Raw genomic sequence first — 144179 nt, 5'->3', positions numbered from 1 at the left:
TTCCACAACTTAAATCTTGTTAGGATAGATACAGTCATACCAAGAGAGGTCATTCTATATATAATGGACCAAAGAAAGAGTTGCCTATTTTACTGCTAATGACAGTAATTCACATTAACGTAGAACTTTACTACCAAAGTATATATGTAGCATCACTATTGATCCTGTCAACCTAAAAATTGAAAGCAACAGTGAGAGATAAATAAGCATTTCTTTGGGATTAAAGAATTGTAATTCTTGGGGTGCCTGGGTGGCTCAGTCGGTTAAGCATCAGACTCTAGGTTTCAGCTCAGGTCGTGACCTCATGGTTTTGTGAGTTCCACCCATTTCGGGCTCTGCTCTGAAGGTACAGAGCCCACTTGGGATTCTCTGTCTCTTTCTGCCCCTCCCCTACTCATGCTGTCTCTGTCTCTCTCAAAATAAATAAATAAACTTAAAAAAAAAAAGAATTGTAATTCAGGGAACACAGACTCAGGTCGAAACCCAGATAGTGTCTTACTTGTAGGTAAAAGCAAGGAGTTTTATGAGGAAAGGGTGGGGACAATCACCTGAGTTGAAGAAAAGGAAAAAAGTTCTCTATGGGTGTTAACAAGTTAAGCTACTCAGTGATACATTGATTGGCTGCTGATTTTATCTTCAGAAAGTCCACAACTATCAGACTATGATCAGAATGTCTGTTCTCCTGCTGACTTCTCAAGCAGTGGCTTAAAAAGTTGCCACTTGGCCCAGTCCGAAGACTTTGGCCCAGTTCAAAGGAGGGCAGGGCAGGGCAGGGCAGGGCAGGTTTTCTGCAGTGGCCCCTCCGCCATTTTAAAATGGCTCCATTCATGTCAGTTTTTCAGAATCCCCATGGTAGCCGTGAGGAACTAGTAAATCGGACCTCCCCAATATACCAATGTGAAAGCTGAGCTTTAGAGAATTTCAGTGATTTTGCCCTAGGATATGCAGCTAGGTTACACAACCGGAAAGATGCAGGGCTCTGACTCCGATTTGGGGTTATTGGGTCCTGATGTTGCCCACAGAGTGTAAACTGTGGCCTCCTTATTTTAAATGACAGTGAGGGTGTGGCATTGCTAATCGGGATAAAGGAAGTGAGGGTGGAGGATAGACTCACTGAAGATTCAGTCCTTGGAGAAGGGAGAGAAGGTAAGTAAGGTAAGTAGGCTGAAATGTTCAGGAAGCACCAAACCTCAATCATGAGAGGGACAAGTGCTGTTCTCCTCCCTCCACATCTGCTAGGTTGATGGCCACCAGACAAAAGTCTGACATACTAGCTTAGAACAAAAGGTGGGGGAGAAGATATATAGAGCTGCCTGGGCTCCCCAGAACCATTCCCTGAGAGGAAAGATGACAGAAGACTAGCCCAAGAGGTAGCTGTCTGCATGACTACAGGAGAGCAGGCTAGGAGAGCTATTTCAGACATGCCCAGCTAATGTTTCTTTTTTTAAAAAATTTTTAAGTTTATTTATTAATTTAGAGAGAGAGAGAGAGAGAGCACGAGCAGGGGAGGGGCAGAGAAAGGAGGAGAGAGAATCCCAAGCCGGCTCTGCACCGTCAGCTCCAGGCTTGACTTGGTGCTCGAACCCCCGAACCATGAGATCATGAACCTGAGTCGAAGCCAAGAGGCCGTCGCTTAACCGACTGAGCCACCCAGGTGCTCCCCGGCTGATGTTTCTTAATGTGCAGCCTTCACAGGCACATGTTAGGCACAAGTCAGCCTGGGTCTGCCTGTAGCCTGTTTACAGAAGAAGTGGTCTGCGGGGGGACAAGACCTAAGGAGAAATCCTCACATCTGAATACCTTATGTCAAAAAGAAATTGTACAATCCTTCCCTCCCTATCTTTCAGAAAAGGCTTTTTTTTTTTTTCCTAAAGGGCACGATGCTTAAATCGTTCCAACCAAGACTGTGCAGAGCTCTTCAAAGGGGCTTCTACGGCTGCCCTTGGGAGATAGTGCCAAAACACATTAGATTGTGAAGCTCTAATTCGAAAAAATGTTTCTAATTCAGATCCTACAGTTTCCTTTAGTAAATTTCATGGTATTATTTCTTGTTATACTTCCTCTTGGCACTATATATAATCCTACCCTTCTTTTTACCCTTCAGATGGCAGTCAAGAGTTATTGTGTCTCTCCAATTCATCACTTAGCTAAGACATATAAAGCATATTGAGTTATTTTAGCCACCTTCTTCAGGCTTAAGCCCTTAATATGATCTCTTTATCGTCCCCAGCACTCTGCTGGCAAAAGATCTCAAAAATGTGGAGGAATTTTAAAGATCACCTCAGTCCAGCCACATAATTAATATCTAAACCCTGTTCCAGCAGACCAATAAAAAGAATCCCGAAAAGCTATTCAGCCTGCAGGTAACTCAGAATCTTATGAGTCAATCTTTTCTTTATTTGCACAACGGAAGGAAATCTATTTTCTTGGGGTTTGTCATTGCTGTTACTTTTGTTCTAGTGGCAAAAAAAAAAAAAAAAAAATCTGTGGCTTCCAACTGTTGTTCTGGGTTCTCAGAGCAAAACAGATATTTAGTTTTCACATATGAAGCTGACCAAATAGTGAAAATCACTTTCAAGTCCACTGAAATCTCTAAGCCTCTAGCTACAGTCAGGGAGTTAGGGTATACATTAGGTTGAATTATGAATCAAGCAATTTGTTTCCCTACCTGCTCATCAGCTTGACCAGAGAACACAAAGAAAGCATCGAAGTGCTATTTCCTGAATTTCCATCCCACCCATGCCTTTTTCTGTCTCTGCCTTGCTTCTTCCTCCAGAAGAGCCCTTACTTTACACATTTCCCCAATATTCACCTATATTTCCCCTAAGATCCCACTAGGGGATTGGTGAAAACTCTAACATGTGAATTCAGACCAAAAGTGAACTGGGCAGAGGACTTAGCCTTTTCTGGCCACATCATTACATGTTCCAGAGACCACCGAGATATAACGTGACTAAGTACATGATGTTGCAAACATCAGATGACCTAGCAGTCTGAAAGGAGTAAGACCTTAAGATCTGGAAAGTGCTTTTGATCCTTTTAAAGTAAACTTTCTTTGTCTAGCCTAGGGCCCAGTGCTGGAGATTAATAGTAATATGTCTCGGATTCTAGAGCAAACCTACATTTCAACGTTGAAAGAATCGCTTATGCAATTTGTTTTGGGAGATGACTCAACACTTCTGGCATAAGCTGCAAATCAGCTCAGCTGAACTGCATTTGCATCTGGGAAGTAAGAAGCTTACCATAAGCGTTCTCCTGTGATTACTCATATATTCAAGGGAAGAAAATTCTTTACCCTCATTTCTAGAAATCCCTTCATTCTATGGATGGAGAGGCCCGTTAGCTCAGCTGTCTATCAGGGCAGAACTCCTAAACCCTTCCTGACTGATGAGAAGTTAGAGGTCTCTCAGCAAGGAAATGCCACTGTATCCTGTGGTTATTTTCGCCAATGCGGCCGAAGACATTATTTAACATATCATTATTAAATAAATATTATTGAAAAATAAGGCACATCCCCCCGCCCTTCTCACCCTGATTCCAAACCCCCTGAGTCTCCCCGCCTTTTTCTGTTCTTCCAGGAATGACACTTTCACTCTACAGGAACTGTCAAGCCAGCACCCATCTGCTTAAAGAACTCCAGTGGCCACATGTGCTTCCAGAATGAAAGCCCAACTCTAAACTGGGAATCCAGGTTCTTCATGAGCCACCTGACTCCTCCTTTTCTGGGCTGACCGCCCACATTTCTTCCATAACCCCTCTGAGCAAGGCAAAGCTACGCATTGTACCCGCCTCTGCAAACACACAGAAACCTTTTCATACCAGCGTTGACGTCCGCTGGGTCCGCTACCGTTTCCAAATGAATAGGTCCTACCTTCCTTCAGAGCCTAACACCGGCGCCGCCGTGGAGATTTCTTTGAAACTGCTCATCACCCCTGCTTCTAAACTCTCTGGGAACTGGTGTGATTGCTCTCTTGTGGCAGTTGTAGTCTAACACGTACTGTGTTCTCATCTTCCTCCCCGCCCCTCGGAATGTCCTATGCCAGAGCCTCGTACCGTGTTCGACTCCCGCGCCCCTCAGTGTTTATCAGATGGCATCACACCTAGGCCAGGAACAAGTTTACTCGTCAACTCACATGCCACTGAAGAGGAAACCAAGAGAGAAGGGATATATACATCGCATCCATACACGTCCATTTTAGGCCCAAGGCCAGCGTTTTAGAATACTGACCTTGGGCACTTGATCCAAGGCATGTGGGTGATTATCACCCGGTCTTTTGTTATGTACGTCTGTTGCTGTTAGAAGAAAATGAAAAAAAAAAAAAAAAAAAGCTCCTAAGTTGCTCTCATCAAGCTCAGGTCCTGATGAACCATCCTGGAGGCTGCTTTGCATTTCATTCACTGCTGGCTACTTGACAGCTTTTATTCCACTGCAATGCCTCTTGCCTGCATTCCTCCTAACATATCTGGGTCTTTCCCTTAAAGCCTTTGGAGTTGTTGCAGAATCTCATTTTGTCTTGTCATCTTGAGAAAAATGGGAAGATTCAATTTCCTACCAACGTACCTGGGTAATCCCCCTTTGCCGCTAATTCTGAAAAGGACCGGAAAGCGCCAAGAAAACATCCAAGTGCTATTTCCTGAAATAATTTTGTTCTCCCCAGTGCCTTCTCAAAAGTGACAGCAGAAGCAGAAGAAACAAGGTGCGGCTTCCAGAAGCTAATGACAGTGCCGCCATCCAGGAGGCAATAATTGAGTTTTAATGTCCTGAGCCATTGCTGGTCATAAATCCTCTATATGTAAAACTCAAGCCTCTGCTAGGCAAGATTGATGGTTAGCAGTGTATATAATATTTATTAAACCTCTTTTTATGTTGCTTGGCAATCTGTGCACCATCAAACAAGTCGAAATAATTGACATTTAGCACATCAACCTGCTTTTGACTGAGAAGCATGACATTCATGTAGATAGTAAACATTTGGCAATTGCTGTAAATGTCTCCAAATTTAACGTCATGACCTTTTCTCAGGTAAATGTTTTTGGATAAAATGTAAATAATGATTCACTGTATGTCAAATACCACAGTATGTCAAATACTGTGCAATGTCAAGTTTACTGTCTTGCTACCCTCCAGAGGTTCATAGATTGGTTGACCTGTTGCATCTTTCAGTGAGTTTTATATTAAGACTCGCTATTATTTATTATAATCCCTCGGCTTTCCAAACTTTCCCCCACACACACACGCACGATATTTCTGACTAAGAAGAAGTGTGGTTTGGGTTTCATTGTTCAATTAAATGAAACTTGGCATTTTAAAAAAATCCATACTCCAGCATGGAAACGTGAATTCTATTTACAGGAAGGACGCATAGATGCCTCAGCATCCCTAGAAGAGGTGGCTTCGAACCATCCAGTGGAGGGTGAGACTAAAGAATTCAAGGGGCCCACCCTTTCGCCTTCCAACATCTCTGGGTTCTGCCACCACATAACAAATGCCAATGTTATCAAAGCACAATATAACTGTGTCTCGTTGAGCTGGTCTGTAAAAATTCCTCCTCATTGATCAATGTGAAAAAGGATCACTCTGATTAATAATCCAGAAGGTCCTTCCAACTGTACCACTGCACTTAAATGGTTTCCCCAAGAGGAGCCAGACATCTCCAACGATGTTCAGTCTCCACATGCCAAGTGCAGACGGAATTCTTCACGCACCCACCAGCTCCTTGACGTTGACCAGGTACTCTAGGCAGAGCATTTTGCAACTGTCGAAGTGGTTCCATTAGAGTATTTTAATATGACAGTAGAAAAAGATATGCATTGATGTGCTAAGAATAAAACTATGTCGATGTACATTTTTTCTGATGTTGACCGATTAGACATAAGGCTTATCTGCTGGGGGAAGCTTTATATTATATGTGTACCTTCTCTTTTTTTCCATCATATGCCAAGTCACAGTCAGAGCTATCGGGAACTTAGAGACCATTTCTTCCAACACCGTCATTTGGTGCATAGAGAACGCAAATGTTCCCAGGCTTTGTCTGTAGTCCCAGGATTTCTCTACGACTTGTCCAAAGCTGTATTCTTCAGTGACAGAGTGAAATTGAGCCCCAAGTTCTCCTGCCTCCTAGGGGGTTTGTGATCCTCCCTCACGCCACTGAATTCATTCTCCAGTTCATTTGAAATTAAATTACCAGTGTCGTTGCATACAAAAGTTTGAAAACAATCATCTGACTGTCATGAAGTTGCCACTACAGGCAAATCCAAACACTGTGTACATATGTGAATATCTCTTGGAAGAGTGGTGGATTGTGGTTAAAGATAATGACGATGATGATGATGATATCCAACCTGTTTGTGACACGTACTACCTTCCGGACACATTTCTAAGCCCTTTACCTATACGAACACCTTTAATCCTCATGGCAATATGATTATACAGGCGCTGTTATTATCCCCACTTAACAAATGAAAAAAAAAAAATGAAGCACAGAGAAATAAAGAAACTTGCTGTTAAATAAAATGTTCATCAAGTTAATGAGTCATTGCAGCTATTAAAAAGAATGAGCTTTCCATGTATATTCATGCTATAAGGCTTCCAGAGAATATTTTTAAGTGAAAAATATTCATTTATCTGTGTTCGTGTATGCACGTATGCATTGCTGTTGTTTGTTTTGTTTTAATCATTTGTCAAAATATACTTTCCACGGTCCTGATCCTAAACTACCAAATCAGGATATCTCTACATAGGGTCTACACTATGGATTACAAAGAGATGATTGATATGAGCACTCTTGGTTAAGATTGCCTGCTTCCTGCTATTGAACTCAGCAGAGAGGCAGAGTTCTAATTAGCGGGTTAGAACAAGTTACGTTAAGCTGTGAAATCCAAAAACCTTAAGTCCTCAAGACATTTACATTTTTATAAAGGAACAAATATACCCCACCTCCTGAGCTGGCAAAATACACACGAGCAGGAGAAGAGCCTGGAGCCTTTGCTAACAGTAAGCATCCATGAAATCTCTCCTATCACCAATATGCCCGAAAAACAGCATTCAGAATTTTAATTGTTAATCCTTGATTTAGACCATTGAACTGCAATGCCCTTTAAGGCTAAACCAAATTTTAAATTGAATTCACTTGAAGGAGTTCATTGGTGACCTTTGAGAAATCAATTGGATAGTATCCCAGGAAAATAGATGATCTAACTTCCCTATGAACTGATGACCTTAAGAGACATGAGCTGTCCCTACCAAATATGGGAGAGCACTTTTCACAGTTAGATTTTGATGACAGCCTGTTACGTCCTGGTGGGAAACTTTGAGTCCCCACAAAAAGAAAGAGCAAAGGGATGGACAGCTCTGAATTTGGTAGTTGGCAGAAATACTGAGCAATTTTCTTAAGTACTTATTTTCGCCTTACCCACTCATTGTTTTGACTACTTGAATAAAAAATAAAGTCACTTTTGGGGCACTTGGGTGGTTCAGTCGTTAAGTGTCCGACTTCAGCTCAGGTCATGATCTTGTGGTCCGTGAGTTCGGGCCCCACATGGGGCTCTCTGCTGACAGCTCAGAGCCTGGAGCCTGCTTCGGATGCTGTGTCTGCCTCTCTCCCTGCCCTTCCCCTGCTTGCATTCTCTCTCTGTTTCTCAAAAATAAGCATTAAAAAAATGTAAAAAAGTTAAAGTCACTTTTATATGTTTTTATTTTAATTCCAGTGAGTTAACATACACTGTAATATTAGTTTCAGATGTACAATATAGTGATTCAACACTCCCTATACATCACCCGGTGCTCATCTCATCACAAGTGCACTCCTTAATATCCATCATTCACCCATGCTCCCTCTCCCGTCCCCTCTGGGAACCATCAGTTTGCTTCCTATAAAGTACTTTCTGTACTGAAACCTTTATTGTATTTTTTAAAAATATTTATGTATTTATTACTTATTTATTTTGAGAGAGAGGAAGAGTGCCCATATGTGTTAGCAGGAGAGGGGCAGAGAGAGAGGGAGAGAGAGAATCTCAAGCAGGCTCCGTGCTGCCAGTGCAGAGCCCGACGCGGGGCTCCATCTCGATGTCACAGATTGTGAGAGCATGACCTGAGCCAAAATCAAGAGTCAGATGCTGAACCGACTGAGCCACCCAGACACCCAAAATCTTTATTTTAAAAGCAATACATTTTCTTTTCTAAAAAAGAGGAAAGTCTTTTGTACATAGGCCAACACGAGAGGTAGTCATGGAAATGAAATTTTCAGAGTGTAGATACAAAACATAGTAGCTATCACCATGAATTGTCATACCTATCCAGTGAATACACCTCCCATGAGTGGCCCTAGCCTGACCCTGTGTTCTTTCTGTCAGGGGCCCAGGATCCCTGAATATCCAGATTCAAGAGTCGCTTTCTAGTGACTGAACCTTATTTCCATTCTATTTCTCACCGATGGCGATGGACCTCTCTAAATGCTATACAACTTATTGCTGAAAATCCCCATCTTTAGAGACCCCTGACCTCCCAAGCAGCCCTAGACCCCTGGAAGCCCAAATCAGGCTCCAGTGTTTTAGTCCGAGACAGAGGCGGGACTTCCAAATACCTCTGTGACTGACTGCAACCGTTAGTTCCTAATTTTTGTGACATTTATTCATTTAATATATTTACCAGTAAGTTTAGACAGAACAATGAGTTGACTCTTGCTGATCTGTGAGATCAGCAGAATCTTGGAAGTAAACTGAGAACTTGTCCGGAAGATAATGACAGAGGTGTTAAGATGCCCCCCACTCCCTTGGCTTTCAAAAAAGTGTTTGTCAGTCACCCTCTGACTCTCAGTAAGCAACGACCCGGGTCCCAACTCTCATCTGCCTAGGCGGCAGAGTTAAACACTGCTTCTCAGGACAGCCTTATATAAATAAGTTATGGACAATATATTGCCAGCTTCCACCACCTAATAACATCATGTATTTTTTATGTATTGTTGGGATTGGTGAGTTGGAGGCATATCCATTGAGATGGATAATGGTTGTGCTCTTTTATTTTATGTACTTAAGCCTTCTTATTGAGAACTGCATTAATCTTGTGTTTTATAATGGTGGATGCCAAAGAGGTGTCTCTCCCTCTCTGTTAAAAAAATTTTTTGCTTTTGTCTCTAAAGTGCTTGCTACTTCTGTTTATCCCCTGCTTAGACATTTTTATTAGTATAATTGTTTTTGGAAGCATAAAGCAAAAGCTGGAACCTACAGAGACCAAACTCCTGTGGAGCAGATTTATGATCCAATACGAAAAACTCCTGTACTTTGAAATGCAGTCCCCAAAGTCAAGAAGGATTTGATGTCAGAGCGTTTTTAAATCATTTCCTAGAGGAGATCTAATGCAAGCGCCTGGAGATTGCAAGGTTCCAACAAATGGAGTTAAATTTCAGATTAATTTGCATTGATATCAAGGAGTATTAGGTGATTTCACCATCATTAGTTTCAAATTGTTATACAGATTAAATAGCTATTTTACTCTAAATGCAAACACAGTGGCAAAACACAGAGCTCTGATTTAATTGGTTTAAATAGATTGTAATTTTGAGTATTTCTAGTATGACAGATTTTCCCGACCTGTCTCAGATAGGCGATGCTGCAAATGTGAGAGAGCAAGCACCAGTCAGTATAAACACACCGTTACACTGTAGGAGAGAGAGCCGGAGCAGACATGGGGAGCTTGGCAACTGCAAATCTGCACTGACTTTCTAACCAACGTCCCAGCTTACAGGACATCGGCAGTACAAGGGACCCTTAAAAGATGCTGGAGACTGGCGCCTTTATTTCGTAGCAGACAAACCTGAGTAGGTAACTGCATTACCACACAGCTGTGTAGAGGAAGAGGTTGGGTAAGAATACAGGGCTCTGTCTCCTACAATGTTCTTTCCACCAGACCATACTAGATCTACATGACCTTAGAAAACCAAGGCAGTTGTGTGTGCATGACCTGCTCTGCCATCCCTGAATGACGATCTGAAAGATCCCATGGTCACCACCAGGGAATCTCATGTTAATATTGTTTCAAAATGAAACTAAGTGATAAGCGAATTGTTTTTGTCCATCACCATACAAAACCATACGAAACACTTTTTTCTATTTTTGTTCTTTTCATTTTTATTGATGGTGCATGGAACTTATTTTTACTGTTTCTCTAACCTTGAAACCCTCCTTTTTTTTGGAAGTTTTTGTTTTAATTCCAGTTAGCTAACATACAGTGTTATGTTAGTGTCACAATATACAGTGTTATGTTAGCGTACAATATAGTGATTCAACAATTCGACACGTCAATCAGCATTCATCATCTATTTAAGCCATTCCCCCCACCCCGGCAACCATCAGTTTGTTCTCTGTAATTAAAAGTCTGTTTCTTGGTCGCTCTCTCTCTCTCTCTCCCTTTGCTCATTTGTTTTGTTTCTTAAATGCCACATGTGAGTGAGATCATATGGTATTTCTTTCTTGAAACCATCTTTAAGAAGTTGATGCTTTCTGATCTTTGTCTATCACTTTGGCCTAGGGTGTAGTAATTGTGAATACTATTTTAAGATTTGAAAAGAGCTACCATAGGATCCATCAATTCTACTTCTGAGTATTTATCTAAAGGAAACAGAATCACTATTTCAAATAGATATCTGCACCTTCATGTCCCCTGTAGCATTACTTACAATAGCCGAGACACAGAAATAAACTAAGTGTCCACCAATGGATACATGGATAAATAAAATATGATACATATATAATTACATACTTTATATTATAGATTTGTGTAAATGTATTAATAAATAAAATTTACATGTAATCATATATCGTATACGTAATATATCATAAAATAAATAAATACATGAAATATTATTCAGCTGTAAGAAAAAGAAAATCCTGCCATTTGTGGCCACATGGATGCACTCTGAGGGCGTTATGCTAAGGGAAATAAGTCAGACAGAGAAAGACCAATCACGGTATGATCTCACTTACACATAGAATCTTATAAAAACTCAACTCAGAGACACAGAGACCAGATTGGTGGTTGCCAGAGACAGGGGTTGGGAGTGGGCAAAATGAGAGAAGGTGGTCAAAAGGTACAAACTTCCAGTCGTAGCATAATTAAGTCCTGGGGCCATAATGTACAGCATGATCGCTACAGTTAATTATACTGTATTGTATATTTGGAAGTTGCTAAGAGAGTAGAAGGTAAAAGTTCTTATCACAAGAAAAATTCGTAACTGTGACATCACGGATGTTAATTTAACTTATTGCAGTGATCATTTCACAATATGTACTCTATCACATCATCAGGTTATACACTTAAAACTAATACAATGTTGCATGTCAATTATCTCAGTTTTTAAACATTGAAATGTGTATGTTTTGCAATAGCCAAAATGTACTGAGCACTTACTGTGTGCCATCCCCTTGCCAGTGTCTTATATATCTTTTTCCATTTGATTTCTAGAATAAAAACTGTAAGGTGAATAGCATTAATGTTCCTGTGCTCCGTTGAAGAAAAAGAAGTTTGGAGAGAACTTGGTCAAGATCATACTGCTGGCCAAAGACAGAATGAGATTCTGATCTTTGCAATCTGATTCCAGAAGCTTTGCTATTGACCACTGTGATCTAACTGCTATGGCATCCTTCCTGTCCTAGATTCTGTTGCGGGTAATTGACAACCCAAACTTGGTCAAAATAGCGTCCTGGGCAAATCTGACTCCAAAAATAGCATAATCAGAAAACAACAACATGGTTTCACTGAAGGGGTCCAAAGGCAATTCACTAGAGCAGATTTAGGACCTTTCCATCCTCAACTGTGCAGATAACAACTTCACAAGATTTGAAAGCTCTTTTTTCCAGTAGCCTCAATCAATTGCTTTTGATTCCTTATGCAAATGAACTTACAGATATGTAAATGCCAACTCACAGCAGAAACACAAACCTGATAAATCTGTAATGAATGCAACCCTTATTAACAGTCTATGGTTCCAATGAGAAATCTTGTAATTTACAGCAGTGACATAGTATTCTATTTCCTGTAAACAGCTACTGTAGTGATTCCAAGTTTGTAGCCTGTCACATGGGTGACAGCACAAGTACATATATAGCTGTTTGTTTTAATAAGTCAGATACATTGATGAGTATACTCTAGCAATAACATTACGAAATATATTTATGAATGTGCAGGAGCATTTACCTAATGGAACAAATTAAAACATTAAATAAGAAGTAAATATGATAGACAATGAAATGCAGCATACAAATAAAATGTTTTTGTGTGTTTTATTATATTTGCCTGGTTACCTCTACATTTATCCATTTGTGCCATGTTTTTGGTTAATCTCAGGGTGACAGATGTCACCACAATCACATCCCATGTGAAGAAAACCAATCGTATCAATGTAGTTATAAATGGAATGGTAAGCCTACAATCAGTCAGCATACATAAGCACGTGTAGAAATACCTTGGAGTCCTATTTCTGAAATATCGCTACCAAATACCAAAGAATGACTAAATTATCTGATGTCACTGCTTTGAGTAAGCTTTCCATTATTTTACTTCCAAGTCTAAAATATTGATAATGAGATGATTCATAGAGAGTGATGACAGTAATCTTTTACCTTTGTTATATCGTGAAAGGTCACTCGGTTTTATGGACTTTTATAGTCACTTCTTCCAAGTAATTGTGTACTATATATCAGTGAAATCAGATGTATAATGTCAGAAGAGAAAAAGATGCTCCAGCCTAATTTTACTCTCCATTTTCCAGGTTGAAGGTCACAGTGATGTGTTTACACAGTAACTTAGTCTGTTCAAAGAAATACATCTTGGATGACTCCAGGACAACAGAAAACGATGTCATGAATCTTAAGTTAGTGATCCTCAAGCTTTCCCCATGACACCATGTGTTTTGTTCTGTCTTCTTGCTCTGTAGTTGTCTGTTTACTGGTCTCTCCCCTACCCTAACTTATAAGCTCCTTGAGATGGTCGATTATAACTTATTCCTCACTGAATCTTCACGTTCCTCTTTGGATCCCCAGCGCTGGGACACAATAGGCATGTGATATGCATTTGTTGAATTGATAAAGGAGGGATAAAAGGAGAGAAAAAAGGAAGGAAGGAAGGAAGGAAGGAAGGAAGGAAGGAAGGAAGGAAGAAAAAGCCGGAGAGAAGAAGGGAAAGGAGACAGGATGTAAAGGAATGGGAAGGGCAAAGGAAGGAAAGAAAGGAGGGAGGAAGGGAAGAGAGAGGAAGAAATTCTGTTCCATCCCCTTCATAAACTGAGAGACCCCACCCTTGAAGTCCTAGCAATGGCATAAATGTGAAGGAAATAGGAATTTCCAGATGAAGATATTCATGCAGATACTAATGATGCCAAGAAAAAGCATCAACCCAGTGTTCTGCTGCTTGTAATTTAGAGAAAATTCCTCTGGTTACAATGTACTTGGAGTTCCATTCAATTAGGTTAATCAAGCATGAGATCATACTGATCATTGTTTTTTAATAATAATTTTAAAACACTCCAGTAGTGTGTATTAAGTGTCTGGTAAGGGTCCGATATTATGCTAGCCACTGAAGGAAAAGCAAAAGAAATTGTGCAATCATCTATTCATTCAGCATTTATTGAGTATTTAGTAATTTGCCAGATGTGCTAACACTTTCTCTGCCCTTGAGATAATTACAATGTTCCTGGGAAGCCAGAGCATGTAAAATAGAACACTATGAGATCACTGAGATAAATATAAGCATCTAATAGCAAAGGTAGCATTAGCCAACATTTAGGAAGTACTTGCTATGTGTCAGCATGCTAAGCTCTGTACACGCACTATTTTATTTATTTCTCACTGTGTTATATACCCATTGTCATTGAAATCCACATTTTGCGGCTGAGAAAGCTCAGCTCCAAGCAGTTAAATAATTTGCCAAAGTCGTCAGCTACTCGATTGTCTTTCTGGCTCCAAAGTTCATGTACTTAAACATCATACACTACGACCTCTGATCAGCTGCCTAAAGTTTGAGTTGTAGATAATATATTCTAGTGAATAGGTACTCTGTTTGGGCTAAAGTTATTGTTCTTAAAAAAGTTTCATGGAAGACGGGCTCCTGGGTGGCTCAGTCAGTGAAGCGTCTGACTTTAGCTCAGGTCCTGATCTCACGGTTTGTGCGTTCAAGCTCCATATCGGTCGGGCTCTGTGCTGACAGCTCAGAGCCTGGAGCCTGCTTTGGATTCTGGGTCTCCCTCTCTCTCTATCCCTCCCGACTAGTGTGCTCTGTCTCTCTCTGTCTCTCAAATATAAATAAATGCTGGGGGTGGGGGTTGGGTGATGGGTATTGAGAAGGGCACCTGTTGGGATGAGCACTGGGTGTTGTATGGAAACCAAGTTGACAATAAATTTCATTAAATAAATAAACAAATAAATGTAAAAAAAAATTTTTTAATAAAAAAAAAGTTTCATGGAAGAGATAAAACTTAAGATACAAGTCTTGAAGTGTCGACAGGATGTATATTATTTGAATAAATAGAAGGAAAATGTGATGATATAAAGGGGAAGGCAGAGGATGGTAAGTTCAAACACGTGAGTGCAAGTTTATGCAGAATGATGAGATCTGTCAAGAAGCAGATAATTTAATTTTTTTTAATGTTTACTTCTTTTTGAGACAGAGACAGAGCGTGAACAGGGGAGGGGCAGGGAGAGAGGGAGACACAGAATCTGAAACAGGATCCAGGCTCTGAGCTGTCAGCAGAGAGCCCGACGCGGGGCTCGAACCCACGAACTGTGAGATCATGACCTGAGCCAAAGTCAGATGTTAAACCGACTGAACCACCCAGGCTCCCTCACCACTCACTTAATGATACCAAATTCTGCTCCCTTTTGAATCCGTTTTCTGATTCGATTCATTGGTAGATTAATTTTAAAAATAAAGAAGCCCCTCCTATGTGCCAGGAAGTATTCTAGATATGTAACAACAACAGAACAAAACAAAACAAAACAAAACGACAATGGGCTATATTTTTAGGTCCTTTTTGGTGAAGTGAAAGAGAGAGATCTCTCCACTCCCACCCCTGTATCCCCACTCAGCCAAAGGCTGAATTTTCTCCGGCCAGCAGTTTTCAACCCAGCCTGCTTAGTAGAACCGCTTCAGGACACTTTAAGAGATAATGACGCCCAGGCCAAATGCGAAAATTTGTACCCAACTGATTTTGAAATACCGCTGACATCTATGTGGTTTTAAAGCTTCAAAAGTGAGGGGCACCTGGGTGGTTCAGTCAGCTAAGTGTCTGACTCTTGATCGCAGGGTCTTAAGTTTAAGCCCTGCACTGGGCTCCACACTGGGCTTGGAGCCTACTTGAAAAAAATATATTAAAGCTTCAAAAGTAGTTTGAATTTGCAGCCCAGATTGAGGAGTATTGTCATAGGTGACAGGGAAGGGAGCAAGTACAAAGCCTCCCTGCTGGCTCGTGGAAGAAATTCGTAGATTCCTGTTGCACGGCAGGGACTATCAGTAAAAATAACTAACATGTTGTGTGCGTGGATGGTCCACTGTACCCAGGAACTGATGGACACATCCTGATGTACCTTTACTGTCACCCTATAAGTATTCATCATCCCGCTTACATGGCTGTGGAAACTGAGGGTCAGGAAGGTTGGTAGTTCAGCCAAAGTCAGCCAGCTGGTAGGAGCAGAGCCAGGAGTCGCAGGAGCCCGAGCTGTGTGCCTCAATCCGCTGCCGGTCGTGTTCAAATTACCAATCGCCCCACCAAAGTGCCAAGGCTGGCAATGCAGAACAACCAAATCATTAATGCCCGCAGGTACACAGACCAAGGGAAAAAGCCAGACGTGGACATGTAGGACTGACGCAAAATGAACTCTATTATAGGTGCTACTAGAATATTCAGGAATGTCATGTTGTCAGTTTCCAAAGTTATCCTTACATCAGTTACTTGGCTGACTATGTACAGAGCAAATTTAATTAGCATATCCAGCACAATCCAGATAAACCGCTAGACAGATAATTAATTTTGCTTAAACCTAACACTGAACCTGAATGGCATTTCTATTCTACCGTCCTAAGTGACCCAAAACCGAATGGATACAATGACATAAACTTAAATAATGATTTAGTAGAGCAATTACCAAACATTTAAATGTTTTCCCCAAATTATCTGCGTGATAAAGAGTACTAACTTTGCACAAAAGTGAAAGTTTGTAAATTACTCAAGACAGGTGAGCAGAAGAGTATCACCAGCTGCCTTAAATTGTAACTCATTGGAACTAAGATTCATTTCAGTGCACACACAAATAAATCATGCCTGTCCTCAAGGAGCAGACATAAATATGTTCGTGTGTGTGTGGATGAAGCATGTTCCCTAACATGGAACAGCTTAGATCAATCACAGCGTCTGCAGCTGCACCGGCAGCCACAGCCTTACCGGATCTGAATAAACAATGGATACTTTTTTAATTTGCAAGTGACAGAATGAAGAATATTGTAGAGTTTCCCCAGCAGACTGTAACAATATTAAGGTAAATCAAATTTTGCACCTCATTTATTTAACAACGTTGTTTTTCACTTGCTATAGGGTTTTTTAGCCTCTCAGAATACAAGGCTGCACAAATTTCCCAGAACTTATTTTTGAAAAGAAAAAAAAAAAAAAACCGTTAGCTCTCGAACACTTAATTATAATTGGCTACGCTTCTTTTCTTTTATTAAGTGATAATTTATGAAAGACTACTTCAAGATCGTCTAAAATGCCTGCCTTTGGAAAGACTGAAGCAAGGGAATATGTAATCACTATGTAATGTAATCAGAATATTTAATTAACATGTAATCATAAAAGAAGAAAATAGTCTCATAGCATTTGTGCCCCAAAGTCAACAACAGGACTGTATTTAAAAGGCTATATATGCTTTTAGAAATATTTTTAATGGAGATACCATGGTTTTTTAATAAAATGTTTGCTCAATAATTCTTTTATTTCAAACAGAAAATAAAGCGCTTGACCTGGAACAGTATTGAAAGGCGACTGCCTCTGGTTCTTAAATCAGTTCACACACCCTTCCACAGTCCCCAGCAGCCACAGAGTTCTGATCACTGTTCATTTCAAACGCTCGCTCCACCCCATAAGTTTCTTCTTTCTCTTGAGTCCTGGGTTACTCTTCGGGACTATCCTCCAAAACAAGTCTTTGTTATTTTTAGTTTCTGGTCATTTGTTTTCCTACTTAAAGATCTATCAGAACATAAAGAAATGTAATCACAGAAAATCACTGAGGAAAGAGGAGGCCACATAATTTTATATACCAAATCAGTGGCAAAATGCAGGTCAAGAGATGAATTTGATTAAGAATCATAAAGGCAGGGGTGTCCGGGTAGCTCAGTCGGTTCAACATCTGACTCTTGATTTCGGCTCGAGTCATGATCTCACGGTTCGTTGAGATCGAGTCCTCCAGTGGGCTCTGTGCTAATGGTGAGGAGCCTGCTTGGGATTCTCTCCCTCTCCCTCTCTCTCTACCCCTCCCCTGCTTGTGTGCTCTCTCTCTCTCTCTAAATAAATAAATAAATACATAAATAAATAAATAAACTTTTAAAAAAAGAATCATGAGGGTAATACTCAGAATCATAACAACAAAGGTAGCTCAAAATTAAGTGTGTTTTGTACATTCTCCTATCCCTGGACACCAAGGGGGCTTAAAGCGTATTACTTTTTTTGAAAAGCTGCAACAAACGTCTTGCATATATCTCCTCGGATACATGTGTGCAAGTTTCTCTAAAGCGGGTACCTAGCAGACTTGCTGGGTGGCAGGGTGTGCAGATATTGGGGACAGCCATAACCAAATGGCTTTCCAAGGTTGTTGTAACAATGAACACACCCACCCACAGTTTGGGACAGTTCCTTTCCCCTTATCCTTGCCAACTCCGTGGAGTCTGGCATTTTAATACTTGCCAATCAAGCAAGTATAAAAGGATACTTTGTTTCTTCAGTTTGTGTATCTCTAATTATTAATACAGTTCAATTTCCTTTTACATGTGTATTGGCCAATTTGATTTCCTTGTCACATCCTCACTGAAACTCATTGTCCAGTTTCATTTGCTTAGTTTTCTGGTGGGTTTTTTTTAATAAGAATTTTCTTATATCTTCCTTATATTAAAGATACTAATTCTATATCAGTTATATATGTTAAAATTTTTTTCTTAATGTTTACATTTCTTTGAGTACATATTTCATGCATTATCATATCAATTAGAACTTTAATTTCGATGTAGTCACACGTATAAATCTTCTTTAGAGTTGTATTTTTTGTACCTTGCTGAAGATGTCCTTTTCTTTCCCAGATGATAAATTTATCTCCTGTATTTTCTTCTAATGGTTTAAAAATTTTGTTTTTCACCTTTAAGCACTTAATCCACACAGAAGTGATGTGTGTGTGATGTGAGATAAGGGAACCGATTATATTTTTCCTGTCTTGAAAGCCATATTATCTTCTTATCATGTATTAAAGAGCCCATCTCCTGCCCATTCGCAGAAGCTACCTCTCATATAAGTTTTCATACAAGACGAATATGCTTCTAGACATTATATTCTGTACCGTTCAACAATTGTTCTTATTCTTAACCCCTTCTTTATATATTGCTTTATATTATATCATAGGTTTTAAATTGAGCTTTATATTGTCTTGTTACCTGATACAGTAATTGTCTTATCTTTGTTTGCACCTGTTTCTTCTGTTTATTTTGTTTTTAGGATTGTCTTAAATATTTGGGGGGGAACTATTTTCCATTTTAATTTTTGAACATCACTCAAATTCTAAAAACTTAGTGACAGGATTTTAATTGCAAGTGCATTGCACTTAAAAACTGATTTGGAAGGACAATGGCATCTTCATTATTGTGAATCTTCCCATTCACGAAAATGTATATATTTTTTTGTTATGCCAAGACTCCTTCAATGTTCTTCAACAAAGTTTTGTAATCTTCTCCATACCTTTTGTTAAATTTGCTCCTGGCTACCTTACAAATGATTTTGCCATTGTGGATGGGATTTTCTAATTGATTATATCTTAGAAATCGGAAATATATTAATTTGCATTTGTTAATCTTATATATATAAACTTTCCTGAAATCTTTTAGTAGCTATACTGTTTTGTCAGTTGATTCTCCCAGAGTATGTTTGTACATGATCATTTGTTGTCTGCCTTTTTCTTTGCAATTTCTCTATAAATTGTAATTCTATTTCTTATCTTGGTAGCTGGGTTCATGAGAACAAGGTTGCATGATTATAATGAACACCTGTGTCTTATAAAGTATATTAATGGAAATGCTTTAAAATTGTAACTTTAAGTATGAGATTAATATACTTTCTGTTAGATGCCCTGCTTTAGCTTGAAAACCCCTTCTACTCCTAGTTTACTAAGAGTTTTATCATAAGTGAATATTTAATTTTATAGAATGATTTTTCTCCAATCACTGAAATGATTATATGGATTTTGATCTGAATTTGTTAATGTAGTGAGTAATATTTAGAGATTTCCAGATCTTTAAAAAAAATACTTGAATTTCTTAAATAAACACTAGTCGGTCCTAACAAAATATTCTGTACAATCTTATATTCAATTTGCTAGTATTTTGCTTATGAATTTTACATCATGTTTCAAAACAAACGCCAATAATTTTCTTTTCTTTTACTTCCCTTATCTAATTTGATTGCCAGTCTTATACTAGAATGGGGTTGTTTTTAGAAGATAGAGATCTCTTTTAAAGTTTCCATAAAACTTTCTTCTAGGGGCATCTGGGTGACTCAGTCGGTTAAGCATCCGACGTTGGCTCAGGTCATGATCTCACGGCTCACGAGTTTGAGGCCCAAGTCGGGCTCTGTGCTGACAGCTCGGAGCCTGGAGCCTGCTTCAGATTCTGTGTCTCCCTCTCTCTCTTTGCCCTTCCCCTGCTCACACTCTCTCTCTCTCTCTCTCAAAAATAAAAATAAATACACATTAAAAAAAATTTTTTTTAAACTGTCTTCTAAAACTTCTTGGGCCTATTGTCTCATCGTTGTTTGGGGAAAGGAGAGGGTAGGATTTTGACTATTCATTTTATGAATCATTATTGTTCTACTCAGGTCTTTTATTCTCCTTGTGTATATTGCACTAATTTATATTTTCTTGGAAATCATATATTTTATCTATTTTTTCAAAATTCTACATTTGTTCATAATAACTCTGATGCTTTAAAAAAATCTCCATTTTGTTTGGTTAGTGGCTTCAGTTTTATCTTTGTCATTTTGCTATACTTACCTTTTATCATTTCATCCTATTAGTGCTCATCATCCCTTTATTACTTCTTTGTCTAGAACTCTTTACTGTGTTACAGATCAGAGAGGATAATATTATGAACCCCCCATGTCCCTGTCTCAGACTCAAAGATAATGCAACTCTCGGCCAATCTTTATTCATTTGTTGCCCCATTCCATTTTCTCTTACCCCTTGGTTAGTTTGAAACAAACCTCAGATATTCTATCATTGCATCCATATATATTTCAGTATGTATCTCTAACAGTAAGGACTCTTTAAAAATATAACCACAGTAGCATGGTCATACCTAAAGATTAAAATGTGTGTAATTAATGCCACCAGATCCACTCAGTGTTCAATTTTCCTTACTGGCTCATAAGTTTTATAATTTTATTTTTCTGTCAGATTTTTATTAAGGTCCATATACTGCAAATGGTTAGTGTCTCTTAACTCTCTTTTGATGTATAGATTTCCTCCAACTTTTGCATTGGTGTGTGAAGAAACCAAGTAGGTTATCCTACAGAGCATCTCTTAGTCTGGAATTTGCTAAATACAACCAGATACGAGTTTAAATAGTCCTCCTTTTATAGCCCATATTTCCTGAAAATTGGTGGTTATGTACAGAAATCTAACCAAATAAAAGCTTAATATTTGGTTTGGTAAGTACTTCATAATGTTATGTACCATAAAGAGATTTGTAATGTCTGGTTGAATTTCTTTTTTCTTTCTCTCTCTCTCTCTCTCACTTTTTTTTTTTTTTAATGTTACCAGCTAATGGCAAAATTTGCCTAAATCCATTCTTAGTTGGAATTAGTGTTAGAGTTACAGTCAGGATGCAAAACGATAATTTAAAAATGTTATTATTTCCTTTGGAACCATAAACTTTCAGAAAACTTTTCTGAAAAAGAGGAATTTTTCTTCATCAATTGTTTGGTTCCCCTCGGTACAATTTAAACAGAAATATAAACTTAAAATGTAAAACTGTTTGGGCGCCTGAGTGGCTCAGTCGGTTAAGCATCCAACTCTTGGTTTTGGCTCAGGTCATGATCTCAGTTTGTGGGATCGAGCCCCACGTCGGGCTCTGTACTGGCAATGTGGGGCCTGCTTGGGATTCTCTGTCTGCCTCTCTCTCTCTGCCCTCCCGCCCTCACTCATGCTATCTCTGTCTCTCTCAAAATAAATAAACTTAAAAATTTTTTTTAATGTAAAAATGTTTGATTTTTTCCCTCTATCACTTTTCAAATGAATGAACTGGTGTTCCAACAGCTTCCAGAGGTGACCAAAAGGTGCTTCTTTTTTAATATCTTTTATGAAGTCATGCATTTAAACATATATTTGCTATTTTTATTGATTCTCAAATTTGCTATTTTTATTGATTCTCATCTCCAGCCAGTGGGAACTTTTCAATTTGGCTCTTACGTCTTCCTGACATGTCACTGGGAGTCTTTGAATAGATAGCTCCTTTGATTTCTGATATGACAAGATATTCTAGGCTCTCATAAATTTCCTGCTCCAGGACCTGGATTCAGCACTTCTCCATGGATTTGTGGTTTCTCTTCTTGGTAAATGGTATTTAGAAACCACAACCTGAGCCAACAGATGCTCACTGTCCATTGTCATGTCATTGTTCTTTTTTCCTCCTCTTAAGCCTTTTTAATTAACAAATGAGAAGATAACCTTTTAGATAAATACATAGCTTGACTTTATACGAATGCCTCTGGTTCAACTCTATAATTATAGAGTTTCTTCTTAGCCCCATTGGTCTCACTCCAGTGTCAGTTTTTCCTCACCATTGAAAGCCTTGGTTTTCAATGACGTCAATATAAATATTCATTTTCTTTATCCTTCATTACACACAACAGTCTCAGAATGATATTACCACTAAATGTGTATTTTAGTTATTTTTGTCTTTATGGCGTACATCTCCAAATGTAGTCCAGTTATCTTCTAAAAATAACTTGGAACAATCCCTCTTTGCATAGCTATTGTTCTTTCATCTTAATAATTCAGACTGAGCCCCCAGGAGTGTTTAGAAATAGTGTCCTGGGGGACCTGGGTGGCTCAGTCGGTGAAGCATTCAGCTCTTGATTCCTGCTCAGGTCATGACTTCACAGTTCGTGAGTTGGAACTCCGAGTTGGGCTCCACAGTCAGCATGGGACCTGCTTGGGAGTTTCTCTCTCTCCCTCTCTCTCTGTTCCTCCCCCACTTGTGCTCTCTCTCTCAAGACAAATAAATAAACTTAAAAAACAAAAGAAGAAGAAGTGATGGAATCCCTTGCATCTAGCAAGGTCACCGCCTTGACCAGAAGTCCCAGAAATTAAAGTCATAAAGATACATATTCACACAATCCATAAAATCCAGATGAAATTTGGAAGCTTTCTTCATCCAGAAGTTTTGATATTTGCAAACAGCTGAATCACTGACTGAATTTTTTTACCTGGACACTCGAGTTCATGCAGATAAACATTCAGTTTAATTTCTGGTGTTTATTTCAAAAGGTTTTTAAACGTTTACTCTATGTCCTGTAATATTTTGACCTTGAGCGTGATACTTAAGCACTGAGGCACTCAATGAGGATGCTCTATTGCATTCTGGATCATGTGACTTGAACCGAGGTGTAAATGCACCGAAGAAAACCTAATAGATCCTACAGGTTTCAAAGCTTTTTCCTCTGGGTGTACATTAAGTGGTTTTTAGGGGCGCTATCTTTTCCAGTTCATTATTTAGTCAGTTGTCTGATGGAGACTTCACAGCTCCTCAGATGCATCATTTTCCTTTATGTTATCAGGTTCCTCAAACTTAACGCCCATCTCATCCTAAAAGTTCTATTTCTTAAAGGAGAAAGAGTCACATGTTTCAGCACTTCCTTTTTCTATGTCTTAAACACATCTTAACACAATTTTAAAAAGATATTTAAAAATTAAATTTATCAGGGTGCCTGGGTGGCTCAGTAGGTTAACATCCAACTTTTGGTTTTGGCTCAGGTCATGATCTCACGGTTCATGGGTTTGAACCCCACATCAGGTTTGGTGCGGACAGCATGAAGCCTGCTTGGAATTCTCTCTCTTCCTCTCTCCCCATCCCTCCCCTGTCCATTCTCTCTCTCTCTCTCTCTCTCTCTCTCTCTCTCAAAATAAATAAACTTAAAAAAATAATGATAGGAAAAAAAACTTCTTTAAAAAAATTAAATTTATCCCTTGGCAATTTGATTTGTAGGCTAAGGAGAGCAAAGTTTTACAAATGAAATACTTTTAAATAAATCATAATTAATTAACTATGCAAATATATCAAATAAATTTGGATACATAGTTAGATGGCTAATTACAGTTCAGGAAGGTTAGAAATTGTAATACTATTTTTTAGATTGGTTAATATAATATTATAATTGGGGTTGCTTTGATCATGGGGAATGTTGGAGACAATAATTTTCCAAGCTTGGCTGATTTTGAAATCATATGGTTATGAGTATTAGCAGCTTAATATAAAATGTGGTGCTCTCCACAGAGTTAAAAGAAATTATTTTTGTCATAATAAGCTATATTAATTTAATTAGTTGTATGTACAGTTATATTTTTCATTTGAAAATGAAAGCAGAATGTTAGTTGATAGATCTGGTTTCTAAAAGCAACAGAAATCTTAGATATTTTAAGTCCATAGGAAAACATTTCTGCTTCCTTAGGTTTTATTATTTCATATGTCCTAGAATTTGTAGATAATCATTAATTCCCGTATTCCTTCAGTAAATGTTCATATGGGTCTTGGCAATGTGTTAAGGGCTTCCCTCCTTGGTTTCACTTTCAAGCACACTCTCCTGGGCCATTGCAACAGCCTGCTACTTTACCTTCTGGTCTCCAGGCTCATCCATCCTCCACCCAGACACCAGGGTCAGCTTCCGCTATAGCAATCTGGGGCCCGTCTGGTTCATGCTTTGACATGGTTTGTCATCGCCTACAGTGGCAGTTCTAGGCTAACAGTCTGAGTCACTTCCAGCCAATGGATGTGTTTCTTGGCCTCATACTGTGATGTAAGTCCTGTTTTTTGTTTTTTGTTTTTAATTTTTTTTTATGTTTATTTATTTTTGAGAGAGAGGGAGAGACAGAGCGTGAGCAGGGGAGGGGCAGAGAGAGAGGGAGACACAGAATCCTAAGCAGGCTTCAGGCTCTGAGCTGTCAGCACAGAGCCCGACGTGGGACTCGAACTCACCAACCGCCAGATCATGACCTGAGCCGAAGTCGGACCCTCAGCCGACTGAGCCACCCAGGCTCCCCCTGTTTTTTGTTTTCATTTAAACTTGTTTCCAAATTTTAAAATAAGGAGATTTCAGGGGCACCTGGGTGGCTCAGTTGGTTGAGCGTCCGACTTCGGCTCGGGTCTTGATCTCGTGGATCATGAGTTCCAGCCCCGCGTCGGGCTCTGTGCTGACAGCTCGGAGTCTGGAGCCTGCTTCGGATTCTGTGTCTCCCTCTCTCTGCTCTTCCCCGCTCGTGCTCTGTCTCTGTCTCTCAAAAATAAATAAACATTAAATTTTTTTAATTTATAAAATAATGAGATTTCATATAAAATTCTAAAAACCTTGGGGCGCCTGGGTGGCGCAGTCGGTTAAGCGTCCGACTTCAGCCAGGTCACGATCTCGCGGTCCGTGAGTTCGAGCCCCGCGTCGGGCTCTGGGCTGATGGCTCGGAGCCTGGAGCCTGTTTCCGATTCTGTGTCTCCCTCTCTCTCTGCCCCTCCCCCGTTCATGCTCTGTCTCTCTCTGTCCCAAAAATAAAAAAAAAAGAAAAAAAAAAGTTGAAAAAATAAAAACCTAACTATTCTTCAAAAATTAAAAAAAAAAAAATCTGATAATGTTGGCCCACACTGCTTCTGGAGCTAAGCAGAGGCACCTGGGGCCCCGGACTCACTGACATCAGCTCCCTGCGATCTGAGTCAGTGATCTCTGAATGCGCACTTAGATCCAAATCTATTATTCTTCCTACAAGGCAGGAGTAGGTTGTATTGTGGCCCCCAAAGGATATGTCCACCTGGAATGTCGAAATGAGACTTTTATTTGGAATAAGTGTCTTTGCAGGTGCAATACGGTAAGTAATACAATAAAGGTAAATGATCTCAGGATGAGGTCATTCTGGATGAGGACGGGCCTTGAATATGATGACCAGTGTTCTTAGACAGAAAAGGAGAAGACACAGAGACACCCAGGGGAAAGAAGGTCACACGAAGGCGGAGACAGAGGTTGGGATTATGCAGCCCCCCGCTGAGGACCATGAAGGGTCCCCACAACCACCAGCAGCCACGGGAGAGGCACAGAAGGGATCCCCCCTCAGAGCTTCCAGAGGAAATCTATCCTGCAACAGGTTTGGACTTCGAACTTCTGATCTCCAGAGCTGTGAGACAACACATTTCTGTGATTTGAAGCTGCCAACGTTACAGTACTTTGTGAAGGCCGTCCTAAGAAACTGATAAGGGCCTTCAGGGATCTGGCCCCGGCCTACACCCCCCACTCCCCTCTCCGGCCCATTCTGTCTTCTTCACCTCTGTGCGCATGCACACTGCCCTCACATCCACGTGGCTTTGAGACTGTGTTTGACACCTGCCTCCCTCCATGCCTGCCTTGGAAGACTCTTACATCTCTTCCAATTTGTTGTTCGAGGCTCATAACACAGGACAGACTCCTTACAGAACTCCTCCCCCGCACCCCCCTAACGGAGCAGATCGCGGTCTCCTGCTGGCGATAGGGCACCTTGCCGTACAGCTCCTCCTTCTGCCGCTTACCACACAAGCTGAAATTATTCCCGGGTAAGAAACCTTCCAGAGGAGCTCACATTTGAACTCACCATTGACGGGGGTTAAGGTCATGAGGGATGTGCTGGTTCATTTCATGGGCCAACTTGACTAAGCTGTGGTGCCCAGTTGTGTGGTCACAAACCAGTTGGATGTTACTGTGAAGGCATTTTTTTTAATGTATTTAATATATTTTTTTTAACTTCCAGAGAGAGAACGTGAGAGTAGAGGAGAGGGGCAGAGGGAGAGGGAGAGAGAGAGAGAGGGAGAGAGAATCTCAAGCGGGCTTCCTGCTCAGCGTGGAGCCTGATGCGGGGTTCGATCCCACGACCCTGGGATCATGACTGAGCCAAAATCAAAAGTCAGATGCTCAACTGACTGGGCCACCCAGGTGCCCCAAAATGTATTTAATATTTAAACTAGTGGGGCACCTGGGTGTCTCGGTTGGTTAAGCATGTGACTTTGGCTCAGGTTATGAGCTCACGGTTCTCGAGTTCAAGCCCCACTTTGGGGTCTCTGCTGTCAGCACAGAGCCTGCTTCAGAGTCTCTGTTCCCCTTTTTCTCTCTGCCTCTCCCCCACTTGCGCTTTCTCTCTCTCTCTCTCTCTCTCTCTCTCTCTCTCCCCCTGTCTCAAAAATAAATAAACATCAAAAAAATAATTTAATATTTAAACCAGTAAACTTTGAGTAGAGCATATCACTCTCCATCATGTGGGTAGAGCTCATTCAGTCAGTTGAAGGCACTAAGAGCAAAGCCGGAGGGTCCTCACCACAGAAGGAATTCTCCCCAAGACGTCAGTGTAGAAACCCTACTTGAGTTTCGAGCCTGCTGCCCCGTGTAACTTGGACCCAAGACTAACATCAGCTCTCGCCTGATTTTCCAGCCCGCCCGCCTACTCGACACATTTCAAACTTGCCGGCCCCCACAGTCACATGAGAGAGCTGCTTAAAATAAATAAACGTGTGCGACTATGTGTCCCTGACTCATGGGTGTGCCCCTGACTGATTCAAGGCACAAACGAGAGGGAAGAGCATTCCAGAAAACCGGGACAAAATACAGATGTGCTTCTGAGTTTGCACGTGCCCGAAACATGCAAGGAGTCAAAGCCGATGTGGGGGCTCCAGGGCCACCGGAGTCATTTCAGACACAGACACAGTCAGAACACGAGACCTACCTACACAAGGGGGAGAGGCGGAAAATGAAGAAGATGCCAAGGCACCACAGGGCGTTTTGCAGTCATCCGACAAAACCATCCGAACCCGGTAGGAGTTTGGCCACGCGGTTTTGAGAAAGGCCAAATTGCACGCTGTACCACCTTCGTCACCTTGACAACACACCATCTTTCTTATGCCAATAATAGCATATCAAGAAACACCTAACGCTAATTATAAGCCGAACAGTATATGGCTAAGACAGCTCCGCCTAAGGAAATGGGGGGTGGGGGGTGGGGGGTGGTATCTGAAAGGGGTTTGTGCCACTAACCCAGAGTGAGACAAGGAGGGAAAATTGAAGTTATGGACACAAGGGGTAAAGTCCGAAGGACAGATGGGTTTTATTCACAACCGGTATCAATCAGTCAAATAATGTGCACCCGTGATTTGCGATCCATTGGATCCATTGGATCCAGTCACCTCGTGGAAGGGACTTTGAACTGAAAACTAGAAGAGTGGCAGAGACTGTAGCTGTTGTAGCTCACACTTGCAGCCTCAAAAAACACCTCCACTGGCTGGGAGGGTGGGTGGAGAGGCATGTGGGACTCAAACCAGCCTCAAAAGCAACAAGAGACTGATGTCCTGATCCTCAGCTGGCTTACAGGAGGTCACCGTGCTTGACGAGCACTCTAAGGTAGATTCTGCCGTTATTTTGCTTTCTCTCCATGGCCAAAAGAACTCCTAAAATATTGCAGTGGGAAAACTACATCTTAGTTTTAAATGATCCACAAGGCATCTTCGAGACAATTATCCTATCAAATGGCATTCTTCCACTGGGAAAACTACTTTGTTAAGTATCGACTTTTAAACTTCGACATCAAAGGTACGCTCTCCCAAACGTTATGCTGTCAGTGGGGTAGGGCAGACTAGCACTAGACGACTGATCCTGCCTTTACATGTGCCAGAAACAGCTTAATGGCGCCCATCTTCCTGAATAACATTTTTTTCTTTATTGGTTCAAGTTAATCAGCCAGGCAATCATGAAATGCCCCCAGCTCTGAAGACCAATCAAAACAGAAGCATTCACACGCATAGAGGAAGTTGTCATCGGTGCCGTGGGAAATTCCTCTGTGCATCTGTCTTAAAAGCAACATGGTCTTGGGCGCTTGGGTGGCTCAGGCGGTTAAGCATCCGACTCTTGGTTTCGGCTCAGGTCATGATCTCATGGTTCGTGGGTTTGAGCCCCGCATCGGGCTCCATGCTGATGGTGTGGAGTTTGCTTGGGATTCTCTCTCTCCCTCTTTCTGCCCCTCCCCTGCTCTGCTCGTACTCACTCGCTCGCCCTCTTTCTCTCTCTCTCTCTCTCTAGCTCTCTTTCAAAATAAATAAACTTAAAAGAAAAAAAGGCAACATGGGACAGATATAATGGGCTTGCAGCTCAGCTGTGAGATGTACTAAGTAGGAGATCTTAGCATAGTTGCTAAGTCTCTGCCTCACCACACCCTCCTCCCCGTGAAATGCATCTTATCAGACCTTCCACAGAGGTCTCTGTGTGGATTATGTATCACAAAGTATGAAATGTCTGGCACCCGGGAGGCCCTCTGGAAATATCCATTCCCTAGGCTTCTAGAGAGTGATTAAACCCTCCTTGATAGCACTTCCAGGCCCCAGCCTCTAGCATTGAACATCCTAAGGAGAGAGCTTAGGAGATGGGTTTTGGTAATTCCTTTACCTCATAAACTACAAAGATGGAAACAGAGGCATAGTAGAGATGTAACAAAACAGCCAGTGGCCTGGGATATCCCAGGCTCTAGACCTGTTTCTCCGTTAACCAGCGATATGCCTTTAGACTAGTCCTTAACCTCCCCATCTCTGTTTTTTCCTTTGTAAAATTAGAATATCGCTCGAAATTATCCCTAAGATTTCCCTCGGTCCCTAAGTATTATGATTCTAAGAAACTTTGATTCACCGTATGGGGCTCTGCAAACGATCTCTGAAAAAGATCACTCAGTCTCTCTGTGTGTGCGTGTCCGGTGTGTTGGACGATGGTTGCCATCATGACGGTGGATGCGTTTGTCCCAGTTTGTCAGTTTCTTGTTTGGTGCTTATCGAATACTCAAGAGAAACCTCGTTATGGTACGAAGCAAACCTACCTCCTCTCTTTCATTTCCTATTTTTTTTTAATTTTGTGTTTAGTTGAGCTTCCTAATGGTCCTTTATCAACACGATGAGTCTTCAAAGTTGCAATAATGCAACTATTGACAGTTAGGCAGAATGATAACAAATTGCCAATGAGAAATGAACAGCAAACCATTTCATCCCAGCAGAGAGACACCACCGAAACTGTTGAATGACATTGGCAAAAGTGCGAGGCCTTCCCCAGCCTCCACTTCATATCTGAAGGTTTTATTTTTTTAAAAATACCAAACCTTTATTTGATCTTCCTGTTCTTTTCTGAACTCTGATCAAATAGTCCCGCAGTTTGGCACACTACCTTCTAAGGTACTAGGAGCTGAAAAGTAAACTTTCCAGCTTGTCTAAATGGATCGTGGAAACAGAATATTTCAGTAGGTGTTCATTCGCTTCCTTATCTGCTCCCAGAAAATTCACGGCTGTTACAAGAAATATTTATTTATAGGAAGCGTGTTTTATGTTACTTTGCCCCCCCCCCGTCTATTAAATCAAATGGATGTAATTCATCGCGTGACTCCCCAGAACCCACCCCTACAGCACACCAGGGATCAGTGAGCACGCAGCTTGAGAGAGCAGCAGGGAGATGGTTTAGAACTGCTCTCCTCATCACAAATATGTGGCTTCAATATTTAGTTGTTGTGGCAGAAAAACGGCAACAAATACATGAACTGTAAACCATCTGCCTTGAAATATGTTCAAATATGAATGTTCATCTTGAAAAATGAAATCTATGGAATTCTGGCATCCACTTTGACTTTTGAGAGAGGAACAGCTTGAATATGCAAAGAACGGATTTCTAGACTAGCCTTCTTAAACTTTAAATTTTCGTGAACTCCGAAGTTAAATGATTCACTGCCTAGACAGGAAAACTGCCTTCTCGCTTTTCAACTTTAAGGGAAAATCCTGACTGCTTGAAAATCCGGGGACTGTATCTGCAGAGGGATTTGTACAGAATTCTCTTATGTGTTAAAAAAACGGAGGAATGAATGTGCTTCCGTGTTTATTTAACATCTACTAAGTTCCAATATATGGTAGACACAATATAAAACGTGTAAAACGCATGATAACTCTGGCTTTCACCAGATTCCTAAAACACAAAGTTTAAACCGGCAAAACTGGACATTTTGTTGCCACTTAGTCTGGGGTAAGAAACGAAATATTCATTCTGCTGTCTTTTGAACCATTATCCAAAGGTGACGCGGGAGACTTATTAAACTCATCTTTTAGGAGACACAGAAACTTAAACTTGTTTGCCTCCCTCTCGTCTTCACACCATGTAAGTTTGGACTTGATCCACCTTTAGAGAGAATTCTGTCTAGACTAAATCCTCATCTAGGTCTTTGTGCTTCAGTGGGTCCCAGGTGTGCAGTCCCAACCACTCGAGGATGCGCTCACATTTCATGGTTCTTGGCTTATTGCACGTGTACCTGCAGCCTCCCTACTACATTGGAAGCTTCTCAATAATGGAATCCAGACCTCTTCTGCCCACTGCGTCCAGCACCAAGTGATACCTGCGCTGGTTTCAGTAACTATTCACTTGAAATTATGAAAGTTGTGTATAAATTAGGGCTCAGTCGGTTGAGCTTCCGACTTCAGCTCAGGTCATGATCTCACGGTCTGTGAGTTCGAGCCCCAGGTCGGGCTCTGTGCTGACGGCTCAGAGCCTGGAGCCTGTTTCAGATTCTGTGTCTCCCTCTCTCTCTGACCCTCCCCCGTTCATGCTCTGTCTCTGTCTCAAAAATAAATAAAAAAAAATTTTTTTTAATTTTTTTAAAAATGGAAGAATTATGCCATCAGTAGGGGAAAAAAAGCTCGAACTGGATAAGGTTAACTACATTTGTGACCCGGCATCATTTTAAATGGATGTTAAGAGCGCACAATGTTTCCGGAAATAAAAATATGATATATTTAATGCAGCAAAAGGTAGGGTATTGATGATACATTTAATTAAAATTCATTTTATGATCAGATATATTTATTGTTTATTTTTTAATGTTAATTTTCTTTTGTGGGGGAGGGGCAGAGAGAGAGGGAGACAGAGGTTCAAAGTGAGCTCTCCACTTTCAGCGGGACTCAAACCCACAAACTGTGAGATCATGACTTGAGCCGAACTCAGACACTTAACCAACTGAGCCACCCAGGCTCCCCAATATCAGATATATTTTAATGTATGGGCTTGGTTTTTCTTTTATTCTGCTTTCCCTTTAAAAAATGGAATTTATATAACATGTAATTTGTCTAATATAATTACATAATTATCACAACAAATGCTCCTCAAAATAACCATGTAAGGATTTGAGATGATATGTGTTTATGTCGTATTTTTTTATTTTTTTCATCTTTTTAAATTAATACTTACATGTTTACATTGCTTTGGGGAAAAGGCAAAAATATGTTTAGCACTTAGAAGAGGAAAATTTGGCAATGCTATTTTTATACTGTTAAGTACTCTGCTATATCTACAGGGAGCTTAGATTTTAGTATGCAAAAAAGTAGCAAAAGTTACGATCATCAGTCTTGCCCTGGAAGATCAAAGTGTTTCTTTGTTGGGTCAACTGTTCAACTAAGAAACCAATAAGGACCAAAATATAGTAGAGCAAATCCTGTCCTGGAATGTCATCTAGACAGAGTGGAATTTGTGTTCAGACACACAAGCAATTAACCTACCTTTATAAATATATTTGTTCTGTTTCCCTCCTACTTTTACCATTAAAAATAGTTTGTTATCAGTGATCTTCACAAAGGAAAAAAACCCACATCATCTTTTGTGATGAACTGGAAAAGCCAGTGAGTGTGTTCATTTAATTAGAAAGACTGTAATCTGCTTTGGAAACAAACAATGCAAATTTCATTTTGTTTGTATTGAGGAAATTCTCAGATGAAATGGGCACTTCTGATCAGCAATGAAAACAACTAGGTGAAACTAATTCTGAGCATTTATATCATTTTAGTAGATTTTTTACAATTTTCTGTCTCTTTATATGCAATCCCATTAACCTGGCCCTGATTCTAGGGAAATGATTCAGATAGCCTTGATTTAAATTGTAATCTGTACTTCACTGAAGTAAAAACGGAGGCAGTTTGGGGATCATAGGCATCCCCAAACTTTCCCCAGGTAAATTTAAACTAATGAGAGGAAACACATCTTATGTGTCCAAACAGAAAGCTTCCAAGAAGGAGCCCAGAGGCTGAATGGAATTGGATGTAGGCGTGTGGTATAAGATAGCTTGAGTCTTATGAGATCTGATTCCAATATTGTAAACCAACCAGTGGTATCATCCGATTAGTCTTAAATGTGAAAATAGAAAGGTTGAAATGAAAAGATACGTACATCCACTGCACAAAAGTGTTGAGCTCTGAATGAATTTGAATATAATTTGAAGTTCACATATTTTTCATAGGAGTAAACTAAATATCAGTGCAAGTTCTACAAAAATAAAATGTCTGAGGAAAAACGCTGAAGTAAAGTCATGAGTTATACTCTTATAATGCAACCATGAACCATTTTTGTGGGCTCTAAATGAATAATAGCTATACACTTGAACACAACGTGCCTTTACATATTCAAATGAGGAATAAAACACATGGCATTTTAGAAATAAGGAAGGAGCATGACAAGATGTGTTTTTAAACCTAAGCCTTTACATTTTATTTTTACTGTAGCATTAGCAATAGTCTAAGCAATTAACAAAAAAAAATGAGACTACGCATTATTATTCAACAATACATGCCTCTCATTCGTAACGCTGTGTGAAGAGTACAGAAGGCTGGAAAGTTCCAGCCTTCGTCACACTTAGTGAATCTAAAATAGATGAGATAGTATAAAATTCTAGATGTATTCTCTCTGAATTAATTTTTATAACCCAACTGAATAAGGCCTCTAAGATATGTAAATCCTAAACACTTCAGAAATAACAAATCATTTCATCATGGATGATTATTGGCTTAAAGAAATGAACATGAAGACTTTACATCTTTATACTGCTCACTATTAAACAGGCTCCTGAAAATTTTTTCACTCAGTGCACTCTAACCTCAGGTTAATGCTGCCAAAATGCCTGTATTTTTATCCATTTCTAGAGGGGGAAATTCCTCAAGAATGAGGTCTTTTTCTAAAGAGCAGCAATGTTGCTAGATTTTTCCTGGTAAATCTAACACTTCTCCAAAACAAGGCAACATCTCCCATGAGTGTGAGTGTGTGTGTTTGTGAGCGTGGGTGTCTAAGTGTTGGTTAGGGGAAGTGGGGGTGACGATCAGCTCTATGAGGTAGATATGATAATGAGCCTGAGCAAACAAACAGAGAAACAGGCTCAAAAGACTAACGTAGTCAGGGCTGGATGACAAATAGAAAATGCAACCATTCGTCAAAACGCTTAACCTGCAATACCAAGTTCAAGATGTCTAGAAATACAGGTGTTTGAAAATGTACATGGGATTTGTTCCAATCTAGTATGGTAAGCTAGCAGACATGGAGACACCTGCCTTGAAATAAGACTTTCATCTCATACATTGCTTCTATATCTTGGCTATTGTAAATAATGTTGCAGTAATCATAGGGGTGCATATATCCTTTTGAATTAGTGTTCTCATTTCCTTAGGGCAAACACCCAGCAGTAGAATTACTGGATCGTATGGGTCATTTTGATTTTCTAGAACTCATTATCATTATGTTGAAATAGACAACATACATAATCACATATAATAACTTGTTATTTGTAATTAATAAATTAAACTAATTCCTAGAACTTAAATGTGCCCAATTCATAGGGATGAAATTAATATCTGTATTTAAGTATGCTTGATGAACATATATTAGTATTTAATATATATTAGTATTTAATTTTTAAAAAGCACCATATAAGGGAATGGCTAATAATAAAATTGCTCAAGTCAGAGAGAACCAAATTCAAGTCCCAATGGTTCCTACTGCAAGAAACTTCACTGGGCCAGTTTCCACATTTGTATAATGGAGCTTTTAATAAGTACCCCATAGAGTTCATGTATGATTTAATTGGGCAATACTGGGATAGTTCTTAACTTAGTGCCTGGATTATTTATTTAGGATTTAGGGGGAGGAGGAGAAGAAGGAGGAGGAGGAGGGGGAGGAGGAGGACTTAGGTCAATGAATACCAAACTATTGTTTCTACCAGGCCTAATTTTTTTTTCAATTCTTGTGGCACCCCTAAACAGATTCACCACAGAAAGACACAGAAGCTTAGGCAATTGTCTCCTCTTATTTCATCTTAATTGTCTGAAATTTTTTAATGAAATACTTGGGCCAGGACTAACCAGAAAATTGCTTCCATTGGAACAACTTTGTCTACCAAAGTAGTCATAGTTAATGTATTTAACTATGTATTTACCACAAAACCGCGGAATGGCCAGGTTCATGCACAGCCCCGCCTGGAATCACTAAGTATAAAAGGACGTTCTCATCTATCTCATGGGTGGGCCCAGGGGGATTGGGGGAAACATAGGATTTATTCCATCAACCCCACAAATGTCATCCAGTTCACTCTTCACAATCACACCCAAAGATCTTTTCTCTTTTCTTCTCCATCTTCTGAAAGACTCTTTAATTTGTATTTGTTTCCCACCATTCTCTATCTTCTATAAAGGAATTTTTTTTCAGGGGGCGGGGGGAAGAAGCAAAGTAGGGAAAACAAAATAGAGAAAGTTCAAGTGAAGTGTTTTGCTGTATCCAACCCTTGGCAATGAGGTTATTTCTCAAATTTACATAAAGACTCATTATCGTATTGGCTGCAATCATGTAGAAAATGAATGGGGTATAAAGTACATGAGGATAATTTCATAAAACGAGCTTTCTTTTCTTATGAAATCTTTGAGGAAGAGAATCATTAGACAGAGACTTGCCTTGTATTCACCCAGGTCAGGAGGCATGTCAGCCTGATGATGTGCCTTTGGCAAGAAGTCCTTAATTAGAAATTCCTCGAGAGCAGCTCCCACTAGGTGCTTCCTAAGACAAAAAGACAAAATAGTCTACCAGGGAAGCCCTTACTCGGGATACAACATCCAGGCTCAGGTGAACGAAAGAAATAATTTGCTGACAGCAAAAGAGCAAAGCTGTCGTGATGGCGTTCTGGATTTTGAATGAAAGTCTCTCCATCCTATTAGGAGTAAGTATCATTTTTGTTATTCAAGTTAAAATATATATATTAACTAGTCTTTGATTTTTAAGATAATTATATAGGAATGCTAGATAGCTTGAAGTGTTACTTTGGTAAAAGACTAAACCTTGTTAGAAAACATTCAGTAGATATATTTAATTTACCCTTACAGAATCATGTAAAGTTGTTTTTCGATTGAGTTCATTTTTAATTATTTTTGAAGTCAAGTAGTTAGTTTTTGCATAATGTATGAACTGTTTCTTAAATCAAATGAAGTCTTTGAATTAGACTATGAAATTGGAATTTTTCTGGAGTACTTTCTGAGTTGTTTTTAAAGATTTCCTCCTTTCGCCATCATTGACTTAAAACATTAGAGCGATGTTGATTAGGAAGGCTTTGTACTTTTCATTAAATGCCTTAAATATACCCATATGTGTTTAGAATTTTTTTTATAAAGTTAACAATTTATTACTATTGTAATCAACTGTTAAAACGAATATATGGGAAATAAGTATAGAGTAAGCCTGATTAATATTGAGAAGCTCTTCGTTTCACCCTTTAAAAGAAGAACCCCAAGTGATTTTGAACGGAAGAAAAGATTGAAGATAGTATTGATTGGTCTCTTTTCATTCAACACTAGCTCTCGTGGCTGGGAGTGAATTTATATCTGTTTATCGACACATTCTCTTGGTATGAAGAGGAAGAGTCTTTCCTTTACACACGAGTTATTCTGGGCGTAAGTAGAGCTGGGGACTACACATTATCATTTCGGAAAACATTCGATCTTCCCCGGCGTCCTTAATCTCACTGCATCTCTCTTGTGTCTTTCTATGTGGACAGTCAACACTGGCCTGGGCGCGAGCGTCTGCAGTGTGCCTCAATTTTAACTGCATGCTAATTCTCTTACCGATCAGTCGAAACCTTATTTCATTCATGAGAGGGACAAGTACTGTAAGTACTAAACTACTTAAAATAATTTCAGTTGTTGTGACTTACCGGTGTAAGTGCCATGAAAGACAACGATGGACTTTACTGTGAAAGTCCTGATAATTCACGTGGGGACTGAAGTTTGTTTCTTCGTAAGAGAGGACCCAATGGCAAAAACCAAAACTCAGAAATCTGTACATTTGATGTGACTTTCGTTCTTGCCATTCACTCCCTGCTTGACATTGGAGTCTTCGCTCTGCCTTTCTCCGATACATTTGCTCCGTCACAAAAAGACGGCTGATAAAATTGACTTGACTCACTAAGATGGATGTATTATAACAGTTTGAACTACCACCATGTCTAATTGAAAGCAACCAAATGAGCAGTGCAGTCAAATGCCACTAAGGACACATCTCTCTGAGCTCTCGGCCCAGGAATACACAATCATAGTACGCAGAATTTCGTAGGTAGATTTAATGGGACTTAAATCTAGTACTTAAATCATAGTACACAGAATTTCGTATGTAGATTTAATAATTTCCTAATTATATTAGCTTCACTGTTTTGGATACTGTGTTTCCTGCTAAACAGCGTAATGCGCTGTACAGAAAAATGAGAATTTCAATAACTCCGACTAGATGAAATGATTATACAATCATCATCATAATTTTATGAATATTTAGATATAGATGAACATAATGCTTTTCTTTGTGTAATAAGGAATACTTTATAGACTACTTAAACCACATCTATGAGGAGGTTGGTTTCCATCTTCATTTTGTAAACTAGTGGCCACATGCATATTAGCAGGTTTATTCTAGAATTTTGACTTATAGCCAGGGAACTATACTTACTTACTCACTTTACTGGGTTGAAATTTCAGCAAAGCCAGTAATAACCATCTGGTTTGTCCTTTGGGCTGATTAATGGCCGCTCCCTTCTGTACCCCATAGCCCCACCTTCAGGAATTTAGAGGCAGAGCCTGAGTCCTGCTCTCTTACCACTCAGGATGCTGTCATCGCTATGATTTTTCCTTAAAATGAGACTTTTACTTTATGTCACTCTAGTGCTGCAGAGGACCGTGGAGGAGGCAATTAGACAAAAACCTCAAATTCCACAAACTGGTCGCCTATGGGATAGCCATTAATGCAAGTAAGTGTTTCTTATTCTTCTTTGCCCAGTCGATGTTACCAAACCTAATGCTTAACTCGATAGCTTTGTTTTAATTTCCCCCTCCGCCAAAGGCTCCCCCTTAAATAAATCTTTGCATTCCATTTGACCAATAAAACTTACATAAGAGGATTTTTTTGATTTCTAATTTATACTCACGCAGTTTTCCCTACCAAGCCTTCAGTTTGGCAAGGAAAAGTTTATGAAACTTCATTTTCATTTGTAAATAATTAAGCTTGTTGATAATACAACAAGAACCTGCTTGCAAAATGAATACTGTGCTATTCAGTATAATCCACACTGGAAAGAAAACTGACCTGTACTCAAAAACTCATTCACAGTCATAGCAAAATGACTATCAAGTGGTATCATAGGCAGTAAAAGCAAAGAGAAAAGCAAGATCAAGTGAATAAGGTTCTGAACAGCATTGAGCTAGTGGATATAAAAGGACCTTGAAAAGATATGAAGCTTTACAGCATATAAAGTGTTATTGTTATTTCTTGAATAAGAAAACAAGAGATTTCAAGAGAAAGGCAATAAACATTAGCATCCAAGGCCAGGGTTAAACCCTGGTGAGGAAGAAAAGAAGCCGAGCGATAACCGACTCGTTTGTGGTTTTGTTGGACGACAAACACACTGAAATAAAAGGCTATCTGCACAATTAAGAGTTATGGTTCAGGACTGTTTCTCTCAAACTAATTTAACTATAAAACGTTTTCCTCATTTGTTTTCATCCTCTCATGCATAAAAAATAGCAGAGTAAAAAGAACACTCAACACAAACGTGGATTTAATTAAGCAGCAAGACATGACAGACAGTGCCCGAGTGCCAATTAACACAACTTCGGGTGTGCGGGGAAGTTGTGGGGAGATTTCCCCATCGATTGTCTTTGGTGCCAGATTAAACCAACCTGGGAAACATCTGCGAAAGGTCTTTGTGGTTTGTTAAGAAGTAAGGGTAAAAAGACATTGTGTCCTAGAGAGAAACCAGGCAAGGAAAGGAGAGCAAAAAAACAAGTTAATGCGTCTTTTATGTCCCAAGGCTACCATAGGGCTGAGTCCAGAGAGGGGTCAAAAACGCCCGACAAATGAGTTGACGCGTGAAGCAATGAAGACTCAGGGAAGCAGATTTCAGCTCAGGTATGGGAGTCTTTTCCGGACCTTCCAAATTATCTAAAATTAGAATGAGCATCCGTGAGAATACAGAGTTCCCTGTCATGGGTGGTGTCAGAGTGGAGTCCAGATTGCTCCTTGCAAGGCTCTTCAGAGAAAGAATTCAAGGATTCTCAAGGCTTCCTTTAAAATTGGGAAGGCTTCCCTTAAAATATTCCTAAGAATATTGGGGTGCCTGGGTGGCTCAGTCAGTTAAGCACTTGAGACTTGATTTCAGCTCAGGTCATGATCTTACGGTTTGTGAGTTCAAGCCCCGCATCAGGCTCTGTTGCTGACAGCGTCGAGCCTGCTTGGGATTCTCTCTCTCCCTCTCCCTTTGCTCCTCCCCTGCTTGCTCTCTCTCTTTCTCAAAATAAATGAATAAACTTAAATATATACAGATAATCTTAAGAATATTTAATCCCTGCATTAAAAGAGGAGATAAAACACAGTAAAATGGCGGGAAGAATATTATCACTACGCAATAGGTTTAAGGCAGAACTGGACTCTAAGAGAAAGAGAGAAGGAACCAAAAAACCTACAGCATCAAGACGCATCAGAAAAGGGGGGGCGCCTGGGTGGCGCAGTCGGTTAAGCGTCCGACTTCAGCCAGGTCACGATCTCACGGTCCGAGTTCGAGCCCCGCGTCAGGCTCTGGGCTGATGGCTCGGAGCCTGGAGCCTGTTTCCGATTCTGTGTCTCCCTCTCTCTCTGCCCCTCCCCCGTTCATGCTCTGTCTCTCTCTGTCCCAAAAATAAATAAAATAAAAAAAAAAAAAAAACGTTGAAAAAAAAAGACGCATCAGAAAAGGAAGCAAAAAATAAAAGAAAATATGTTATGCAATAGTTCTCGCCTTAAACCCTTGGGCATGTATATTTCTTTCCATGTAATCAGGTATCAGTAGAATAGATGCATCAGTGATGTATGTCGAACATCTCCCGTGTTCAAGATGCACTAAGAGAAGCTGTCACCTGAAACGAGGGTGGTCAGTACTGTTTTCAGAATGGAGTATAATTTATTTTTTTAAATTTGTTAATGTTTATTTATTTGTGGGAGAGACAGACAGAGTGTGAGCAGAGGAGGGGCAGAGAGAGAGGGAGACACAGAATGGGAAGCAGGCTCCAGGCTCCGAGCTGGCAACCCAGAGCCCGACGCGGGGCTCGAACTCACAAACCGTGAGATCATGACCTGAGCCGCGGTCAGACGCTTAACCGACGGAGCCACCCAGGGGCCCCAAGAATGGAGTGCAATTTAGCAAGGGGAGCAGTTGACTGGAATCAGATGACCACATTATTTCATACCCCTGCTGCTGACTGGTCCTGTGATCTAAGTTTTTGTGTGCCTTTTCCTCGCTGGAATTAAAAGAACAGTAACACAATCGATCCATCAAGAGATGTGCAGACTGGTTGCCAGGTGGCCCTCTTGGAAACCTACCCACTACAAGGTCATTCACTGGCCACTCTTGCACAGAGAGTCAAACCCAAGGGTAGGATGGCCGGCATGCTGCGTTCAGTGAGCGCTGCCTCCTCCTCCTCTCTCCTTTCTCTCCACACCCCCTGGCTTCTTCCCATTGGCAATACACAGCCACCGGGTCCCTGAGTGGTGGGTGCCTTTGTCCCTGTTAAATGCTCTTCCTTTCCTCCCTCAATGGCGAAGACGTTGCCATATCTGGGACTCCTCGCCTGGCCCGCCTCCCTCTGGGCCACCTTTCCTGCAGACCTCAGTGATGCCTCCCTGCCACCTAGGAAAATTTCTCAGACTCCAACGGCCTGGGGGGCTGAGATGTGTCTCCTGCGTCTCGGCTTTCCCGGCCCCTGGCACGTAATAGGTCCCCACCAAGTTGGGTCAGACCCGAGGATGAGCTGGAGTCGGCCAGCAGGCAAGAGGGATGAGAGGGATTTGTGAGAAAGGTACAAGCCGCGACAGTGCAGGGGCTCAAGGACCCAGCAGCAGCTGGGGTGGAGGAAGCACAGCGTGTGGGCAGGGAAGAGATTCAAAATGATGCCGGTGGGCTCATCCCAGATACATTCACATTCTGCCGCAACCAGAAGAATCGGGACTCTCTTTCTCCCTCCTTCCCTCACAAATCCCTGGAGAGAAGGAAGTATCCCCTCGGGCCCTCTTCTGCTTGAACCCCCACTGCCTTGCGGGGCTCCCCAGCCTCCCGGGACTCCCCGGCAGGGTCAGACTGCTTCTGAGAGCCAAGGGCTCGTCCCCCACCGCCATGGCAACCAGCAGCGCGGGGCTGTCTCCATCCCCGGCAAAGGCAGGAGGGTGGGGAGAAAGCTCTCTGCTTCTCCCAAGCCCTGACATAGCAATTATTACATTTCACACTAACTAAGAAATGCGGCTGGCAACTGTGCTTTTAGAAGGAAAAAAAAAAAAAAAAAAAAACCATGCTAAGCCCTGGTTTCGTAGATATCCCTGTGCTTTTCACATTTTGTCCTTCTGCTGTATTCACTTGGGAACAGCTGAAAATGTCCCCGTGCTTATTTTATTAGCATCGCCCATTATGCTGCTTTTCAAATAGCCGACTGGCTTAATAGAGGTGTGTAACCTTGGTAGAAGTGCATCCACATCGAAGTTTGCATGCCAGCCCCTAATTTCTCACTCGTTCTTCTGTAAGCTGAACTGCAGGCTTTAACTGGTCAAATCATTAAAGGATGTAATTAGAGGCTGGTGGAAGGAGGCTGGGGAGGAGGAGGGGAGAGGCAAACTATCTCTAATCAAGGGCATCACGGAAAACGCGGTGACAGGAACCCTTCTTTTGGCTTCCTGCCTTCCCGCTCGCCTGCCTATGATAAGAGCTGTTGGAGCAATTCTCCAACCGCTAATAAATCATTTTCAGGGACCTGTAACCCCAGTGGTATAAAAATCCCAGTATCACAGCCTCTTCGTTCTTATTAACGTGGATCTTTTTGGACTCTGTGGTCCACAGCAGACCTTGGAGATCCTTCCAGCTGAACAGCAGTACCGTGAGCCTGAGCTTCCTTCAAAGGGGGGGGTGTAAATACTGACCCAGGCGGCATACATCCAGTAGGCGCCAGGGGTGTGCAATTACCCACGGGCGGCTCCTGATGAGCTGCTAAAATTAGTTTACAAACCTCAATAAACATAAGAGGTGCCAGAGGGAGAGGGGGACAGAGGATCCGTAGTGGGCTCCACCCTGACAGCAGAAAGCCCGATGCGGGGCTCGAACTCACGAACTGTGAGATCGTGACCTGCGCTGAAGTCGGAAGCTTAACTGACTGAGCCACCCAGGTGCCCCCTGTCTAACATGATTTAAATGAGTAGCATGCACGGGGTGCCGGAACCTATGTAGTCCTGCAGAAATCAGTCCACAAGCTTGAAAGTTTGGGGGGCCAAGGCTCTGGCTGGTAAAGCACAGCCAGGATTTGTCCCTGGGTCCTTATTTCCGAAGGCTGCTTAATTAGGAGGTGACTAACTCCAAAATGACTGTTATCACTGACAGGCAGGCAGAAAGATAGCAAGAACTGACCGCCCTTCCAAGATTCTCCCTCAATTATGCTTCCTTTGATCTCCTAAGAAATGAAAAGAAGGAAAGAAAGAAGGAAAAGAAACTTTCTCAGGGCAACTGGCTCTAATTGTAGCCTTTATGATTTTTTTTTTTTGTTCATTCTTCAATGAAAGCTCCTTATTTGAACTCAGAAGTCCACACACCAATTAAATGTGCATTTTGTGGCTTGTCCAAGACCACTGCTCTCTTTTAACTGTAGAAGTACTTTGGTGAGAAAATAGGATTGTGGAAAGACCCGGTGACAGCATCTGTTAGCCTGGCATTTGGGTGGATTCTGGAAATGGGTGTCTTAGGCTCTCCCATGAGCTCAGCAGAAAGTCCTCAGAGGGGCCAGGGCAAACGCACCTGCATAACTGATGGTATCGAATGTGCCACAAAACTTAAAAAGTCCCTTTAAGCCAGTGTTGATTTTGAAAAATTATTAAAACATGCGTTTCGTGTTTGCATTGCTTTCACGTTGGACTACAGATCCCTTAGGGATGATAAATGGTCCCAGTCAACTTCGAAGGAGACGCGGGAGCCAGAGAGCTGGCGGGAAGCCGAGATATTGCCTGGTTTCAATCAATGCACCCATTTTACAGACAAGACAGCAGGCTGAAATAAATGAAGGAACTGAGAGGCAGCCTTCTCGTGTCCTTCTGGCTGTAGCAAATCTAGTTTGAGTAGCCAATCTAGTACATGACAGGATTCTGATGAGTAAGAGAGGGGAAAATCGAACCATATCACTATTTGATCACATACTGGAAGCACCCAGCAGATGACATGACTACCCACATTAAAATAACTGAGGTGTGTAAAGGGAAGACTAGAAAACAGAACATACAATGTCTGGAAAAAAACACAGCAAAATAAGTATCTCCTGGGTTACCTACCAAGCCCCAGCAGCCATGGAGTTGGTAAGTGGGATACCTTAAGTTCCCAGCCAAGATCACAATAAAATTAGGGTCAGACCTAAGAGGAAATAAAACGTTCGGACAAATCAAGTGGCACAGGTAGTTTTCCCTCTGAGAATTCCTGGGATAAATAAAATAAGATATCCTACTTTTTATCTTCTACGTGTAAAAAGAAAACGAGATGGAGGTAGTTAGAGCAAAGGAGCATTTAAGACATGAATTTTAAAGTACATGAAAACAAAACAAACAAAAAAAAGCTAGAAAGAGTAGTTTTCAACATATTCCCTCAGGAGCTACCTCTTAAAAAGCATCTTGAGTTTTCTCATACTATTTCATTAGTTTCTTCAGCTCTGTTATGGGAGACCTGGCAATAAGAGTAAATAACTAGTTCAATATCTTTGCTTATTCAATAAGTGTACTTAAATTTAGTTTAACAGTGTCAAATTCTCATGTGGAAGTCAATCTAATAGAAAATAGATTGTGATCAACAACTTCTTACCCAGGAGAAGGATGTTATAGAATGCAGAATATAAAAGACACAGAAGCTATCCTATGTTTCCCTTCTGACTGTCACATGTGGATTATGGAATTGTAAGTGTTGTCACTTAATTTGGCTTGAAGCTCAGTATCTACTTCTGTAAAGTGGGGACAGCTCCTCTCTGTCTGGTGTGCTTTAGTCCATGGAGGAGAACTGAGGACAGCCAGGGGCAGAGGATAAAGGGGAGAGAGGTAAAGATTTTCCACCCACCTGCAAGGAGAACTCCAAAGGTTGTGATTATTCTTATGAGCTAGTTGACTCTAGATTAAAGACACCAAGTGAACCATTCAAAGAGCTTTAGCTAAGCCCATAGGAGAAATTAGTTTTCAGTGAACAATAAAGTATAAAAATTATGAATCAGTGAAAAGAAATAATATAACTTAAAGGTCAAAGATTGAGCTCTGGGGCACCTGGGTGGCTCAGTTAGTTGAGCATCTGACTTTTGATTTTGGCTCAGGTCATGATCCCAGGGTTGTGGGATTGAGCCCTGAGTCGGGCTCTACACTGAGTGTGCAGCCTCCTTACGATACTCCCTCTCTCCCTGTGCCCCTCTCCCTGCTCGTGGGCTCTGTTAAAAAAAAAAAAAAAAAAAAAGAGGGGCCCTTGGGTGGCTCAGTCGGTTAAGCATCCGACTTTGGCTCAGGTCATGATCTCGAGGTCCGTGAGTTCGAGCCCCACGTGGGGCTCTGTGCTGACAGCTCAGAGCCTGGAGCCTGTTTCAGAATCTGTGTCTCCCTCTCTCTCTCTGACCCTCCCCCGTTCATGCTGTCTCTCCCTGTCTCAAAAATAAATCAACGTTAAAAATATATATATATATAAAAAAGAAAAAAATTTTAATGGGCCTCCGATTCAGGCAAACAGGGTTTTATCCCACCTTTGCCGTTAATGGTCTACAACTGCCTGAACTTCTTGAATACTGGTCTGTAAAATGGCAATAAAACTGATACCTGGGGATTAAATGAGGTAATACGCATAAGCATTTATAATGGTGTTTGAAGTATACTAAGTATTCAATATCTGCTAGCCATGAGAAGTATTACCTATTGCTTTCTTTAAACTTTAAGATAATTACCAGAAAACGGCAATTAGGAATACTGCTGAACATGTTTGTGTTCAATTTAGCAACTAGTTTCCATTTCATCTTGAGCATATTGGAAGAGATGGTTACTAGACAAACTTTCTAGCTTCGTGGATGCTGAGACTAAACAAGGCAGCTCCTTCACAGACACACCACATATAGTGACAAATGGAACACAAGGAAGAAACACAATGCCTTTTGGGTGCCACTCTCACAAAACCCATAAGGAGAGAGTCAACATCATTGACTCAGAAATACGATCATGTGCTTTGCCTTCTTAGATGAACTTCAGCCAAAAGCATATTCAAATTGAGTTCTGACGTGAAGGCTGCAGGAAAATGTTCACAAAACAGGTATTAGCACTACCCCATCCGCATCGGCAGACAACCTCCTGACCCTTTCTCTCTTTCTAGCTCATTGTCACTCAGCAAATCCTTATTAAGTACATACTGGTAGTAAGCAACGTGCCCAGTGTTGATGTTTCGAGATGAATAAGCCCTGAGGCGTCAGGTCCGTTGGGCAACATAGATGTAAATAAATATTCATAACAATAATTCCTGGGAAATGTTATAGTCAAGGTATCATTGGTGCCTGTGGACCTGACGAACAATTTCATAGAAAACAACTTTTGGGTTGGGTCTTAAAGCATGAATACAACTTTGCAGCCCAGAAAAGGGAATGGCTCTGATCGAAGGAATTCAGGGGGCAGGGAGAAGAGCTAAACAGCAGTTGGTATTTCTAAATAAATCTGCTGCTAGAACCACAGAGACCAACATGCTACCAATATTCTCCAAAGTTTCTGCTGTTCCTTTCTCCTTCACTCCCCCACACCTCAACCCGCCATGGGTAGTCATGAAGGATTCCAGAATTTGCATACAATGTGTGGAGACTATATATTAGCCAATTCTACTTTGCATGGTGGACGGGGGTTCGGGGGGGCAAGGTAGCAACTGGGAAGCTATCTACACCCTGGGTAATGAATTCTCATTTCACACTTGAATCTGATCCCAGTGGCTGGTGTCAGCAGGTCACCCAGTAGGGCTTCCATTTGTAGGGAAAGCATCAGGAGATCCTCGTCTGGATGTTGTGACTGCTAGCTTCCCCCCAGATTTCACAAGACAGGGACGAGTGGCATTGAGCACAGTCTCCTCGGGCTAAATGATGCTGTGTTCCCAAGCTTGTTCTCTTCATTTAAAATTTAAACATCACAAATTCTCAGAATTAGAAAACCGAGTTTTCTTCTGAAGAGTACACAGAGAGGATTAGTTCTATAAATACCAGTTTATTTTGATCCTCTAGGAATAACACATGCAAATATATTGTGTATATGCGTATGTGTAGGAGTACATATACATATATGCTAAAATGTATAAAGGAAGAATAGAAAATATAATGTCTGAAAGCGAACAAAAACTCTTCCCTGGAATCTATCATAGATGTCATATGCACACATGTCCATGTATATGATATACAGTATTCTAGGATAATGCTCTGTGATTTCTTGGAAACTATATTACATAAGATATAAAATATGGAATACATATGTGTGTGTATATATATATATCTCACAGGATATGTTCTATACAAAATATGGAATTATATATACAATGGAACATATATGTAATTATGTTGTGATATCCTAATACCTATTCCACTTGCAGAATGAGCACATGTTTATAATTAAATTATGGTGACTTAAGATTGACTTCATTTCTTCCTATCATTAAAATGGATGTGGTGAATCATACCATAGCTTTAGAAGTAGCCAATCCACTCCATTCAAGACACGGTGAAAGATGCACCAATAAATCACTCTTTGGAGATCACAAACACCAGAACAGAGAAACGTGACCATAGAGACATCGTGTCGTTGGGTAACCACAAAGGAAGAAATCCAGATGGCGCATGTCTGATGTCCTCTCCTCAACTGTAGCCATCCACATCGTGGCACATTTGTGCAACCTGGAGCACTATCACTGGAGCCAGTCCACGGAAGCCGAGGGACTTCTGGCTGCACTTGCCAAGCTTGGCAAAACCCCAAATGAGAGCTACCTCAACCCCATCCGGACCTTCCACACAGTGAGTCCTTGCAGGCTCCCGGGTTTCTCATCTGAAACACCCTTCCTTTTCCGATCCCTTGATCGGAAGCACTGGGTTTCAAAAGCTTTAATCAAAGAGCTGGAGAGAAGTTTCTGCCAAAGCTATTTTGAGGGGCACGTCGGTGGCTCAGTTGTTTGAGCGACTGACTCTTGATTTCAGTTCAGGTCATGATCCCAAGGCTGTGGGGTCGAGCCCTGCATGGGGCTCCATGCTGAACGTGGAGCCTGCTTAAGATTGTCTCTCTCTGTCCCTCTGCCCCTTCCCCCACTTGCATGTGCTCTCTCTCTCTCTCTCTTTCTCTCTCAAATTAAAAAAAAAAAAAAAGATATTCTTGAGGCGCCGGGGTGGCTCAGTCGGTTAAGCGTCCGACTGCAGCTCAGGTCATAATCTCCCAGTTCATGAGTTCCAGCCCCACATCAGGCTCTGTGCTGACAGCTCAGAGCCTGGAGTCTGCTTGGGATTCTGTGTCTCCCTCTCTCTCTGCACCTCCCCTGCTCACGCTCCGTCTCTGTCTCTTGAAAATAAATAATTTTTTAAAGGTATTTTTTTTTCATAAATGTTGCTAAGAGTTTATAAGCAGGAAGAAAAACTGATGCCCCTTAATTAATGTATATCAAAACATAAATAAACCCAAATAGGAAATGCAGCAACTTATTAGAACCCTGACATTTTACATTTTAAAGCAGCTCACGATTAGGTATTTTGCTGTTGTTGATGGTAGCATCATAAAGAATGTGAAGTGCCATCTAAATCCAGGGATTATAAATTGGATGTCTTCATCTTCAACTTGCAAATTGCTTTTGGATCTCTTCTCCTGTGTCCTATTTTGGCACACATGTGCCTGGCTGGTCTGCCAAATCAGATACTGGGCAAAGCAGCTAATTTCATAATCAGACCTGCATGGCTAGTAACATCATTAATGCTAATTACCTGTGTGCCCAGAGTGACAGCACATGTGAGAAACAAAAAGAAAGTGAAAACCCACCTATCGAGATTAAGACAATCCCCTCCCTTCCATCCACCACCTACCCTTCTTCCCGTTGACCAAAATATTTGAGCACATACTGCCCTGTTGGAATATGTATCCAACGTGGTGACCAGGCTAACGAATCAGTATTGCCCAAGAAGACCCCTAATACAATGTACTCCCGCAACAGAAAACCCTCTGTTACCATCTGAGGCATCTCTTTCACGACCGTTTTGCCCAGGGAACCTTATTTGAAGAAGCGAAATTCAAATTTTGGGGGGAATTCTTCCATGGCACGTCCCTAATTATCCTGAGATGATTTCCCATATCAGGCCATTGATTAAGTAGAGCTACATTTTCCTGGCTGACAACAATTAGAAGCACAAGCTTCAAAGTTCTAAGTTAAAACCAACGATGGCCATAAGCCCGTGGGAAGGCCTTCGGGGTCACTCATTTGAGCCCCAGTATTTATCTTGGCGCTTACCGGGGTTAACTCTTTTCCCCCGCCAAGGCTCTGAAAAGCTCATTGTTACAGACAACCAAGAATAAGCCTTAATATTTTGAAAAGGCCATACAGTGAATAGTACTTATTATGAATGCTTTTAAAGCAATTTAACAAGATAATCAAGTTACTCCAATATAGTCATCTCAAAATTTTAGAAGCAGTATACTATGTCAGTGCTCCTTAAGTTCAAGTAATACCTTAAGGTGAATAATACCTACCTTGGGGTATTTGGAGAAAGATCAATAATACAAATTGGTACGTTTGGAGAAAGTATCAATAACACAAAGTGTACGTTATAGAGTATTTCCGAACAGATGCAACGGGGCTATTTGAAAAGATACACGGCAAACCAAACCAGTCTATAAAAATATGTTGCAAGAAAAGGGAAGTGGGGATTTGCTTTAAAAAGCAAAGAAGAGTGATTTGAAATTAGCACGGCCTATGATATAAACGGATTTCTAAAATGCCTGAGTACTGGGTGGCTCAGTCGGTTAGGCGTCTGACTTCGGCTCAGGTCAGGATCTCACGGTTTGTGGGTTCGAGCCCCCCGTCAGGCTCTATGCTGACAGCTCTGAGCCTGGAGCCTGCTTCGGATTCTGTGTGTGTGTGTGTGTGTGTGTGTGTGTGTGTGTGAGTCTGCCCCCTCCCCCACTCACACGCTGTCTATCTCTCCTTCAAAAATAATAAACATTATTTTTTTTATATAAATATATATAAATATATAAATAATAAATACATAAATATAAATAAACATTAAAAATTTTTAAAAATTAAATGCCTGAGTACACTTGAAAAAATAACATATCTTTTCAATGTTTTAGACACACCCTTTCAATTTTATTTCAACTATTTGTTCCATGAAGTAAAAAGAAACAAGAAGTCCCTATCCAAATTACCTTGAGATCTCACAGCAGCCCAAATTAATGAGATTTTACTGACAAAAGATACAGTGTGAGTTTATTGAGCTCATGGTCGGCTCAACGATGGTAACCCAACATCTGAATCCCAATGACTTGGCAAGAATATGGAAAAGTCACAGCAAATACAAAGTGCTCTGTGATTCATATTCTAAAAGGCTAGGTAACCATCCTCTGCACTCACAGGTCAGAACTCTGGCCTTTTGACCGTGTCTCCCAGAGTAGAATAGCTGTATATTTATTGATCACCTAGGATTTACAAAGCCTTATTCCAAGCCTCCCTGAGGTGGCATGAAAGAAATGCAAGTCATGGCCCTTCCAATTAAAAAGCAAGAGCAAGGAATAACTACCAGGGGAACAGAATGTGCAGCTGCTTTATTAGGAGCGCCCCTGAGGGATCTCTCAAAAAAAAAAAAAGTGTTTATTAATGTTAACATGCAATTAAGCATGGCAATCCACACTTTTATTTTAAAAATCAAAAACTTGACACTTGGATTTATTTGCCAATATTTTATCTTAAAATGCAGTGTTACATATTGTCTTAATTTCAATTCACCATAATAACTTTGACCTGAAAGTTGATTTATACAGATGGAAAAAATGTAAATGATTAAATGGCATTTGATGAAATTTGAGCAAAGCGAACGTGTGCCATCAAATGGAACAAAAGAAAAGAATGGGGAAGCTCCCTTCTTGAGTCCTAGGGGGACCCTTTTTGAGGCTAATATGCCCCTGATTCGAATGTTTTGATTTACTCCCTGCTTAGACTCTCGAGTATTGACCCTAACATGGAAAATAGAACCAAGATATCAATGTCCCGGTGCTTGTCTCTCTTAGAACACCATCACCGTGTTGCTGACGACAATTGCTGGTGTCACTGGGCTGATCATCTCTCTGGCTTTCATCTTGATCATGACCTCTTCTACCGAGTTCATCAGACAGGTCTCCTATGAGTTGTTCTGGTACACACACCATGTGTTCATCATCTTCTTTATCAGTCTGGCTATCCATGGGGCAGGGTAAGTCCATACTGTGCTCAGAGTGTAAGATTTTATCTCTGTGAACCTCAAAAACCGTCTTAGAAAGCCCTTTGGATAGGGAATCATAAATGGCAGCGACTAAAGGAACATTCACCAAGGCAAGCGCCTTCTTTTGGTAACTGGAAAGAAGCAACATAGATGGTGAAGTATGTTTATTTTTCTTGCTAACTCTGTTGCGGAGACTTGACATGTTTATAAGATGCAGAAATTTTAATGAATGCTGGAAAACAGTAGACCTGTTTCGCTCAGAACAAATTTCTGTGATCCAAATTGCATGCGATTAGTCAAGATATCTATTTTGGACACCCAGATTCCACTTCTGCTTAACCGGAACCACCCACTAGGAAGCCCTGTGTTGGGGAGAGAATGGTGTGTGAGATGACGGTCAGACCCAGGCTCTGCCCCTAGTTATCAGGGTGGCCACGTGCAAGTCCCTTGTATTCTCTGGACCGCAAGGTACCTGAGTGGCTCAGTCGGTTAAGTGTCCAACTCTCGATCTCCACTCAAGTCATGATCTCATGGTTCGTGGGATGGAGCCCCGCATCAGGCTGTCCACTGTCAGTACAGAGCCTGCTTGGGACTCTCTGTTCCCCTCTCTTTCTGCCCCTTCCCCACTAGTTCTCTCTCTTTCTCTCTCTCAAAAGTAAATAAACGTTTTTTAAAACTTCATTGGACCTCAGTTTTGCCATCTGACTTCTAGGATTCCTTCTCGCCCAAACATCCCACACAATGGGATTCGACACCTGTCTGAAACTATTACTTTCCTCCTCAGGAAGCTAGAGCAGACCGTGAATCACGACACCCTCAAATACAATGTTTTCAGTTCTTTGAATAGTCCTAAAATGGCTCTGAACAAACCCACCAATGAATGTCTATTAGCTAGTTTCTTCCAACATTAATTATTCCATACACTGATGCCTTTTTTTTTTCCACTTCACAATTTTCAAAACACATCAGTGTGCATGATCCATTTGACCCCAACAACAGTCCTGTCCAATAAAGACGGTGATGTTATCCCCCACTTCATAAGGACGAAGCAGGTTCAGAGGGTTAAGTGATTCCCTCCAGGTCCCAGGACAAACAAATGCCAGGGTCAGACGTAGGGCACCAGGCTTCAGACAACCAAACCTTTTCTGGTCGCAAACCCCGCAGAAGAGCCCTTCACTTCCTCACGTTAAACAGCCCTCCACACCTGCAGGAGTGTGGCCGAGGAGGTCGCAAACGTCCTGCGTGGCTTTCCATGAGCTCTTCCTCTGCTTCCCACACCAGCAGACGCCCTCCCCTATACAACTTTTCCTCCCATCACTGCAGCTGCTGAAGCCCGCCCCCCAGGGATGTCTTTTACCTGGAAAACCCGTCCATCTCTCTGCTCATCCTTAGAATCCTAGTCACCAATGTTCACATTTACGTGCTGTCTGGCTAATGGCTTTCTAGTCTTTAAAATTTCGGCAGTTGCCTCTTCTGCACATGTGATCCCTCACCCTGACTTTCTGTGTTTTGGGGAGCAGGATGGATGGTCCCAAAGGGCTCCCCCCTCAACGACTGTCGGTCCCTCTCTCTCTCTATGGATTCTCCTCCTGAGGCTGGGGCAGTTACCCCGAAGCACATTTGAGGGGCTCTTCATAATCCACATGTGTCTAGAATTCCTCGTCCCCCAAATTACACACACAGCCCCCTGATCCTGCCTCCCTGCCTTCACACAAGAGGATTTCGATGGGTGGTGTTGCGTTGGAGATATTTTTTAATATCCAAATAACATTTCATAAGATGAAATATTTTAGTCGTTTTAACTTAGTTGAAAGGCTTATTTTGGGATAAGGGTCTCATTTAATCCTCTCAGCTTGAAGTATTCTACAGCTACTGTTTACAGCGAAAAGTAATTTGCAAATTCTATACAAAATGCCAAGTAAAGGAGGATTATTGGAATGTGTTAAAGCCCACTAATCTTTCTATTATGGGATAGCATAGATGAAGACATAAAAAAATTTTTAATTTTTAAAAAGATACTGCATCTGTGAAATGTTCTGAGGTTTCTTTAGGTAATCTAGGCAATGTTACCTAGAGCTTGAGAAGGATGGTGTTAAAATTTACAGAATCTTTTCCTCGGGCCCCATTTATTATTCACCCTTCCTGTGTCTGGGCGTCATGTGATCACGGGAGATTCACAGATGTTGTGCTCTCCTAGCTCAAAGGGAGGTTATCAAGTTTGGATGACTTTCATGAAACAACCCGGGCCAAAGGCCAAAACATCAGTTCCCTAGGCTGACGTGTAAGGTCCCTAAGGCCATTGCCTCTCTCTCCTCCTGTACCCTACGGTGCAAAAGGGGACATGTTACTTCACATGTTACTGCCCATGACGTGAGCCTGTATGATGCTAGAGTTTCTCAGCACCCTGTTCCTCAAAAATAAGTCAATGTATTTTCTTCATAAACACCTAGGAATTGAACAACCTCCAGATTACATAGCCTCAATTCTTAGACTTTGTGGCCCGGTGCACCAATGGGGGTACCGAAGCGGCTTGTCAATGGTCAGTCAGTACTACGTTTGGGGAGAACATAGCATAGTAGGATTACAGGACTCTTGATCCAGTGCTCCATTCACGAAGGCAGGCTTCCTTTTCTCCCTCAAATTCATGAAGGTAGTTCTGAAGACATACTTCACACTGACCTATTTTGACCCTGTCAAACACTACGCCTGCTCGTGGTCACTGGGGAAAAGAGCATCATCATTCAGGACACTTCTTGCGACTTCACTTGAAAACTTCTAGGTGCGCAGACACAAACCAAAAAGGGTAGAAAGTTAAATAAATCTGCAAAAGACCCAAATAGTACAAAGTTAGCCAATTAGGCCGAATCAGCAATCAGGACGCGATGTAACCTAATTAAATTCAACAGTCTACAAAAGGGTGTGTTCAAACATTTTCCCTTCATTATGAATTCTCTAATATAGACACTTTCAATTTAACACAGGATACCGCAGAGGGGCACTTCTTTTCTGGGATCTTCAAAGTTACTTGAAGCTTCTTAAATTCCTATTTTTAAAGATGCTGAGAGAAATGAATGACAGCCCAAGTTTCAAGACAGTTGAAGTGTTATTTCAGAGCCCGCTGCAGAGCATATATCTGTTGTATCACAAGACTGCACAAAATCAATTTGAAATATTTAGGTTTGGTTTTGTTTTGTTTTAATGGCAAGTCGGATTGTTCGAGGCCAAACTCCCGAGAGTCAACTGCTCCACAATGTCACCTTCTGCAAAGACCACTACGCTCAGTGGCAGACTGCTGCCCAGTGCCCCACGCCTCAATTTTCTGGCAAGGAGCCTTCGGTAAGAATGAACCCAAGAGCTTTTAAAAATAGCTGTCGCCACAGTTAAAATAACTAGAGCTTTGTGTGCTTGAGAAAAGAACAGCCCATGTCACCACTAGACAAAGCCAGCTCTTTATTAAGTGTGCTAATGGAGAAACCTAGTTATGGATCATTTTAAAAAGAGGTTTACTGCCAAAAGGGGTCTGTCCGTTTCGAAACGTGCTCTTGCGCTCCCACGTCCATGGGGGTGTCTGATATGGCAGAATGAGCAGCACTGCAGACAGGAACGACCCTGTCTCCGGCTTGCCATCCTCTCTGCTCCGCAAACTCAGCCCCCTGCCCCCCTGCGGAACTGCCCTCTCCATTCTGGGAATTACTGGCCGCACTCCTCCAATGAACATCTAGCAACAACCGCGTGAGAAGGATGCCCTCCTTATTAAAGCTTACCTTCTTGCTTCCTACAGCTTTGGGGATCAGAAAAAAATTGGGGTACTAAATGCATTTACTTCCTATTCTAATTAAGCTCCCATAACTGAAATAATGATGTTAGGCAAAAAAGAGAAGGATGCCCTCTTTATTAAGCTTACCTTCTTGCTTCCTATAGCTTTGGGGATCAAAAAAAACTTGGGGTACTAAATGCATTGACTGCCTATTCTAATTAAGCTACATAACTGAAATAATGATGTTAGGCAAAAAGAGACCTAATTCATTAGAGTCGATCATCATGTCCACAAGATCTCAAAAGGAAGATTTCCTGGGCATGCTGCAATGCCTTTGTGGCATAGGTACGTAGAAATAATGATTCTATTTGGTCTCCTCGGGTTTCTTAGAACAATGCAAACCTTGGGGCACCTGGGTGGTGCATGAGAGCAAATAAACGAGGCCAGCAGATTAAAACAAGAAGGAAACAGGGTCCCCCAATAGGGATAATAGTATATAAATGGTGGAGATTCAGGAAATTAAGTCATCAACTTATGACGACTCTAATGATTGACTTTTTCTAAACTCTTCAAATACATTAAATGAAGCACTGGATTTTAAAAGTGAAAACTGCTGGGAGGAATGTTTAAAACCGAGAGAAACGACATAGATGTGCCCGTTAGACTGTGGTTCTTTTAATGGTCAGTATAGATTGCCTCTGTCTTACACTCAACTATCGGTAGCCACTGCCCAGCCTGCATAGTAATGAGGAACAGGAATGCCTCTCTAAAATCTTCCAGCTACAGTGTCTCCATAAAAAAAAAAAAAAAAAATCAATACTCTCCCACACCTCATGAATACAGACCAGAGCCTGCTCCAGCAGTGTTTAATTACTATTAAAAGGGGGGAATCTTACCCATCTGTCTAACTCTCCCCTGCTACACCGCCTTGCACACCCAAACTCATATTGTCACTCTTTCTCATTATTTTTAATGGATCCTGGTTCAAAGCATGTGTGGGCTGTGCAATTACTGCTTGGCTGAAGGTGCAGTATTCCCTCTGATGTCTCATAGACACTGAGTCCGGGAGGCATCCCAAGGACGAGGAAGGGTTCCGGCGTTTCACTGCACCGCATCTACCCATCGCTTCCTCTTGGCCCCTCCTAACTGCATTTTCACGGTACTTTTATCAATGGAACATTTATCAATTCACCTTTGGCGGTGTGCCGCTGTCCGGGTTAGGACGCAGAATGCTTTGCACACCGCCCCGTGGGCACCGAACTGATCAAGGGAACCAATTACCCCTGTGGTCCCCTTCTGTCTCGGACTCACAGACGCATACAAGGCTCCAGACTCTAGAACTGCTCGTGCAATCTATTCTCCAAAGAAGCCTGGTCGTTCTCAGTCGGAGAAGCACCTTATTTTATTTACCTACGACGTCGACAAGTGACAGCGACAACAGCAATAATAATAAGGCTAACGCTGGTTTAAATTATTAGGGAATGATGTCAACCGTACAGGAGGAAGCTTTACCTGAGGTAGAGTCAATTCAGCAAAACGTTTTCTAAAAGGCTGTTACATTCGTGCCGCTGCACGGTATGGAAGCTTCCGAGACGTGGTTCCTGCCCCTGGAAATCTTATTGTCTAGACAAAGAGGCCATTTTTAAACACACACATAAAATAAAATCAGAGCAGCATGTTCTTATTTTCTTGGAGGAATGAAAAACCAGGAGGGAAAGTGGAAGAAACAAGTTTCATTACTGCAGCTTTTAAATCAATGTAGCTTTATTTCTATCATAAAATATTCACTGTAGCATGACTTCCTGAGTATTTTTGGAAAAGAAAAAGTAAAGCAAAGAAGCCACGGAGTATGTTAGCATTAAAGAAACTTAGATACCTAATAGCCCCGCCCCTTAATTTAGCAGACGGAGGGCTAGCGGCCCAAGATTTAGCTTCTGACCTATGGTCACAAAGGCCATCCCCAGGAAAGCCACATCAAGAAGCCAGAGCTTCAACTCTGTGGCCGTGAACTTGCATCTCTACACACTTCAACATTTATTCTGAAACTCCAGCCTTCTCCCACCCCTCATTTTGTCTGCTGTCTGCTGCTATCTATGTGCACATACCCCTGACGCTGTATTTATCTCTGTGAATAAAGCTAAAACATTTAAGAGCCTGGAGGAAACCCAGCCAATAATTTTCTCCACCTGTCTCATTTTACAAAACAAAAGATTTGAACACAAAAGGCCCAAGGCTCGGGGCGCCTGGGTGGCTCAGTCGGTTAAGCGTCCATCTTTGGCTCTGGTCATGATCTCACAGTTCGTGAGTTCGAGCCCCACGTCAGTCTCTGCACTGACAGCTCAGAGCCTGGAGTCTGCCTCAGATTCTGCGTCTCCCTCTCTCTCTGCTCCTTCCCTGCTCACGCTCTGTCTCTCTCTCTCTCTCTCAAAAAATAAATCAACATTTTTGTAAAAGGCCCGGGATTTGCTGCAAGGCATAGGGGAAGAACGGTCACCCAAGTTCTACCTCACACACGCCCCTCCTGCTCTGGGGCATGGCCTCCTTCTGTCTTTACTAATTCTTGTCTATCCAGGTTACTGCTGTAGGTAACCATCTGTTCACCTCTGGCCACCCCCATCCCTCACTCCTTAACTCCTAGGGGCTCCAGGAGTACCATCACCGTGTAACCAAACTGGGCTTTTTCCTCCCGGAGCATTTTATATACTAGAGTAGAGATAGAGCCAAGGATTAATGGCTTACATTCTCCTTCCTGACTTACTGTACAAGGAAAAACAATCCACTCCATTTTATCAACATGGAAAAATCAGAGCCCGAGACTGATGTGACAGCACCAAAACGAAGTGTGTGATGCTTAAAACGTCCCAAAGTGGGCATGCAAGATTATTTGTAAAAATACACAGAGACTATGTGAGTGGTTTTGCAAATCTCTCCCTAAGCTTATACAGAAAGAATTGCATTCTTGCTATTATTTCTGTAACTATCCACACCAATTCTCAAAACGCTTTCTGGTTCTTTCAAGCAGGAGAGACCTAAGGACTCACTCCTTTGGTCCAACCCCATCCCTCTTGTCTACCCCCTTGCTATCTTCTCCCTTACTCTGTGCATCATATTGCCTCACCCACAGCATAGGTGGACAAAAGGTGTTGTGCCCTCTGCTATTCCGAACACGTTGCTGAACCCCACTGAGGCAGAAAAGGATAAGTGGGTCAAATTGCTTTGTGTTGCCTGCATAAATTGAGCCTTTATCAGGCAAACAAGAGGCTCCCGGGGAAAAAGCAAGGAGGGCTGATGTAGGTGAGAAGAGCTGCCATGCAAACAGACCCAGCAGTAAACAAAAGAGAAATAGAAACACAAGAAAGATAACAGAAGCAAAAATAACACTGAAGGGCTTGTGACCTGTCAACTCAACAGACAGAGCAGGATAACAGGTAAGAGAGTAATGATCAAGAAAGACGGTGAGTCAGCCAGAGAGGGTCTAGTGAACCTGAGTTCAAAAGAGTGAGACATCCTTCCCACTCCCAAGGCCGTGTGCTAGGAGGAAGGTGGTGGTGCCTTTAGAATCCCAAGCAGGGAATTTAGGGGAATTAGGAAAGACTTGAGTTCCAGTCCTGGCTCCCCAGGATCCGGTTCTATCTCCTCAGGCAATTGTACCCATTCCCACAACTTCAGGGTTTTTTCTTCTTTAGATGAAGAATTGGACTAGACTTCAAAGAACTCTTGACACCCTCAGATTTAATGAAGACTGAGCCTCTAATGTTTGGTAAAACAAGGGTCAGTACCAACGCCAGCATTAGACAGAAAGAAGCATGATTACACGGCAAGTACACAGGCCAGGCGGTCAGACCCCTCTGGGGTCAGGTTTTTCTGGTGCACCTGATTGCCTTTGCGACCCCGGAAAATCTGTTTGATCTTGCCGGACCTCAGTTTGCTCTTGTGTCAAACACAGAGAATAACCATATGCCTCGTGGGGTTGTTTGGTACCCGACCTAGTATAAGTCTTCCACCGTTTTAAGTTACGTCCCTTCCAAGGGAGGAGGACGCCGTATGTTATACACACCCACCGGTACAAGACTAGCCTGCTGGCAAACCGATCGTTAATAATGCAGATGATTCTCATAAGAGGTTGACATAGGACGGGATCTACTGAGAATTAAAATGTTCACTGTCACAACTGTCAAGAAGATAGTGGTGGATTGTGTTCCGATTCTGTAAATCTAGATTTAAAGTTCTGAGACACTCCTTTTATGTTTTATTCCTGATAACCCTGGATATGCATGCCTGTGTGGGTGTGTGTGGATACGGTTGTGGATTTGGGGGCTCCTTCAGGCAGACCCCCACGTTGTGACGCACTGCTGGCCCCCAAAAATTACTGTTCAAAATGCTTTTATTTCATTTCCCATGTCCTTTGTTGGCTCAGGAATATCGCTTTGTAAGCCTTTGACTTTGGCTGAGTTGGGAGCATTTATGACCCTATCATATGTAACGTAAACATCAATCTGCTTTCCTATTTCTTTGCAAATTCAATTATTTCTAATTACATAAAGGCATCATTGATCAAGTAAGCATAAAAACCAATACAGAAGAGTTTAATCTCTTAAATAAGCTTGTACACTTCAAGGAATAATTGAATGTTATAGTATTTAATACAAGGAGATATCTTTATTGTTGATAACTGGCCCAAAGTTAAAGGAAAATGTCTGAATCCCATCATGTTATGTATTGATTTCGTTCAAATTGAAAATATTTGGATTCTATTTTCATTTCCTTTTCTTCTCTCTCTCTCTCTCTCTCTCTGCTACTCTCTGCAGGCTTGGAAATGGGTTTTAGGCCCTGTGGTCTTATATACGTGTGAAAGAATAATTAGGTTCTGGCGGTTTCGACAAGAAGTTGTCATTACCAAGGTATGCATGTAGCTTTATGTCTGAATAAAAGCCTGAGTGTAGATGAAAATTTTTTATTAGCCCAAGTTTTTAATTTGCCATTTTTATTGCAGAACTGCCTGTAATTTAGAGGCCCATCTTCTGTTCTAATAATTGCTTGTATCCTGTGCATCTTTTAGTGTGACTAATTTTACTGGGGACAGGGATCAGGGCTCCAGACTGGTACACAGAATTCTGATAAAGGTTTACGGTGCAGCGTAGAAATCATCTCTTTTTCTTTCTTTCAGTTTCTCACTAGGGGACTTGGGTCGGGGGGAGGGGGGGTTGGACGGGCAGGGGGACTAAGCTTTACGTTGGTCATGGTAACTTACAGTACAATCACTCCCTTCAGCACACGAAGTCGGGAATTTTGCAAGCACACAAATAATAGACCTACATTTTCAAGGGCACACACTCCCACTTGGGGCTACTGGCAGAAGATCGGGGAACAATCACCCTCAGGTTCAAAGTGGAAGTATAACACGGAGCCCCACCTAGTGAGTGAGGGCTCTGGGATTTTTTGCAAATTTGCACCCTTCCACACAGCTCTCCAGTTTTGCCAGGTGCTGGAGGAAGATGTGAGTACCTAGACTAAGTACCTGTCTAGGAGACTGAAAAGTACCAAGTACCCTGCCCCCGGTGTTTTCAACCTCCAAGAAGAAATGCTGTGCTAACCAAACCTATATTGCTAATACAATATTAACAGAGTCCTCTATCTCCTTAACTGTCTTCATGAAAACAGATGCATAGAAATTGCTTCATATTTCTGTTTTAAGCTCTTTTTCCGTGTTGCTGCTTTTAAGTTAAGCACCAAAGGATATCAGGCTACGTCAAAAGCCAGACAGTAAAACTTCTGGAAATCCACTAGAGCCGTTACTAGGGAGACAATTTAACAGCAGAATCAGAACAAATATCAGTAGGGAGATGGGAAACAGAACTAATGATTAAAATGCTGTGAGATTCTCTTCCGAATGGAAAAATACTGTCACAGGATCTAGACGTTTGATTTTGTTCCCTCCACCTCCTGCCACAAAAGAGGCCATGGGGGCCTAGAGAGATTTTTTTTTTTTTTCAGAAAACGATGGAAATCGAGGAAGGGAAATTAGTTCTTTCCTTCCGGTAAGCACCAAGTTGCAAAGCTCTTTTTTTGTTGTTGTTTAAGGTTATTTATTTATTCTGAGAGAGAAAGAGAGAGAGAGAGGTGGAGAGAGAGAGAATCCCAAACAGGCTCCAATCTGTCAGCACAGAACCCAATGTGGGGCTCAATGTCACAAACCATGAGATCATGACCTGAGCCAAAACCAAGAGTCAGACGCTTCACCAACTGAGCCACCCAGGTGCCCTGCAAGGCTCTTAAAAAAGTGATTAAGAGGGGCGCCTGGGTGGCTCAGTAGGTTAAGCATTGGACTCTTGGTTTTGGATGGGGTCATGATTTCGTGGTTTGTGAGTTCAAGCCCCACGTCGGGATTGTCACTAATCACTGACAGTGAGGAGCCTGCTTAGGATTCTCTGTCTGCCTCTCTCTCACAGAATAAATAAATAAACTTTAAAAAAAAAAAAAAAAGCAGTAAGAGGAGTCCACCTAAAACTCAGAGCCTAAGCAGGACATTGGAAAAGACCCAACTAAAACAAAACAAAACAAAACATTTCACAGTGAATTTGAAGATTGGTTTCCACCTAGAATGAAAAAACTCACAGGGTTGGGGCGCCTGGGTGGCTCAGTCAATTAAGAGTCCGGCTTCGGCTCAGGTCATGATCTCGTGGTTGACAAGTTTGAGCCCTGTGTCAGGTTCTATGCGGACAGCTCAGAGCCTGGAACCTGCATCGGATTCTGCGTCTCCTGCTCTCTCTGCCCCTCCCCCACTCCTGCCCTGTCTTCCTACATCTCAAAAAATAAACATTAAGAAATTTTTTTTGCAAAGAAAGAAAAAAATCACAGGGTTAATCAACCAGAGATTGAGAAAATGTACAAATTGATGAAAACAGTAACAAACTCAGACCTACATTTTAAAAACATGGAGATAATTCTGTAAGTATTTTAAGAACTCAAGGCATAATTAACTGCAATGACTGATAGGCTAGCTTCTATTCTCTTGGTCTGCTCAACTGTGCTACCCAGAGCTTGGCCATTTGAGACCTAAAGTCACAGGCCAGACACCACATGGCACCGGGGTGCAGCTACCCACATCTCCGACAGCACCCCGAAGGAGACGAACGTCACGCTTGTTAGAGTTGCCCAGCCAGATATGAAAGGGATGGCCAAGATCCTTGGAAGTTGACGGCAAATGGTATATGTACATTATACCTCAAAAGAGCTGATTTCAAAATTTAAAAACGTCTGATGGAGCAAAAGCCAGTCTCTTCTTCTTTAACCTGAGGGGGAAGAAAAAACAAATGATTCTCTTGCTCTGATTTAGGTGGTGAGCCACCCATCTGGAGTTCTAGAACTTCACATGAAAAAGCGAAACTTTAAAATGGCGCCGGGGCAATACGTCTTGATACAGTGCCCGTCCATATCGTGGCTGGAATGGCACCCCTTCACCCTCACGTCGGCCCCTCAGGAGAACTTCTTCAGTGTGCACATCCGGGTAGCAGGAGACTGGACGGAAGCTCTGTGTAAGGCCTTTGGGGCCGGGGGACAGGCCCGGAAGGAGTCCTGGCGCTTGCCAAGGTCAGAGCCCGTTTCTTTTTTACACACAAATTAGAATTGTAGAACAAATAAGGCATTTTAGTGCATCGACGTGCTTACCAAAGCCAGCAATATCTTTATTCTAGAAGGGCAAGTTTTAACCCGTTTTTTAACTTTGGGAACCTATAGAAAAAGTATAATTTAGTAGATTTCCAGTAGAGGCAAGTACATTTCTTTAAAAAAAAAAAAAAAAAAAACGTTCAACAAAGGCAGGCAGCGATCCAGGAAGAAGGAGCATTTTGCTTCCTCAGCTCCAAAACCACCCTTGGCTAATTATATGCAGCCTGTGATGAGTAAGAAAGCCCTGTGAACTTTTCTGCTCTTACAGTCGGAGGTCTTTAAATGATATTTGCCATTTTGGTCTTCATAAGGAGGACACTTCACGGTCAGAATGAATCCGGTGGGCCCCATCCACTGGAGAAGGTGCTAAACAATTACAGATGGAAGTTCACAGAAGGACAAAGTGATCTGAGAGTCAAGAAAGGTAGTTGTGCCCCTTCATTCAGTCAGTCCTGCGTGTGTGTATACAACAAGTGTCAATTAACCTCCACCGTGTGTCAGAAATATGGAGATGCCCAGGCGCTGCCTCCATTTTCTAGGACCCCGGGGGGGGGGGGGGTGGGTGATGGAATCAGCATCAACCTGCACGCAGAGGAGTTCGTTGTCCTGCAAGGGAGATGCACGGGGGGCGGGGTCTGAGAAGGGTAAAGAACACCAGTAGCACGTGGACTCATTTCCTAGGGTTGTGGTAACAAAGGAACACAAACTGGGTGGCCTAAAACAACAGAAACGTATTCTCTCCCAGTTCTCAGGGCTCCGAGGCTGAATCTAAGTGACAGCAGGGCCAAGCTCCGTCTGAAACCCTTCGGGAAGAATCTTCCCTTGCCTCCTCCCGGCCTCTGGGGGTTTGCCAGCAATGCACGGTGTTCCTTGGCTTGCAGCCTCCAACAGTTCAGCCTCTGCCTTTGCCATCGCACGGTGTTCTTCCCTCCGTGACTGTGTCTCCGTGGCCTCTTCTTATAAATAAATCCTGGTCATATCGGATGAAGGGCCCACCCTCCTCCTGTATGACCTCATCTTAACTTGATTAATTACATCTGCAACAACCCTGTTTCCAAATAAGGTCACGTTCTAAGGCACCGAGGTTAGAACTTCAACATATCAGCTGGGAGACACAATTCAACCCACAATGACAGCCTATTCAGACAGGCCTGGGCACCAGACCGAAGTCCCACCGTAAATTACCAGGCCTTGGCCTCCGTTAGCAAACAATGGCTTAAAGTCGATTCCCACTCTTACAGCAGGATTACCCAATAAGTAGGCAAAACCCACGTTTAAGGCCCCCGAAAAAACAGGGACACACACAAAAAATGTTGAGAAAAACGGTTGGAAGAATTTGACATTTCAAAAGACGCATCAAAAGATTCCCTCTTCTCAGGGCGCCTGGGTAGTTCAGTAGGTCAAGTGTCTGACTTCAGCTCAGGCCGTCATCTCATGGCTTGTGAGTTCGAGCCCGGCGTCGGGCTCTATGCTGACCGGCCGCTCAGAGCCTGGAGCGTGCTTGGGATTCTGTGTCTCCCCCTCTCTCTGCCCCTCCCCTGCTCTCTCTCTCTCTCTCAAAAATAAATAAACATTAAAGACATTTTTAAAACTAAAAAAAAGAAAAAAAAGAGAGAGAGATTCCTGCCTCTGCCATCCTTGGATGGTGTCAGGAACCACCAAGCAGTAGCCACCAGCATAAGAAACTAGGTGTCGAATGCTGTCAGGACGCACTTAGGATGGGACTTTCGGAGGGCAGGGCATTGTCTGTCCCTGCCTATATGTCCGATGCCTGGCGCAGTGTCTGATATGTGTTGGGTACATAGTAAATACGTAATGAAGAAATTAACGAATACCTGGACCCAATAGGGATGCTTCAGCTCATTTATTTTAACAAATATTTACAGGTGGCAAACTAGGCACTAGAATAAACATAAGGCTCAGAACCTATTTAGCCAATTGTCCCTCTTCCCCCCTCCCCATGAGTCACTGAACTGTAACCGTGTAGCACTGGGCTTGGCCACGTTCACTAGGTAGGAAGAGTCACATGCCTTCATTTCAAAGCCTGGAACCGAAGAATGGTGTGATAACAAACCAAGTACGGTAAAACCTCGGTCTGCGAGCACAATTCGTTCCGGGACATGCTTATAATCCAAAGCACGGGTATATCAAAGCTAATTTCCCCATAAGAAATGATGGAAACCCAACCCAATTATTCGGGTTCCACAACCCAAAAATATTCATGTGAAAATGATTCCGATACTGTAATATAATACGAAATAACAAAGAAAACACACAATATTAAAAAAAATAATAAACAGATTAACCTGTAAGTACCTTTGAAAACCTCCGTGGCTGGTGTGAGGGAGACAAGAGAGAGGAGGGTCGTTGTGTAGGACGACTTTCATTATCACTAAGGGAATCACTGCTATCTGTTGGCTCAATGGGATCCTTTTCTTTTCACGCAACTTTAACAAAGAACCTACCCAATGACCTACAATGAAGCAAAGCGTTCCTAAGCTTACCCTGGCATGGAAAAGCAAAGGACTGTCCATAGGGACTCTGAAGTGACAAAAAATACCCCAGTGCCAGTTGTGGGCACTGTCCAATGTTCTGAAACATCAAGGATTTCTGCCAAACACCACAGCCTGAGACCGAGCCCCTGAGCATGGGAGACGATCACCCAAAACCGTTGTGAAGAGAGAGAGAGAGAGACACAAGACCTATTAGCTCAGTTGTGATCACGTGACATGCAGCGTCACATACTGCTCATACTGCAAGACATCACTAGTTTATCAAACTAGAAATGTTTGCGTGTCTTGTGGAACACTCACCCAACGAGTTACTCGCCATCCAAGGCTTGACTGTATAAGCATCATCTCTGGAGACAAATCAGCTGACAGTACCTAACTACTACTCCATTTAAGACCTTCTCTTTTTTAATCATGGAAAGGAAGCAATGTAGCAGAATTCTAAGATTCAGAATGCAGTGCAAAGGCCTAAAATCGGGAGTAAAACTAGACACACAGAACATCCCTGCCCTCCTTTTGGCATTGCCCAGATCAGTGCTTTCATCCTGTCTCTAGCCTGGCCTCTGCTGTTAGTGTATACAGTTGCCTGGTCTATCAACCAACCTTCCCTTTCGCCCACCAGCTGGCATTTCAGCCAATACCCCAACAAGAACTCAGTCATGTTTCTCGGTAGTCAATATGCCTTCTATCTGTGGAGTGCATCGTCAGCTCAAGGCCCAACATGATATGTCCTCTCCCCCACCCCCCCCCAGGTCTCCCTGGGCTTCTCGGCCCCACCTCCTGCCTCCCCCCACAGCCCCCACCACCACCACCTTGCACTCAGCCGTTCTTCCAGGCTTCCTTCTTGTTTTTCTCTTCTAATCACCTTTACCACTTCTGTCCCCTCCATCTGGAGCACTCTTCCCCAGATCTCTGCTTGGCTGCTCCCTTACTTCCCCCAGGCATTTGTTCAAATGTCTCCTAGTGAGGTGTTTCCTTCCTGCCCCGTCTGAGACAATGACCCCCAACTGGAGCTCAATAACCACTTTGTCCCGTGCCCTGCTTCATTCTTCTACATGGTACTTATCAACCACCTGACACACGAAATATCTGCTCATTTATCTGTTTACCAGGTATCTTCCCACGCTAGAATGGAAATTCCATAAGAAAAGGGACATTATCCATTTGGCTCACTTTGTTGCGTGCAGTGCCTAGAATAGGCCCTAACTCTTAGTTGGTACTCAATGAATATTTATTGAAGGAATAAAAACGAGTTGTTGGAAACAGTGCAATTAACCTTCATTTGTTAAACTCACTGATCTCTGCCTCTATACACGTGTAGGCATATTTGTCTAACTCTTCAATATATGAAGAATCAGAATTTTACTGGACTTCCTTGTTCGATTTTATCTATTAACGTTATTTCGTCTTTGAATTGAATCAAACACATGGGAGGGAGAAGTATAATTTTTCACTGCTTTGGACCCAGGAAGGATTTTTTAAAGTTTGTTTATTTATTTATTTTGAGAGAGAGAGAGAGAGACTGAGAATGAAAGTGGGGAAGTGATAGAGAGAGAGGGGTAAAGACAGAGGATCCCAAGCAGGCTCTGCACTGTCACATTGGAGCCCACTTGGGGCCGGAACCCATGAACTGTGAGATCATGACCTGATCATTACATTTTTTAAATTTTTTCTTAATGTTTATTTATTTTTGAGAGAGAGAGAGGCAGAGCATGAGCAGGGGAGAAGCAGAGAGAGAGGGAGACACAGAATCTGAAGCAGGCTCCAGGCTCCGAGCTGTCAGCACAGAGCCCGACGTGGGGCTCGAACCCACAAACCGTGAGATCATGACCTGAGCCAAAGTCAGACGCTTAATGGACTGAGCAACCCAGGCATCCCCAGAAAGGATTTAAACCAGCCCGAGGAATCTGTGAGGCCCAGGCAAGAAGCAAACCTAGACAGAGAGCTGGGAAACTTCTTTATTCTGTGCCCAGGAAAAGGGAAGAGAATGGGAGCTATTTTAAAGCACTTTGCCTTCTGAGGTAAAACGGAGGAATTTCTCAGAGTTGATTGTAGAGATTTCAGTGACTAACCTGCTTCCTAGAGCCAAGGATTTCAGTTCTGACAGCCTGGGTTCAAAGCCCAGTTTTGCATATGCTCTTAGAGAGTACATGTCACTGTGTGCCTCGGTTTCCCCATCTGTAAAATAAAGATGATAATCGTAGTACCTAAGAGTTTGTTTAGGTTTAAAGGTGACAGTCCTTTAAAAGCCCTTAACATGACGCATAGTAAAAAAAAAAAAAAAAAAAAAAAAAGGCTGGCTATTATTATTAGCAAACTATGAAAGGTCACCGACCGCAGAGATGTCCGTGACAGCAATGACCACAGGGAGAACGTGTCTATGAGCAAAGGCCATGGGTTCAGAGAGTCGAGGGTGGAGGTCGATGAGGCGGGTGGGTGTGCCTCGGACCAGAGCAACAAGGAATCGCAGGGTGTGGATGCCAGAAAGGCTCATCGTTTTCCAAGCGGCATCCTTAAACTCTGGATCCAGATCGAAGAGGAAGTAGCTGGGTGAACTCGATGACCAAGAATTTGGGCAAAGAGAGTCGATTCAGGATTGCGAGAGGTCTCCAGAAATGGAGACGTTTTTGTCAGGGCGTCACGATAGCTACCATCAACCATTGAAAGGCCTGAGACAAGAAAGGGAAGAGAGCTGGTGCGTTTCTCGGGAGTGTGGTCAGAAGACAGAGGTTGGTGAGACGTGCGAAAAACAGTCTATTGCTTTGAACTGCCCCCCTCCGCCCCCCGCAAGTTAACAGCAGAATGCGATCAGCTGTCGGGGTGGTGGAAGGAAGGATGACTATATTATCAGGGCAGTTGGACTAAATATTTTCTCCTGCCTCTTCCAGCTTAGATGCACAATTCTGATTATGAGGAAATTTATCTATTGTGTGTTTCTGTGGATTATGTGACACAATTCTTCTTTGGGTTTAATTGTTATCTTTTCAAATCAGTGTCAGAGAAGTCCCAAATACAACTAATTATAAAAACAATTAACGGTAAGACATTTTAATCCTTGGACAGTTTCATTTTTTCTCTCTCAATTCCCCTTATCTAATTATTTATAAAATAATCTACAGTGGGCTGAGATACTAACCCTTTCTGGTTAATGACCTTTTATTTTTATTCTTCCATTTCCATAAATCAATATGTAATAAAGCCTTATTAATTAAGATTAACTTGAAGAGAGTTAATTTGAATTATTAGGAGGTCTGGCATATGGAATATTTAAAAATAAAACCCAATTGAACTTTCATGAACACAAAGTAAGCCCAAATGGGCCAACCTCGGGTGCCTTCTACAGACACCCCTTAGGGAATGGTTATGAATAACTTAGAAGCCTTTTAATTAGCATATCTCTGTTCATATGTAAATGTGTGCTTTTGGAATAGTTGAGGTTATTTAATACATTCTGCTGACTGAAATATTTTAAACATTCCCTTTACAATTTATTCAACAAATTGTTACTGAACGGCTCCATGCCACAGAGCATGCCAGGCGTTGGGATGCAGTGGTGAGCAAAGACAGACCCGACCCCTCCCTCTGGAGAACTTGTTGTCTCGTGATCAAGAGAGACACAAATCAAATCACGCGCACACACCCAAAAAACTGTAAAACTACAACAGTGATGCAGACTACAGAGGAGGGGTACATGGGGCTATAAAGTATATAAGAGGGGATTTAGCCTTAGTGCAAAGGATCCACGAAGCTCCCCCAGGGAAATGATGATTGAGAGAAGACCTAATGAAAGGGTAACTATGAACCAAGACAGGGAGAGGGGAGGAATTGGGACCCAGTATTCCTAGTGATTACTTGGATTATCACATGCAAAGGCCCTGTGGCAGAAGGGGGGTACTGTGTATTTTGGGGAAGGAAAGAAAAGCCAGTGTGGAGAACTGGTGTTGAGAAATGGAGTCGAATCCGGGGGCCAGTCTCTTCCGGACCATGTTAAAGACAATCGTATTTATTCAATAAATATGCTTCATCCTTACCAAGAAAAACTTGCTAAGCAAAGACAAAACGTCAGGCCTGATCATCACAGATTTTGAGCTCACGTAATCTGAAACAACAAGTTTTAGAAGTTCCACATACCTGACAAATGATCTCAAAATTATACTTATTCCAAATGAATGGCTTCTATTAGATGAAAATGATATGAACGCACTAAGGTGTGGGACTGAATAAGTAAAAATAGAGAAGAAGCATGTTAGCAAAAGGACACATAAGCCTTCTAAACCACCTTCTGCTTTATTCCTTTGATGGTGGAAGAAAGGAGAGGAGGGAAGGGGAGGGAAGGGGAGGGGAGAGGAGAGGAGAGGCGAGGCGAGGAGAAGAGAGGGCCTCTTCTACCAGGGCCAAAACAAGCTTCTAGAAATTGTAAGAAGAGCCGGCCACGGGGAAGAGGAGTGGGCTCAAGCCAGAAAAGTCAGGCTTTGTCCTACCATGAATGCACCTGGGCTGGCCTGTGTGGTCGTCCCCCCGTGAGTCCAGGCCCCCAGTTCCTCATGTTAAGTCTAGGCTCTCCAGACAGGGCATTCTCAAGCTCAGAGCCAACCCCCCTGCAAAGAGCCGTGCTTGAGGGTGGCTTTGTTTTCGAGAGCGTCGCGGCTGAACGTCACCGAGGCCACATTCTGTGATTGCAGGCTGGCGGTGGACGGGCCGTTTGGAACCGCACTGACGGACGTGTTTCACTACCCAGTGAGCGTGTGCGTTGCTGCAGGAATAGGGGTCACTCCCTTCGCCTCTCTCCTGAAATCCATATGGTACAAATGTGAGTCGCACACCCAGCTGAAGCTGAGCAAGGTATGGAAAAAATCATGAGTTCACACTTAACGTGGATTAAGAGGTTCCACATCCTTCTATCTATCATCTGCCAATTCCTGGGGAGGATTTTAATTAACTATGAGGGATAAATTCAAGGATCCTTAACTATACTTATGTTCTTAAAAATCTCCATTCGGTATTACATTTATGAGAAGGGTTATGTCTAATCTTGTTAAAGATGACAAGACATAAATTTTATTGCTTCGTTGCCATTACAGGACATGTAATTGCTCATGTCAGTAAAATATGGACAGGCTGCAAATGGCTTTGTGACTGGGCGACAGTTAGTGATATTAACAGGAGGCCTTTCCCTTAGTCTCTTTGGCCTGATACTATGGTTGCAGGATGCAATTCAACATCTTCCTTTCGTGCACTCGTAGCCTTAACAAGAATGCCACGGTTGGAACTCACTGGCCTGCTTACTTGATATCGCCAAGCTCAGAATCTATTTTGTCATGTCTGATGTGTTCTCTGACTAGACACCTCCATGGTTACCTTCCTTCCTTTGTCCTGCCCAGAGACTGTCCGTACTTTAACCCTCCGAGGCCCAGCCGTAGACACCAGAACAGCAGGAGAAAGGGAGCCATGTTGACGCCGGGGGGTGTCAATTCAGGAGGACTCGGGATATTAAGCGAGCCCGGTTCCGGTCCTGATTCTGTCAGTTGTCTGGTTCACACTTTGGCTACACTTTCCCACCTGTCAAAGGAACTCACTTAATTTGATTAGCATGTCTGTCTAACATAGTTGGATATGAACATTAGTCTTACGATATGGCCCACAAAAGAGAACTCTGTGGTCATAAGAACTTAAAGTGCTACAAATCTCATTCTAGGAGATTCACATCATTTCTTGCCCTATTAAATAAGTTCTATAGAAGAGAACCTCATTCGGTTTTGTTTCACCCACTTTTGTCAGGCTTAGTTAGCCATGGAAACCTTCTCCACCTAGCATTTATTGAGCAAGAGCATTCTTCAAAGCACTGGGGCAGTATGAGACTAGAAGAGCTCTAAAGTTGGGGCTTTCCCAACTAAGAAATAAGAATAGAATTCGCTATCATTTCGTGAGTTTCCAATGACAGGTGCTTGACCTACACTTTCTCATTTGATGGTTATAACCTTCCCAACAACTTTATAAAGTAGATAATACCAAGCTTGTTTTCCAGATAAGGAAGCTGAAGGTTAGAGAAACCAACGTGTGTTCCCTAAAAATACATGGGTAGTAAAAGGCAGAATCAGGATTCTGATTAGATCCATCTGGCTCTTTCCATGACATGACCAACATATGGTAGATATGACTGCCACCATTGTGTTATAGGCAGACTGTGGGACTCCTGGCCAGAGAATCCGCCCCAGCCTCACTGCACCCTCACTAAATGCATCACCTTGAGTGACTCAAGTCACCTCTCTGACTGGGTTTCCTGATCTGCGAAATGGAGAAATAAGGGCCCATCTCCAACGGGGAGTTTTAATACCAAAGAAGACAAGGAAATAATGTAATGTGTGAAGAATGTAACGTATATGTGTACAGAATGATATAAAAGTTCATTATCACTGCCAAAGATGTGGCTTCTACTACTAATAGCTTAGACCCATCAAGCCTTGACTACCTGGCAGGTGGGAAGTTAGGCGTTTTACACATACTATCTCACATCATCTTTTTAAGGAACTTATCATTTTTATTCCCATTTACAGATGAGAAAATCGAAGCTGATCACAAAGCTAACAGGAACGATAGCTTGTATTATCAAATTGGCATCATTGCTCTTTCAGATAAGTGACATCCTCAGTTTAGTCCTGAGGAACCCAAAGCACAGAGAGCTGGGAAATAGTAGAAGGAGAGTCCGAATCCAGACTCTTCTTTTGCTAAAGCCCATCGCCTCTCCTCTCTGCCACAGTAAGTTCCAACAGAGTGTCTTAGTCTGTTGGGGCTCCTATCCCACGATACCAACAGAAACGTATTTCGCACATTTCCAGCTGCTGGGAAGTTCAAGGTCAACGGACTGGCTGATGCGGTGTCTGATGAGAGCCTGCTTTCTGGTTTACAGATGGCGGTCTTCTAGCCTATAGCTTCCCTGGCACCCTGGCAGAAGGGGGTGAGGGAGCTTTTTGTAGTCCTTTCTTCTTTTTTCATCAGCGAGAGTCCGATTTGTTGTCTCGCAGTTCTCGACTCAGTGAGGAAAAAAATAGACACAGAAGTCTAGAAGTCTGGAGTCCTTTTCATAAGGGCACTGGTCTCACTCCTGAGGGTTCCTCCTGGATAAACACATCACCTCCAAAATACCCAACTTCCCAATATTATCGCTTTCGGGGATTAGGTTTCAAAATATGAATTTTGGGGGGACGCAGACATTCAGTCTATGGTACAAAACAAGTGAAACAGCTACTTTTCTATTTATCTGGGCCTCACAACAATGCTTTGTTATGGTTTATGAGGATTTCTCAATCCCCTAAGCTTTCTCTTTCCTCTTGCTGTCTGCCAGGTAAAACTCACCCATACAGGCAGCTTCTTCCTTCATGGTTTTCCCAACTCTAAAGGTCATGTTATATTTCGCATGAAGATGGTGATGGTGGGACTGACTTTCGTTGACTTATTCGCTCAGTGAATTACTATTCAGCACCTACTACGTGCCAGGCCCTTGGATACAGATGTGACATGCCTCTCACTTTCCTCACACCAGACTTAGAGCACCCCACCCTTCTCTCAATATTCATTAGCCTTATGCTTTTATGTCATGTTCACAAAGGATCTCATTTCCCCTGATTCTGAGCTCCTTGAGTGCGGCTTCTTTGGATATGCATAATGAGATACACACACACACACACACACACACACACACACGCTATAATTTTTTAATAAATCACCTAGTGAATAAATGTCTCCAGGCCAAAACGAATGAACAAATGGCTTCTATGCCATTTTTGATAAAATCCTAGTTTACGAAGATTAAGTCATGTTTATTTAACCAAAAAAGCTATCTGTTCAGTAATGTTATAATTCAAATAATATGTTTCAATTATTTTATTACAAATGGGAAAAATTTTTATAAGAACCCACAAAATCCTGACACCACCTCCTCCTTCACTATTTCATTGTTATTTCTGGGCTCTGTGTTTGGGGTTTCTCAAGGCTGTTTCAGCGGGAGGGTTAAGCAGTTACCACAAAGCTATAAAACAGGGTCATTGGTCTCCATCCAAAAAAAACCCCCAAAAAAACCAAAACAAAAAAAAAACAGAAGCCAAAGGATTGGAAATAAAAAAAGATGTTTTTATAACTTACAGAAACTGGGGGCAATATTGGGGCAATAGTCCACCAAAAATAAAGGTCAGAATAATGGTATATGGCAGAAGAAAGCTAAAAGCATAGAATCACAAAATAACTTGAGAGGTCTTAACTTCCCAGCTTTGCATATGACCATGAAAGGTCAGAGTCTGTACTTAGACTGGGAAATGAGGAAATGATTTGTCTGAAGTCCCCCAGCTGGTTAACCGCTGAATCAGGATCGGACCGTGTGTTTCCAATTTCCACATCAAGGCTCTTTTATGCAAGAGGTGAGATTTCATGCTATTGAAAGTTTAGGCTGCAAATTATGCTTAAGATCCTTATGCTTAAGTTAGAGTCTACATGTAGCAGAAGTTTAAAGAAGTTTTTCTGTTTTAAAGCCACTCTGTGCTTGTTTGAGTACAACTATCATTAGGCTTATGTAACTAATATTTGTCAGGGCCGCCTACATGTTTTTGAAGTATAAATACCCTTTCCATGAAACTGTCAGCATCTATATAATTTTTAAGTGCAGGGGAGCACAGCAGTACATATTTATCTAACAGCGTCCTCACAATTATAGATCTGGACTAGAGTTTTCAGATTGTTCTCTTCTGTAGTAAGGAAAGGGGAAAATGCAGCATAGGGGTTCTGAGCTGGAATGTTAAGCCTAGATGGTTAACTGCAATGAGATGGGATTTCCTCCTCCCTGTATAAAAGACCGGTTGGCATAAAGGCATACATTTTTACATGCAAGCCTGACGTTGCAAATCTACAGTAATAACAAAACCGAAAGTTTTGTTGGTTGTTAACCATTGCGAACTGTTATCTCTTCACCCTTCTCCTCTGCCACGTTATTCTAGAAAACTTCTAAGTTAAATGCAGGAGAATAGCCAATAGGACGCCTGCTGCTTCTTTAGGATCGTGTGTAGCGTTTTCTATTTGAAGCTGGGATTTTAAATTTTCTTTCTAACTATGTTTTATTTTTAAAGATGGTGGGGAGGAGGGGGAGAAGGAGTTGGGAGGAAATTTCCCAAGAAGGCAAAGTAACAGTAAGTAGAATGATGGCTTGCCAGGGGGGAAAGAAATGGGGAAAGGCTGTAATATGTGAAAAGAGGTGTTTTCAACACAGGAGTAGGAGTCAAACTTCACTTGGTGGAAGGCACAGGACACATCTTCGGGATGAGGGGAGGAGGTGTGGGTGGTTGAGGAGTCCCTGATACAACTTGAGGGAAGCTGAGTGCTGGGCGTGTAAATACCCCCTGGCAATGAATGTCCTCCAACGCCTGCCTAACGGGATGATTAATTCCACATCGCACTCGATTTGTGAAGAGAGCTTTTGAAAAAAATTAGGACAGTTTGCTTGTGCAAACTGTCAAAATGATGAATGAAATAGGTGTGTACAAATGGGGAAGGGGGGATTGCGGGCATCAATATATTGGCTTATACATTTTAGTTTCCCTAATGTCACGGCCGTGTAGACAGGGCTGAGAGCACGGCCAACTGGAAGATTTGGTTCATTTTCTTAACTGCATATGTAATCTTCAGACTATAATAAGATAGATTACCAAAAAACTGAGATAATCTCATTTCTTCATAAATTGTCTTCCTTCATCGCCTCAATAATACATAACCATGATAATGGGTATTTATAGTGTGTCCCATGCAAGATGGCCTTGGGTTCTTAACCTAATATAATAAACAGATAATTCAAATAAAAAGACAGCATGGGCCAGTGGGAACAGGCAAGGCGGCCAAGAAAGGCAAAAATCCATACTCTACTTAAATATATTAATAAAACAAAGGAGGGCCTGCTCTCTTTTCTAATGAATGAAAAATGCACTTAATTTAATCTGTTTAGTTTGAGAAATTATTTGCTTTCCCTTTTCCTCACACTGGAGCTCTGGCCACTCCTGGAATTGATCACCTCTGCTAACCACTCACAGTGCTGTAGTAAATTGAACTGGGACACACGAGGCCACGTTTACCTCTCCAGAAAACACCCGTGCCCCCCCCCCCCCCGCCATCGTTCCCTAGACAGCCATAAAAGACTTCAGTCCCCTATCAGGACTCACCCTTGCCCTGTGGGATAGTGACTAGTATTAATAGTTTTGATATTGTGGTTTATTAACCACACAAGCCATACGAGAGTATAATGTCCTTGTAAAATATTCAAATAAAATAGTCAAAAATCTCCCTCCATTGGCCTTCCTCCCCAAAGTAACCACCACCACCACTTTGTTCTCTAAGGGGTTCACCATTAAACATGGGGGTGTGTCTCATTCCCTTGCTTCTCCATGCATCTGCGCACGCACACCTACCCATGTGCATATCACAGTGTTGTTTTATTCGTACATAAACAGAGATGTGGGTAGGGAGAGACAGAGAGATGTGCACTTTGTTTTGTTGTTTTTTCCCTTTATATAACATGGCTCAGCGTGCCTTCAGCGTCAATACCTAGTGATTGACTATCATTTTTTTTCAATATCTGAAGTTTATTGTCAAATTGGTTTCCATACAACACCCAGTGCTCATCCCAAAAGGTGCCCTCCTCAATAACCATCACCCACCCTCCCCACCCTCCCACCCCCCATCAACCCTCAGTTTGTTCTCAGTTTTTAACAGTCTCTTAGGCTTTGGCTCTCTCCCACTCTAACCTCTTTTTTTTTTTTTTTTCCTTCCCCTCCCCCTTGGGTTTCTGTTACGTTTCTCAGGATCCACATAAGAGTGAAACCATATGGTATCTGTCTTTCTCTGTATGGCTTATTTCACTTAGCATCACACTCTCCAGTTCCATCCACGTTGCTACAAAGGGCCATATTTCATTCTTTCTCATTGCCACGTAGTACTCCATTGTGTATATAAACCACAATTTCTTTATCCATTCATCAGTTGATGGACATTTAGGCTCTTTCCATAATTTGGCTATTGTTGAGAGTGCTGCTATAAACATTGGGGTACAAGTGCCCCTATGCATCAACACTCCTGTATCCCTTGGGTAAATTCCTAGCAGTGCTATTGCTGGGTCATAGGGTAGGTCTATTTTTATTTTTTTGAGGAAACTCCACACTGTTTTCCAGAGTGGCTGCGCCAATTTGCATTCCCACCAACAGTGCAAGAGGGTTCCCGTTTCTCCACATCCTCACCAGCATCTATAGTCTCCTGATTTGTTCATTTTGGCCACTCTGACTGGCGTGAGGTGACATCTGAGTGTGGTTTTGATTTGTATTTCCCTGATAAGGAGCGATGTTGAGCATCTTTTCATGTGCCTGTTGGCCATCCGGATGTCTTCTTTAGAGAAGTGTCTATTCATGTTTTCTGCCCATTTCTTCACTGGGTTATTTGTTTTTCGGGTGTGGAGTTTGGTGAGCTCTTTATAGATTTTGGATACTAGCCCTTTGTACGATATTTGACTATCATTTTATTTAGTGCCTTCGGAGCATCCCAAAGTATGGATAGCTCATAATTTATATAATGATCTTATTATTAATGAACATTTTGGCTGTCCAACAAGTCATATGAACTATAACGAGAACAAATGGAGGCACAAACAAGGAGAGTCCTCACTCACAGGGCAAAGCAGTAGCATAGCCATGAGATAATTAACGTTAAAGACCTTTTAAAGAAAAAGTCTTGGAGACTAAAAATGGTTGACAAAGACTGGCCTCCGCCTTATAATGGTTAATCAGAAAAATTATTCTGTAATTATATTTCCTTAAAACGGAACATGGAAGCCACATTAAGGAAGTTTCTCAATAAGAACAAATATTGCTTCAAAATTTGTTTGCGATTATATTCATCCAGAGGACCTTTACGACAACAACAACAACAACGACAACAAAATAAAAGCCAGGACAATAATAGCTACCATTTTTTGGATAACTAACATTTATTTATGTTTTCTAATCAGCCACAGTCTTTATCTTTTTGGAGAGAAAAACTCTCTTTTTGGAAAATGGTACTGATTCCCTCAGTAGCAAGTCTCTGTCACCCTAGTTGTTTAGAGTTTCTGATGGTCCTGTATTTTGTTTTTGTTTTTTTAAATTTTTTTTAATGTTTATTTATTTTTGATTCAGAGAGAGACAGAGCATGAACTGGGGAAGGAGCAGAGAGAGAGGGAGACACAGAATGTGCAGCAGGCTCCAGGCTCTGAGCTGTCAGCACAGAGCCCGACGCGGGGCTCGAACTCACGGACCGTGAGATCATGACCTGAGCTGAAGTCGGACGCTCAACCGACGGAGCTACCCAGGCGCCCCGACGGTCCTGTATTTTGTACCGCATGGGTATCTGAGCATATAGCATATAGTTCAGGCCGCTATAACAGAAATACCATAGAGTGGGTGGCTTAAACAGCAGATGTTTATTTTTTTCACAGTTCTTGAGGCTGGAAGTCCGAGATCAGGAAGCCCACATGACTGGGTTCTGAGGAGGCCTCTTTGGCTTACAGATGGCCACCTTCTGGCTGTGTCCTCACATGACAGAGACAGAGAGAGCTCTGGTCTCTTCCTCTTCTCAGAAGGACACCAATCCCATCATTGGAGGTCCCATTCTCATGACCTCACCGAAATCTAACCTCCTCTCAAAGGCCCCATCTCCAAATACCATCACATTGGGTTTCAACCTATACTTTTGGAGACAACACAAACATCCAGTTCATAACAGTGGGGAACAGAGGGCGCTGTCCGGAAGGAGGCGAGGTCACAGTGTAACCCACTGGCCTTCTCCTGGGTGGAGGCCTTGGTCAAGGTCAAGGTCAACGCTGGCACTCCATAAAATGCCTCCTGTGGGCTTTGCACACACAGAGCCTGGAATGCACTTGGCCGGTGAAGGGGTTCCTCTTTTTGGACCACATCCTACAATCAATGCTGATATTCACAAACTGGCGCTGGAGATAAAGCGTGGTTTCACCTCTTCTCAGTGATCACTGCCTCTATAATTCACAAGTGACCCATGGGAACACAGACCCCCCCCCAAGTAAAGCCGATGATTCCCTTTGCTCTCTCTAATATACACATGTGGTATGCATTCTGGAAGCTCCTCCAAACAACAGGGAAGAGAACAGGGGTCGCAACTGACAGGTCTGAGCACTTAATGCACATGTTAGACACTGTGCTTCCATGACCACAGGCTCTCTCACCCTCACCATAATCTCGTAGGTTGTTGTTCTAGAGGGTGGTGGGCTTTCTGCCATTTTATGTACTCGGTCATCCAGGCTCACAGTAAATAACCTGCCCCCAGTTACCCACCATGGGGATGGTGAAGCCAGGAGTCTAAAACAGGTTAGAGGACTCACGGGCTCACAGTGTCCAACTACTCTGCCTCACCACATCATCAAACTCTGTCCTCAGGTACAATCTCCTTCTTTGAAGAGGAAATAAATAAAAAATTGTTGGCCCCGTTCCATCCTCGGGGAATCGATGTGGGGTCTGAAGAAACAGAGGTTGTACCTGTGGAGGTATCCTCTGCCTGTGTTCAGAGATGACTCTCCAGGCCGTGAGATAGGAGCCTCTCACGGGGGGGGGGGGGGGCACCAGTGGACCCCCCTGGGAAAGTCGATGGGTAGCTGTTCTTATTTCTTTTTCTGAGATTGCTTCTCCAAAAGCGGCACAGATCCATTTCCTTCTGACCCCCGAGTACCTTGACCTGGTCCAATGCAATTCTGCAGAATTCAAAGAGGAACCCAGTTTCAGGGAGCGTGGGTGGCGCTCGAAAGCGAATACAGCTCTGTGTGTCGCTCAGACCCAGGCCCTCCGAGGTGGGGGTGGCTGAGTCCGGTACGGTGGTTCGTGCCAGGAACGATGTGACATGAAGGCTTGTGACAGGCCACGTGCACACAGAGCGCTCTAAACCCATTGTGGGCTGCCGGAGTGGCCTCGCGAAACGTCTGCGGGTCCATTATATCTCTAGAAATGTGTGCGACGAGTCCTGTAAAAGCAATAACTTTGTTACTGTGAAAGTCCTGAACTTTCATCTCTCTCCTGAGGATGACTTTCTACTTAACAAAACTTTTTAAAGTCGCCTTAAGTATTTGGGGCCCCGATACCAGCTACAGAATTCTGGAAGCCGCGCTTTAGACAGGTAACTGATTTGGGGTGGTTTTTTTTTTTTTTTTGGAGACTGAGGAGGGGTGAGTGTGGGAAAGATCACAGAGGTGTAGCCTGTAGTTTGGGATATTTGTTCTACCAGCGACCGGGTCCTTCCTACTGGACGAAATGCAGAAGTCGAACTATCCTGTCCCTTCACAGTGAGTGTCCCTCACCGTTAGAAGGATGAAAGAGAGTCAAAGTAAATAGCCTCTTTCTCCGTTCAAAGTCTCTTTTCTTCTTTTTCTGCCTGAAGCACTTCTGAGCCTATTCAGCTTTCCTTCATTGCCTCTTGCACCAAAGCTGCCCTGTGTCACCTGTAAGTCAATTACAGAGGGAAAAACACACAAAGCCATTAGAAGGAAGTAAAAAGTATAAAAGGCCCGGCAAGCCCTAAGAACGCTGACACACTGCTAAGCCACAAGAAAGCAAGAACAGGCATGATTTCTATTTGAAAGGATGAGGGTCAGAGTGTGCAGGAAGCTAAGATGTGGGCATCTTTCAAGTAAGGATGATTGAGACTGGATTTGAAATTGACAGGTTTTCAAAAAAGTAAACAGGGTATTTTTCTTACATGAATGCATGCTAAGCACGTTCCTTAAGGAGTGGAAATAATAGAAGATAAATCAATGATGTTTGTTTTAACCTGAATGCCACCATGAATGGTCCTGGGCAAAACAACCTACTGAGAGCAGGGAAGCAAGGGGAGGTGCGTAAGCAAGAACGGTATTAAATTCAATCAATAGGTTTTCTGTTCCGCCACGACCAAAGCAAGGAAAGAGGAAGGCTAAGGTTTTCAAAGAATAATTTACTTTTTCTAGGTTTATTTATTTTGAGAGTGAGCGCTCCTAAGTGTGGGAGGGGCGGGGACAGAGGGAGAGAGAGAGAGAGAGAGAGAGAGAGAGAGAGAGAGAATCCCAAGGAGACTTCACACTGTCAGCCCAGAGGCCAACGCAGGGCTCAATCTCAGGTTCGTGAGACTATGACCTGAGCCAAAATCAAAAGGCGGACCCTTAACCGACTGAGCCACCCGACTGCCCCTCAAAGAATAATTCAGATTAGGCACTACACAAAGTGAAAAGAAAGAGGATAGCAGTATTCATCACCAACCCAGGATGTCAAATCAGCCTCCCTTGTTTCATGATCCGTCCTCAGACCTGCTAGACACTCCCCCGTGCTTTCCCCTCTCACGCAAAGTCAAGGTGGCCCCAAGCCCCGTATCTGTGCTTCCCGGCCTCCCCCTCAGACCTCATCTCATACTGCCTCCCCTCCTTCACAACTCCAGCCACACCAGCCCCCTGGCTCTTCCCCAGAGGTCCCACTCCTTGCTCCCTCCATCAGTACCGTGATTCCCCTGCCTCCTTTATGTCTTTGCTCAAATGTCCCCTCCTCTTGACCATCTGACGTAGTATCGCAGCCCTTTCCAGCCCACCTTGTGTTTCTCCATAGTACTTATCACCCTCTGATGTATTCCGTGTCGTGCTTTATCGTCTTCTTCTCCATCTAAACGCAAACTCTAGGAGAATGGCAAATTTTTGCTCTTTTGTTTGCTCTTAAAGTGCCAGAGCCGAGAAGAGTCTCGACATAGAGATGTAGGACACATTTGTTGAGTCAACAAGTGAGTGAATGAACACAATCACTGTACTTGTGTGTTGGGGGCGGGGGGGGGGGGGGTCGGTTCATGGGGCACTCACCGGAAGGAACCATGGCTCAGATTTACGACTGCAAAGAAACAGGCACTCCGTCGGGGGGCTACCGCACTTAGAGATTATTATCGGAGCTGTAGTGGTACCGTCTGACAAATATTGGGCTCTATTTCTTTTTTTTTTTTTTTAACGTTTATTTATTTTTGAGACAGAGAGAGACAGAGCATGAACGGGGGAGGGTCAGAGAGAGGGAGACACAGAATCTGAAACAGGCTCCAGGCTCTGAGCTGTCAGCACAGAGCCCGACGCGGGGCTCAAACTCATGGACCACGAGATCATGACCTGAGCTGAAGTCGGCCGCTTAACCAACTGAGCCACCCAGGTGCCCCTGGGCTCTAATTCTTAAGAGAAAAGGTCTTATCCTCTAGCTTTTTTGCTCTTACTGACTTCATATTAGAAATTCCTGAACAAACCTGGGGAACATGGGCAAGATGTTTAGCCTTGAAATACATTCTGTGATCTTTTTTGTTTCCTCATGAACTTGATCTGTTCATTAAATCTCATCTATAAGTTTCATCATGTTTGTGAGCTTGCAGGCTGGCTGGTGGAGAGAGGAGGCAGGGAACACCACCTATCAGAGGAGATGTTTGCTGATGGAGGTCAAGGCCAGCCCCCTTGGTAGATCTTGTTAAGTAACAGAGATGTCTCTTCGGTGGGGGGTGCAGGAAAACAGTAATGAGTAGCAAGGAACAGGGCTGTGAGAAAAATCAGGAGAATTACCAGATCTTTCTCCTGTGGTTTCTTCCAGGCACAATTATCTAAAACTCAAAGCACAAAAACTAAGCCTTTATTTCAGCAAACCCATAATACTCCTTGCCACATGCCGTTTGCTAAACACAGAGAGTTTTAAAAAAAAATGTTCCTAGACATAATTTCATTATAGTAGTTGACACACAAACTATTACCAACACCCACTAGCTTTCTTGGACACTGATATGTCTGGCGGAGGGGAAACTTCTGGCCCGTGTGGCTTCCTTCTGCAATTACCATAATCTCCACCCTCCGGAGGTCACGATGCGGAAGTGGATTAGCGCACAAGCCTTTGGGGTCTCTGGAGAAGAGAGTTCAAATCCTGAGCTTAGGTCATGAGTAAAGATGAAGGGGGTTGGTCTAACGGTTTATTCCCCTTGGGGCGCCGTGAAAGGCACAGCTAGTTATGATTATTAACCTCACTGAAAAGAAGCACAGCCAGGAATGTGGTGAATTGGTCCTCATCCAGTGAAACTGGCAACAGCCCACAGACTCCTGACTCTGAATTCACTCTGGACTTTTTCAAACACAATGTGAATTTTTTCAAAAGAAATCACAGTGTGACTGTTCCCTGGCAGAGAGAAGCATGTCATTTTGCAGAAGTGCCCATTTGAGCTCAAATAATTTAATGGAGATAAAGCAGTCTGTGATTATCAGCACATTATGAAAAGCGGGACAGATCCACTCTCTTGTCTTCTCTCTTGACAGGTGTATTTCTACTGGATTTGCCGGGATCCAAGGGCTTTTGAATGGTTTGCTGATCTCTTACTCTCGCTGGAAACACTCATGAGTGAGCGAGGGAAAGCTCACTTTCTGAGTTATCATATATTTCTTACCAACTGGGACGAAAATCAGGTATTGATAAGACTCTTAAAATGATCAATATTACATACGTCATTTAAAAATAGAGCAAAGAGAAGAGAAACCATGTCAATAATGGCTGTATGGTTATCTGGTGGCATGAAAGACTTATTTGTCTGTTCTTAAAAAGGAAAGAAGGATAAAATAAAACCAGATTAGAGGAGTTATTCAAATCATAGCGATAGAAAAATCTACAGTTAACTTGCTGAAGAATAGACAAGCAGATTAGAAAAGAGGTTAGTTAATGGAAGATAATCCCAAGCGTGGAAATCCAAGAAAAATTATGTCACCAAAAGTTGCATTTGTCATTTCAGGGACATCAAGCGCATATTATTGATTAACTGTATTGTCTTGTTCAGCTCCTGATTGGGTCTAATTCTATGCTTTCAGCTATTCAGAGTTAAATAGAAAAAACTCACAAGTGTTTACATTCAACCTTTTGTATTGTAAAGTATGTGAATGTCTACAGAAAATCATCATTATGAATACATGATTTATCTAGAGACTTCTTTTTCTTAAGGCATTCTTAGAAATCGTGTGCACATATGTTTATTCACCTAAGATCAAGATGGTCTTCTGTTGTGGCAGGTGTTTGGAAGCATATTGTATTAATGAAATATTAAGGTGGAGCTTCCCAAAAATAATGTATATCAAAATATCACACTAGGGTAGTATTTCAGGGTTGGTAATATTGAATGATAACTACTAAGTTCTAAATTTTTTTTAACTCCTCAAATATGGAAGCTAACAATGAAGTGATCCCTAGGTTTATGAAACTTTATGTTCTAATCAGCACTTCCATAGCTGCTTGGATTGATATTTACTTTAAGGAAAGTATGTTTGAGCCAAGATTTGCATTAATCACTAAATTTACAAATGAATGTGCTCCTGAGGGTGGGTGTTGGGCGCTCCTGCCCTCTGCCTCCCAGTCTGTCTCCCTCCCTCTCCCTCCTTCTCTCTCTCTCTCTCTCTCTCTCTCTCTGTCACACACACACACACACACACACACACACTCACACACACACATGCAGACCCCACAAGAGATCAGTGAAATTTGACTCTGAAATTCCAGTAAGACCGAGCTTGAAATTCAGTAGCTAAATGAGTTTTTAGGGTCTTATTTGCAGGAGGCCTTAAATATTTATTCCGCTGGGATAGTTTGAAAGACAGGTTCCTTGGGAACTAGGCCTAAAACATCTTAATGAATTAAATAGTGTTAATTATGTTTTCCAAACAAACATTTTCCTTATTCAAATGGGATTTTTGACTAATGATCCATTTGATGAAGTACAGACACAGCCTTTGTTTTTTACTTTCAAGTACTGTGCTTGCTTTCAGCTTCTAAAGTGAATTGATTTCAAGTGTCCATCCAGGAATTTCCAGTCATTTGGGAGTCTTGAGACTGAGGTTCTGTTTGATTTTTGTGACAATACAACTCTGCCCCGTCCTATCTCTGCCTCCTCTAAAAGTGTCCTGTAAGATCCACTTTTTTTCTGAATACAAGTAAATTAAAATAGACGTGTTCCTAAATTTTTGTCGTGACATGTTGAAACTCTTTAGATGCTCAAATTCCAGGAAAAAATAATTGGTGCATTCTGTCAGCGAGGAATCAAAAGGCTGTTTTAGAAGTAGCCAATTGTTAAGCTGAATTCAACAACCTCAAAGTGGCAGAATGACAAGAACAGAAGGGACAGATGGAAAAGGTATTATGAAGGGCAAATCAACAGGGTTTGGGAGATTAATTGAACGTCGGGCTGAGAAATATGGAACAAATATAATTCCAAATGTTTGAACATCACTGATTGGTAGTTGCACAGTACCACTAACCTAAGTAGAAAAGGGCCCTTTTTTCTATTAAATAATGCCCAAGCTTCTTAGCAGCTGCTTGAAGGCCCTTCCTGACCTGATGGCAAAGGACTTGTTCCATTCCATTCCCATCATGCCCCTCTGGGCTCCTCTGGCATGGGAGCCACTGAACAATGGCTCGTATTTGCATGCCTACAGGTTTTCCCTCTCTGTTCCCTCTCCCTGGCAATTACTTCATGTCTTCTGTCCTCCCCACTGCCTACTGAGTGGCATCGTTCTTTAAAGCCCCATTCCCTGTATGGCCATCCCCAGTCGTCTTGGTCAAAGTGACTCGGGGCTTCAGCAGGGTAATTTGTTTACTTCTCCAGAGCACTTTGTTTCTGTCTCTAGTTAAACAGGATTGTGGTCTGACTTATGTCGTTGTAGTTGTGCACTTGGGCTTGCCCTTCCTTTGATGACTAGTTCCTCACAGAGCATAGACCTTCTCTATTTCTTTTTGTACCGCCCACTCATTCCTGCTTATAGCAATCGCGCAACAATTGTATGTGGAAGTAAATTGAAGTCACAAAATATCTGAAGATTCATTTTTGGCTACGATGATCAGTTTGAAGGGACACAAAAAATTCTACATAAAAATATGCTTGGGGAGTTCAAGTCCCAGGACTCTACCCAGGCAGGAAGATGAGGGCATGGGGGAGAAAGTTTGGAGTGATCTTTATAGACTATGCTAATTGGGACCATGAAAATGAAAGTTCTTTGGAGAGAAGTGCCCCAGAAGTGACTACGGACTGGGAAGGCAGCTGTATTGTGAGGCAGGAGAATGTCATAGGAAAACAAATACAACATTTCATCTTTGAATAAAAAGAAGAGTCGGAGAGAAGTAGAAGAAACAGGGTTATACAATGCATATAAAATCAAGGAGATGTTCAGCCATGTGGTTGGTGGAGAAGCCAAGGAGCGCAGCCCTGGGTTGGTGTTTAGATGTGGCACCTGGTCAAAGGTAAATTGGTTGCCTCTGCCTTCTTATTTGCTCACAGCTGAAACCAACTCACTATCTGGCTCCAGTCAATCCTACTGTTAAGCAAGAGGGCTGTGGGGGGTGCAATACTCCCACTCCAATCCGGAGGCTGACACCGCTCCCTCTGACCTGGAGTTCCAGTTCTGATAACAGGGCTTCTGCGAGTTTTTGAGGCTCAATCCCCAACTACCACCTCAGTTCTCACTCCTGAGCCCTTCCCTAATACTTCATGCTTCACTCCTCCTCTTAATAAACCTGCCCCAGAAGAGGATCCCACCATCCTCTCATTATTGCTCCCTCTCCTGGAGTGGCTATTCCCAAACTCGATTCCAATGGGATCCCGGCCATCTGGAGTCAGACTTGCCTGATGGCAACCTCCTGCAGCCCGGGTTTCTGCGATTCTACCATTGTGGGCCATCCACCTACTGGCCCATTGGGGTGCCTCCATTGTTTTCTGCTCACCCACCCTATCTCGGGCTGCTTTCCTAGCCTGATGAGGCCAGCCTGGGAGGCCAGGTGTGCAGCAGGAACCTGGGGTAAGAGTTGAGCCTAGCACTTGTTAGCCAAACTGTTGGGGAGAAATCCTCAGTAGACGGTCCTGTGCCCCAGCCTCTTATTTATCGACCACTACTTACCCGATGCCTGGGTGCATCTAATTTGAAGATAAACGGTTGGGCACAGAGCTTCAACCAATGCACTTGCTGTGCTTGGCCATCGTGGTCCATCTGCCAGACTCAGCATCCTCCCAGCATTGAGCCTGGATGGTACCCTTCAAACTATCTCAACCCGGTAGGTGAATCTGATTGTCAGATCCAGCTTCTTCCTGGATATTTCCCATCCAGGAAGGGGTTTAATTTTAATCTGGAAGGGCCATTCTCAAATCCTGAGGTTTAATAAGTAAGTGAATGGGGACAGGGGTAGAGATTAATTTTTGAGAAGTTTGGCAGAAAAAAGGAAGTAGCTTAACGCTTGCTTTCCTTTACCCATATTTACTGTATCGCTCTCAGCCTTGCAAAGAAAAAGCTTTCCAGGCTCACGTTATTGCACATTGACCATGGCGAAGGCCCTGTGTTTCAGTAGCGCCCCAGGCAGAATACAAAGATAAATGAGATGTGATGCCTATCCCAAAATGCAAAAGCAGTGATTTCTGATAATAATGATAAGCATTTCCAGCCCCATGAAGAAATTTTTCGAGTATTACATCTGCAAAGGAACATAATTACCTCATCTTAGTAGCACGTTTCCATGGGTTTTTTTTTTGTTTTTGTGGTTTTGTTTGTTTGTTTGTTTGTTTCGGTAAGTGTCACCTGATAGCATAATTTTTCTTTTAGGCTGTTCACATAGCTTTACATTGGGATGCAAATACTGATGTGATCACGGGGTTAAAGCAGAAAACGTTCTATGGAAGACCTGACTGGAACCACGAGTTCCGGCAGATGGCCTACACCCATCCCAGGTAAGGCGCTCTCTTTCCTCTGCCTGTGGGAGCCTCGCAGGAGGTTGCTGCTCAAGTGGAAAAGTCTAGGGCACAGGCTGCTTCAGGCGCAGTAGTGGGCACCTTGGGCACCTTGTTTACAGATAAACATCAACCTGAGAAATGGTGGTCATAGGGTTTTCCAGGAACCACGGACCTCTGCTTGACTGGCTTACGACATTTAAATATTAGCAATTGCGCTGAAATTTTTCCCACGTAAACTCAATTAAAGATGGTATTTCTTAAACTACCTACATCTCGAAGAAATGTCCAGTGAACACGATTGATCTCAACTTGCCCAACTGGAGAATTCACATATGTCCAACTGTAAAATGTATCTCATATGTTTAGCAAAGCAGACGAAAAATGTTATGAGACCAAGCAGAGATTTAGTATGGCGGTGAAAGACTCGGGATCTGGAGCCTGAGATCTTGGGTGTAAATCCTGGCTCTGCCATTATCACCTACTCAGTTGGACGGGTTATTTATCCTACCACGGACTTAGTCTCCTGCGTAAATTGCAACTACTAACAGTGCTTACCTCCCAGGCTTCCGTGAAGGTTAAGTGTGTGAAGATATATAAAGCATCTAAAGGAGTGAATTCAGCAGTGTTAGCGGCTATCATCATCATCATCATCATTGTTATATTATATACATATATATATTATTCTATATATTATAATATATAGAATATTATATATATATTATATATACTAAAATATATTAGTATATAATAATTATTATATAATTATAATTATATTAGTATAAATTATATTATAAATTATAATATAATATTAATCTATATATATTAATTAATTAATATTAATATATTAATATATTAATATATATGATATATTAATATATTATTAATATATTGTATTAATTATATTATATATTATAATATATTAATATATAATATAATACATTATAATATATTACTATATATTAATATATCATATATAATATATTAATATATTAATTAATATTAATCAATGTATATTAATTAATATTAAAATATTAATAATTATAATTATTATAGTAATACAAATATGATCATAAATATGATAATTATAATATAATTAATATTAATTATTAATATATTATATTAATATATTAATTGTAATATAATATAAATTATAATATATAATATAGATTATAATATAGATTATAATAAATAATATATTATATTATATTATTATCATTACGTAATAAACTTCAGTGTAGACAAGGACGAGCATTTGCTCTGGGGCCACAAGATGGTAGTGAAGTCTCTGTTTTCTGATTCTAGAAGTTACTGGCTCTATGACCTTAGTAAACCATGGACAATACCATGCAGTCACAGTGTTTTTTTCAGAATTTAAAAAATATATAGCTTGGTAAAATGCAAAGCACTAATGCAAATAGTTATCATTGTTATTCTATGTCCCGTAAGTTGGTTTTTGTTTTGAATCCCCATCATCTATGGCTCTTGAAAGTCAGTACGTCTTCTAACTGTCTTTGTTTAAAGAGTAGTTTCCACATTTGAGGAAAGACCAAGGAAGTGAGGGAGTATGCCATGTAGCTAACTGGGAAAGAGCAGGAGGACAGCATGTGCCAAGACCCTGAGGCAGCACTGTTCCTGGCATGATCCACGAGGCTAGTAAGGGTGGAATAGAGTAGGTAAGAAGAAGAGTAGCAGAAGGCATATAGGAGAGGTAACTGGGGGACTTTTACAGACCATTGTGAGGCTTTGGATTTTATTCTGAGAAGAGAAGTCACTTAAAGGTTTCAACAGAAGAGTGACATGATCTGTCTTATGTTTAATGAGATCACTTCTGGCTATTGTGAGAGAATAGATTATAAGTGCCCTCGGGCAGAAGAGGAGAGTCCCGGGAGGAGGTAAACAGAGGTAGTGGCTTGGATTAGGACAGAGCAGGTGCTGAGAGGCAGTTGGATGCTGGTATTTTGTGAAGGTAGAGCTGACATGGCTTGTTGATGGATTCGATGGGAGACTGGCATGACCCGAGCTGGAACGGAGTTACCCTTACTCATTCGGGGATGACTAAGAAAAGCAACTTTGAAAGCAAAGGGTATCAAGAGTTCCTTTTTGTGACATGTTAATTTGAGATCCCTATTATACATCCAAGTGGAGATTTCAAGTAAGCAGGTGAATATGAGTCAGGAGTCAGAGGAATTCAGGCTGGAGATACACACGTGGGAGATGTCAGATGTGAACTGTGTTAGAGCCATGAAATTGGACGAGATGGACAAAGAAGCAAATTCAGAAGGACCAGAGTTCAAGGAACTGCCATATTTGGAGGAGAGGACAATATTTTCTCTGTGTGCACGTCAGAGAGTTTAATATAAATTACTCATAGCTATCAGATTAATCATGTCATTTACATCTTCTACACCCTGACCTTTCTTCTGTCCACTTTATCAGTATTGAACCATGAAGAGTAAATTAAAATCTACTGGCGTCTCTCTAACTCCTTGTTTCCATCTCTCCTTGCAGTTGTGGTCTTCTGTCATCAGGGTCATTGCCTCATGAAACCTTCTCTAATTCCCTGGAAGGTTTTCTTCTCTTTGGAATACTCTTCTGGTGAATATTATTCATCTTTTGGTCAGTTTGGTTTCTCTTTCTTGCATTTTTCTTATACTCTCTTTGTGCCAGAGCTATTCCATTTTCTTTTTTTTATTTATTGCCGATGAATTCGTGAGACTTCCCCCAGACCAGCTGTTTGAAGAAGGTATGATAAGGAGGGGTGTGTGGAAGGGGTGACCATGTCCAAGGTTCATAACCCATCCAGTTCAAACTCTGAGACCCCCAGCCAATCCTCTATACCCTGTGCCATGGCAGCCTGCCCTATAACCCCAGGCCCAAACCAAGAGCCGTCACTGCAGAGGCTCTGGACTCCTGCCACACCACGCCTGCATCAGCCCAGGAAGGAGGCAGTGGGAACCTTCTCCTGACCTTGAATCGTGCTGAGAGTAAAAGATTTCCAACAAGAAAGGCAAGGAAAAGCTTGACCTTTAACTTCAGAGCTAAGGGAGAGAGGGAGGTGACCAACTGTGCAATCACTTCTACCCTCAGGCTTGGCCTCAGCTGACCGGTAAGAGCTGGACAAGGCCACAGCACAGCAAGTGGTCTTGGGACTCTCCAGGCACCACTCCTGAAACCCACCAGCTCCATTTTATTACTTGCCTTGACTTTTGGCCTGACACTTGGCCTACAATCCAGTTCGTGCCCCATCCTCGCTAAATGTGGTGCTTTGAACCCATCCCAGCTTCTGGAGCCTCAGAATCTGATTCCTTTGAGCTGCCTACTCAATGCCCAGTCCCCCCTCCTCGACCCCCAGCCTCCTCTGAGACCTGAAAATCACCACTTTTCATCTCATACCCACTGGGTGCTTGTCCAGAGGCAAAGATTGGATCATTTTATCTGTGGGTTTTTAAAAAGATTGTAAGTAGAAAACTAACAAAATGTTACAAGAGCATATGTTACAATCATGACCAGATTTTTTTGGTTGGTATTTTCTCCTTTTGGAGAAAAACATCTATTCATTTGATAAATGTTCTACACTTTGTTTTCAATTATAGGATGAATGTTCCTACTTGCAGGCTTTTGACACAGACACATATATCTTTGCTTTGAGTTCTTATAGATAAGACCACTCCTTGTTATGATCGCCCCTTATTGACTTGTTACGTTGTATTTCTTTATTTTTGTTATACCTGAAGTTTGTGGCCCAGTGGGGAAGGCCTTTCAAACCAAACCATTTAACTATCTCCCTTCCCTCGGAAAGGTGTGAGCCAGAAACAGCACCAGGAGACCAAGAGCAGAACTGAATTTGCACAAACTCTGCCCAAACAATTATGGCGGGCAGTGCTAGGAAGTGAGTCTGTCCAAGTGTCAGAGAGTGAAGAGTAGAAAACAATATGGAGGCAGGAGAACCACGTACTTGGCACTTCTCTCGTTGCCCTTGGGAGGAGAGTGCTCGTTCCTTTTCAGAAGCTGTAATGAAAGTTTAGTGTGTAAATGTACTTAAAACCCAGTTGAACTTTTCAGCACATGAGCTATGTAAACTCTTCCTGATGGTTGACTTCATCTCCCCCAGAGTAAAAGAGGCCACCTAAGGCCTTGTCACTGAATCAAGCCTCTACAGCATACTTCCCAGCCCCAAATTTTAAAAATAGTGTATTTGTAACAGCCTTAGACACTAGAACACGACTTGTTATATCGCTTCAGCTGTCAATGTAATTAATATCAGACACACGTAGGCAAAGATCAATGATCATTTTTTCCCTGGAATGCCAGCTCCTCGGTCCAAGTCACCGGTAAAGAGCTTAGCACCCTCCTTCCAAAAGGCTTTTAAAATGACCTCCTTAAAATAATTTTGCTTTCTGCTGTGTAAAAGAAGATTTATGTTTAATGAAGCTTTTAATGAAGAAATCTCAGAAAGAGAATGCCAATAAAATCTAATTTTTAAACAAGAAAATCTAATTTTGAGAAGTATTTCAATATCCTGGCCTTTGTCCAGATATAAATGAAACACACAATCCAATTATTGTTCTGCACAAAGGACAAAGTAACATTAATTTTCTTCAGGATGGTTATTAAAGAGATAAACAGTATGTTTTTCCTCGATTATGTCAAGGATATGTTTGTTCCCAAGCCTCGTTGGCTACTCTTACAAGACAGGCTTTTCCTGTCATTAGCTCATATCTTTTGGCAAAGATGGGTCAGGAAGAATTGGTGGATTTGTTAGTGGCCTCAGAAAAGGTTCTTTGTTCTTGAGGGCCTTTGAAGTAGGCTCTCAACCATTTCTATTCATCAGCACGAAGCCAAGGATTCTTAGGGCTTACTCTTTTAAAAACATTTACCTGTTCACTCAAAGCTGGAGTTCATTCTGGTTCCAAGAAGAAGGAGTTAAATCAAAAGAAGAAAGGGAAGAGGGGCAAAAATATTTTTTTACAGAACGTGAAAAACAGCACCAAGAATGAAGCTTGGAGGGAAGCAGATCAAAGAGAATAGTGCAAGCTCCAAAGGAACCAGAAAATTGCAAAAATAACAGTAATAGAGAAACAAATTGATGGGCACCAAAATGAATACAAATAAGGAAGAGGGAGGAAAAAATTAAAAAGACATCAAAGACCGAAAGTAGAAAATGCGAAAGGGCATTCTATTGTTTTTTACCTGCAATGAATTTTTGTAATTTTGTCAGCTGTATTACAGAACACAAGCATAGTTTCAGAAGAAGAGCAACAACTAATATGTGGAAGTATGGAAAGGAAACCTTTGATCGATGGGCCCAAACTCATAGGCATGTGACACTTGTGTCCACTGCTTAAGCTGGACAAGCATAGAAAAGCACTTCAACCACAAACCAATGAAAACCATTCTCCCAACTAAAATATGGTTTGTTAATTAAACATGTGCATTGAGAGGCGCCTGGGTGGCTCAGTCAGTTAGGCGACCGACTTCAGCTCAGGTCCCGATCTCACGGTCCGTGAGTTCGAGCCCCGCGTCGGGCTCTGTGCTGACAGCTCAGAACCTGGAGCCTGCTTCGGATTCTGCATCTCCCTCTCTCTCTCTCTGCCTTTCCCCTGCTCATGCTCTGTCTCTCTCTGTCTCAAAAATAAGTAAAATGCATTAAAAGTTGTCTTTAAAAACACATGCATTGATAGTCATGTCTTAGTAATCTATAGAAATGTGTCTCTTTCACAAAAATGGAAGCCGTATGTCAATTTTTGCAAACATTCTCAATATGTTCCCAAGCTTTAACAAATATTCCGAAAATCAGGGAAGCGTTTCCAAGAAGGTACAGAGAATGAAAATAAATATATCTTTGCCGCATCTAGCTACCTTTTTGATAAACACACATTGTGCACATACTCAACCGTCTGGGTTTCTGGACCACTCGTTTTTTAATTAATCGGGTAAAATGATTTTCCAGAAGACTTCACTCTTTGCTCTTCCATTTCACATCGTGTTTATCGTTTGCCACTTTTGGCTTATCTGCGGATAGATAACTCCCCGTGCCATGGAGACGTAGAACTTTATGTAATTAATCATCATAAAAACTTTGGAGATTCGGCCATTTCTTCGTAACTTGAGTAGAAGTGTTTCTCTTATCTCGAAGGAATAAATACAGACTAAAAGAGCACTACCGTTTGTTAGAACTGTTCCATCCAACCCAACGATAAATAAAGAAAGGTGCCGACTTACCATATGATTGGGAGATTCTAATCCATATTGCACAAATGTATTTTAGACCACCCATTGTTTTCGGAACTGTAAAAATACCTTTAGACTAAATTGAGTAAATGTGTCCATCTGGAACCACATTTGCTTGTGTGCACACTCTCCAATTCTCATTTGTACATGCATATGTGCAAAATGTTTTTAAATGATATTTTTAAGAAATTAACATTCTGATTATAGCATACAGGGCCCTCTATCTAATAGGATATTCTAAACATTCATTGTACGACTAAAATGTTCAGAATACCCAAAGGAAGAGGCTTCAGTGGAAATCCCACTCATGATAAATTATAGCTTGATGAGAAGAGTAAAGCCACCATTAACTTATGACTGGGATGTTGTTAGCATATTTCAATCGTACCTTCCCACCAGAGGACATCCAGCCTTATAGTCAAGTGAAGATTCAGTGGAAATCACTGGCTTAACTCTACTCGAGGTAGTAAAGATTAGGGAGGGGGGTGAGCGCACGTGGATCTGTCATTCTGCAAAGTGTCTTTGATGACGTTGCCTCGAAAATCATTAGATATGACGAATATATTAGGATATTTCTGGATGAAGGTAAATATACTGTAGTGTTTTATCTGGAGGGGTTGGCAGAAAAATGGCTCCACCCTTCCCTGGAATCCAATGCCACCAGACGACTCCTTTTATCTTTTATTTCACTTTCTACTTGACCATGGCCATCCTCAGGGGCAGCTACTTGATCTGTGCTCCGCAGAGCTGAGCACAGGAGCCAGCATCAGCGAGAGAAGGGACGAAGAGAAGGTTGTGGAAGCTGGGACCGAATTCCTAGCTCTTTCCAAAGAAAACGGGGCTGGTGGGAACAGCAAGTCAGTTCTCATCAGTGAGCAAGCACCGTTAGGGACCTTCGTAGCTCCTCATGAACCACCGAGTAATTAGGATGTGGAGAAAAGTAACAGCAGGCTGCTACAAACCAACCGGGAGATGGGTTTTCAAAAAAGCTGGCCAACACAATTGTCATCTGTGGTTGTGAAAAGAAGGTGTTGTACAAAATATAATTATACAGTGAATCATTTGGAGGAATTTCTAGTGAAAAACACTCACGAGGGAAGATTAACCAGAAGTCGTGTCCATTGTCTGATACCAAGTTTGTACCCTTCCTTGTCTTCTTCCTAAGCCTCCATAAATCCACGGGAAGCTTCTGTTTATCGATTTTATTTGCAGAATGCACTCAGGGTATAAAGTAGTTTGATTTTTTTTTTAAATGGGGTTTAGGGTCTGCCCCTACAGGGTTATAACTTACCAAGCATAAAAGCCAACACATAAAAACAAACATACAATTTAAAGAGAGGAGGGCTCAAGGCAGCAGAACCTGAGAAGCCAGCAAGATGGTGGGATTACTCCCAGGCACACCCACTCTCCCATTTATCTGCTGAGCAGAAATCTCCTGGTGGGTGACATTTTGGATGCCTTTCATGCACGGCGTCGCTGAACTGTTTTTGAAAAATGCATCAACCCCACAGAAAAGAGCACAATAGTTATTTAGCAAATAAGAGGGGGACAGAAGGATTTTCTTTACTGTTTATCAGAGCTAAAAATAATACTGCTAATGTTAACCATCCTTGCAGCTCGTGTAAAATTTGTCCTTTTCGCATCAAAGTCAGCAGCCCAGACTGATCGATGCCGCTAATGTTGTCCTGGATCCAACCCCTCATTCATGTGCAAGTTCCACAGCTTGCAGGCTGTAAACCGGAGAATAATGCCTTGCGTTTTTATACTTCTTTTACGGAGAATCTCTCTCCCTTTTTTTTTTTTAATTCTAAGCAATAGTGGGTAATTAAACTTTATAGAAGGATTTTTTTCTTTACCAACCCCATTAGGGTTCTGTTGCACTTGTCCATTGCCTCATAAAAGAAAAAACAAAAAAAAAATACAGCCACATCTGTGCCTGAACCACTTTGTGCGGCTTCTCGGCTCTGATTCACACAGTGTGCATTCGTGACCAGAAATCCCCATACTTGAAACCACAAAATGCCGAGGAGGGTAAGCACGGCAAGCGCAAGACTGTCATGTGTGGGGACAGTGACGCACAGAGTGTTAGTGAAGGGCTGGCCGTTCTGCCTCAGCAGAAGGCAGATAATGAGTGGCCTTTGTGAGACTTTTTGGCGACTGCATAACCATGACGGCTCCATGAATGCAGAAGAGTGTGTACTTAGCTGTGCAGAGTAATAGCTATAACTTCAAAAGAGGCAGGATTGCTGTGAACTGCTGGGGACACCAGTGGTACACCTGGCCACTGGCAATCAGAATCCTTTGAAATGGAGTCTTAAAGGCAGAGCATCAAAGGGTATCCTCGGGACCTGCAAACAGTCACTGTGGCTGCAAACGAAAGGGCAATGTTAGCCTGTTGGGAATGGGCCAGTGGGCAATCTCTTTGGTGACGCCTCCATGGACAGAAAAATATCACCACCCATAACAGAGCCTTTGAACCTAGATGCAAGGATACCTCTGGGCATCAGACACAAAGCCAAGCTGTGACTCCTCGCCGGAAAGCGTTTTGCCTGACCCATCTATCGTTCAAAATGTGTCACTCCGGAATTCAAACAACCCAGGGCTGGAGTGCCGATCCAGGAAGACTGTCATCGCCGTTGGGATAACAGTCCACATCGCCTCTTCTGTTCAGCTCTGCGGAGCCAACCCAGACACCCGTAATGACGACGGTCACGGCGTAAGCTGTTGCTGAAGTTCACCTTGTGCCAAGCACGGGGTGGAAGGCTGGATCTGCCATGTCTTGTCTGATCCCCTCCGAGGTTCTAGGAGCTACGTATCATAACGCACCCCATTTCATAGATCAGGAAATGGGCTTTGAGGGGATAGTTAATGTGCCCAAGTCCCCTCAGCAACAAAGTGGTGGAACCAAGAGCATTCTTAACCAGTGCCTTCAATTCCCACAAATACTGTAAAGTTGCTTCATTAAGTCATAAACTCGTATTTCTCAGTGGAAAATATTTTCTAAAAAGGCACTTTCTTAAATGTAGCCATGGGAATAATGCCTTCAAAAATACTACTTAGATATTTTAAACATATTGTCATTTACAAATGAGTCCACTTGATAAGTTCCTTTGAAGCTAGAGTTTGAAATGTAATTGAACCATCAATTTCTACCATGCTTATTACGGTCCTAGAATGCATAATTAAAATGTGGATTGGTCACATGGCAGAGAAGCATGTTAACATACAAGCTAAGGAGAACAAGGCTATAGGCGAGCTTCCCAACAAAAGGCAGCTATGAAGAAGGAGAGGTATTCACTGGGCTGGACCTAGAGCCCCAGGAATTTCTCCAAGCTAGTGTTTCTCAAAGTGTGGCTCATGGGAACATGTGCTTCGGTATTATCTGGGGGCTTTGCTCAAAATGCATTCCTTGGATTCAAACCTGGGAATCTGTGTTTTAACAATCTGCCTAGGTGATTTTATGCAAAGTACGAGAACTTTTGCTTTAGACTAAAGTAACTAATTCAACTTGTGCCAGAGACTGGAAAAATGCTACAAGGTGTAGAACATTGGAAGGCAAAGGAAAACATGGCCCATAAGTCCCTAGAGAGGCTGTCTGCACCTGACTTTCAGAGACAACCTGAATCCTTGCACCGGTGGGTTGTTTGTCTACAAGCAAAGCTGGCAGTCATGGTTCCAAGGGATTTGAACAACCCCGGGACGGCCACTATATGCAAAATACCTCTTCAACACAGTTTTCTGAAATGCCATGACTAGAGATGACGACTTTTGGGTGACCCCATTTTCAACAATGTCTCTTCTTCCTTTCCGATTCTTCTCTTTGGCCTTCTTTGAAAACCAAAGGCATCCTAACAGCAGAAATAAACTAAATTGCTATCACTTTAGCAAAAATCTTATTATGTATAAAAAGGCAGGGCTGAACAAGATATTCATAATAACTAACACTTCTAAAACCTTTTTGAATGCACTATCCCATTTTGTTCTTAAGAAAACATGTGATGTAGCCATTAGCCTCTTTGTTTTACTCATGCAGAGACTGGAATCCAGGGTCTTACCCAAGACCGTGCAGGTGATAATCAACAGAGCTCCATACTCAACAAATGTGTATTTCCTACTATACGCCAAGCAGTATTCCAGGCTCTGGGATGACAGTGATGAGTGAAGCAGAGCAGGCCCTTCACATTCCAGCCACCGATCCAGGAGGAGGTCAATCAGGGTCACCTGACCAGAAATCCAAGAGACAGCACCTCTGTTATTGCCACCCTCTCCCCAGTGAGCAGGGCCCTGCTCGTCAAAGCCTCTTGGTTCCAGCCTGTGTGACTTAGGGTCTAACAAGATTCTGGAAACTGTGGGGAAGCATGGTACCCAGAGTAGGAAAGAGATCTAAGGAAAAGGAAGTGAGCGGAGAAAGGGAAAGTCACAACCCCAACCACTTCCCTAATTGTGTCAGTCCATCGTAGTTTCTGGCCAGCCTTGCCTCCGCATAACACACTCTTTCCTTGTTTTACCCTACTGCAGCAGCAACATTGGCATATTCTTCTGTGGACCCAAGGCTCTCTCCAAGACGCTTCAAAGGATGTGCCGCTTGTATTCCTCAGCCGATCCCAGGGGGGTCCATTTTTATTACCACAAAGAAAGCTTCTAGACTTCGGAGAAAAAATTCCGTGTATTACATACGTGGCTACAATCACATAGGTCAGCGCTCAGGAAATGTTGCCTGTAAAGGGCTATATAGTAATTATTTTAGATTCTACAGACCATATGATCTCAGTAACAACTACTCTACTCTGCCATTCTAATGCGTCAAAATAGCCACAAACAGTACGTCAAGGTATGGGCATGGCTGTGTTCCAATAAAACTTTATTTATGGGCATTGAAGTCGAATTTTATGTAAGTCCCTTTTGTCATGGAACCTTCTTTTGATTTGTTTCTAATGATTTAAAAATGTAAAAGTCATTCTTAGCTCATGGGCTGTCCCCAGATCAGATGATGTTCCAGGTTTGGCCTGCAGGAGGTAAGTTTGCTGACCCCTGATAGACGTCATTGTTCTCAAACTTGTTTTCATGTTCAGCAGTGCATCCAATATGGAGACTGATATGGCTGCCTGGCTCAGAGTCTCCTTTAGAAGTTGTTTCATATTTCTGTCACCCTGATGGCAGAGACATCTGCCTTGTATCCAAACCTGATCTTTTCTGCTTAATCTTAAGCTTCTTTGTGCTTTCTTTTCATCCTCTATAGACCTGAGAAATCACCAATGGGGGTTACCTTTCACGAAAACCCTTTATATCTTGAAAGTGATAAAATCATCTCTTACCTATCCCTTTTCTACTCCAAACAATACTAACTTCTTAACCTTTCAGCCTAGGATATATATTCTAGTCCTTCAATCATTCTTGGTGCTCTTCTTCAAATCCGTTTCCATTCCTTCACATCCTTTTAAAATGTGTTGCCTAAAATGAGACATAATATTCTAATAGATACATGACTAGTATTGGGGGGGAAAGTGATTTTTTTAGATCTCGTGTGCCATGATTTTCAATACAATTAAATTCTATATTTGCCTCTCTTTCCTTCCTTCCATATTTCTTTCTGATTCTCTTTTAATGCGGACTTTTTTTTTCTTTCTCTTTTTTCTTTCTTTCTTTTTTTTTTTTTTTTTTTTTTTTTGTAAGTAAACTCTACACCCAACCTGGGGCTTGAACTCACAACCCTGAGATCAAGAGTCTCGTGCTCTACCAACTGAGCCAGTCAGGGGCCCCTACTGTCACATTTTGATCTATGATCATCTTGACACTTAAGCCCCAACTCAACTTCTGCCCCACAAATATACTGGGAATTTCTTCTTAATTTTATACTCCCATTGAGCCAATCTATTTTTACCATGCAGCTATTTTCCCCCCAAAATGTTCCCAAAGTATTCCCCACATCTTACAGTTTTCTCTAGTAGTATTGATTAATCTTTTAGAATTTTTCTAATATTTCAAGATTGTTTTGAAGTTCAGCCCCAGATAATAATACTAGTATTTAGCCTCATGATATCCACAAATTTAATTAGCAAAATCTCAAATCTTTTGTTTAGGTTTTCAACCAAATTATTGAATCCAAAGAACTCCACCATGAATTCTTGCAACTACCTGATAATATGAGTTCCCAGTTGGGAAGAGGTTAATGATAACTAGCCATTGAGAATTGTACACAACATCATACTCTCTTAGTTTATAATTAACATGTCATACACAACAGAACAAAAACATTTCTTGAAGTTAAAATTACATTTTACAAATGCTTCTTATCTTTGTAGACCATCATTCTGCCAAAAAAGAGGATTAAATTGGTCTGACATGATTTGTTTTTACAAAGTTAAGCAACCCGTTAAGCTCTTTCAGAGATTTCTAAATTATAAATTGATCATTTCTTTAACTTTATCCTCAGATACTGACTTTGATTCTATGATTTCTAGGGCCTATTTTAATATACACTCCAGGAAAAAAGGTGGATATATTTCCTGATGTCTCAAAAATTATTTCTGCTGCCTCTGAATTGGAATTTCTTAGTATCTTTAAGTATCAGTTGATAGATATCACTCAAACTCTACTAATTTTAATATGTGCAGTATTTCCGTGTGTTTATTTCTCCATTAAGTTTGATTCAGTCTTTACAACAAGAACTTTCTGCAATGTATATATCTAATCTTTAGCAGGAAAATTAAATGTATTAAAAGATTTTTCTTGGTTGTATTCAATTATTAGTTTTCTTTCCCTGTCTATTTGAAAATTAAATGCACTCTTTAGTCTTTGAATTTTGTCTAATAAATTAAAATGTACTTGTTCTTAAAAACAGACCTCTTAAAAAAAAAAACAGATTTCAATCTCTCTACATTTCTCTCAATTATGTTGTAAACCTAAAATTGTTCTTAAAAAAAATAAAGTCTTGGTTAAAAAAAAAAACTGATTTTCCTGCATCTTTAAAAAAAAAAATCTCTGTTCTTTGCATCCTCCTTTTAGTTTTGACCTTTATGCTATTTCCCTACATACTGTGTAGAATCTGACATATCCTCATAGAAAAAAAAATCTATAAAAAATCAGATTTCTTTAATGTAGCAATAACCAATAGAAATTTTAGGTTTTGTTTTAAAGAGAAAATAATCTATTCAAAATAGAAACAAAAATGTAGCAAACTTATAAATTTATTTAATATATATGGTGCAAGATGATTTGATAAATGACCAAACATTTATAGAGAGACATTTTCAAATGGATAGAAACAGCACATTTTTAAATGGGAATATCAATATTTTGATGCTAAAAATATCAATTGGTTCCAAATTAATAGGTTACACAAAAATGCAAATCAAAATTTAACTCCTCTTTACAATTTTTTGAAATGCTAGATATTCTAAGGTCCTTTTGGAAGAATATATGAGAAAGACAGAAGCAAAAATACGTGAAAAAGAGAAAGAAAGGAAGAGAAGGAGAGGAGAGAGAAAGGAAGGGAAGAGAAAGGAAAAGAAAAGGGGTATCATCGTGAAAGAGAAGACCCTAATATAACCAAAGGGAAAATGCTAAATTACCTACAAATGAACAGTTAATCTGACATCTGCCTTCTCCAAAGCATCAATAGAGACCAAGATAGTGAAGTAATACCTTCCAAGTGCTGAAGGAACTTGACCATCATTTGAGAATTTTGTACTGAGTGAAATGATTACTCAAAAGTGAAGGCAAAATGCAGATATTTTCAAACAAAAGAAAACTGAAAATTGATCTCCCTCACTGAAATGACCACAGAAAGATATATTTAAGGAAGGAGAAAATTCAATTAATGGGATACAAGAAGCAGTGATGAGCAAAGAAATTGAAAAACATGTTATCAAAAGCTCTGAGCATCGACTGTAAAAGAAAATTATTATTTCAGGAGGAATGTCTTTAAAAGTAAAATGGAAATGCTAGACAACAATAGTATGGACGATGGGACCATAACACTGGAATCAAGGTATTCCAAGGTCCGAATACGTTCAGGAGGATAAAAGAAATATTGATTCAATGTAGCCTTTGTAATTTTCTATAAATAACTTAAAAGGGATAACTTGAAACGGATTCCCTACTCACCACCATTCCTTTTAACCTAACTTTCTCCATTCTTGAGTTTTTGTTGAGCCTCAAGTACTAATTTTTTGGATCGTCAAGCGATTTGTTTTAAGACGGACTCACGAGTGTTATATTCCCTGATTTAATTCATATTTGAGAATGCAGTCTGTTGCTTTTTCACTCAACTGATAGTTGGCTAGATGTAGTGTTCTTGGACCATATTGCCTCCCCCCCAGAATTTTCTAGATATTACTCTAATATTGGCTGTCATTGAATATTGTGGTAGTGATGTACGAGGTCAAATTTATTCTTTCCCCTTTATAAATAAGTCACCTTCTTAATGTTTTTTTTTTCAATGAAAAGGATAAATATGAATATTCAAATGAAGTGGGATAAGCAATGATTATAAATAACCTCACACCTGTTCAGGGCAGATTAGGCTACCACATTGGTTACCAAAAAAATAACCCTGTAAATTTTCTTAGTTTTTTGGATTTTGGCATTTCAGCTTAGGGAGAGATTATGGACTTGGGATTCAGCTTCCCATAATGTCTCTTTTATTCCTCACTGCTTACAATTTTTTAATTAGTTCTATAAGGATGTTGCTTGTGACCCCAACTTATTACCTTAGATCTGCAATCTCCCTTTTGATCTCATTCTGTTGTTTCATAATTTTTTCTTTCTTCTGTGCCTTATTAACTTAATATTCTCATTAACTTCAGCACTACGTGAAGCATTATGGAGGAATTACCTGAGTTATGATTTCTACTGGATTGGGTTTGTTTTTGCGAATTCTACATGGTTATTTCCCTTTATTTCCTATAGTATTTCTGCACAATTTCTATGCATCCAATGTATATATTCTATTACCTTGCTCATGTTAGTTAACTCTGCCCAGACATTGTAATGATTCTTCCATATCGTGAATACTTTTGGAGGGTTTTTCTCAGTGCCTTCTCTAAGACCATGTTCTCTCTCTCTCTCTCTCTCTCTCTTTCTTTCTCTCTCTGTCTCTTTCTTTCTTACTCTAAAAGCTTTATTGAGATATAATTCACATACCATAAAATTAATCCATTTAAAGTACACTATTCAAAGTTTTTTGTATATTTACAACTTGTGAAATACTACCACAATTAATTTTAGGGCATTTTTACATTTCAAAAAAGGGAACCCATATCAACCAACAGTCATTCCCTATTTTCCTCCAACCTGCTCCCAGCCCTAGGCAACCATTAAGGTGCTTTCTGTGTCAACAGATTTGTCTATTCTGAACATCTAAATGGATTCCATTTCATATAAAAGGAACCGTGTAATATGCGGTCTTTTGTGGCTGGCTTCTTTCACTTAGCATGTTTTCAAGATTCAACCACATTGTAGCGTATATCAGGATTTTGTTTCTTTATTTTTGCCAAATAATATTCCATTATGTACAACACTGGGTTGTTTCCACGTTGGGCGGGGGGGGCATTGTAAATAATGCTGCTATGAACGTTCAAGTACAAGTTTTTGTGTGGATCATGTTTTCTCTTTTAAACTTTGGCTTTAGCCTGGATGTTTCATGTTTTATCCACTTTCTGTGGTCTGAAAAAGCAGCAGCTGGGAAGCAGCAGTATGCCAGAGAGGAGGGAGTCTCGGCTTGGGTGGTGATATACAGACTAAGTTGGATTTCCTGCGCTCCATTTTAGCTTGTGAGATTATTGACTGTCCTGTATCTTGCTTCGCTCTAGCTAACGGGGGCAAGGGAAGGAGGATAGAATACATTTCCATAAGGAGATACTCCCAGGCTTCAGACTCTATCTCCCAATTAAGTGTGAAGCTTGGTTCCTTCTCTTCCAACAAGAAATGTCAGCTCTGCTGATTTCTTTCCCGATTCATTCATAACGTCCCATCAGAAGAAGAAAAAAAGTGAACACTCTCTCTCTCTTCGCTTCTTTCCAAAACCGAGAGTATTTAGTGAAATGTTTCAGGAATTTTTTGACTCGTGATGGGACTCGAGATTAGTAGGCTGAGATAGAAGCCCAGTCATACTGCTGGTCTCCATTCTGCTCCAGAATCTTCCATTCTTTTCCTCTTGCAGACAAGTTTTGAAAATGCATTAGATTAGGTTTGTCCTTTATCTGGTCTGTTCACCTGTTTGTTGCATTATCAATCAACTCTCCACAGTCGAGTGTCCACAACTTTCTCTCTTTAACACAATCCGATAAGAACGTTATCCCCACAACCGTAACTATCTTCAAGGTCCACCATAACCTCCAGGATGTGAAATCCAACTGTCTTTTGTTTTGTTTTGTTTTCGGCTGCAACCGGAGAAGTTGACCACTTCTCCCTTCTTGCAACATTTTCTTCTTTTGACTTGGGTGACACAGCAGTCTCTGTCTTCTCCCCAGCTTCTTCTGTCCAACTTTCAAATGTTGGAGTGTCCCAGGAGTTGGCCGTAGTCCTTCTTCTCTTTTTCCGTCTACCTTATTCCCTTGAGTAATATCACACATTCCTATGGCTTCAAACACCATCTGCTTGCTGATGAGTCCCAAAGCTAAAACTCCATCGTAGACTTGTCTAAATTCCAGTCTGATATATCCAACTGCCTACACCACCACTGGAAGTATAACAGGCATTAAATTTTCCATATCCAGAACCAGGCACTTTATTTTTCTCCTCATAACCCTGCTCTTTCTGCATCTGACTTCAACTTAGGTCATGATCTCAGTTTGTGGGTTCAAGCCCCGCATCGGGCTCTGTGCTGACCCCCCAGAGCCTGGAGCCTCCTTCGGATTCTGTGTCTCCCTCTCTCTGCCCCTCCCCTGCTCGCTCTCTCTCTCTCTCAAAAATAAATAAACATTAACGGGGCGCCTGGGTGGCGCAGTCGGTTAAGCGTCCGACTTCAGCCAGGTCACGATCTCGCGGTCCGTGAGTTCGAGCCCCGCGTCGGGCTCTGGGCTGACGGCTCGGAGCCTGGAGCCTGTTTCCGATTCTGTGTCTCCCTCTCTCTCTGCCCCTCCCCCATTCATGCTCTGTCTCTCTCTGTCCCAAAAATAAATAAAAAACGTTGAAAAAAAAAATTTAAAAATAAAAAAAAATAAAAAATAAAAAAAAAAATAAACATTAAAAAAAATTTAAAGAAATTACAAGTCAATGCCACCACTTAGGTATGTTCCAACATAGGCAACCTGTCCACGTTTATAGGCAAAGCTGGTCCATGCTACTAGCACAAATAAAGCCTTGCTTATCCACTTAGCTAGTGTTTCCCTTCTCTAAGAGGTGGCTGGCATCCTAGTTTTTATCTACGTAAGTTGACTTGTTACCAAATAATCTAAAGTGTGTTCTTAGACCTCGACCAGACTTATCATGCTAGACTTTGTTCTCTTCTTTTTTTTTTCTTTCAGTTCTTACATTGTTCTGCCCATCAATTTTCATAAGAATTTCTGCAGCCTTCTAAGTTACTTTCTCCCAGTTCTTCCTGTCAGACTGAACAGAAGAAAAGCTGCCTTAGCAATTCTTTGCCAATTCCAAGTGCCTTCAAATTATTATAAAAATTTCTGATTGATCTTAAAGGAAACAGCTCAATAATGATCCAGTCTCAATATATTGACTCAGTTAAGTAATCCCCTAAGAAAAGACCATCACTATTACCTTATTTACATGATAATTTTGTGCCACACCATCCAAATTTCCAGCCAACTTACCTCAAAATCCAAATGTACTTTTTAAAAAAGTGTTTATTTATTTCTGAGAGAGATCAAAAGACCCAGTATGAGTGGGGGAGGGGCAGAGAGGAGAGGGAGACACAGAATCCAAAGGAGGCTCCAGGCTCTGAGCCGTCAGCACAGAGCCCCACGTGGGGCTCAAACCCACCAGCTGTGAGATCATGAACTTAGCCGAAGTCGGACGCTTAACCGACTGAGTCACCCAGGCGCCCGAAAATCCAAATGTACTTTTGAAAAGTGTTTAGAAGTGAAAGAATAGCACCAAACAATATAAGGTGCCAGAAAACAATTCTAACAAAATGCATGAAAACTTCACAAAGAAAATATAAAACTCTATCAACCATATCTACCCTGAGCTAACATGAACACTGGTTGTTGCTCCTTCACTCCCCACTACCCCACCCACCCCCGGGGGGCTGTGGGATGGAGACCTGTCAACCATTTCTGCCCTGCACTAAACAAACATCCAGCAGAGGCTTGGGGGGAGGGGGGAAAGGGGGTGCGCGTTACAGAAAGTAAGGAAATCTAAATACGAAGTCCTGGGCCAATTCTCCAGAGGCCAATGTGTTAAACCAACCCAAATCAACACAGCAAAGGATCGGAGATTTGAACTCTGGTGAGGACTACCACCCAGGTTGCAGATTGGCCTCCGGGGAGCACACAAGTGGAGCATACCAGAATAGCAACGCAAGGCTTTGAAAACTAAATGGATACTGGAACCACAAGCCACAAAAGTGGGCCAGGATGTATGTTCTGAACCTAAACCTGCTAACTGCCAGCTAAAATTAAAGCTCTAAATAAGAACCAGAGTGTCATAACATTATATTTAAAATGTATAGGATACAATCCAAAAATTTTGTCATACAAAGAACTAGGAAAATCTCAACTCAAATGAGAAAAGAAAATCAACAGACGCCAACACCAAGATGACACGAATGTCGGAATTATCCAACAAGACTTTTAAAGCAGCTATCGTAAAAACGTTCCAACAGGCAACTGCAACCACTCGTGAAGCAAATGGAAAAATAGATAGTCTCTAGCAAAGAAGATATACAAAGAACCAAATGCAAGTTTTGAACCTAGAAACATAATCACTGAAAGAAAAAACTCACCAGATGGGCCCGTGGTAGGTAGACTGATGCCCCAAAGATGTCTACATCCTAATCCCTGGTACCTGTGTATATGTGAAGTTGTCTGGCAATGGGGAATTAAGGTTCCAGAGGAAATTAGGGTTGCTTTGAGATGGTTCCCCCAAGATGGGAAGATTATCCTAGATGATCTGGGTGGACCCAGCGTCATCTCAAGGGTCTTTAAAGGTGGAAGAGGGAGGCAGCGGAGTCAGTCAGAGTCAAAGAAGATGTGATGGCCAAAGTGGAAGCTGGAATGATGCGATTGACGGTTTTGAAGACGGAAAGGGCTACAAGCCAAGGAAAGCAAGCAGCGTCTGGGAGCTGGGGGAGGCAAGGAAACCACGTCCGCTGGAGCCTTCGGAAAACAACACAGCCCCCAAACACCTTGAGTTTAGCCCAGTGAGATGTATAGTGGAGTTTGACCCCCCCAAAAATAATAATAATAAGATGATAAATTTGTGTTGTCTCAGACTTTGGGATAATTTACTATAGTAGCAATAGATCATACAGATGGAAAGGAACAATACCATCAATGCATCGGTGCCTTTCAAAACAATCTATAAATTCAAAGTAATTTCATTCAGAATCCTGAAAAGGTTTTTCGTGAGATTTGGCAGGCTAATTTTTTTAAATGTGTTCTAGAAGAATATAAGGATAAGAATAACCCAGACACAACTAAAGAACAAAAATGGTCAAACTTTTTCTGTAAAGGTCCAGATAATACATATTTTGGGCTTTGTTGGCCACAGATGGCCTCTGTCATGTCTCCTGCTTTGATTTTGTTTATTATTCAGTCCTTTACCAATGTGAAAACCGTTCTTAGCTCAAGGAGTCTATAAAAATGGAGCACCAGCTGGGTTTGGCCCATGGGCCATAGTTTGCAGATCCCAGAATTAGAACAGCATGAATAAGCCTCATAATCATATTGAGAAAAAAAGTTGTAGAAAAATATACACAGAGTAGAACCACTCAAGATTGAAAATGCAAAATAATGCTATTCATACAAACACACACACAATCACATACATGGAAGTAAACACAAATGCACAAAAATTAAAGTACAAGTTCCAAATTCAGAACAATTGCTAGTTCTCTTTTTTAATGTTTGTTTACTTATCTTGAAAGAGAGATTGAGAGAGAGGTAGCACATGTGAGCGGGGGGAGGGACAGAGAAGGAGGGAGAGAGAGAATCCCAAGCAGGCTCTGCACCGTCCGCTCAGAGACTGACACAAGGCTCCAACTCACCAACCATGAGATCACGAACTGAGTTGAAATCAAGAGTCGGGCGCTTAACCCACTGAGCCACTCAGGCGCCCCACAATGGCTATTTCTGATGACAAAAGAGAATGGGAACATGCACAGGGTTCTCATAGTCTCGGTAATATTTATTTCTTAAACTGCATTTTTAATTTGTATTACTTAAGGTGTAATTTTGTATGCACATGATACATTTCATAATATGCAAGCATTCTGGGTAGATTTTTGCTCTGCTAGACTACGAATGATTCCTCAAGTCACTGTGGCTCAAATGGAGTTTCCTGCCGGAATGGAGTGTCCCAAGTTCATCCTCACCGAGTGCATCTTATAAATTACAGGTGAGATTTTGGACACTTGGCTTTCTGGGACTGAGGAAGATGTGTCTAGCTCTTCATTGTGTCTGTGGCAAGGAAACCTGACTTATCTGTCAGTGACAGAGGTCTAGAAATTTCCCAGAAGTCTGTAGTTAAAGAGCCCCAGGATCTCCACCACTGCCATCCCTCAACACACACGTCCATTTGTCTCAACCACTGAGGGATTGGGGGTTTTAGGATTATATCAAGATACACCAGTCCACGAAGATGGTCTTTTCTAGTGCTCAGTATCTTCGGCCCCAGATGCACTATGTGAACTTCTAGGAACCTCTGCTCCACTTTTATTCATTTATTTTCTTTGAACTTCAGAGTGAGGGTCAAAGTGTGGTGGAAACACAGGATAGACAGAAAATACGAGAAGAGGTCTGGCGAGAACATTCCAAACTACGGCAGGGTGAGGGCTGGAAGGCAGACCCAGCCCAGGTGCAAAAGCAACTGGGCAGGGACGACACAGCGTGATGCCCGAAGAAGAGCTGTGGGTCAGGCAACGGTGGGCATTAAGATGTGCAAGAAGAGATAGGCACATCCCGAGAAGGAAGTCGACCAGGCTAGCAAAAACCCCAAGTGGGGGTGGCGAGCACCTGCGTGGCTCAGTCAGTTAAGCATCTGACTTAGGCTTGGGTTGTGATCTCACGGTTCATGAGTTCGAGCCCCCCGTTGGGCTCCACACTGACAGCACAGAGCCTGCTTTGGATTCTCTGTCTCCCTCTCTCTGTGTCCTTCCCCCACTCAAAATAAATAAACAAACATTTAAAAACAAAAACAGGGGCACCTGGGTGGCTCAATCAGTTAAGCGTCCGGCTTCCACTCAGGTCTTGATCTCACAGCTTGGGGTTTCGAGCCCCGTGTTGATCTCTGTGCGGACAGCTCAGAGCCTGGAGCTGCTTCAGATTCTGTCTCCCCCCCTCTCTCTGACCCTCCCCTGCTGGCGCTCTGTCTCTCTCTCCCTCTCTTAAAAATAAATAAACGTTAAAAAAAATTAAAAACAAAACAGCAGCAACAAAATCCCAACAACAACAAAATCCCAACAACAACAAAATCCCAAGTGGGTAGCATATTGGATTGAAGAGAGCAAGTCTCAGCACCAGGAAGCGAATCAGGGTGCTGGTTACACAGCTGGATGTCAGAAGCAGCCATCCATGGACTCACTTGAGGTCTGCAGGGTGGCGAGACCCAAACCGGGGCTCAGTTCTTAGAAGCAGAGCACGCAGGAGGCATCACAGGGCTCTGGGGTCTGGGAAGCTGGCATATTAAATTCCGTGGGATGAGACAATGGAGCTGTTTAAATCCTGCCCATCTGTTGTTTGAATCGGTCCAGGAACCAGGGCAGCGCTAAGCCTTGTGGTGAATGGGAAGACTGGCCCAGCTCCTGTGATCTGGGGAAGGTCATGGAAAGAGAAAGGAGAGGGCAATGGCTCTTCTGCTTCCGCTCGTCTATTTTGCTTCCTGCCCCTCTCCCTCCTGTCCCCACCCAGGCATTAATTAATTATTTGTACTAACATCTGCAGCACAGTTTTCAGATTCACTGCTGGTACAAAGAAAGCAACGCAAAATAAAGTTATGTTGCTGTATTTTTCAAATGGTGCATCTTTGTTTGAAAATTGCTTAAGTTTTGAAACGTCTCCCCATCCGGCATGATTAATGTGATACATAGAGCAAAGCAGCAGAGTGAGTGGAGAATTAGCCAGCGCGGGTTCACCCTAGAGGCATTTATCTTTGCTTTTTTTTTTTTTTTCCCCCACCCCCCTCGTGCCTGCGCTGAGCCTGAGGGTAAGCTGACACTTTTTTTTTTCTTTTTTAACAAATTAAGCTTCATTTTCTTTTTTGCGTGTGTGTTAAGAACCTTGAAGGGAATGAGCAATGTCTCCGGCCTCCAATACCAGCTGCCATGGCAGGAAAGAAAGAGGTGACAATTTCCTGCAGATTCAGAATGATTGTTTTAATGGGGCTGTGGCCGAGGTAACAGGCGCAAAGAGAGCGTGCGGCCAGGAACAAGCAGGCTCTCTCCTTCCCGAGCCTCGCGCTACATGATGTAACATTTAGCTTCTGGCTTAAGGTGCATCTCTCCTCTGCTTTGATTTATCCTCACTCTGGCAAATCACAGAGATATGTTACAGGAGATGCATTTAGAGCTGTTGTTATAGCTCATTGAGGAGCAAGGCTGTTATTCCCATCAGAGAAAAATCTCACGTGTAGCAGGGTGAGTGACCTAGAATAAAAGGAAAGAAAGAAAAAGAGAGAGAGAGAGAGAGAGAGAGAGAGAGAGAACAGCAATGTAGATGTTATGCTGGGATGAAATTGTATTCACCTTGATTGAAAACTCTTTTATTATGAACATAATTTAGATCAGAATGGTAAATAGAACTCGTGGGCACCTTGCCTGGCCGGTTGCTGCTGAGTAGTACGCAGCCGCTCCCATAATGTAAGTGCATATGTGATGACTGTGTTATTGTGTTTATATATGAAAGCATTATGCTCCATCAAAGGAAATGAAAAATATCTTCAAGGGTTTGCTCAGTCAGCTTCTTCAGCAGAAAATGCTTGGAGGTGTGGAATAGCAACAGTGGCCAAAATACAGAGTATCAAAGAACTGTGCAGGCTTATGTGGAAGTTATATATCTATCCAAGAGTGAAATGCTGACCGGACCCTGGCATCCTCAGAATAGCTCCTGGAGGGGCCCTGATTGTGATTCGCCTTGGGCACAAAGTATGCCCAGAGCCACTGGGTTGGGTGCGACGTTGCCTAAGACACTGGTGTTGTTTGCAAGGAGCTCACAGTCCACCTGAATAGGCAAAACAGATACACATAGAGACACCATTAGAAATGCAAGGGTGGGGGGCACCTGAGTGGCTCAGTCGGTTAAGCGGCCGACTTCAGCTCAGGTCGTGGTCTCACCGTTTGTGAGTTCAAGCCCTGTGTCGGGCTCTGTACGGACAGCTCAGAGTCTGGAGCCTGCTTCGGATTCAGTGTGTCCCTCTCTCTCTGTTCCTCCCCCTCTCGCACTCTGTCTCTCTCTATCTCTCTCAAAAATAAACAAATATTTTTTAAAAATTAAAAAAAAATGCAAGTGGGGGGATTTCAAATGAGGTGCTAAAATGATCCAAATTCAGGGGCGCCTGGCTGGCTCAGTCAGTTCAGCATCTGATTCTTGATTTGTGGCTCAGGTCACGATCTCATGGCTTGTGGGTTCGAGCCCCTCATCAGGCTGTCTGCTGACCATGCAGAGTCTGCTTAGGATTCTCTCTCTCCCTCTCTCTCTCTGCCCCTCCTCTGCTCTCTCTCTCTCTCTCTCAAAATAAATAAATAAACTTTTAAAAATATGATCCAAATTCAAAGGCAAATATCCCAGGAATCCAACCTCTGTCTCATCACAATGTGTGTGATCATATACATATATTTATAGATATACATATTTATTTACATTTCTGCGTGTCAAAGCCACACTATGGACCACAGATCTGAAAGACAGTGGAGGCATTTGTCTTCCCATCACACCCACAGCAGTGTAGATGAGCATCTGGACATTTTTACCATGTCGAGTTGTACTTGACTACCTACCACACAGGGCAGCCTGATGCTGGACGCCGAGGACGGTGCAGAGGAAATCAAATGAGATAACCAGCTCTGAGCTCCACGCTGTGCTGGAACGATGGGAAATGTTTCGCCTGGTGTGCATCTGATTCGTTGCAGTTCAACAAGAGCAGGGACCTTTGTCTTATAATCAACATTGCATTCCTCTCACCTAGGGGTGAGCTGGGCAAATAGAGCATGCTCGGTAAATATTTGTTGAATGAACAAATGAATCAATGAAGCCATGTGGCAAATTGGTGATGTATCATTACCCCACCTTACTAATGAGGAAGCTCAGATTCAGAAATCAAACCATTTCTACCTGATCAAGTAAGAAATATACGTTGTAACTCATATTCAAGACTAATTAGGTCTGACTCCAAAAGACCAGCTTCTTTCCACATAAACATTGTTTCTAAAAGGCAAAATGCCCAAGCACGCCCTCAAGGAGCTTACCATCAAATAGAAAAGCAACACTCAGCATGTAAATGATCATGACAAACAGCCTGAGGAAGGATATGATTCAGAGAAAAGAGAACGGGCATGGTCAGGGCTTGGGCATAGGATTTTCCTGAGCCCTCCTCACACACACTAAGCCCCAGCATCCTGGTCTCTGGCAGCAACTACCGACCCATGCACATCCACATCTACGTCGTGAAGGGGAGGGTACCGTATTTTCCGCACCAAAATAACTTAAGAGTCAGAATGGTAAACAAATACAAAATTTAAATTCATGACACCAGTTTACCAAAAAAAAATTGTTTTCTGAATTCTGCCCTTGTAAATTTCTATCAGATGAACTGGGAATACCCAGAATAGTTCTCTGTCATTTTCTGTTTTTCTCACACCAGCTCGCTATGGGAATATGTATCACTTGTAAAAGGCCAGCCTGACATGGGTTAAAGGTACTGCTGACTGGTGGCAGGATGAGGGTGTGCTCAAGCACATAGAATCTGAGGTCAGATGCTACAGCCAGATGCCAGGAAAAATATGCAAATTAACCACGTTTGAGAGGCTTAGATGATATAATGCAACAAAGGGGAGATCAGGCTATTACGCTCCCTTAACCAGTCATCAATTTTAGTATCATTAAGTGAGATAACCTGAAATTAGTTGCTGCCAATGCAACGCAGGATGAAATATGCAGCAAGGCAGGTGAAGGATTCTTGACAAATGTCTAACCTCAATCCAATCAGGACTTTAGGGACTGGAGATAAAGGAATAGGCTAAATGACACCACAAGGAACAACTAGATAAATACAGAAGAAGGACATTATAAAGGACAACAGTCCTGGTCCCTTCAGCAAGCCAATGTCAAGGTTTAGGAAAAACAAAACACATAAAAAGCAATGCTGGACTATAAAAAAAAATGGAAGGGAAGACTTTTCTAGATCAACAGATGTTTAAGATACATAATGTGTGTGACAACTGATGGGCATTGAGGAGGGCACCTGCTGGGATGAGCACTGGGTGTTGTACGTAAGCGATGAACCATGGGAATCTACCCGAAAAAAAACAAAAGCACACTTTACACACTGTATGTTAGCCAACTGAACAATAAATTATATTAAATAAATAAATAAATAATAAATGTGACGATTGGATTCTGGTTTAAATAAATGAACTATAAAAGACAATTACAGGGAAAAACCAGGGAAATCTGAGTATAGAGTTTTAGGTGATTTGGGGGAATTATTGTTCATTTCATCAAGGATGATGTTCTTGTTATGTAAAAAATGTCCTTATTTTTCGAAGTGCATATTGAAACAGTTAGGAGTATAATGTCATGATATTTGTAACTTAGTTTAAGTACTTACAACCGCCCCGATAAAGACACAGATACAGAAAAATATGAATAATTACTAAATGTGGAAGAGAGGGTTATGGATAGTTCTTATTCACGCTCTGGTTTTCAGTATGTAAATTTTCATCATAAGACAATTTTAAATGATGATATAATGCCTGTAAATTATTTAACCAAATTCCCGGCACACAACATGTGCCTATTAGCATTGGCTTATCTCATGATTATTGTTTTTATTATTTCTGGGCTATCACTGACGCTGCTGACCCCTATCAACCTCCCCACAGAGGCCATCGCCGTCCAGGGGCCAGAGCATTGCCACACTGTGAGTGCTGTCTCCAGTCCCTGCCTAAGCTGCTAAAGCCAGTGTAACTGGGGCATTGAGGAGGGCACCTGTTGGGATGAGCCCTGCGTGTTGTATGGAAACCAATTTGACAAGAAATTTCATATTAAAAAACATAAAGCTGTTGGCCACTCATTTTTTAAATATTTGTTTATTTTATTTGCTAATTGCATGTTGATTTTTGGTCAATTAACTGTTTTCACTGAAATGTTTCCATCAGTGACATTTTATGTATTTATTTTAATTATTACTTTAATTTCATTATTTAAATATTTATTTATTTAATTTTTTAGATGTTTATTATTTATTTTTGAGGCCCCCCCCTCAAAAATAAATAATAAACATCTAAAAAATTAAATAATTTGGTAGGGGCAGAGAGAGAGGGAGGCACAGAATCCCAAGCAGGCTCCAGGCTCCGAGCTGTCAGCACAGAGTCCGACGCGAGTCTGGAACTCACGAACTGCGAGACCATGACCTGAGCCGAAGTTGGACGCTTAACCGACTGAGCCACCCAGGCCCCCCTTTCGGTCACGCTTAATGCAGCCTCTTTCCTGGGAGCTAGACCAGAGGCCAGCCTGTGTGGCCGGCATTGTGCCTGACTCAGAAACACAGCTCTGAATACGGTGATGACTGAGCTGTTCTACAGTGGGGAGAGGGACGCGGGAGGGAAGGCTCCTGACCTTGGCTTCATCTCCCCCATGAAGGGAAAACAGAGAGAGGACACTCTAATCCTCACTCAACTCTTCTCTGAGGTGGGGGATTGCTTTACCTTATTGGAAAATTTGGGAGCGAGCACTAGACATGGACGGAACGGCCCCGGCCTGTGCAGGGCATGTTATCCATTGTGCCCTCCACTTGCCTAAGCCATGCTCTCCGGTATCATAAAAAATTGGCCTTTTTTCCTTAATCTCTTTATTCCATTATCTCATTTGGCTGAGAACTTAGATGGAAGAAAAAGATAGTTTGTGTCCGCCTCCTTGAACCCCAACGACCTGGACTAAACTTGTGAGCCTCTGATTTTTCTATTGAGATAAATTCTTTCCTGGGTCCTACATATAACTAGGTCTATGTTCAGCCCTGGGGTCATGCAGAAAGGCCCAGACATTTCTGAATGTTAGGAAAACACAGCCGATTTGGGGTATCTGTTCTATGCTTTTAATTTAGCTCAATATACTAGATATTACTAGATAACAGACTTAATTTGGCAAAAGGTTTTCTATGAGTCTTATATTTCAGAAATGTTCAAGTTGGAAAACGTTCTGAATGAGGCTGAGTGAAATATGAACTCACCACCAGCTCTCCTAGGCTAATTTTTCAAATTAAAAAAAAAAAGAAAGAGAACAAAGCTCCAGACGTTACGGGCGTGGAATTAGTAGGTCCTTTAGTAAGTAATTTTCTCTATGGTTTGGGGAAATGCTAAAGTCAGTCTTGGAGTTGAAATGTCCATGGTACGTTCAAGCCCTCCCAGTGACCATCTTGGTCTCCTCTTGCCTAGTAATTTCAACCATCGGGAGATGAATTCCTAGGAGGATACGTCAGCAAATTCACAAGGCAAAACAACGGATACCGTGGATTTTTATGGCAGCACAAAACAGCTGCACGTAAGGCAAATAAAAGCAATTATTTGTAAATGTTTTTCAATTGGGGTAAAATGTGTATAACCACATTTACCTTCTCAACTGTGTTTAAGGGCACAGTTCAGGGGCGTTAAGCACAGTGACATTATTATGTGACCATCACCACATCCACGTCCAGAACTCTTTCCCTTGCAAACCTGAAACTCTGTACCCATTAAACAATAACTACCCCCCCTTTCTCCTCACCCCGACCACCTGGTGGTACAGTATTTGTCTTTTTGTGATTAAAGACAATTATTTTTAAGTGATTTCTTTCATATCCTTTGCCGGTTGCCGAAAGTGTGCCCTGTGGCGCCTGGGTGGTTCAGTCGGTTGAGCGTCCAACTTCGGCTCGGGTCATGATCTCGCGATTCATGAGTTTGAGCCCCGCGTCGGGCTCTGTGCTGACCACTCGGAGCCTGGAGCCTGCTTCTGATTCTGTGTCTCCCTCTCTCTCTCTGCCCCTCCCCAGCTTGTACTCTGTCTCTCCCTCTGTCAAAAATGAATAAACATTAAAAAAATTTTTTTAAAAGAAAAAAGAAGTGTGCCTTACCGTGAGCCTTTTTGCCTGATTAACCTAGCAACTGCGTCAGCACATAAGCCAGGCTATTTATCATTCAGAAGACTACATCTTTCCACTGGACTTCTGAATCTAGCCGTCACCATGTCAAATAAACCCCCTGTGCCTAGCCTGTTTGCTTTGTCTGAAGTCCCATTCATAAGGTCAGAACACTCTCAGGTTGGTCTGGTGCAAAAAGTTCCCTCTGTACCAACCTCCGGAGGTCTCCCACACGCAGGGTCAGCCTGGGCCATGGGCCGCAGATGCCAAAAAGAGGGCCTGAAGCCAGACTCAGAGCCAAAACCAGCAGTCAGAAAACTAAAGGCAAGGCCGTCAAAAAAAGATAAATGTCATCACAGATGAAGAAGTCAAAACTAAAGCAAGTTCCACTGTGCATTTTCTTTAAAAAAAAATTTTTTTTTAATGTTTATTCATATTAGAGAGAGAGACAGAGCACGAGCAGGGGAGGGGCCGAGAGAGAGGGAGACACAGAATGGGAAGCAGGCTCCAGGCTCCGAGCCGTCAGCATAGAGCCCGACGCGGGGCTCGAACTCACAGACCGCAAGATCATGACCTGAGCCAAAGTCAGAAGTTAACCGACTGAGCCACCCGGGCGCCCCTCCACTGTGCGTTTTCAACAGTGCCACTGGAGGACAGCAACTCACTATATGGGGCAGATCCTGACCTCTACCAGCAAAATGTGTCCAGTGTATGAGGCATACGAGGAAAATACTTCATATTCTCCATTTTTATTGTTCAATATTAATAAACTATTTAAATCATATTTCTTAACTCAATCATCTCATTCCTACCTACAGAGATACCAAATCCAAAATCTGAATGGAGTCTTGCTTAAGTGTTATATTATTTCTTCTACATAAACACCTTACTTTATCATTAAAAAAAAAAAAAAACACTTTAGTCTGAAGACCCAGAAGAAAGAGATAACTTTTGTCTTGAATAGTCGTTAACTCTTTTGGAAAGAGACTTGGGGAAAAAGAAGTCAAAACTAGTTTTAACTTTAGTCCTAAAACAGTATCCACTGAATATCGTGCAGCCATCATTAGAAACGATATGCAGGAGCAGTGATGTATTTTTCAAACTGAAACTTGTGTATGTAAAACTCTGCAATTAATTCCGGAACCTGGCACTTATTTTCTCATTTAGGAAGAGTTTGCCCTTCTAAGCCTCAGATCCTTCAGGTACATAGTCAAGCCAGTATTTTTCAAAGTTCTTTGAGGTCCTGACATGGTCATTTCTATCATCAATGAAAAAGAAAACAAAACTTACATTAAAGAGTTAAGCAATTAAAATGTAAGAGTTCATTTCACATGAAAGTGTCATAGCCCTGGAAATCACATCTCCCTGCGCCAGTCATCAAGCCACTTGGGTACATCATTGTTCCTAATGTGCGGTCCGCTACAGAGCCTCAGAATGTTGAAGATAGAGTCTTAGAGACCAACTACGTCAAAGTCTTTGTGTTTTGGTTGAGGCAACTTAGGTCCAGACCGGTCCAACTCACTTAATTAAGGTTTGTATCACTGGAAGCAATATTCAAATCTCTTGAACTTATTTCTATGCTTTTTTTCATCACACCAAATAAAAATATCTAAATAGTGAGAAAAGAAATTGATCTTTATCTGGAAGCCAACCCTTACAAGATTTCCAGAGTCATCTTGCTGTGACTAAACTTCTCCAAGATACGGGATGGTGCTGAACGGAGAGGGGCTAGGTTCATGACTAATAGATAGTGTTGGCCACGATCCATGTACTGAACTGCCTGTCATAACACCTTTGTAAAACACGCCTGCTAACGTGGGGGAGGAGAAATGTTTAACAATCACAGGGACTGAGTTGGAATCATGCCTGGGTTTAATTTAAGTCCTAAGGCAAGAAGCTTCAGTTCAAGTTCTTGAAGGAATGTCCACTCTTTGAAGAAATGCGAAGACGAGCAGATTTCCAGACTCTGAAAATATAGACAAGTGAATGGTATAGGAAGAGATGCATAAATTCACCAAGAACCAAGATATCTTCTAGGTAAATTGCGTCTATACAGAAAAAAGGAATCAACTGTCTGAAGTAAACTAGTTGAGGATATTTTTCAAGTTTCAGAAAGTTTAAAATTAAGAAATCTTGAGGGAAATGGATGAAAATGTAATATCTGAGTTATCCAAGATTCAAGTCGAGCAATCAGGGAGGAAGAGGAGAACGTCTCTGAGAAAAATGAAAAGAATAAAATACGGATGCCCTAACTAAGAACTAATGAATGCGAGAAGTGGCGAAAGACCAATCCAGTATGCAAAGCTGCTTCAAACAAACATTAAAGACTTACCAGACCAAATGGCCAGATGGGAGTACTTGGCAACAAATGAGGGCTATGATATAATTAGCACGTAAGGAGCCAGATAGCCTCTTGCTGCCAAACAAAAACTCTGTATGGGAAGGATACGGTGTAGGCACACAGGAGGGGACGTAGCTTCGTATTTTAGGACATCTTAAAGCAAGTTGCAGAACTTTATGGGAAGAGGAAATAAAATAGAATCACGGTGGGTAGGAATGCCATACTTAAGTATCTAGATCAGAGGTTTGGCAGATTACAGCCTACAGGCCAAATCCAGCCCACAGCCTGCAAGCCAAATGAGGTTTAAGAAGAGAAGATAATATTTCAAAAGACATCATATTAAAAATAAATGTGCCCAAGTAGAAAAATACAAGAAGTGTCATACATAGCAGAAGAGATGCAAATAAAAAAAATTTTTTTTAAGCGAAAAGAGAATTGGGGATATTTCTGACGAACCGACCCCAGTATTGAAATCTTTGTTGGAAACATGGGAGGCAGAAAGACAGCAAGAGAATCAATGAGACCAATTGATTGATGATCACAATATAAAAAGACCATGCCGGTCTGAAAAGGAGATAACAGAATGAATCAGTTTATAAAGGAAGGCATTAGTGACATTCCCGCTCCTAAATTAACTTTTGAAGCATATCGGTCACAGATACAAAATCAAATAGCAATAAATAAACTAGATGTTCTTGGCCGAATCAATAATGCATTTTGTCACAATTTTCTATCCCAAACTGGAGTAATCACTGGAAGTAAATGTGCTCTACCCAAGAGTTTAGAAGAAACTCAAGGGTGAAATTTTGGATCCATTGAAACTGTGTAGACAGATCAATTTAATAGAGGGCCGCCATAGTGTCAATGTGACAGGCATTCATGAATAAGGACAAAGGATATGATTCCTTGTGCATTTAAGAACAAGATAATCTATAGTAAGAAAGGCAAGGTAGCTTCTGAAAGGGAGATTATACTCCTCCCATATTTTTAAGGAAGTATATGGGAAAGACAATCCAATGCATGTCCTCTATTTAAATACTTACTAAGACTGGGATAAGGTTCCATGAAAAGCTATGCATATTTAATAACATTTCTTATTACAAAAGCCATATATATTCTTTGTAGAAAATGTGGAAAATACAGAGAACCAAAATGAATAAAATTAAAATCATCTATAACCCAGCTAAACAGAGATGTCCACGGTTAATATTTTGCCATATATTATTTGGGACCTAATGTGGAATTTAATTAACTATTTTATCTTCAGAGAGAACGGATACTGGCTCCAAAAAAAAAAAAAAGGAGAGAGGAGCAAGGATAAATATTTTTTAAATTGTTCCAACTCACAAATGGAGGCTAAGATGTAACAAGAGACTGTTTACAATAAAATCTTCAGGTTTGCCCATGACGCTAACTTCTTTTTAATAATGAAATATTATGCCATTTATGCAGAGGAAACTGTGAAAATTTCACAAGACTACATATGGGAGCAGAAAACTGGCAGATGAAATTCCTTATGGGCAAGTGTGAGAGACTTTGGGAGACTGTAAGACCAATTATCATGGAAAACGATGGATTCCAAAGTTTCAGTCACCGTCTAGAACATACAGTATGCTGTCATTGCACAGTCTACCTTAAAGACAATGTACTCATCTGACAAAAGGATTAAAATTGAGGCAGAAACCTATATTCTACTCTCTAAAATAATTGTACATCCACAGCTAGAATGTTCTGTGCGTGAACATGGGCCAAAATAATTCAAAGAAATGATCAAAGAGGTCAAAGAAGTGAAGCCACTAGCCTATGCGAATCAATGTTAGTACTTGCCATTCTCAATTCTGCAAAATCTAACTCACAGCTGAAATCTAAATGAGATAAAGTCTATAAAATAGTGATAATTCTAGATTAGGTGATCGTCTTTCACCTAGGGTGTATGGACTTTAGATGATCTATAAACTCCTTAAAATGGCATGCACATTTGCATGTATATATGCATGTACATATGTATGTACCTATTTACATATATTTGTATATAAATATATATAAATTTTTATATATACGTGTATATATATATATGTGTGTGTGTGTGTGTGTGTGTGTGTGTGTGTATGTAAAAATGTCCTCCATTGAGTGGGTACATAGTTATCAACAGATTCTTACCAGGGTTCATAACCCAAAATCTCAAGAACTAGTGGTCTAGATGGTAAGCATATAGATCTGGTCACTAACTCCTGGGAGCAGATCTTGAGGCTTAAAGGAGAAAGGTTAAGAACAAATTAAGTTGTATTTACCCCACGAAAAACAAACATGTACAAGTCATTTCCCTGAGAAATGCCGTAAAATAAGAAGACGTTGGATTCATGAGAATGTCTGAGGGAGATGATTGAAATAGATCTCTAAGCTTCTGATATTGGGGCTCCACGAGGGCAACGACTGAGGTCTGTTTTGTTCACCGCTCCATCTCTAGAGTTTAGAACAGCACCTGGCGTATAGTAGGCCCTCGTTGATACTTGTGGCTCACCCGAGAGCTAGACTGATCTTGGCGGTACTATCAGAGGCAATGGCTGTATGAATCTGTCCCCGGTGGCACTTCTGTTATTTCCAGGGTGAGGCTGTTCCCCTCATTCTCTTCCTCCCCCAGCCACATCTCATTTTCTGGCTTGAGGATCTACCACTATGAGAGCCCCTGGACCGTGGGGGAGAACATGGCACCATATCAGCAAAGAACTATACTAATTTGGCCTTGAAAGAAAACAGGGGGAAAAAAACCAAAAACTAGAAATGAGATATCAAAGCAATAAAAGTTTATAAGAGTTTATGAACATAAAACGTGTGTAAATGGAACACTGTCAAGCAGATTAATTAGTTAACATTTGGAAAGTGCATTGAAGATGAAAATTGCCAAATCAGGGTTTTGTACATTGAATCAATTTCTCACTGTTACAACCGGATGACATAAGAAACCAGTCTACTAACATCTGAGAAAAATATTCTGCCCAATTTAGGCTATGGAGGGTCTTTGGCCTCTGGGAGGCTGAGCCCAGCATAACCTTTCTCTCGGATTTTGAATAACACGCGTTTCCCAACTAGCGATGGGGTTAGAGCTCTGGAGCCCCAGTGCCCTGTAGCTCTCTGCTTTTGTCTGCCAATTCCTCTGTCTCTCTATGGGCCCCCTGCTGGAGGCCTCGTAAGGCCAACTGAAGACTTTGTAAATAGCCATGTCAGATGCTTTGCTTCCAACTTGAATTTAGATTTTGTGAAAAGAGGAGTTTAGTCAATATTCCCTGGATGGATGGCATGCTGTTCTCGAACAATATGGAAAGAAACCCAGCATGACAAGAGCCGGAGCTCAGTACCAAGAGCTGCCTCTGGCTTGTGCAATCGGAACAGATATCTCCCTGAAAGCGGGAGTCGATGAAGGGAGAATCTTGATTCAGAAATCATCTGGGCTAGGAAGCCAATGGCACGTGAAGCCAAAGTCTTTCAGTATGAGTTGTCTCTGGAAAAAGAGAAACAAAAACAATAACAAGAAACTACCTGTTTGATATAGTCTTACCTGTCCCTCTATATAACATTTTTATTGTGATCAACCTTTGTTTCGATTTATTTAAGTTTTAAGATCCCTCCTACGTCCAAAACAAATTGAGACAGCTTAGAGATTAAAACGAAGTGCAAAACACGAAAGCGTTTAGGGATAAAATAGGATAGATGATGCATTCCTATGCTGGAATTCATAAGACACAGCAAACCTTAGTAGAAAAATTATTGGAACTGATGTTAAAAAAGTCTGGGCTCCAGCCATAACTCAGTCTCTACTGAACCGTGTGGTCTTATGTAATCTTTATCCCACTGGCAAAACAAAGTCTCTGGAAATTTTTCAACATGGTTTTTTTAAATGTTTAAAAAATAGAATCGTGGCATTAGTATGTCAGGCCAAATGGAGCAGGTGAGCTTGTAGAGAGAACCGTTAAGAGGCTAAAGCGTAACCCAGGCACAGGGGGTTAACAGTACAAATGGAAAGAAAAGGAAGAAAAGAACGCTTTTTAAGGAAAGCCTGACAGAACTTGGAAATTGACCAGATACCAGAATGAGCAACATGGAAGCATGACGTGGCTGGAAGCGTGACGTCACCGTGAATAGAAACGGAAACGGGAAAAAAGGTCTCTGGAAGAGGAAGCGAGGTCAGGACTGAGGAGGGCAGACTCGGCGTGTGGAGTCTACGATGACTGAAAGCCATCCGAGTGAAATGTCACATAGTCTTGTCTGGAGATCAAAGCTCTGAAGTCATTAGCGTTTCAGTGAAGGAGCAGCTAAGAACATGCGTGAAGCGGAAGCGGAAGGGGGGAGGCCTGAGGGCTGAGTTAGCCAGGCCCAGAGAGCCAAAAATAGGCCCTGAGACCAGGTGACTCAGGACCAAGCATTTGCCTCTGTCGTTAACGAGTTCTAATATTTGCCCTTCTCAGTTGTGCCTAATCCCATGCAAGAGTTCGCAAAAAGGAAGCTTGCGAGGGAGGGTGAGCCGAGAGAGAAGGAGCTAGAAGCGGAGTTGCTGGCAGGTGTACCGTTGGCTGTGATGCATTTTTTTCAGCATTCATTCTTTTTTTTTATTGAACGGACCCACTTAGTTGTTTGTCCTTTTCTGAATGCATATTGACTCCAGACATCCTGGGATTTCCGGAACTACTTAGGTAAGATCAGCGTGTCTTCAATCTGTGTTTTACTTAGATTTCCCCAAACCTGCCCCTGTCCATTCCAAGCTTCCGTGCTTCAAAGGATCCTTTTCTGTGCTGGGCTCACTGTCAACCTTCTCCAGAAAACTTGGGCAAGTTAGTCACGAGTTTGTTAAGATCTCTTTCCTACCATTAATCAAGGGCAATTGCACAGATCCCGTATCCACCTGCATGAGTCCCCCATGATTCCTTCTCATATATAATAATACTCAGCTTTGTTAATCCTCAGAGGCGGGCAAATAGTTCCAGAGTTTTCCTTTGTATGATATTTACTACTGGCCACATAATAAATTACAGACCAATGTATCAAATTACCAAAATACTCATCAAAAAATGTTTCTATTTATCATTCTATTTATCATCATCAAAGACACCGTAGTTAGTAAAATAGAGGGAAATATAATTCGTTAGAATAATTAGCTTCTATGAAATGTAAATTAGATAGCTCCTCAGTACAACACGCATATATAGTATAATATTTATTATTTACAGTTATATGATAATATATATTACATATAATTACTATTATACTTACATTATTATTAATATATTGTGATGGAGTATTTACCATCATAATATGTGTTGTAATAGATATACGTCTTAGTAATTGGAAAACTTGATGTCGCTCAGATTTTTTAAATAAGTTCTAGATGAGATTATCAATGTAGTTTATGCTAACATTTGCTAAGCCAGCTTTCCTAATGATACTCGTGTAAGACACAAGTACAACAATAATAAGGCCTGACAAAGGAAGAAATGGTGTGTATGATATAAAGGAAACGGGCAATTTCTAAGGATAGAAATTGGACATGACTTTGGCTTTCTTGGAGAGCTGCCCCTATCCCTGGTGGTCTGTGAGTAAGATTCTTCCAGTTCCTCCCCTCCCTGGCTCTCAGCTGTTCCTGAACTAATGTCAGTCTCAAACGGAAGCAAGGTAAGCTCTTAGGGACAGCTGGGGTACAGAGCAGCCACAGCAAAATAGTTTTCATTGCACTGACTCAGCCCTTCTCTTACCTTTTCTATCGTTCCTGTCTCTTTCCCTTTAAATGGTCATGGTAGCAGGGGCACCTGGGTGGCTCGGTGGGTTAAGCTTCCGACTCTTGATCTCGGCTTATTTAGGTCATGATATCATGGTTCGTGAATTCGACAGCGCAGAGCCTGCTTGGAATTCTCTCTCTTCTCTCTGCCCTTACCCAGCTCGTTCTCTCTCTCTTTCTTTCTCTCTCTCTCTCAAAATACATAAACTTAAAAATTTTTTAAATGGTCATGGCAGTAAGCCAAAACAATATAACTTTTGTGTTAAAGAAGTCGTTAGATTCTCTGCTCTTGAAGCACAGAAAATACAATAATTTACAAATTTTTCTCTGTCAACAAAACAAAAATGAAATTCTGTTGGTTTAGTTAATGTAGCGGTAACGTTTACTCTTGGTTTTTTCCCAGTAAGAACATTGATTCCATAAAAAGACAACTCTATCTTATCATGAATATGACTAAAACTAACATATTATCTGCAATAAAGATTAAACTTGAATTAACAATAACATTATTTGCTATCCCCGATTTTAGGAAAACTTTCTAGAGAGGATTTGGACGAGTTGAGCCTCCTTCAAAGCCACCTGGTGCGCAGGGACCATGGCAGCAAACGAGGGTCAGCCCCCGGTGGAGTTCTATTGTACACTTTATTATCACTTAGATAAGTGAACTGAGAACATGCTAATTAAATTTGGAGGGAATGCTCCACAACTTTAAGACCTTGTCTAAAATTAATAAGGATCACAAGCTGGAGACGTGAAGACAGACACACACAGAATGAAACTGGACAGGGATTCATGAGAGATGGTCATCATCTAAGAGGAAGAGGAACAAACTGCCTACCATTACTGTCAAGGAAGCATTTCCTGACTATTCGCCAAGCCAGGGGAGACAGAACTACTGTGGAAGAGGTTTAAACGTAGGAAAAGAGCTGACTGTCAGAGAGGAATTTAACACCCTACGTTAAAAGCAAAACAAGAGAGACACAAACAGTTATGAAATAGGCACATTTTGTAAGTATAACAGACCTGAAATAGTCAATAAGAGCAGAAATTGTGGGGGTTGGGGGTTCCTCGGCCCTTCTGTCTACTCGAGCATTGCACATAACACCTGCGGTGTCGCCTGTTAGTCACTATCTACAGAGTGGCACGGCCATCTTCCTCCTTGGCCCTGTATCTGTTCTGTCTTTCCAAGTGTACCTATCTGACTCAACACAGGCACTCAGTAAACGTTTGTCGAATGGAAAAGCAAACCGGCGTTCTGTTTTGCCTTGAGAAGCACTTGGGTAGAAGTCAGGACTCCTGACTTCTAACCTTGCCTCAAGTGCTCTGGGCATTTGGATCTGGAGTAAGTTGTGATGAGGAGCCTCTTACCTTTGGAACACAAAAGAGTACATCTATTACTTCCCCCCCCACGTCGGGCTCATGCTGGGAAAATTTTGGACTGCCAAATCCCCTTCATTAGGTGACAGGTTTTTCTTTTTCCCTTGAGACAACCGGTGTTAACGCACTAAGTTGATATGATTATTGCCGAGAGCTGAAAATTACATTTTTATAGCCTGTACAACTTATGACTGGTAAATATTCCCCTTTTTAAAACTGAAAATAGATCATTGCTACCCTTGCATTACCACTGTCAGAGACCAAGCCCCCAAGTCGAAAGCAAGTCTTGATCCTATCTATGGGTCCTTCTTGCTCCAACGATCTGGAACTCTGTATAATTTTGGGTTACACCCCAGAGAAGAAAAGGCTGGTCCTTGATAGCAGTCTACATTCGAACATACATGATTATGGATAATTATTTGTGAAACGCAGGGAAAGTGAAAACAGGGAAAGAAAATATGAAAGGAATCATCGATTTAAATAGAAGCCAGAAGAATGTACATTGGCTTTAAAAAAACAAAACAAAAAATTCCTCACAACAGGCTTTTCCATGCACAACACAGAATTACCAGAGATGCTGGTGAATCCCATGGTCCTCCCTCACCAGCCAAAGAGAGTCAGGAATCCATTTCACAGTATGTGAGACCCAGTGCAACACCCCCCCCCACAAATGTATGAAGTACAGATGGGAACTATGTTATTTATTAACCATGGTCTCAGAGAATGGGGGGCGGGGTGGGGTAAGGGAGAGGAGAAAAACAGAGCAAGAAACACTGCCTTCCCAGGAGACAGAACGGAAGGAATAGAGAGATTCCCATCTAGAATCTAGGGTGGGAAGCCTGGACCCCCTCTATGCCATCGGCAGGCCCCATATAGCCACTATGGGACTCAGGAGACACCCTCCTCCTGGCTCTCCTTCAGCTACCCCATGTCTCCGATGGAGATGGTCATCTCGCCTCATTCAGGTTACTGGCCGTAATATCAGGTTTAGGTACTTTGACAAGTTGAGAAAGTTATGAAACTGTAGAGTCATTTTGAACGTTTTTAAGAAACAGGTAAGCAGGGAGGTGGGGCGGATGGGGGAAACGGGGGATGGGGATTAAGGAGTGCACTTGTCATGATGGGCACCGGGTGACGTACGGAATTGTGGAATCACTGTATCGTCCCCCTGGCACTAATATACTATGTTGCCTAACTGGAATTAAAATACAAGCTTAGAAGAAAAGAGATCAAAGCCTAAAGCCCAAGAACGGCAAAGAAAAGATGCCACATTAAACAAACAAGCAAACAAACTGAAAAAGGACATGTGTCCTCTCCTGGTAGACCACATAAAAATCAAGTCGTCAAATAAAGATAAAAACAGTATGGAAAAAACACAAGTCTTCTGCTTCACATAAAGCATGCATACCTTTTCTTGTACTTTGTACATTTCCAGTAGCGTCTTACAAACAATAGAGATGTCACTTCTTCTGTCACAAAGAAAAGGACAAGCAGCTGTGTGCACCTGGGCTGAGAGAGCACTATTGCCTAGAGGTTGAGGCGTGGGCTCCTGGCTACCTCTTCAGCCTCCGATGCTCTGATCACAGGGCTAGGGAGGGCAGGTTCTCAAACCCAGTGCCTCCTGGGTTGTGCTTAGGAGGTCGACCCAGAAGGTGTGCCCTTTGCTGACAATAGCTTAAAAAATTTTCCAAGTCTTTCTTCCTTTAAGTAAGAATAAAAGAACTAGAAAAAGGAAGAAGGAAATCACAAAAGGAAAAACAATAAGGGTATATTGGGGAATTTGAAAAATGAGGGAAGGAAATAAGAAGAGGAGAGAGGAAAAGATCAGAGAGAAAAGAAGGACTTATTGAGAAGAAGAATAAAGAGAGAAGCTGAGACCGGATACAGGCCAACTTGAAAAGAAAAGGTAGAATGTGTAAAAACACTGCCTTCGCTGAGCACAGGAATAAAAGCAATGCCAAATAAAAGGCAAAAGGAAAAAAGCACTAAAATGAAAGAGCTATCAGAAAAAGAAAAATGTCATGTAGAGATAAAAGAGACCAAAAATTGGGGTAAAAAACTCCTCCGAGCATTTTTATTTAGTTATCTAAGGAAGAATATAAATTCGAGAGGATAGGAGAACGAAGCACGGCAAACAGTTGTGTAAGAACTTAAATGATACCAAAGAACAAGGAAGAAAGGAGACAATGATTTGGGCAAAGGAAAAACTCTTATATAAGAAATTTTCAGCTGCTAAATTAGGTTAAAAGCCTTGTTGTAAACATCGTCATCAATAAAAAGAGTTTATTGAACTCGCTTTGAACCTGGCAGACACAGGTAGTGAGAACAGAGAGCCCCCTTGGAGAGGAACCAGGACAAATCAGAAAACAAAGTAGTTACCCTGGAGTAAAAGCTCCAGGGCACACAAATCAGTCTTTTATCTGCCACCTGACACAGACAAAGCCTTCTAAAAATATTTGTGGAATGAATGAATGAATGGATGGATGGATGGATGATGGATGGATGGATGAATGAATGAACGAACGAACCTATGAATAAATCTATGGGGCTTCAGAAGCCTCCTGTATACCTGTGGCTCCCCACCGCATGTGGATACTCCTTTACCTCCTCTTGTTCTGCTGGCAAAAAGGACAAAATCCCTCTGATCCAAGGTCACCCCAGCCCCATTTTCCACGAGCAGGCGAGAAGGAAAGGAAATGGTGAGAATTTTCAACTTTCCACAGCATTTATGAAATACCTCCTTTTATCCCTGGCAAGCTGAGCAAGCCAACATAATTATCTTTAATTCAAGGCAACACTGAGATGTCTAGTAGTCATTTTATCGACTCCAGAAAAGGAGAGCAATACAGGTGGGAATGGCTAAGTAGAAAGGCCCCCTGACACCTGATTGAGGGAGATTTTGTAACTGCTATGGATGGAGTCAAGGTAGCTTCATTCAGAATATCTTTGAGAAAGTGATATGTTGGTTGGGTTTTAAAATTGGAAAATATAGGGCTTGAGGATCTTAAACTAGGGAATGGGATACACTCAAGCGCACACACACAGAAACACACACACACACAATGATACTACACGCAATCAAAATCAACATTCAGAATTCTAGTGTTATTTAAATGGCCCTGAACAAAGACTGGAACACTCTCTCCAGCTACTTTGATTGTTTTTATAATAGACTCTCCATCCTCCCTGCCTAAGCCTATTACTAAATTTAAGGCTTTTTTTTTCCTTTAAGGAGTATCCCTTTCTAAGGCAAATCCTGTGATAAAACTAAGGAGACACTAGGCAATAATTTAAAATAATTAAATGTATGTCAGTCTCAGGCTTGAAAGTACACAACTACAAAGGATAGTTTCAGGATAGAGTTTATATTACAGAAAGTGATCTTAAGACCTGGGGAATTTCTCATCAGTTCCCTGAGAGCCAGAGAAGCAAGACTAAGAAATATAGCCAGGCTTCAGAAGAGCAAATCAGAGTTAGACAAATACGTGTTCAGGTTAGCCCAGAGATTTTCAAGTTGCATGTTAAGGATGGCACATTTAAATAAATGCATTTAAAATCATAGCATAGAGTAAGCCACGTTTCATTTTAAATTGTCAAGAAACCCACTAGAAACTGCATGGACTTGTCCTTTTAAAACATATAATATTTAACTGGGAGGCTTATTTTAAATAGTATTTTAAAGAGTCACACACATTAATGGAATTATCGAAGGTCGCTGGGTGCATTAAGTTTATTCTGTATTTGAGGTGAACTGGACTTTCTTTCGTGTCTGCTTTCTTCAGATCTGAAGTAACCCAGGTGTTCAGAGAGCTACTGGGATATTATTACTGCCTTCAACTCTAAAACATCAAAATATTAACATCCGTTTCTAAAGTGAATGCAATTATTTAATTTATATAATATGACTCATTATTTTCTTAGCTTGTGACACTAGAAATGGGTGTTATTTTTCTCTTCAATCGAGCAGAGTTTAAACCCAGACTCATGTATAAATCAGGGTCACAGAATCAGAAATTAAGATGGTTTACACAAGAAGAGAATAATAGAATTTTCTTGGAATTAGAAGGAAACTTGGCAATCATCTTCATCACTTAATAAATGCATGTCAACCTGAAAATTTTACCAATAATGAAGAAACTGAATCTCAAAAGAAAGTGCCAATTATATGTGAATCCATCCTAATCACTGATTATTTTTAGTAATTTCTATTAAAATGGTCGAACTTTTTTTTTTTTTTTTGTAGTACAAGACAAAGTGGAACTGAGCAATGACATAGCCATGTGTCAGAATAAATTTTTGCTGTTGAATTCATTGCCGGAAGTCACTTTTTAGTGGTCATGGGGAGCCTTTAAATGAGACCTAGGAGGGAAAAAAAGATCAGATGACCATAATAAATGATAGTGCAAATGGAATGCAGTTAGGCTGAAATGGACCAAAAACATTGATCCACTGACCTACCTGAAAGGTAAACGTCCCCTGGAACAAAGAGGATCTCTTCTTATCAACTTTCATTTATTTTTTAAATTTTTTAGATGTTTATTTATTTCTGAGAGAGAGAAACAGACAGAGCACAAGCTGGAGAGGGGGTGAGAGAGGGAGGCAGACACAGACTCCGAAGCAGGCTCCAGGCTCTGAGCTGCGAGTGCAGAGTCCGACGTGGGGCCGGAACCCACAAACTGTGAGATCATGACCTGAGCCAAAGTCCGGCGCTTAACCCACTGAGCCACCCAGGTGCCCCTCTCATCAACTTTTAAAAGCTCCTGATGGCACCATTTAAGGCCACATAAAAAGTATTTGCCAAAGGAACCCTCGTGTACTAGAAGACCATAAGTGAAGAGCTAATTCTCAGAAGAGGTATTGGTCATATTGGATCACCGCGGGAGCAAGTGAAGAGCGCAACACAATCTCAGAGCGCTTTCCTTGCTGAAATTTACGCATTCGTTCGTTCATTCAGCTGATGTTGCGCATATTTACAGCGACTCCGGTGAATTTGTTAGGCAATACTCATGCCTCCATGAGCATTCTGCCTTTTTTGTTTTTATTGAAACAGAAATAAGTAAGGTGGAACATTCATCCCTCACTATTTTTATTTATTTGATTTTTTTTTTTTTTTTTTTTTTTTTTTTTTTGGCCTGGGTGGCCACGTCTGATTCCTGTTTGGGTAGTGATTAGAACAGAATGACAGATGTGGGAGCATGATTCAAAACTCAACCGGGGCAACTCTTCCAAAAAATAATTGAAGACTGTGTTCAAGCCTTGCATATACATAGACACCTGCTATATTTGCATAGCCCAAGCTTGCAGGAAGCTTTAATCAATCATTTTCTGTGTGGAATTATCCAACCAGAAAACCATTACTTATTTCACCAGAAAAAAAAAAAAATGTGTTTTTCCTTGCTGCTAGATTAGTTAGCATCTCATCTCCCACTCACCTCCCTCCACCAGCTAACGAAGTTTATACCAAAATATATGGATCAATGTCCCAGTTTATAAACAGTCTTGGCTTTATGTTTAAATCCCCAAAAAGGCATATTCTGTCACTTCCTTTGCCAATATGATAAAACTTCTATCTTCCCTCACACACCTCCTCATTTGTATTTATTGAGTGTTCCTTAACATGCCAGGTGCTAGGAAACTAATAAACAAAAGAAGGAGACAAATATTGATTAAATAATCATAAAAAGTATGTAATTACAAATCACGATGACTGTAGAGCATGCTCCAAGAAAGGAAAAAACAGAGGAATCTGATAGACCACAGAGAGGTCGTGGGTTAAGAAAGAAGCAGGAGTTGAGCTGAGATTTGAGTAACTAGACATGAACCCAGCAGAAGTTGGGAGGGAGGGATCAAGCAGCAGGCGGCGGGGGGAGAAAGTTGCGGGCAAGGAAAAACATCATCTGCAAAGGCCCTGGGGCAGGAAGGAGGCTGCTCACTGAAGACCTGAAAGGCTTAATAGAATGCAACATAGAAAAAAGTTGTGGAAAAGTAGAAAAGTTGAATGAGATAAAGCTGGAGAGAACTGGGCCCAGAGCATGTGAAGCTCTGCAGACCTCACAAGGAGTTTGATCTCCTAGAGCAGTTAGAAGTCATCCAAAGGTTGTCAGAATCATATTTTTAAAAGCTTCTCCTGAGTGCAGGGTAGGAAACATACTTCGGTGAAGAGGCCTTCCAGTCGACCTGAGTTAGATGGCCGCGGTGCCTGCTGTAGAGATACATGTGAGTTACAAAGGAGCATACCCATTCTAGGGACACACAGGACTTGGCTTGGTTAAATAAACATATGAATGTTAATAGTGAATCAGCCCTCAAAACAATTTGCACTCATTCTTCCCACTTACCATACCAGCTGAATTTTAGAAAAATTCTCTATACAGATGGTAACGTTAAAAAAGAGAAAGGATAAAGCTCCATCCAATAGTAGTGTTTTACAAAACAAGGCACGTGAACCCTTACATGGGACTTATTTCACGTTATAGGTGAGCAGTCTTTAACTCAGTTATTTTTTTTCCCTTTCGAATATTTTTGCGAGGGACTCTTCCAGTTTTCTGATTTATTCTCTATATTTGTTAATATGTAAACGTTCATAGCTTTCCATTTGGAGCCAGATCACTATTTTTTAAAGTGTGCTCCCAAAAACTAGCTCTTATGGATTTGGTAGATGCTACTTACAACACCGCTTTTTAGTAAAGAAACAATGATAAGCAATATTTAACAAGCTTCCTCACTGAACGGCTTTTCAGAGCCCTTACTATGCTAATATGCATTATGAACTTCCAAGAGAGAAGTAGGTAGGACATCCCAACTCATGTGTCCAAGGAATGCTTTCCCCTAAATCATCTCAGGAGACTGACATCCTATAAGATCCTTTGGATCACAGAGCCATATACATATTGGCTTAGCTCCTTGAACAGGATTTTACATACAACAGGTCTTTATAATTTGTTGAATGAATGAATGAACATACGGATTAAGAGTCGCAAATTCTAAGGCTAAGTCTCTTAGATGACAGAGGGCCATCGTCGGAAAGACAGCCACTCACTACTCAGCTCCAACCAGCTCATTGACACGAAATATTCCAATTTTTTTTGAGAAGCCAGAAATCTACATTTTTACATGAAATTTCATTACTTTTTAAATATTTTAAATAACTGCAGGTCAAACGGGACATCGAGGCTACCAGTGTTCAACTTCAGGGGTGTTCTGAAACAGATTATTCTCACCACGTAAAACAAAATTACAGCGAACAGCCGGAAGAGTTCGCTCCAGCGGAATAGCTAAGAACCCTCCTGTGCAATCCATAAAAGCTGTCCTCCCTTTTAAGGAACTCACACTGTCCATTTGAGGAAAATTAACTCCTTTGTGGCCTGGAGGCATCTTCAGAAGCCTGACAATAGGTATCTTCGCAAATAATACTGTCAGACTTTGAAAGAAATAATTATTTCATTAAGATAAGCACAGGTTCTCCCTATTTAGAAAAGATCAGGTCATTCAGGAATAAAGAGCAATAGAAAAGCAACCCCACTTGGGAAAGCGCATTATTACACCAGAGGCAACACTTAGATACAGAACACAATCAGACCAGAGTTTCATTACAGATGGGATTCTTTGCTTGCTAAAGAGAAGAAACGCCATTGCTTAAAAGAAAGTCCACTCTCGGTTATTTACGTTGTGATTCATCATCATCTTACTGGTTACCCGGCTCGCCCGTTTTTCCTTTCTTGTTTGGAGTAATTGTCCTTTTCCACATAAAAAGGTATAGGAAAAAGTGCACCTCTAGGTTTATATTTCTTAAATTGAATGAAAACTGCTACACACACACACACACACACGCTCCATACACACAGGGTTAGGTATTCTCTGTTCTGGTTTTTGTCTCATTTGTGCTATTGCAATAATGACTGGTTTATTGCTTCTCCTTCGCTTAAAATTCTGCTTGTATACCTTTTTCTTTGTTTTATCATTTAGAAGTCTAGCACAAATAGTGGGAAAAAATGATAGTGGTAGCATGTTTCTACTTTGTAAAAATCAATTGTATTTTTAAATGAAGTGTTAACTTGAAAAAAAATGAGATTTTTTTTTTTTACTGCTAAGGGAACCGTATATAGATATAATAACACCTCTCTAATCTGGAGATAACTTCTTTCATGACCTCAACAATCTGAAACATATCTAAGAAAATGGAATTGAACTAATAGGTCTGTGAAAGCCAAAACAGATCATAACAACTTCATGTCGTCAAGGAAGTTCTTCTTTAAATCATTTTAAAACACTTCCAGAAGCATAATCTCATTTGGTCCTCTTAACAGCATTGTAAGAAAGAAAGGGTTGGCAATATTATCCCCATTTTCCAGATGAGAAATGTAGGGTTACCATATAAGATTTCATCCAAATCAGGACAATAGTTGGGGCCCTATGAACTATAACGCCAGGACAACAGATGTTAAATGGGTTGATCCCAAGCAAATGAGAATGTATAATCACTTCAGAAATATGATGGCTCAAAGCCATGCCCTTACATAAGGAAGCCCTTCAGGCCTTCTGTCAGAGCTTATCTGCTCCTTGTAATAAAGAGCTGATGTGTTCCAGTATGAGGCAAGATGGTACCGGTAGGTGACAGGAGAGGGGCACAGAGTCAGCCTAAAAGGACAGGGTTGAACCTGGGAGTCTCACACAGACGAATTAGGCCAATGGTCCAAATCACAATGATTAGGGCATTTAATGAATGTGTGGCTAATGTCTGATTCAAATATCAAATCAGTGCTAAGTACTCATGCAGTGCCTAGACTTTGGATTCAGGCAATGGAAGAGTCTTGGTCTCAGGGCTTTGTCCCCAGTATTTCCAGGGAGTAGCCGGGCTACTCGGGGAGGAGTTGGGATTGGTCGGGAGGGGAGCTACCCAGGGAGGAGTTGGGATTGGTCGGGAGGGGTAAGAAATGATGAAGGAGAAAAGGACAGCAAAAGCTAAGAAGGTAAGTCTGGGAGAAGAGAGCTGAATTTAAAGCAGTCCCCAGTTCCAACAGAGGACAGAGCTAAAAGGAGTAGCCGGAAAAAGTTGGGGATCTTAGACCAGGCACGCGTGTCAGGCTTCTGGGGCAATAGCGACTCCTGGGGAGTTCACGTGGCGAGGGACGTGAGGACCACATATCAGATTTAAGGCAACAATACCAAACCCAGGAATGAGACTTCTAATTTCTGCTAGGCTAGTGGCTAGGGGAAGATCTTCATTAGATGCAGCCAGGCAGGAAGAAGGGAAGAACAGAGAGTCTCGAGCAAACCCCAATTCCGACAAGCTTCATCATCTCGCCATCTTGGTCACCCACTATGGGTGGGGAAAGGGACGCTGCTGGGCGCAGGCAATGTCACCGTCAGAGAATTGCTGACCAACTGATGCCTGGAAAGACACAGATGCCCTTGAACTAGTGAACAGGGCCCTCCCTGCACGGGCTGAGCAGGATTCGGAGATCCAGGAGTTCCCGAGGGCCCTCGGTTAGATGGTATCTAATGGGCTTCTGAGCTCTAAATCGATTTTTTTTTTTTTAATGACAAACATGATTCTTCTTTTTCACAAAGGCCAAATTATATGCTGTTTAAAACGGTGTGGCCAAAAATCACAGACCTTAGAAAGATCATTTGTCCAATTAATCATGTTAACTAACATGGAAAGACCTGGGTGCTTTAAGAGGAAGCCCCCTGACCTTCTCAGAAGCCTCAATTATCCAGAAGGAAGCATTCAAAAAGTGTCTGAGAGTGCAAATTTCATTGCAACTAAGTTTTATTTTGCTTTAAAAGATTAAGAGCCTTCCAAATTTTTTTTTCTTAAAAAAAGGGGGGGGGGCGCCTGGGTGGCTCAGTGAGTTAAGCATCCAACTTTGGCTCAGGTCATGATCTCACAGTTCGTGAGTTCGAGCCCTGCGTCGGGCTCTGTGCTGACAGCTCAGAGCCTGCAGCCTGCTTCGGATTCTGTGTCTCCCTCGCTCTCTGCCCCTCCCCCACTCCTGCTCTCCGGCTCTCTCTCTCTCAAAAACGAATAAACATTAAAAAAAAAAAAAAAAAAAGATCAAGAGCCCGCCAAAATTAGCACATATATCCCTAAACACTTCTTAGTCCCTACCTCCCACTCCTCACCAGTGAGTTGTGATGTTCAGGGAGCTTACTGGCATGCTCTAAATCTCCTATTTTCCTCTGGAAATGAGGGGATTCGATATCTAAGATCAGGGGTCAGTACACTAGAACCCACGAGACAAACCCGGCCTGACATCTGTTTTTGTAAATACACGTTTATTGGACCAGGCACCCTGCCCATGCCTGCTCTCCATCTGCGATGGCAGGGGTAGGAGCCACAGCAGAGACTGTAGGGCCCCCAAAGACTGCAACATTTATCATGCGGCAGACTATTTACTACTCTGCAGAAAAAGTTTGCCCTTACGTGACTTCATTATTCTTTTTAAAAATATTTATTTATTTGAGAGAGAGAGAGAGAGGGTGCACAGGAGCGGGGGCAGGGCAGAGGGAGGGGGACAGAGGCTCCGAAGCCGGCCCTGTGCTAACACACCATGATTTAATTATTCTTGATTTTATAAGTGTAAACAGGTATACAAGTACTGAAGTCTGTATACACGCAGTAGAAAACCTGCTCCCATTATGAATGATTTCCCTTCCTCAGAGCTTAGACCTCAACCCTTTCTTCACTCTCTCTCTGCCTCTCTCTAGTAGTTTTCTCACTGATCACAGCACTCACCCTTTACCTCCCTTGACAGCCTTCTTCTGGTGCTTACTGTCTCCTTCTCTCTCTCTCTCTCTCTCTCTCCTTCGTGTCCATCTTCCAGAAACATTTGTCCATGATTAGCCCCATATAGCTAATGATGCTTTGAACTGATACAGTATTTTCCTTTAAAAAACAAAACAAAACAAAACAAAACAAAACAGAGGCCTCGGGTGCCAGTCAGTTAAGGGACCGACTTCAGCTCAGGTCATGATCTTGCGGTTGGTGGGTTCGAGTCCCGCGTTGGGCTCTGGGCTGACAGCTCAGAGCCTGGAGCCTGCTTCGGATTCTGTGTCCCCCTCTCTCTCTGCCCCTCCCCCCTTCATACTCTGTCTCTCTGTCTCTTTCAAAAATAAACAAGCATTTAAAACAAACAAACAAACAAAGGCTACATGGCACCTGGGTGGCTCAAGTCCATCCAGCCTGGGACTTGGGCTCAGATCATGACCAGGGTTCATGCGTTTGAGCCCCACACCCAGCCCTGCACTGGCAGCGGGGGAGCCTGCTTGGGATGCTTGGTCTCCCTCTCTCTCCCCTCCCCCCCTCCCCCTGCCACTCACTTTCTCTCTCAAAATACGTCAATAAACTTAAAAAAAACAAAGGCCTTCCAACGTGGTGTGACATGGCAGCCAAGACAAAGTAACTTTTTAAAAAATAAAACAAAGACAACATCGAGGTTGTCTCCCTTCCTGCAGAAATGACCACTGAGCCCCGGAAGCCGCACGGCCATGAACCCCGAGCTTGGCTTCAACTGGGCTGTGTCCCTGCTGTGCTCTGCTCCTCACGCTCTCAACCTTCCATTTCAAGGGGAGGTTTCGCCTTCATCTGCGCCCTGCTTTCCCAAACCGTGCCCCTGCCTTCCCCTCACTGCTTCCTCGTTTCTTGTGCACATCTTCATGGTCTTTGGGTCGTAACAGAAACATTTGGGCTCAATATCGTCTTCGCTCCACGAAAATCTCTCCCACGTTCTTCTCTGTTCTCCTACATCATCTTAAATCACACCGGAAGCTTCTCTCATTCACCTCTACCATAAATATGCTTACCATTGAGCATTCGATGGCTACCATTTGTCTCCCTTGACTACCCCAATATGGAATACTTATCGGGCAGCCAGTCATTTGTATTTTAGAAATCGGCATGGGGCTTCCTTTCCCAGTGTGCTGCTATTAAGAGGGCTAAAGCAAACCACTAACACAAACCATGATGTGGCTTTTTCTCTGCAGTGAATCTGAGAACAAGCAATCCAGTTCAACTGATCACAAAGCACTGGACACCCCGTAATTATAGTTATACCTGCGGTGGTGTGGTCCTGGTGAAGAGGGGAATTCACTGAGAAAGCACGTGTATAATGTACTTTGAGCATCACTCTGTAAACTGCATTATCCACACTGACAATGAACATTCCGTACTAACTGAAAAGCAACTAGGACTGAGGCAAGAGCATTTTTATCCTACAGTGCCTCTAGTACGTGTAGGTTTAATAACTAAAAATAAAAAGCTAACATTTGTGACCACTCAATGGAGGACAGTCCCCCTGCATGTTAAGTCCTTTAGAGAATTATCTCTTGTAACCCTGCCCAGGACCACCGCCAACAGTGGTTTAGGTCGTACACTGCACAAAAGTAGCATATCTACGGAGAATGTCATATCACAGCCATGTTACGGTTTTGAGATTTTTCAGGAATTTTTATTGCAAGTTCAAATTTAGCTTCAAAGATGAGCAAGTTACATATTTATTAACACAGTTTTCTGGCAGGTGACTGTAAAATGTCTTTTTCAACAGGATTGATATATATCCTTTTCTACTTGGACTTACAAAGGAAGAATATGTTTGATCATTAAAATAATTTGATGATCTAACAACATTAGAATAACTACTGTTTCTAAATAAGAAGTTGCTTTCTTACTGAAATACTGGTTGGTTTCTTAAAATTAAAAAAAAAAATCTCTGTCAGTGCCAATATACTACAATTCATATACTCTGCCAATTTGTTTTCTGTACTGAGTGGGATCACAGAGTTCCCATTTTAAATATACAGGCACTTTCTTTATGAAACAAATAACTAGGTAATAACTAATATTAATTTAGCATTAATAATATACAAAGTGAGTATTAAATTGACAAATTAGAGGTTACTATGTAACAAGCTGCTAATTACATTAGAGCACTTGTTTATTTGTTGCTATGGAAATTTAATAATTAACTGCTATTAAAATTTTTGGCTTGTTATGTATCTATTATTTTTAAATTTGATTTTCTAATTATTGTGATTAAAAATTCAAATTGGCTATTATGTTTAATAATTTGATTTGAATTATTTATTCAAAACGATTTTGTTTGTATAATTGTAATCAATTAAAAATATATCATATGTTAACTTCAAAAAAAGATTTTCCACTTGAGAATGGGAGTGTTTCTCTAACTCACTCAGAGGTGTTTTATGAGCTCGCAACAGCCCTGATTCTTCCACCAACACTGTGACGGAGGAGATACTATTATAAGTCTTCCTTCACAGGTGAGGAAAAAAACAGCTCTAAAATGTTAAATAATTTGCCTGACGCCACGGAGATGACAAGTCATGGGGATAAGAGTCAAGCCCTAACAGTTTGAGCCCGAGTCTTCCTGCCTCACTGCTGAACAGCACGGTGGGCGACTTTACAGGTCTCCCTCCCAAAAAGGGACGTCCCTTGTGTTCCTGCCTGGCTGGACATTTCTGCTACTCCTGTCACTACAGAGCCGACCACAAAGGTGAAGTGCATTTCTTCCAGGAGATCACAGTAAGGACAGTGGAAGCTGCTCACAATTAGCAAGCTGGAAGGGCAGTTCAATACTAGATTTCCAAAAACGTGTGTGTGTTATGGCAATAGAGTATATTTTGATGAGAAACAGAGCCAGATTCAAACTCTGCGTCCACCTAAGAACTTGCCCCAAATGCTTGGTCCCCTCGCAAGTCTCCAGCCATTCATTTGTCCAAGCCAGAAACGTGGGAATCACCTGGACACCGGCCTTTTCCTCACCACCCCATCTGTTCACATTCATCACCAAAACCGGTGCCCTTGGCTTTCCAAATGCTCTCACAACCCGGTGTGTTTCCTGTCATCTCTGCCATGGCCGCCCTGGTCTGACTGTCATCTCCACCGAAACTATTGCTACACCCCCTGTGTCAGTGACCCTTTGCACACTGACTCCTCTCCAAGTTATTCTCCCTGCTGTATGCAGAGTGACTCTTCATCTGATGGAGGCATGCATTTACTTAAAATCCTGGAGTATCTATTGCTCCTAAACATCAACTTCTACCCTAGCCTCCAGGGTCCTAAGAGATCAGGCCCTACCTCCCTCTCCAGGTGTCTTCCCGCCTTGACTCATCTCTCCCCTCTTCTGCACAGCGAGAACTGCATTCAGATTCTCAGACCCTCTCACCCACCCTTTTACATTAAGGCCTTTGCATTCACTGTTCACTCGGGCCCATTATTTTTCAAGACTCGGCCTAAACATCAGGGCCTTCGGGTACACCTTCCTTGACCTTGGCCTTTCCTCCATATCTGTCCCCACCTCACTGGCCTGTGGACAGATCAGGTCACCCTGTGCGAGCTTCTCCTATACCGCACCTTTCATTTTTCCTTCATGGGCTTTCTCACAGGTTGTAATTCCATTTGATACATAGTTATTATTTGATGAATGTCTGTCTGCCCCCATGGATTCTAAGCTCAAAATAGGAAGTGACCACATCTGTTTTGCTCACCATTTGGGATCTCTGTGCTTAGCACAAAGCATAGGTCACCAAATTCCTTTTAAATGGCTGAAAGAACTATGTGGCTTTGAGCAAATTACTTAAACATTCTGAGTCCTTCTTTCCTCAACTGTAAAAAAGGGTAATAACAAGGGCTGCCTCAAAGGTCATTGGGAGGCTCAGCCAAGACCAGCATTGTAAAGCACTAAGCAGAGCCTTAATCAACACAAGGTGGCTCTTCATGCTATTATTTCCTTCAATAGCTGTGTGCTGTAAGAATTAGCACCTATTTTCCAATTGTTTATATTCCCATAAAAAAGGAAGACATCCCACAAAATAATAAAAACACTACAGAATATGAGCTTCTAATACTAGCCAATAGAAGGCTAGCCTCAGGCAAAAATGTGAAGTAGCCAACATTCGGGACACCTTACTTCTATCTCCTCTCCCCCGGGGTCTCCAGGAGCCCTACTGCTGGACAGCCAACACCTCCTCAGCATGGTCCTTCACAGGGACACCTGCTCCTTCCGCCTTCAGCATCTTCCAGGAGGGGGTTGTGCTGGTGTCGCTGCTAGAAAATAAAAGTTTCTGAACACAGCAATCATTTGAGAATCAGGGCTTTTTTTTTTCTTTACACATTCCTGCCCACATCAACAACAATAAGTACTCAATTAAGGTAGAAAGGAAGAAACAAACAAACAAAGAAAGACAAGAAGGAAGGAAGGAAGGCAGGAAGGAAGAGAAAGAAAGAAAAGAAAGGAAGAAAGGAAGAAAGAAAGAAAAAAAGAAGAAAAGGGAATGAAGTTTCAAAGAAAACCATGGATAGGTAGAAAAGACAAGAGCAAGAGGAACCAGGCTTTGGGGCTAGGTGGGGGGTGGGGTGGGGTGGGGTGGGGTGGGCAGTGTCCAGGTCCAGAACAAGGTTCTGTTCAGAGGATTTTCAAAAGCCAGATCAAAGGAAATGGAGCCTCAGAAGGGGCAGCTTTGGTCTGTTTACCCTTTAGCTACTTCATAATTTCCCGCAATCCCCACCCCTGGGTCTGCTTTGACCCGAGATCTTTAAATGATGGGGGTGCAGGGAATCACCCAACTGCTATCTGATTCTTCATCCACCAAATACAGCTAATGACACTGACCTTCCTCAAAGAGCTATTGTGTGGGATAATTAATAATTGCAGGATCCTTTGAGAGTATAAAGTGCGCCATAAATGCTAAGCATTATTTCCATACCGTCTCTGCTGGCTCTTCTAAAGTACATTCTGGTCTCGGTGCCTTTGATCCACGGTTATCACCTGAAATAGAGCAAACAATGCCTTTGTCTCATGAAGCAAATGCATAATGAATGCTATTCACTGTTAAAGGTTACTTAGCAATATAAGTTTTTTTTTTTTTTCTTTTGAATGGGGACATCCTCCTGCGGGAGGATTATGTAAGCTAATAGCTAATGTATCAAAGGAATGGGGAGAAAAGCAGCAGCCATGGCAACCGGAACCATGAGGCCCACACTTTGGCCTTCAGGAGAAACCTGCACCCACCTTCCGAGGGAGGATAAGGAGTAACTGGGAGAAAACTAGCAGGGCGGGCAAGCAGAGCAATCTGCAGGGGAAAATGGCAGGCGGTGGCCAATCCCTCTTCCTGCCACGGGCTCTCTGCTCGCTGTACGAGACGTGATTTGCAATGTGTGCGAGGGCGAAGGTTACACGCCAGAGTCCGGTTCTCCAGCATTACCCTCTCCCCAAGCCCTTGGGCTTTCCTCTTCATGTTCACTGGTGCTTCATCGGGGGAGATTAGGTTTTTCTTTTGAATATAACCTTTCCTAGACATAGAGGTGGGCAGCACTGTGATCAGAAAGCCTCTATCCTCCCTGCGTTCCTACTGGTGCTCGTTCATCTCCACAGAAACGGACCTCGACTCAAGGCCCCGAGGACACCAATCTAGATCATTAACTCTGGGAGCCATCATTCCCAAATCCTAAAGGTAAGCTAGATAGCCTGGCAGAGACCGTGGTCTCTGATAAAATGCGAAGAAGCTCAGAACTTGTGGCTTGGCTCATTTTCTTTAATACTAAACTATTGGAACAGGATTAGAATTCCCTTATGTGTTTCCTTTATATTTAGGCAAAAGAAATCACAAATGTCTGTTGACTTGGTTTACTTTTTGTAGGGGCAGGCTTTTACACTCCAGCGGTTTTAAGGTATTTGGTTACTCTGCAAGTTAAATCTTTAAATGGTAGAGTTAACTTTTAAATCATGTTTCTCAAAAACCATATAAATTTACAATGTACTCCTCTCCCTATATTCCTTTAAATAATACCCAAAACACAACTCTCATATACCCCTCTATATTTTACTGCCTGGACCATAGGGATTTTATGTCTCCTATTTGGCATTGCTATTTATTGTCATTCCACCATAATTCTGGGTTTTTGCTGACCTGATTTTATTTCAGTATCCTTTTGAAAATCTTTCTTCACTACACTTGGTTAATTCAAACTTTGGCCCTACTGGTAAAAGCTAGAAAATCCTTTCTTAACATGGAACGAGATCGCCACCCAGTGGCCAGGCTGGGCTTCCTTCTGTGCCTGCTTCCAGATCATCTCCGCCAACATTTTTATTTCGTTGGGTTATGTACAGCAGAGGTGTACATAAAGAAGAGCTAACCCAGGCCCTTCATTTTTCACTTGACAAAACCTCAGGTCAAAAAGGCTAACCTATTTGGCCAAGGCCACAGCGTCACGGTAAGACCCATGCCTCACGACACACAGCCCTTAATTTTTCCAGTGACAGTACCGCAGAGACAGAAGTGGACTTTAGGGTCAACCGATCCAAGCCTTCTATCATATAGATGAGGAAACTGAGGCACAGAGAAAGGAAATGGCTTCTCAAGGTTCATAAAGTTGACTGAGTTTGGATAAGAACCAAATGTTTTCTTTTTCTCCCTTGAGCCATTGTAATTCCAGTCTTAAATAGGTGACCATAGTACCTGAGAATAAAGTGGTCAAGGTTTTCCTTCCTCACAATGAAAGAGGATACACCACAGGAGCCCTTAGAAAGGCAATATTCATGGGGTGCCTGGGTGGCTCAGTTGGTTGAGCGTCCGACTTCAGCTCAGTCATGATCTCACAGTTTGTGAGTTCAAGCCCCACATCGGGCTCTGTGCTGACAGGCTGTTTTGGATCCTCTGTCCCCTTCTCTCTGCCCCTCCCCCACTTGCACTCTCCCAAAAACAAATATTAAAAAATAAATAAGTAAAATTTAAAAAATAAAAAAAATTACAAAAAGGTAATGTTCATTCTCACGAATGAATGGTTTCTTTTTGGTATATTCAAAAATGTTTCACTACTTTTCCTGACACCTAGAAGGGGGTGAAGGGAATTGGAAATTCAAACTGTGCTCCCTTGGGGCTTAAAGAAAATACTTAACTCTAGCTCAAAATGTCTCGATTCTACAATTTAATCACAGGGATTAGAGAACTTTTGTTGGCAAGTCAGGATGATGCCACACTGTCTTTCAACCTCTTCTCTGACTTCACTCATCATGATGGAATAAGAATGGTTCATAGCACTGAAGATTCCTTATCACTCTAAATAACTGTGAGTCCCCAAATTCTCAGGTGGGCTGGGATTCACACGGTGAAGCAGGTGCCACACATTCTTGCCCTATCTCCCCAGGTCCTCCGGACTTCACCTGCAGCTGCGCAGGTGGGCAGACTGAGAGCTCCCCACCTTCCCCCCACCCCCCCGCCACACACACACCACTGTCTTCCATTCTGAGGGCTTCTGGAGCCTCCCCAGCTTCCAGTGGGGAATCTCGGGTGTTGGGCTTTACAAACTTTTTCCAAGAGTCTCTGGTGGGATTGAGCCTTAGTTGTTGTAGAGCCCTACCATTCATTAAACCACTTTTTAACCACATTAGTTGGTTTTTCTCCCTTTCCTATCACATGTTTCCAATTTCCTCACTTGTGATTCCTGGACTCACCTGTCAGATAAATGACCTGCCTGCATCCCAAGTCCTTGCCTTAGAATCTGACTTTGGGGAGGTAGGAACTATGATGCCCATATTGTAAAGGAGCTCTTGTACTGCCTTCGTGGCATGACGAGTCCTCCGATGACGGTGTCCCTGGAGGTCATTTAATCTGGCCTTACCCCTACACACTGCAGGTGGACCCCTTCGGGAAGCTTTCAGGCTTTTCATCTGAACAAGACTCCTTCAAGGCCCCGGGAGCACCCTGGAAATGTATTCACGTGGTTGTGTGTCTTTGTAAAATTTGCAAAAGTGAGACATTTTCACTGCAGTTAAGACCGTTGTCCCTTTCTAGGTGGTATTCTGGTGGCGGAGGGTCCCTTGAAATATCTGGCAAAAGGGAAAACTGAGTTAGGAATACACATTTTAACCGAAATGTGGAATAGTATTTTAGAACGTTCCAGTAAAACAAACACAGTATTCTAGACAGCTGATTTGTGTGAATTTGGAACGTGTTTTCTATATCTTTAAATCTAAGGAATTAAAGAATTGAGAGATAGATTAGAAAAAGTAATGGGTAAAACAGAAAAGAGATAGTGATGAATAGAGCAATAAAATCAGTAGAAAGTATTCCTATATCAAAAGTGAACTGCAACAAAAAACTCCATCATATCAAGTGGAGTAAGTTATTAAGAGGAATAAATAAATTGAGTAGAAATAATGAATAGGCTCCTGGATTGTTTGATAATCCAATTAATAAAGAGGAGAGAATCATATAAATACACTGGAAAAAATTAAATATCTTGATTATTTAACACCAAATGCTGACATCAATGAATATAATATAAACTTACCTCACTACAATGAGGGCATCTATGACAAATTGGTTAATGAGTGTCATTAATTCAAACTGTTTAAAATTAGACACTGCACAAAAAAACTTGATATTTGCAAAAAATAGGTTTTCCAACTTTGACAACAATCCCGACAATGTATATGACATTGCCAATAATAAGTTATAAAGCTGCAAGAAATGTTTCTAAACTGTCAAAAACAAAAACAAAAATGAAATTTTAATCAATCATGGTAGAGGAAAAACTCCATTATCTTTCTATTCTTTCTATGGGACATATTCCCCAAGCCTTAACATATGAAGAGGGAACCAAAGAGTTTGCTTCCAGAAATGTAGGGGAAAAATTATTAAAGAAGTACGAAAGTAGTGGGGCACCTGGGTGGCTCAGTCAGTTAAGCGTCCGACTTCGGCTCAGGTCGTGGTCTCACGATTCGTGGGTTCGAGCCCCGCATAAGGCTCTGTGCTGACATCTTGCTCAGAGCCTGGAGCCTGCTTCAGATTCTGTGTCTTCTTCTCTCTCTGCCCCTCCCCTGCTCACGCTTTGTCTCACTCTGTTTCTCAAAAATAAATAAATGTAAGAAGTATGAAAGCAGTTAATTATAAAAATTATTTGGTCACTTTGGTGGATG

General features: G+C 41.7%; 2 protein-coding genes and 1 long non-coding RNA gene across 3 annotated transcripts in view; all 3 read left to right on the top strand.

Moving 5' to 3' along the window:
• The first annotated feature begins 35496 nt into the window (after window positions 1-35496).
• On the top strand, window positions 35497-96959 carry NOX3 (NADPH oxidase 3). Its single transcript, XM_042985362.1, has 13 exons — window positions 35497-35541; window positions 36173-36268; window positions 36373-36483; window positions 37527-37611; window positions 46761-46906; window positions 50154-50335; window positions 53551-53680; window positions 58910-59002; window positions 61438-61691; window positions 68962-69121; window positions 81648-81794; window positions 85956-86080; window positions 96833-96959. The coding sequence occupies exons 1-13, from the start codon at window positions 35497-35499 to the stop codon at window positions 96957-96959; spliced, it is 1701 nt and encodes a 566-aa protein (XP_042841296.1).
• Window positions 96960-121316: 24357 nt separating this feature from the next.
• On the top strand, window positions 121317-124112 carry LOC122238451. The gene is made up of 2 exons (XR_006217373.1): window positions 121317-121786; window positions 123395-124112. It is a non-coding gene; the product is annotated as an uncharacterized LOC122238451 (long non-coding RNA).
• Window positions 124113-140250: 16138 nt separating this feature from the next.
• TFB1M (transcription factor B1, mitochondrial) overlaps window positions 140251-144179 on the top strand; it is a 79588-nt gene continuing 75659 nt past the window's right edge. The window contains exon 1 of the mRNA XM_042987373.1: window positions 140251-140712. The gene's annotated coding sequence lies outside the window, so the exon portion shown is untranslated. The remainder of the gene's footprint in view (window positions 140713-144179) is intronic.

The sequence above is a fragment of the Panthera tigris genome, chromosome B2 (assembly GCF_018350195.1).
Source record: "Panthera tigris isolate Pti1 chromosome B2, P.tigris_Pti1_mat1.1, whole genome shotgun sequence".
Taxonomy (NCBI): Eukaryota; Metazoa; Chordata; class Mammalia; order Carnivora; family Felidae; genus Panthera; species Panthera tigris.
This window is presented reverse-complemented; position numbering and strand designations above follow the sequence as displayed.

Bases quoted from the DNA above. Each gene is read 5' to 3' on its own strand.
- NOX3 (XM_042985362.1), top strand. From the start codon at position 35,497: ATGGCGTTCTGGATTTTGAATGAAAGTCTCTCCATCCTATTAGGA. The intron at 50,336-53,550 runs GTAAGTCCATAC...TTTAATGGCAAG, and splicing joins CTGGCTATCCATGGGGCAGG to TCGGATTGTTCGAGGCCAAA. The intron at 53,681-58,909 runs GTAAGAATGAAC...TACTCTCTGCAG, and splicing joins TTTCTGGCAAGGAGCCTTCG to GCTTGGAAATGGGTTTTAGG.